The sequence below is a fragment of the Liolophura sinensis genome, chromosome 9 (genome assembly GCF_032854445.1).
Source record: "Liolophura sinensis isolate JHLJ2023 chromosome 9, CUHK_Ljap_v2, whole genome shotgun sequence".
In the NCBI taxonomy this organism is placed as follows: domain Eukaryota; kingdom Metazoa; phylum Mollusca; class Polyplacophora; order Chitonida; family Chitonidae; genus Liolophura; species Liolophura sinensis.
In genome coordinates this window covers 21589802-21725614 of record NC_088303.1, presented here as the reverse complement: position 1 = coordinate 21725614, position 135813 = coordinate 21589802, and the positions used below count along the sequence as shown (strand labels likewise).

General features: G+C 38.5%; 6 protein-coding genes across 6 annotated transcripts; 3 read left to right on the top strand and 3 right to left on the bottom strand.

Moving 5' to 3' along the window:
- Positions 1 to 22415: 22415 nt before the first annotated feature.
- LOC135475236 (glycosyltransferase 8 domain-containing protein 1-like) lies at positions 22416 to 30184 on the bottom strand. The gene is made up of 9 exons (XM_064755052.1): positions 30053 to 30184; positions 28978 to 29079; positions 28147 to 28348; positions 27449 to 27566; positions 26505 to 26592; positions 25552 to 25652; positions 24636 to 24802; positions 24223 to 24335; positions 22416 to 23174 (listed from the first exon to the last, which is right to left on the bottom strand). The coding sequence occupies exons 1-9, from the start codon at positions 30102 to 30104 to the stop codon at positions 23002 to 23004; spliced, it is 1116 nt and encodes a 371-aa protein (XP_064611122.1). The 5' UTR covers positions 30105 to 30184; the 3' UTR covers positions 22416 to 23001.
- A 5053-nt stretch (positions 30185 to 35237) lies between these two features.
- LOC135475235 (uncharacterized) lies at positions 35238 to 55496 on the top strand. The gene is made up of 6 exons (XM_064755051.1): positions 35238 to 35699; positions 48774 to 48996; positions 49490 to 49626; positions 49842 to 51654; positions 52006 to 52131; positions 52444 to 55496. The coding sequence occupies exons 1-6, from the start codon at positions 35627 to 35629 to the stop codon at positions 52577 to 52579; spliced, it is 2508 nt and encodes an 835-aa protein (XP_064611121.1). The 5' UTR covers positions 35238 to 35626; the 3' UTR covers positions 52580 to 55496.
- A 4597-nt stretch (positions 55497 to 60093) lies between these two features.
- Positions 60094 to 77258, bottom strand: LOC135474674 (26S proteasome regulatory subunit 7). The gene is made up of 12 exons (XM_064754227.1): positions 77120 to 77258; positions 75820 to 75857; positions 75439 to 75520; positions 74828 to 74902; positions 74145 to 74301; positions 73599 to 73671; positions 73137 to 73232; positions 72063 to 72227; positions 71683 to 71770; positions 71296 to 71498; positions 70562 to 70658; positions 60094 to 62436 (listed from the first exon to the last, which is right to left on the bottom strand). The coding sequence occupies exons 1-12, from the start codon at positions 77190 to 77192 to the stop codon at positions 62279 to 62281; spliced, it is 1305 nt and encodes a 434-aa protein (XP_064610297.1). The 5' UTR covers positions 77193 to 77258; the 3' UTR covers positions 60094 to 62278.
- A 28-nt stretch (positions 77259 to 77286) lies between these two features.
- On the top strand, positions 77287 to 95672 carry LOC135475078 (uncharacterized). Its single transcript, XM_064754822.1, has 16 exons — positions 77287 to 77422; positions 77894 to 78106; positions 78702 to 78845; positions 80112 to 80266; positions 81389 to 81482; positions 82731 to 82874; positions 83396 to 83472; positions 83728 to 83817; positions 84144 to 84243; positions 87674 to 87822; positions 88576 to 88703; positions 89806 to 89915; positions 90488 to 90592; positions 91925 to 92055; positions 92894 to 92985; positions 93438 to 95672. The coding sequence occupies exons 1-16, from the start codon at positions 77390 to 77392 to the stop codon at positions 93614 to 93616; spliced, it is 1944 nt and encodes a 647-aa protein (XP_064610892.1). The 5' UTR covers positions 77287 to 77389; the 3' UTR covers positions 93617 to 95672.
- Positions 95673 to 97236: 1564 nt separating this feature from the next.
- On the bottom strand, positions 97237 to 109895 carry LOC135474853 (ATPase family AAA domain-containing protein 3-B-like). The gene is made up of 14 exons (XM_064754478.1): positions 109622 to 109895; positions 108175 to 108251; positions 105886 to 106047; positions 105606 to 105675; positions 105042 to 105207; positions 103888 to 103957; positions 102806 to 102961; positions 102604 to 102660; positions 102150 to 102275; positions 101668 to 101792; positions 101162 to 101284; positions 100054 to 100221; positions 99522 to 99630; positions 97237 to 99198 (listed from the first exon to the last, which is right to left on the bottom strand). Exons 1-14 carry the CDS (start codon positions 109824 to 109826, stop codon positions 99001 to 99003), a joined length of 1812 nt encoding a protein of 603 aa, XP_064610548.1. The 5' UTR covers positions 109827 to 109895; the 3' UTR covers positions 97237 to 99000.
- A 22-nt stretch (positions 109896 to 109917) lies between these two features.
- LOC135475692 (large subunit GTPase 1 homolog) lies at positions 109918 to 124973 on the top strand. Its single transcript, XM_064755624.1, has 16 exons — positions 109918 to 109930; positions 110321 to 110400; positions 111517 to 111643; positions 112186 to 112306; positions 112502 to 112588; positions 113068 to 113154; positions 115038 to 115181; positions 116451 to 116529; positions 117126 to 117620; positions 118820 to 118921; positions 119589 to 119732; positions 120153 to 120276; positions 120845 to 120924; positions 121525 to 121650; positions 123762 to 123809; positions 124501 to 124973. Exons 1-16 carry the CDS (start codon positions 109918 to 109920, stop codon positions 124699 to 124701), a joined length of 2058 nt encoding a protein of 685 aa, XP_064611694.1. The 3' UTR covers positions 124702 to 124973.
- Positions 124974 to 135813: the final 10840 nt, after the last annotated feature.

The following is a 135813-nucleotide window of genomic DNA, read 5'->3' as shown; positions in this document are numbered from 1 at the left end:
TATAATGGCGATTAAGAGTTGTCAGTTTTGTTTTTTAAGTCTCGCAGTTGATAATTTTGACCATCGACAAAGCGACTGGGCAATAAACTCGTGTTATGCAGCTCCGCCATTGAAATTTTAATGATCTTGTTTAGTGCATAAAACTGGAAACCTCAACACTCCACTAACATTCCACTTGTCATACTCAGAAATCCAAGGTCATTCAACGCACAGAAGTGTAATTCTGATTTATAAATGTGTAGATTAAAGATTGCTTAATAAGCAAAAGCACGTCGAAGTATAATTTGGATTATAAAGCTATATGCGACTGACATATCCTACAATATACGCGCAGGCCAATAGAAATAACGGCGGACATTCCAAAGACGTTATAGAAATTCCTCAAATACTCGGTATGGATCGTGTATCCCACCTGTCAACGCTCTCTCTGGCACATATGAACCGTTCATTACAAATCACTTTGGGTCAGAAAGAAATTTGTTTTCCACTTCCCATTCAGAACGTTCTCTTCATTGAGACATTCCTTTGGCCGAGATAATAATCTCGGATCTGACAAAGCAACGAGAAAACCATATCGCGGGAGAGCAAAACATCAACACGTACATGAACATGTATGCAACACGCCTGCATTGGTCTCATGTCTTTCAGCAAGTAACGAGAATGGAGATTCCAACCTGACAATATAGAAATGGGATTGGAATGGGATTTTTCACTTCATTCGACGGATTATAAATATCAGTTTCACATCTAGGACAAGGTCACCCCTAAGGAAAGTGTCATAAAGATTTTCTCACAATCTTTTGGTCTTGATATATACCTTAGGGAAATAGATACACATTAGCGTGTTAACGTTTAGGTCCACGTTTCTATGTTTCACTTAAGTTTCATACAAAGCTGTCTTGCTTTCTTTAAACCAAAATGATGACCGATTTATTTATTTATTTATTTATTTGTTTTACGCCCTACTCAAGAACATTTCACTTATACAACTGCGGTTATAATTTTCAATTTGGAATAAAGTTGTCAAAGCAAAGATTTGTATACCAATCGTAACCATAATAGACGTTTCGAGTCAGTAATCACCAGACCAGTTTCCAAAACGAAACAACATCCAACATGCAGAACCCAACAAAATAAAAAATTCTATAAAGTATGAAATTAGGGCGGATTCGAGAAAAAAGAAACTGTCAACAGTTGTCTACGACATGCAAGGCCTATTCTGTGTACACAAATTTAATCAGGATCCAAATCGAGTGTCAGAATGACAGTGCATAAGTTGTCGTTAATCTAAATACAGCTGTATGTAAATGTCAAATACTACTCTACAGTGTAGATCACCAAGGAGAAATAACCATATGCTTCGAGGTACATGTAAACATGGCATCAAAAATAAGATCCCCCCAAAACTGTGTTCGACATTTACCAAGATATTTTCCCAATCGTTGGGAAATTTTGCACACAGTATTTCAGTAACCATGTCAACACACTGTAGCAAGGATTACCCTGTAGACACAGATGTGCTCCAATGAGCACGCTCAAATGCACTGTCGGTTTGATGTTGACTTGTTTACTGAAATGCTGTGTGCAAAATTTCACAACGATTTGGGGAAATATCTTGGTAAATGTCGAACATTGTTTTGGGGGTAACTTATTTTTGATGTATTATTTACATACCAGATAAAGACACAAAATTTGACGCCAGATTGCTAACCATACACGCATTGTTTAAAAACCAGATGTGTATAGAAAATAACTATTTAAAAATAAAAAAGAATTAATGTCAAAGTCCATTTTATCTATTTCCACAATCCATGCACACAACTCGTAAGAAGAGTATATCTACAATGTGGACGATTGATAATCAGTTAAAACAAATAGTGCTAACAGTTTTCAGTGATGCGAGAAGGGTATATACATATACTAGTCGAAATGTTTCTATTTATGCCCACAAACTGATTAAATATTTTTGCTGAGAAAGTTTTATGACCTGCCTTAGGAAGATTAATATCTATATACTTTGAAGTTTCTGTTGTTGTTTCTGTTCGTTTCAGTTTTGGTTTTATTCAGTTTATTCCAGTATGGTGTTTTAACATCTGCTGAGGTGGTTCGTCAATGCTTCTAAAAGATGCCAATTTACACCTTCAACATAACACGCCAGGCTCTCATACATAGGTCTATTATCCTGGAATTTCTTAGGCCCCTTTCACTAGTAGGGTGTAGCTTATACATCAAACGTAAATACTGCATGGCGTCTAACGTATGTATCACCACGGCAGTTACTTCTAACCGAAACTTCCTCTTTGGAAAACGGGCCCCTGCTGAAAAGAACTCCTGGCCAAAGTGTTTAACCTGTATGCCATTATTCGCATTCCACACATCCATATATAAGTTTGTGGTTCATCAGAACTTGCCAGTTTTTGCTAATGATAGCCTTACAAAACAAGTTTGGAAGTTTATGGCTGATGTTGTTATTAAAGCTTGATATGATATGAATCCATATGGAGAGAAATAAATAATTCCTCAGTAATAGCCCGTAAAACATCCAATTCATCTGGCCATGCTTAAGACTAGCGGCTCAATATGTATTATTACATAAATATAACGAGTAATAACAATAATAGTTGAATTCGATGTATTTTTGTCTATCTTTATTCCTGTTTACATCAAAAATGTAAACAATCGTTTCTAAAACCGCAATAATTTGCACATATCTCAAACTTTATAATGGAATATAAAAACTTTATATGAACATTTTCACCGAAGTAAATTATCAAACTTTATAACAGTATTGATCATATGTACACCCACAAACAAATTACAGAAAGCTAAGGCGCATAAACAAAATACAGCCTTTTTGTCACATTGAATTTACGTTGACAACAAAAGTGATTTATGGAATTCACACCAAACATGGTAAAATGTAAGCTTAAAGTGCATCCTACACATTTGTGAGATGCATTATACCGACAGTATTCAGCCAGTCGTTTATCTTCATGGTGTTGTCAAATTATTCGCCTTAGCCAATATCAATTTTCATATAAAACTTGTAAATTGCAAGAACATTTAAATAAAGGCCTTACATTTCAAAAGATACATAAAGGCAAATACCGATTAGAACCTTCATATCAAGGTGACTTTTGCTAGATTTGAGAAAATAGGGAGCCGAATTGATGAAATTTACCGGTAAATATGACACCCTTGGGCTTACGAAGTCAGTTAAAAGTATGCATTTCCCTGCATTGACACAAAATTTTCCAAAAACAACAACTTTATTTACACCAAACTAAATTTGTTATATTTCATAATTGTTATTCTTTGCAAGCTTGCCTATCACAGAAATTTAATATTCATCTATATTTAGAGACCAATAAAGTCATTTAATATGTAAAAATTACACATACATTTATCTACTCGTCTACGTCGTACTTATTACAGAGAATAAGTGTATTTTACACGCTCTTGACATCAGCGTGGAGGTTGAATATCTCAACCATCTACAGCGATACATCATATACTTGTGCAAACATTTGTAGTTTGGACAAAGAAGCAATATCCACATTAATAAGTAGTCCATTGCTTTTAAAAAAAACTTTTCCAAATTCCACCAATAAAACAGAAACCAGGATTCTGTAATATCACAATAAATATTAATTATGGTAATCATTTCGAATCATTTTACGACACTTTGGAATCGATCTCATTACATTGTAGTTCATCTGGCATATGGGTTCATGAAACTGAATGGCGATTGTAGAGATCTTGTGTAACAAAACTTAGCTCAACGCCGTTTGTTACGGGGAAGGTACTATTTTGACCGTGCTCTCTCCCCTCCCCACGCCCTTGGAACAGAGGGGATGACGGCATCTGTAAAAAGTACACATAACAATTTGCTTGTTATTGTATAAGCTACTCAATGGCATACTAATTGCTGGAATACTTCCAATTGCATACACTCTCTCAGGCGTCCACACTTCCTGAATTTTATTGAAAGGGGCAATAAGGAGCCCGAAGCCGAAGTGGGCTTCTTGAAACGCCAACCCGACGATACCATGCAGGAGTTTCACGCCACATAAAGATAGCTGAAGATTTACAGCAACAAGAAACTGCATTCCAGATGACCATGGCGTGGGCAGCAGCGTTGTAATCCTTATCATTCAGTCTCCCAATCGCCTTTCATCTGAGAGGTTATCAGGCGTGTAAGGTTCACTGAACGGCTAAGTATCCGTTCTAAAAGTAGGCCAAGTTTGCCCTGACCACTTTGACGCCACACATTTTTCGTTCTCCATTCCGTTGTGAGATAGTTCAGTGACGTCAGGACCTTTGCCTGGGCCGTAATGTGACGTCACACATTTCACATTCATCGAAAGGCTACAATGATGACATCACGATGATATCAGAGTGGCTATGCGATAACCAATGTCCTGGACATTGAGATGTCGACATGGTCTCGTCACATATCGGTGACGTCAGAATAGTCGTAGGATGACGTATGTCGCCGCCTGTGACGACCGTTTCTGTAGATACAAGTCCGCATAATTTCGTCTACCTCGGCCCCTGGGGGACAGTGTCGTACACAACGACCCTCCAGCTTGTAGAACTTACAGGTAAGGCAGTACGGTGCCCCACGACCAGAGCACGTGGCGCACAGAGGATGGCACAACTTACACAGCTGAAACATACACGAGGAAAACAAAGTCAGAAAACTTCCATGGATTGGGCAGAATATGTCAATCAGGATACTCCAGTGTTATTGGCAACACTTCACAATACTGTTAATATATATTATCCTGTTATTAAAATAGGACATGAAATATTCTTGAGTACGGCGTAAAACACCAATCAAATAAATATTAAAATATAATAATATGTTATTGAAATAGGACACACTGGTTCATGTCAATGAACTGAGTTATTACCGATAGAAGACTTTCCGAAAGTACACTGTGCTCCGCCACAGATAAATACACAAATCTCCCATTACAGACACGAGACAATAATCTAAATTTGTGCCGTAGCAGCAAATAGTCACTAATCATTTAGGATATTTCTGTATTCAGATCACCACCAAGATGTAATGACGTGGTAGATGAGCCAAAGCCAAGCTCTACACAAAGCTTTATAAAAAATTCGTGCCCAACTCCTTCCGTAAACTTATTGACGGAGAGACATGCTGAAAAATCGTTTTGAAAAATTCGGTTTCTAGGTCCAGGTACAGATAAGCGCCAAAATGTAACGGATTAGTGCTTGTGTCAAGAATAAGCTATGCACAAAGTTGCATAACGTTAAATTCCTGGATCTGGATAAAGATCCGGATCAAAATGAAACAAATTAGTGCTTGTACCAAAGTTTCATCGAACTCCGTGCATAACGTCTCTCAGAAATTTCTGACAGACATCTGACACTGATGAAATCCGCGCCAAATCCGTCCTTAAGTACTGTGGTAGCTTAAGGAAGAGAATATCTGATTTGCGTTTATTAAGTCACGGGCCTTATTGATCGTACTGCTACTGATAGTACGACCATGTAAGATTGTCTACGACCTCTTACGATTTGTAGACGCAGGTCAGAACATGACAATCGCCCTTGCGACGACCGATTTTGCTCTGATGATCAACACGGCCTCTAAGATCAGTCCCTTGCCCTTTCTACAATTTTCCCGCGATTCCATCATCTTTCGGTCCCAGCTAGGATGGAATCTGTGCGATTCTCATGCCAGTCATGTATAACTTACCATAAACCCAGCTAGTGGACCCGGGTCAGTGACTGGCACCCTCCTCAAGTAAGACCCTGTTTGACACGGGGTGAAGTTGGAGATGCAGTGGATGACCGACGGGTCGTGGGGAAGCTCTTTCCCTCGGATGCACGAGTTACAACCCCCCGGGCCTACATGACGTCCAGGACCTGTGCACCTAAGGATAGATGACAACAATAACAACATAATAGAAACTTTTAGAATTGTTAACTTTACCTTTCCTCGGAATTATTGCTGTAAGAAAAGGCTTAAATAAATATAGTCTAACAATCGCGAATTATGAGAGTTTTAAATCTGCATCACAAGTTATTGATTAACAAAAACTAGTATGTCAAGGGCACTCTATCAAACACCTTCAATTTAAGTTTCAAAAATTTTACTGTGAGTATAATAAGCCTTCAGAAACTTTAGTGATCCGCCTGACCGGGGCTAGGATCTGTATAAGCATCCATTCTCATGTTGAATAACTCAACATGTTGCTGTTATGAACAGCTGAAATCAAAGTGCGGTGAATATACCTATATTTGTATTCGACCTAGGAATTATCTACGGACAAGGAGTTTGAAATTTGATTTGGATGTCATGCCTAAAACAAGAACTGTCATCCAGAAACAACTGAAAATTGAAAACGGATGCTTCTCTATCTCATGTTACCGACTTGTTTCAGTATGTACAGATTTTTTTCTACACATTCATTTAGAAACTGGTGCTTTCAGTTGTTTTGGAAATCGGTCTTGTGATTATTGACTTGGAATAACCCTTCACAGTTTATAGACGAATATATATATATTCCTTTAGTAACTGATATCTTATATAAGCGCTTAAATCCCCAGACTATGATAAAATGTAACCATATACCTTATAGCCAGTGTAGCCAAATGACACTCATAGTATGAATCGTTTTTTTCTGTAATAAGTTCGAGACTGTATATAGGATATCAAAATCTATGAGACAAAAAATTATAATTCACAAGGTTCAGGCACCTGAAATCCTAACAACATTCACTGTTTATCATAAAATGTAATGTAAACACAGTGTAGAGGAAGCTGAATACTGGACGTTACATATAAATACATATCTATTTCTGTCAACGATCTGTCACTGTAACCGTTATACTTACCCAGTTCTTCCACAAAAATGATAACAAAGCCGACATCGACCGTTCTCATAAAATCTTCTGGACCCACAATTAGGCCGAAATTCTTCTACCAAGGTAAAGCAGTCACTGGAATAAAGGGCTTAATATTAAAACTGGATGGGATGTGATGTCGTGTAATATAATGTAATGTGATATAGAGTGATGTGATGTAGTAAAATGTAATGTATTTATTTATTTATTTATTTTGAGTACGCCGTACTCAAAAGAATATTTCACCTACACGACGGCGGCCAACATTATGGTGGGAGGAAACAAATGTAATGTAAAATAGTGATGTAATGTAATACAATGTAATGTAATATAGTGACGTAATGCAATGTAATATTGTTCAGTGAAATGTAAAGTTGGCCTACACAAATGAAGTGTAGAAAAGGGTTCTGACCAAAGGTGCTAATGAAATTGAAATGAAGCACTTTTTCGTAACAGGTATATCTTTTCTGTAATACACTACATAATGTTACCGTTTAATAACTGAATGTGGCTGTCGGATTAATATCACTGGTTAAGAAAACCATTTCCGTGGAGTGGAACTTCCCGTGTTACTTGCCCACAGACGTAATTTGTCAGTGTTTTTAGCTATCGCACACTTTCTAGAAGAAACATCACATGTAAGTACGTTAACCAAACAGATAGACCATGTGGAAACCATGACGTCAACGTGAACATCTCTGCATGAGTGGGCCTTAAGAGATGAAAATGCACTGAATGCGATTATATCTGCCTGGTTATGAAATGAACGTAGTTGTTGCAAGAGATTACAGGCTGATTTAAAAAATCAGTTATGTATATATCTATTTTTCACGACTACAGTTTTGAAAACATAATCGTAACCATTTTCAAACTTCATACTTTTTTCTTGAATAACTTGTATCTTATATATATATAAGCACTCATTTAGGTGACGTGTGATTCTAGTCCATTTAAGACCGAACATATGAATTTATTTTTTGCATAAAATATGAAATATCCGCAATGCAATTAATTCATCCTGGATTCTTCATTTTGCAGAGAAACTAGTCCATAATGTTTCACACTAAAAATACTATAGATATTTGTTTAAATGCATTAAGACTACATAGCAGACGAGGAAATCCTGTTTCCCACAAAACGAACAATATTCGTCAAACACGATTGAATAATTCCCTAACTGGAAAAGCAAAATTCCTCCTTTCCATTAACTTGAATTTTCAAGTATCAAATTATCCGACTAATGAACGCCAAGATCAAACTGAACACGGATGCTATATATGCATAAAATGCAAAACCATAAGGAAATATTTGAATTTTTCTACAAGTTCATCAGGCTTATAACATTTGTGGAATTCAAGTTTGTTATAATTTCAATTTAGTCGTAGTAAGCCTAAAGCCAATATATCTGTAATAATAAGTTCACAATCGTATTTTTACACCTTATACCATCAAGTGTGAATTTCAATGATATATTTGCATCACTGTAACATCAAATAAGTAGATCAAGTAACATGTACTTACATATACTGATGTCAGTGATATTGCATAAGTGTTTAACTGTTGTTAAATAGCTCACGGTATAATCATTTATGTTGCAGTTCAGTTTTCTACAATAAATCCTCTCTCATGCAAATGTTGCAAAATATCATTAATAACGAGAAATATATGTTATTATATGTTTTCTCTCTTCAAAAAGCTGTTCAGACTTTGTAGTTGAATTTTATAGAGCGGCTGGTTACGGTGTCCAGCACAGTAGACCCTGTTATACCTTGTGTAATAATCCAGCCTTGGCTCTTGAATAAAAAGCGATCAGCATACAGGGACACATTGGTCAGGAACTGACAGGTATAGTCTTCGGTGTGCATGGCTACACAACAGTATCGGCTAAATGTTATTATATGACAGAACAGAACAAGTAACGTTGTGAACTAATTGAATTATAATCGATAATGTATTCAACTTTATAGTGACATTTTCACGAAAGTGTATGTTTCTTTTTCTTTAGGAGAAATGAAGAAATGTGGCAAAGGCAGCAATGACATTCGTTTCATTACCGAATCTTTCTAAAGCCAACGGATATTAAAGTACGAGAAAAACCTCAACATTGTCTGTACTCTCCGTTGGCATTTCTTAGAACAAAATGTTCTGGAACAGGATCTGGGAACCAAGGCCCTACTGTGGAAACTGATTCAAAATAGGGAATTGGAAATACAGGTGCATAACATACTCGACCGTCGAATGTAGGCCTATGTATAGCTTGTTCTGCTTGTTTATTTCATATGTTGCTATATTATGTATAACCCCATATATACGAGTTTGACTGTAATATAAGTGCTTTATTGACAAGTTAATTTCTTCTTCCAAATCATTGTTTGATTTGTATTAGCATCATACTGAAGGCTATTCAAAAGACTTGAGGCGTGATATCACGACTGAGACCAACTGTGAATAAAAATTAGACAATTCACTTACCCTATACTCCAAAGTATTGTTGACAAAACAATTACAGCGCAGAAGAATATTTTCCGTACAAATTCAAATTCTGTTGCCATAGTAGGTAAAAGATCCTGTTCCACTTTCCTTCCGCCAAGCTCCGATCTAAGACGAGCTCTATGCTTTAAGTCTCCATTGGACGAACGAAAACGCTTTTATCCATGCAGGGCGTGTACTCTGCCTCAAATGATGATGACGGCAGTTCTGGCTGTTTTAATAGCTTCATAAGGTAGGACAGCATTCAGGCAATTAGCACTGTGAGACTCGTGAAGCAATCTTGAGGCGTACTCGGAAGTTGATAGCTGACCGCCGATTGGTTGATTTGGTCTGCCAGAGAGAGTTACGTAATCGCCGTGTTTTGCGCGCAGAGGACCCTTCTGTTTCAACTCAGCTGCGCATGGTTTGTCTGCTTTGAAATGTTCGACCATTCATAAATGTATCTAATCTCTCATACTCCAGATTTAAGTGGTCTGCCCCGTCCATCTAATTGGCGCAGAATTCCTCCAGTTATTTCAGGCACCTGGCACTAATAATAGTGCTTCCTATCTGTAACTGTGCACCAGTATTCACCATGGCGATCTCGCCTACACCTCGCACTCTTAGCCATCGGCTCAGTCATTCAAGCAATACACCCTCGGGGGACAGGCCTCCCCCATCCGACGTCGGTGTTATAAGAAAACTGTTACCAAATCAGTCGCTGGAATTTTCCCTGTCTATCTCACCCTGTGAAACCACCAGTTCAAGAAGTGTAATTATAAAAACATAGAAGTTGACACGAGAATTCGGATTTTACACATTTTTTTGGACCGCACCGCTCGGCATACCCGTTCACATGGAGCGGGTAATTCAGACAGATGGATCAGTGTATCAACGCCTAACAGGATGAAGAAGGCAGGGATAATTTATTGACTGTCTCAGCGTGTATGAATAGCGTCAATTCCACACATACCAAATAAATATGGCTTGACAGATGAACGAATTGCCCAGTTTCGCTTTTCAGGACCAGGAGGGCATCCGGTAGAAGATGAACTTTCGTGAAGAAATACCTACGCCGCTCGATCCTCAGACAAAGTTTTTGTGAACGTGTAGACAGGTTTCTTAATGAGTGATGTAACAAAAAACATATGAACATATGATGAGGTGAAACGGAAGCCAATGTAAACAGCATCCTCGAACGAGCCAGTATTATTTTCAATGTATTATTTATATTTTCGCACCAAATAAAATTAGCTTGAAATGTTTCTGATATTACGAGTGACTTGATTCGTATAGTATTTGAAATTAACTGTATGATTGCCTCCATTATCCTCCCCTCACATAAATAGGAGAAATATGTTCTCACAATATGATATTCCATACAGGAAAATTTTGGAAAAGTTAAAAATAGTGCGCGATGTGGTGCCAACTGGTAAACTTAACGAAAATCAAAGTGTCAGGGGATTTTAATCGAAAATTACGAAAGGTATTATGCAAAAGTTTGTCCTATTTTTCTTCCGTTGATCGAATTCAAAGAAAATACTCCATCCAATTGTTACATGTATATATGTGCCCCCGTGTGTAGGTTACATAGGCCTGCAAGGCTTGTAGTAAAGTTGTAGATTTATGAGTGGTGTCGGTTATTTCATGCTATGCTAATTAAACAGGCTTATTCACAACGAAGCATGACCAATAATTAATGCGTTAAACAGACCGTCATCGCTAAAAAATTTCACTTTTGAAAGGCTATCATATTTTGAGCAATTATTTACCAATTTATTATCCAGCCATAAGCGAGTCTCGTCGGTGATGTTATCTGGGGTGTTCCGGACCAGTTACTGCACATACCTTGAATATTTCGCACTGGCCTCACAGGTAGCTTACATTAATATCAACCCGTAATGCTTCCAGGATTAGGCCCCTACCCTTAGCCTCGTTGTCCCTCACCCTACGTTCCCTCAGGGTGAAGGATAAGTAATGAGACGGGCGTGACGCAGCAGAAATGAGTGACGTATGGGGATAACGTCACTGATGACGCGCCTGTCAAAACTCAATTATTATTCCACCAATCACAATCGTTTTTACTTGTAATATGATTATGCAAGAGACCTATATCCTATACTATTTAATACATTGTATATTTTGTATATGAAATATACATGCGCGAATTTTGCTGGACTCTGTGTATTCAATATAGCTGTTCACATTAACATTTCCCAAACATGAAATTAAAATCAAATGTGTTCAGTGTGATCAGATTTACACGCAAGGATTCATTACAGCGGTTTAGAATTATAACAACAAATTGTTTGTCGTGTATCAGTGAAGGATTTCGGCCAGGCCTTTTGACGATAAATCGACGACCAAAATCAATAGTCCCAACATCCTCTTCAGTCAATAGTCCCCAGTGTGATCACACTAAATGAACTTTGATGATAAGCATGCCAAAGAAATATAAAACAAACCTGGAAACTATATACACATTACAAAGATAAAACATAAACAAACAATTCTTAATTTAATACTGAATTTTTTAGTAGAACATTTGACGCGTGACCCAAAACAAACAGTGTTGCAAATATTCTTGAACATAGCGTTAAAAACCAACCATTCAGACAATCAATTCATCAAATCATAATCATAATCTCAAACCGAGTATTTCGCCATATAGTGACTATTTCTCTTATAAATATGTTCTAAAAATTCTAAACATCCAAAGACATTTCCAGGTAAGTTTTTGGTTTCCAATTGTTTAATATCCAACGGTACATTAATTTTCAAATTACTTTGCCTCGTTTGCATTATGTTTTCTTTATACATTACCCGCTTCCAAGTTAAAAATTATTATTGTGGGAAAATTTGAATCTGGAATAATGAAAAATTTTCGAGCGCTTCAGTGAAATTTCAAGAACCATCAGTCTGTATCTGTCACAAAAAAGTTTTCGTTGTCTCACATGACAACAACTCAGTCTACAAAAATGTACTAGATCCCCCAAAATACATCATAAATTATATATGATTATAATGGCTATATTTTGATATCAACTCGAACAATATACATTTGGGTGGAAACGCTCTCGTCAAATGTATAACTGATTTCACCCAAGCAAGTGAACACTAATGAGACATCAGAGGTCTCGTTGCGGTTCGATGGAGTCCACATCTAGGGAACACAATGTTGATTTGCTAAGTCTTTTGACATCATAGAGTTATATATTCATGCTAATGATGTAGATATTTGTTTTCTTTTTCTAATCCAATGTATTCCACCGCCATCTTCACTCCGTGGACTCGGAAACAATTAGCGGTTTCCGCTAGCACGTCAATTGCTATCTAGGTTGAAACCATTTCCACCAGATGGGGAGTATTTCTAACGAGTTAAAGCCAAAATAAAAGATACAACATTTACAAAGTGAAATGTCAGCTTTGAGCCACAGTAACTTTAATTGAGAGTATATATTTGCATTCACGGAATGCAAATGTAGGCCTATATATTTGCTTCGAATCAAATGTACACATTACATAAGTTGATCTTATATTCTGACATAGGCTTTATTGTTGAGGAAAACTTATAGTTTTGTGACAAACTCGGACATTTGTTTACTAACACCCAATCAGGCATATATTTATTTACATGTGCATTTATTTATTTGGCGTTTTACGCTATACTCAGAAATATGTCGATTATGTAATGGCGGCAAGGTTATGGGTGGGGAAAGTAGGCATCACCTCACAATCTAATACCGTTTAGGTAAAAGATAAACTTGGTTGCATTTTAGAGGACGGAAGTCATTTTCGAGAATTAAGACAGTTAATTTCCGACCATTCGCAACATCCAAATCAATTTTCCAAAGCCACCTATTTATAATGTTCAAATACGAATGTATGAGTTAAGCAAAGCTTATATTGCACCTTCTCCAAATTAGACCAGGGACATTGTTGGCTCGTTTAACATATACGAGTTGTTCTCACCGAAGTAACAGGCTCGAATCTAGCTCTAGGCTGCAACTTTAAATCAGGGAATTTGCTAGCCACATGCCTATTTACTCCTGTCACAGGAAACAGAAAAATACGAAAATAAATAAATAAATGAAAATATTCCTGCCACCAGAAAAAATACAAAAAAGTAGAGAAATAAATCAATAGTCAGATGGCATATTTCAGTATGGCAAGAGAGAAGGACTAAGGCTACCCTGCTGATTAGTAACCAGGCACAGCTGCGGAAGCCTACGCTGCAATTTATTAGATGTTCGCTTATGACAGATCTGGCACGCCTATCATAGTTCCATCTTTGTTGATATTTATTATGCTGTCAGGCATTTAAGCGCAAAAAGATTTAGCGATTCATTCATGCATGAAGATATTTGTGGGGGTGGCTGTTGTGTGACTAACACGCCAGCCTACCCTTGAAACTTGTGGCGCTTAGTACACGGATACGCCCTTTGCATGTATAAATGCTAAGCTGTACAGTCTATAATTTCATTGTTTTTACATGGCATGGGTTCTTATATGGTTATTCTTCATAATGTTCACGGGTTGCTGTAGATTTCATGTTTCGGGGTTTAATGTTTTCACGAATATGTTGAGTCTGTTATAAAATACAGAAATCCCCAGTTGACTCTATAGCCCAAGTCCTCACGCGCCGAGTGTGATGGATGAATCCCTGCAAGTTTTCGGAGAGTTTGTGGTTGATGTTGCGAGATAAAATGACGGGTAAATGTACTTAATTTACACATCCACTTTAATAATCTTGTAGAACACAGTACCAGGTGGAAAACCATTCAGTGAGTACAATACCAACAGGACCATATCTTCTGTTTATTGCACAGAATTCCAAGACAGCGGTTTGGTGAACACAGACATCAAATATCGCAACACAAGCTATCGCTGTATTTTTTGTGCGTTGCTGACAAATAAGGGCATCACGAATGAAAGAGTCAGTTCTGAGATTGATTTGCTGGATGAATGATTTATTTATTGATTCGATTCTTCTTTAATGATATTGTCAAGACATTTTCACTTATACCATGACGGTCATTTGGCTCAGACCGTAGAGCGCGTTTAACCAAAAAGGTCGCGTGTTCAAATCCAGCTCTCGTTGTTTCGGCTGTGGCTTCAAGTCAGGGGAGCGGTGTCAGGAGGATGTCCGTGGTTTATTCCAAACCCTCAGGCTTCCTCCACTAATAACCCTGACCGCTGTCATATGCACAAATAAAAATTACTTCATTCTTTTTCAGACAGTTCACAAATGTCACACGTCCATAGTCGTATACATATGCTGCTCTGGGAAAGCTGTTCAATGTCCATATAGATTACGAATCTGTGCATCACGTTATTATACAACGGTATTCACGGCTTGGTTGATGAAACTTACAACGGGTCGACGCAAAGAAAAGCCAACTGTGTACCAGGAATACACCATACACAAGATCGATGCTGACTGGCTGAAAGTAGAGGCAGGAGATCCTTGGATAAAAAACCCATTAACTTTGCTCATACCGAATGCATGCTCAGAATAAATGAGACGGGTGTGTCAGAACACCTTCAATTACGGCTAACCTAGCGCAGATTGTCTGGCAGAAAAAAAAAACAATCAACGACGGATGTCTGTCACTTAATACCGTGTTACCGTTGAATACAGTACGTATCATGTGAAAGACCATATCGTGCAGATTCAATGCATTTTTTTCATGTTGTTCTTTCACACTGTTTATGTTACAGTGGATAAAACCATAATTTCTCTCGGCTGAGGGACGAATTAGAGAGAAATTATGTTCTCTTTATACGGAGGGCCATAGGTGGCGCTTTTTTGCTCTTCTGGGAGGCCTTATCAGGTCTGATATGGTAGTCATTCAACACGACAGTATGTGGCACTATGAATTGCAAATTTATGTTTTCTTTGGAAAATACTGCTCTTGTGATGGGTTTTGCCTTCTTTTGCTTCATTTGATAAGATACGTGGAGCGGAAGTAATCGTGGATGCTTGCTTTTTATATGCAAAATATATCTGAGCAACCCCAGAATTTGACCAGATATATTCTTATTGGAAATGATACGTATGGTTTACCTCTGTTTTTTAATGCCAGGTACGCCCTGGATCTTGATCAAAATGAGTGAGCTGAAGCTCACGTCATGCTGGCCTCCTCTCCGGCCATACCTGAGAAGGTGTTGCAACAACCTGCGGATGGTCGTGGGCTTCCCGCGGGCTCTTCCTGCAACTACAATGCTGCCCGCCGTCGTAAACGTGAAATATTTTTGAGTACGGCGTAAAATTCCAGTCATATAAGTTTAACATAGTCAGTTACATAATGGGCCTGTTGTTGTACGACCCAACTGGGTTGGCCTATAGTGCGGCCTAGTGCAATATAGACACTTTCATCTCTGAAGCGCCTGGCAAATCAAGCATCTCTGGAATCCAACGTGTGTTATAGCTCCGTACCGTTCGGAACTAACGTACATTATTTGTCAGATCTAACATTACCTTAGCTGTATCTCTCAGTACCGTCCTGCACCGCCCTGCATCTTCCAGTGCCCTGTGTAAGTGCTAGAACCATCCTGCATAACCAAGTGCTTAAGTACCGGTATAGCATTAATCCGTTCAGTTACGCGCTTTACTGTTCGTACTACAGACACGCATATAGCCTGTCCAACTTTAAGGAGAACGACGTGCTATGGTTCCGTACCATCTGGGACTGACACGTTCATTATTTTTCAGTTATTCCACAACGTCTCCGGTACCTCCAAGAACCGGTCCTGTGCCGTATGGCACCTTTTTGTGCTCTACATAAAAGTTCTAGTGCCATGCTGCATAGCCTAGTGACAATTTTCGCTTAGTGAATCCTTGAAGTAAACCTTACATCCGTTCAGGAAACCGCTATTATACCCAGTCGATATAGACACGTAACCATACATCAGTATGGCCTTTAACATCGCCAGGTTACTCTGGGTGCACGCTGACAGGTTTCAGTCGACTATAAACATGGCCACTGCAGTATACAATTGAAATATTATTGAGAATGGATGTATACAGGACCAAACAGATAAATAAATCTTAACCCACGATATGTGGAGGTCGATCACCATAATTGCTACCGGTAATGAATGGTCTGTAGAGGTGGATTCAAACACGTAACCCCGTTGGTCTAAAACGTCCCCTCATTGGTTACGGCGTGTAAGGATGAATTCTAACACGTCACCCCACTGGTCTCGGTTAGCAAACTTAATACACCCCACTGGTCAATATTTGATAAGCTGGATTCTAACACGTCTACTCAAGGTAATACGTCACCCCACTGATCAGGGTCTAAGGAGGTGAATTATAACACGTCTCCTCATAAGACATCATAAGCAGATATACATTCTAACATGTCATCCCAGTAGGTACAACTTAGGAACCTTTCCCGCCTAAAGTAACTTGAGCATAAGCCGTGTAGTCTGTTGTTCACTTCAGTGTTTAATTTTTAGTGGCAAGACTAGTCATGTACATGTACATGTAGTATTCACTCACAGCAAGAGAATCATGGTCAATTTAGCTTTGACCCGGGTCAGCAATGTGCGCTTTGTAGAGATAGTTATCAGGTTTATTTGAATGTCATACTCAAGAATTGTTCACTTATACATGTACGATGACGGACACTATTATGGGTTGAGAAAACCAGATACAGCCGGAGTGAAAACTACCGAACTTTGGCAAGTAATTGGCAAACTTTCACACGTGACATTTGTCATACTGATAGAAGTAATAGGGCCTAACTTTATGCAAAACTCCCGTCTCCTGAACCATTGCGACTGAAAGGCAAACAGCTTAACTACATAACATGACTGGCCCCAGTATGCAGAGGTACTTGTATCTTCTAACACATTACATCATTGGGGACTTTTAAACTTGAGGGTAGTGTGACGTCATTTCATTGGAGAAGCAGCTTTTCACAATAAACATCTGAGGAGCTCATTGACTAACAGTAGGGTAACCCTAGTTTTTCCAACTGCCCACCCTTGACCACAGGCTGCAGTGGTAGATTTTAACAGGTTACCAAGTAATCATGGTCTTTAGAAGTTAATTCTAACACATAAACTCATTGGTCACAGTGTGTAAAAATGGATTGTAATATGCCACCCCATTGGTCACAGTCTGTAAAAGTGGATTGTAAAATGCCACCCCACTGGTCACTCTCTGTAAAAGTTGGTTGTAATATGCCACCCCATTGGTCACAGTCTGTAAAAGTGGACTCTTAAAGGAGAAGAAAACTTAAAAACATGACACTATGGGCTGAAAAGAGCACATTTCTTTCTATCTGGTGGTGCCTGCTGCATAATTTTGCGATTTTTCCTCAACATACACGTAAAGCCTGAATACGGCAAAGCTGGCATAAATCGCTGAGTTCATCGCGCCCTTCTTCTTTAACACCCTGTAATTTATGCTGGGGTTGTGTTGCCTCTCAACCAATGAGAGTCGTTAAAACTGCCGGCTTGTTCGTGTAAACTAGGAACCTACGTCCAACATTCCTGTTTCCCAATTGTCAAGCGGAAAACGAACTGTACTGCTCGCTACCTTCTGAGAAGAAGAGTTCTACCGGAAATATACGAACTGCACTTCGGCGGTTTCTGACGGCAATTCTCCTCCTAACCAGAAGACTTCAGGACTAGTTCTTAGGCAAAATGGAGTCGCCCACTGCGGATGTTGACGCTGACTTTATTTGTAATTTATCATCTTGAGGTACATATAAGAATTTTTTATGGCATGCACCTGCGAGGAATGCATACTCTTTTTCAATGGTATTTGGTTAATATTTACATTTTCTTCTCCTTTAATACATCTCCTTCATTGGTCACAGACTGTAGAGCTGAATTCTTACTCACCAACACATTGGTCACTGTTTTTAACATCCTCCATTATCCTACTCTGATGGTCAGTAAAGGTTAACAACAAAAAACACCTGTATGTTTTTTTAACTGTATATTTAACGTCACAGAACTGTGAAGTATACAATGGTAATGCTGGAAATAAATTGACTTTACCGGTAGACTATTAAAATATAGAAGATTTGTGAGATTCCATTTGTTTGTTTACTCAGCAGTTCAGATTATGATGGACATATTGTTATTAAAATAAGATAGAACTAGATAAAGGTTTTCAATGAAGTCATGCAGATACAACTTTAATACTGTCAGGATTCTAACATGAAAACATAAATACAAACTTAAAGATACAATTCATGCACCCTACCTCACATACATAAATTTTTTTAAGGCAGAAAAATAATGTACCGGTATGCGGAGAGCTACCTCACACATGTCAATTACAGATTACCATCTCATGCTCATAAAGACCCAAGACAAAAAGCCTGCGATCATCCAAGTCCTTCAAGTGAATTTACGTTATATTCCACAGACAAAGTCACTACAAGTTTGGCACCTTTGTTACTACATACAACTTTTCATTTTTATATACTATATATAAAAAAAACCTTCAACTTTCAAGGGGGAAAAATAGCATTCATGGTAACCTTCAAGTGACAAAAATCAGTGATTGTAACCCTACATGTACAAGAGCCAAACAACTAACATTCAAGGAAAGGAAAAGAAAAAAGCTATCAATCAAGACTAGCAGTGATTACATGTATAAAAGTATGGTGTGCTGGGCATAAAAGATGACTGCAATTCTCACTGTCTAAAATAAATTTTAAGATAAAATTGTGCTGGATTCAGAATCCTGAATCACAGTCTGTCTACGGCCACATCTCTCACAACGGAAAACATGAGGTAAGTGTGAGATCAAGTTAAGGTGAATATGGTCCCCAAACAGACACTGCTCACATTTACAGTATTAATCCATGCCCTTAATTTTGTTACAAAGCCTACGTTAAGTAATGTTATATTAGAATACCTGTATTAAAATCTACGTTATTTTTCTGTAACAGTCATCTATTCATTTTCAAGGGATTAACAGTTATCAGTATCACATCACATTACCATACTACATTTAGGTCAGATCACATTTGTAATGAATATGATCAAATATCAGATCTTTTTCTTGGTATTACAAAACAACCACAAGCTGACAATATCTACATGTATTTAAATTCCTAGCACAATTATAATATTTAATATCAAAATACACCTATATAAAAGTGTCTGTTTCTCATGTATTCAGTAGTGATAAGCGACGATTTTGTTAAAGTTACTGAGAATTGAAATATTTTCTATAGCTTTCTTAAAACCAGGCCTACCCATGTATACTTGACAGTATCCACTGTTATTTTTTTAGCTTTAATACTAACCATAATACCACTAATACCACTAAATTCCTAGTTTCCTGTCCCACCGGCACATCAATCCTCCACCCTCCCGTACTGGAACAGGTTATTTTGTTTTGGCCCATAAATTTTCACAACATAGTAACATTATCATAAATGATAGCTGAAATAATGTTAATAAAAAATTGTTTCCACCAATTTTGCACAATATTGGGACAGGAAAGAAGGAATCAAGTGTCACTGACCTAAAACAGCATTAGCACATCACAGTATTAGCATCTCAACCAATTTTAAGATATCAGTATGATTATCAGTGGCAATCACCCATATGTGACAAGCTGAGATTATTTGTCACTACCCTAATGAAAATGTCATTAGAGGTTTAGGAATACCGGCCTATATTGCACAGAAAACTTTTTTTAAATATTCAAATCCTTTGTTGACCTTCAACATTCACACCGCTACTTCATGTAGGCCTACACGTTATCTGAGACTATTACATAATAGTTCCAGATGTAACTGCTATTACATCCAGTTCATCCACGAAAGCCCAATTTGGATGCAATTCACATATCCCATGCACATATATTTATGTTTAAACAAAATTTAATTCGTTTAAACTCTTTCAGTAGAAAATTGGAAGGCAAAACACAGCACCAATTGTGGAAGCACTGAAAACTGCAAAACTTTTGCCATTCATAGATTTGGTTTGCAGGCTACCTTTTTCTAATTCAAGATTAAAAACACGAACTGATTTTTCATCCTCTAGCACCATATGAAACAATATGCCTGTACCTTATTGCTTTCTCACACAAAAAGAAATTGGCAAGTCTTCCTCCTTGGTTTACATGTATCTCCCTAGCGTCAATGTTATTTCTGTAGTGGGCAATAGGCTTCACGCTGAGCGAAAAGCTTCAGCATAGCATAAAAATATAACATGTCCAACAGCACATCATGAAAATGAGAGGGGAAAAGCAATCATAGTTTTTACCAAATATATTTATCACATTTAGAAATGGAAATAATTGTACATCATATTCATATGGTCCACAATCCAAAAGATTTACCAACACCAATTAAATCTAGCTTCCCAAACCACACTTTATATTACGTGATGAGGGTATCAGTGAGTTCATAAATTGTGTCCAGTTTATCAAGATGGTGTGGATTACTACCCTGCACTGACAAAAATAACTGTATAAAAATCCATATTGTAGGTTTCTGATGATGATACGAGCACAAAAGTTTTCTGCTGTTTCTACCTCCGCCTGGAGTGACGTCACACAAAAACATGTGACATGACTCATCGCTGACAAATGGCCACAAATAATGCTTTACTTCCATACGCTATTCACATTATTTCTGCATCACTGCTTTACTCTATGTCATATCTGCCTGATTTAACGTCATACACAAAATATCACGTTGCACCAGGCAAATTTTATGAAAACTGCCACAAATTTTCTTTATGGGGTTTACAGGAGTCAAGTAGTGTTATTCGATGTACATCCATTTGAGCCATGTTATTAGCTCTGTTCCATTGGGTTTCCTTCATATCGGTTTAACACTTCTACCTACGTTTTATCGGAATTGGAGAAGCAAAACTATATTCATTTGTCATGGTTTAGATGCATCATTGTACACCAAATAAACAGGAGAATTTTTTTTAAAAAGCAGATGGGTGATGTTATAAATAATGGTCACGTTATGTATTTCATTTTCTGGAAAGATAAGTACAAAGCATTGTGCGTATTTTGAATGGTGGATTTTGAACCTTGTCATGTTGTACAGTATAGAAGTGCCAAAGACCGAGGTTAAACCTGAGTCCATGGGGCTTATTACTAAAGCTTCTATGATGTTCTGTCAGATAAAATTAATACCAACCAGGTGGGTACAATTTAGACAGTCTATTTTATGTAATATCTGACTCATGTAAATTAAAGTGAACACAAAGTCTGCCACTATATATATTTACATAGAAAAAGGATATGGGGCACAGGGTCACATGGTTACTGGATGTCACGTCGAAAAACCTATTAGATTTGGCTGTCAATGTGGTTTCTTAGAGGTTAAAGACAGATACTGATGCAATAAATCAGATTTTACGGTTAGTTTAAGTGTGAAGCTGATGCATTTTGTACCACACCTTTATGAGCAGGGAACCAAGAACGGCTGCGGGTGTCACAATGCGTACATGTTGGGCAGGAGAATGCAGTAACTTGCCAGGGTGAGCTCACAAGGAAACCTCCTTGGGAGAGTCATTACTTGAAGGAAAATATTGTCACATTACATTATTTGTCCTTAGCAAAGTAAGGTTTATTACAAAAATATCTTTCTAAAATCTCCATGAAGGAATGTTACAAATCAGAAGGTCCTGCTATGTTCGGTAAATTCCCTGATGTCGGTACAGCCAGCCTAATGCTTACACCCATGCAGGTTGAAGATGAGGACCTGTATGACTGCTACAAGATGGGGGTTGAGCCAATGAAAATTGTGCTGACTGAATGCCAAGCTTAAAGAAACATCGTCCCTTTGAAAACGGAGCAGAACTGATACTCTTTGTTTGCTTATCAGACGATTCTGTTTGTATTTTCTCATTGTCACATTGTTTAATAACGATAACTGCTAGGTTTTGAGACGTCACTCTAGTCAGCTATAACATGGCAAAATGGCATCACCAAATGAGTAACTTGGTACTGACAATCATTTGCTATTTATTTTGTTGATAAGCAGTGTAGAATTTTAAAAATATTTTTAGAACATTTCTGGAATACTACTTTATTAATTAAAGATTTAAAACTTATCTGCCATTTGCCTCCAGATGAAGTGGGGATGATTACAAAGGACAAACCATACTCCTTACAGTGCTTGCACTGCTCTTTACATTACTGCCACCACTAGCAAATTTCGTACAACAACAATGCCAAGGTCACTGGGGTCATGGTGGTGAGACAGGAAGTGATTTCAGAAAACACAAACGCTCTGCCTGAACCTTTGCCATATTTATACTTGAGACACACGCATTCTCTTCATCTACAGAACGCACCCAAAAATGCTGAATATAGGTCAGCGGAGGGACGTTAGTGATGGGGCCAAGCCAAAAGAAACCCACACACATTGCACAGGCCTCAAAGGTCAAGCTTGTCTAGTGGTGGCAGTGATGTAAAGCGAGTATAGAGAGCAGCACATGTGCTGTGTCAGGGAAAACATGGGCATGAATACATAATACAGCATCTTTCCTGAAATTAACACCACCAAAACGGCTGAACATTAAAGCTTAGATTATCATTATGTCTTTATCTTGCATACCAGCTACCTTATCCTTGCTGATATCCAAACCACACTTCCTGTCTCCTTCGTTGTATTATCTTGTGTGACATCTATGCAAATGTGTCTAATTCGATCTTCTCACAGGTAGGAACTTTTTCTGAGGATCTTTAATGAAATACCTGTCCCAGACTTTAGTGTGCTGAGATGCTCTACCCCACGGTTTAAATCGACCATTCCAGTGAAGCAACTTGGCAGATTCGATGAATTTAGCAGAATAGCTTGTACCAGCTGTCCATCCTGTTAAAAAGCAACAATAGAAATCAAACCATGTCTAATGTCCATGTTTGTGCTTTAACATAGATATCATTACCCCACACAACCCGGCTCTCATTACCACCCATAAAGTGTTCACAAAATACCGTCAAATACTTTTTCTTAATTTTCTGTGACTTATCTCAAAATTAATCCTAAACTGTTACAAAAATGCATGTATCATGGCAGTGACCTCTAAAAGTTTTTACTCTTTCCAAAAAAATGACGCAAAATGTGACATCAAGCCCTAGACTCATTTAAGACATAAAATATGGATATCCTCTTCATGCAAATGAACAGTTATGGCTCAATAATGCTATTTCAGCAACCTTTTGGTAGATTATCTATGAACATGTCATGCATACATTTTACAGATACTTGTATTATGTGTTCTAGGGAGCTAAATAAAAAAGTATAACACAATGTACAAGGTACTGTCATGTCAGAGTTCAACTGATTTGAGAACAGTGATGTTAAAGGATTAAAGAGTGCCTAACATGTCACAAGATAACACATACATTCAACAGAAATACCTAAGTCTTAAACTGTGCAACTGAAAATCCTGTATGAGGTAAATGTATGAAAATCCTGTATGAGGTAAATGTATGAAAATCCTGTATGAGGTAAATGTATGAAAATCCTGTATGAGGTAAATGACACACAGCAGCCATGGGAGATTCACATGTCATCATTAAAAATAATGTGTAAAACACTTCAGAAAAACGTATAATGTACAGACAGATATTGTGTTCATTCACCTCGGTCATGAAGTGAAAATGTCACTGTTTGAAAATAATTCCAATATGCTTAATAGAGATGCATCAACACCAACTGACAAGATAGGTACACACACACACACACAATAAAAGATATGATGTACCAGGAGTGATCAAGGGATGAGTTCACATTTCCATGTAAGATGGAAAAAAGTATTGAAGCAAAACAGTATTTCTAACCTTGTAAAGCCAACAAAAAGTTAACCAAGAACAGTTACCTCCCCTGAAGTTTCTATGCCATGTCTAACTTTACTCACCTAAATATCTGACATGCCAACTGGGGTCAATCTTAGAGTATTTGTCATGGAAGACAAGCATCATTGGAGGCTGGGAGCCACCCCCACCCCGCTCATTGCCATAAACCTCCTCCCTGTAAATACACACACATACTTCTCATAAATCCTCCCAAGAAATGTATTTTCACGTGCACTTCAGTCTTAACGTGACTTGGAATGTGAGTAATTTCTTAATTAGAGTTTATTGATGTTTCCATCAATAGTGCTGAGTTTTCCCAATACTGTCATTTTTGCTAGTACCCATACCAGTAGTTGATAGGGTGGGCCTTGAATACGAATAAATTCAACCGCCTATAAACATAACATTACAGACAACAGAACATTTGTAATAGGATCCCATTCATCAGATCATAAAAATGTCTTACTATACTCACTTAACATTAAGAGAGAGCCAGTATTCCAGCTGGCTTGTGATATTATGTTTTCCCCAAAGGCTGAGGTCTGTGACAAAAACTCCTGTGTTAAATGAACACGTGGAAGGAGCTATCTTCATATTTTTCACGTGCTCGTTTTTGAAATCTATGTAGTCGATAAATTTATTCTGAAAGATAGAAAACAAGTTTCAGAATGAAGTTTTATAAGCAAATAAGTTCACTGCCAAAGTTCGAATGCAAAAAGACTGTTTACTTGAAAATTCTGGCGCATGTGTCTCCAAACAACAGTGTGAAGTTAGACATTAGACGGATTTTTAGTCATGTAGAGTATCTCGAAAGTAAAGGGAGACAATACATGTGGCAAGTAAATCTAGCAAAGTTTTCTCCCTTTGATACAGGTACATGGTATATGTACCTTCTCTACTCCCTGTGTTAGACTAACAGTTGTCGTGCTATCACAAGTCCTACAGCTCTGAACACCTAGACAAGCTACATGCTCGAACCTTGCAAAAGTTTTCAGAAGGAAATAGTTTGCTCATATTTATCTTAACAGGACTTGATTGCAAACCGATGAACATATGTACATGCAGTTTCATCTCCAAACTTGAACTATTATCAGGGCTTACCCTAAATGACCACAAATTTCATCCATGACTAACTTGCCCATTTATCCTGATTCTGAGAGTTCTATTGATTTTAGAACAGTGTTTTGAGGTTTGCTTGCAATATGAGATGACATTCTACTGAAAAACTGTAACTTTCAGCACCAAAAATTATATTTTGTGACATTTATTTACCTTAAAAATGTATTTTTGTGGGTGAAACTGGAGGTCATTTTGCTAAAAAGCACAAACAACAAAGTGATTTTAATAAAACACATGTATGCGAATTGATCTTGTGAGCTATGAGGAGTTACCTGCATGCCTGTCACCCGCTTAGCCCCTGAGTGACAGTCATCGGAGAATGCTGCTATGTGTCCAGGTTTTAGCTTCATTGTGAACAGCTCATAAATATCACCTAAAACAAAGTGAACTTCTTTGAAATTCAGCATCTTTCACAATATTACATGAATACAACAGAGTCTTCTCGCTGTTTTGGCAACAGCAGCTGTACATCAGGATTTCATATTTTTATGTACATTGTGAAACAGCAATCAAATTATCAACAATCAAACACCAAACAAATTATCCAAAATTCTAACACCAATCAAATTATCCAAAATTAAACACCAATCAAATTAACCAAAATTAAGATTGACTCCACTGCATTTGTAAAAATGCGGCGACCGCAGTATTTTACATCTTGGTAAATCTTGTTTTCTCACATAAGAAAGTGGAGAATCACATTATTAGCTCCATAATTTGCATCCATAATGATCCAGTATTTCAGAGGCTGGATCAAGATGTGAAGGCAGTCTGTTCAATGAACATACGCTCTGCTTATTTCCACCATTACATGCTTCTCTGTTCCACAACAGCATCCACAACAACATTATTATGAATGTGCACAGCATAAAACAAAACAAATCCACATGTACACATTAATGTTCTTGAAAAGTTGCTGAAAATCTGCTTAGTATTGCTACCAAACAGCACCCGTCTAGAGATACCTAAAACTGGCAGTGGAAGCCAGGCGGAGTTACACCTGAAGAAATCTGTCCTGCTGTACACCAGTTATTTCTGAAACTATATCATTTCTATCTTGGGAACATAACTCTATAAATAGTCTTAGATGTCAAATCGTATGAATATACTTGTACTGTTTGGTTTATTTGTCACCATTCACAAACAGTCCATCCAATAAGTACAACTACTGTCACAAATCTATCAGTTTGACAACTTTCCCCATCCAAATCAAAAAGCCACATACCTTGCACAATACAGTCATCATCTATATATACAATCCGCCCCTTAACATTTGGCAGCAGTCTAGGGAGGTAAAATCTGGCATAGTTCAGCTGAGAAAATAAAAATGCACACATAAGGCATACTTCAAGGCATAATTCACACAAGCCCACAAATGTGAACAGAACTAAATATTAAGTGGCTCTGGCCATTAATGTTCTTACAGTCTGTCAATCATTAGGCCTACCCAAGGGCTAGCATTCATTCAGCCTTCACCTTATAGCTTGAGGACCACTGGACAGTGAATCCATTCTCTGGTCATTGTTCAAAGGCCAGGGCCAGTCCATTATTCGAGACCTAGGGTATCAAATCCAGATTCACTTCATTTCTCAAGGTCTATATAAAGTCAATCCAGATTCTGATTTTCCAGTAAAATTAAAGGCAAAGAAAATACTTAAGTAAAGTATATGTATATATCACATCGCATGTCCAGAGACATAGTTTGATTTACCGTTTTTATATTTTTTGCAACCCAGTAAAAGGCTTTTAACATACTGGACTCTTCAGTGAACTGTTGTGATCCAGAGGTATCAATGACATCACATCCATATTTTTACCTGAAACAGTTCAGGCTTCAAATGAATATGCAATTTGAATGCTGACACCTAGCAGTCTTTTGGTTTTCAGAAAGTTCACCACAGAGCCCAAAGTTTCAAATGCATTTTAATGGGTTGAAAAAATTCTGAAGCTATAAATCAAACTAAATTCCTTGACAATTACCTGACATAAGCTTCATGTTTGTGTTTTCTTTGGCTTTGAATGTGCACCTTCCTCAACATTAAAAACCTAATGTTGATGTTGTCAAGAGGTGAATAACTGTTTATACAAAGAATAAGAAGTCCTCTGTCCTGGACCTATATGTAATGTTTTTTCTTACGGTTATTAATTTCAGTTTCTTGTATTACTTACTGGGCTTGCAAGTTCAACCCTGCCTCCTCTTATTTTAATTTTTCCCTCCACCCATTCTGAGGGAAATTCTATCACATTGTAGATGATCCGCTTTAATTCTGTGCCATCAATCCAGGATCTGCCACAAATACAACATTAAAGGTATTACAATTTACACAAAAGTAACACTTGATCTGTAGATGGACATTTTTCTTTCGTCTTGGTCTATCTTGTGCATTCAAAATTATTTTACATGTATTTACCCTGGGAACTTCACCGACTGAGCACAACATTACTTTGGGAACTATTCATTTAAAATATTCATTTAAAATAATACCATAATCAAGAGTATTTAATCACCATCACAAAAAAGTAGAATATGGAAAAGGGTTCACCAAGTGTGTGTCAGCAGAACTCGTGAAAAAGAACACCTGGCTGTAGCCCAGTGTTACAATGTATAATGGATTACAATATAGGAAGAGTAGAAGTATGGCACGGACTTTAATACCTTAGTTCCTCAACCTTTTCACATGTTAAAGAGCAACCTTCAGTGCAATTTATGCATGTTTTTAATTTGATTTTGGAGACAAAAGTTCAGGGCTTCAAAAAGGGTGATTTAATAAGTCAACACAGAATAATGCCCTCAGTATTTGCTTGAATTAACCCCTTCCAAACATGCGATAAGGTTGAAGAGATACAGTATTAATGTTTATACTTACTTAACATGGTCCACATTAGCCTTGCTTGTGATCAGGTGAAAGATGACTTGATGTTTGGAATTCCTCTGGATGCTATGAATCAAAGCAATCATGCCTCCTACTGTGTTCTCGTCAGAAGCAACTACCACATGCACCAGCTCTGACCCCGTTGTCGCATTTTGCACAGCCTTAAAGCGCAGAGCAAAGTCTGCATGAGCAACCTCTGGTAAGGAAGAAATGTTGATCGCAGTCAGCGAATGTTTATTTATTTCTTTATTTGATTAGTTATTTTCACCGTACTCAAGAGTATTTGACTTATACAATGGTGGTCAGAATTATGAAGGGAGGAAACCAAGACCCGACAGAACCCGAGGCAAACCCTCGTACGGCTGGAGAGCAAGCCAGCCTTGAGCTGAACTTAAACTCACAGTGACCACATTAGTGAGAGGTTCCTGGTTCATTGCACTGCGCTGGCGCGCCAATCACCTTGGCCATGGAGGCCCCAACAGTCCAATGAGAGCACACAGGAAAATCAAGGGTCAACTTTTATACAGAGTTAGATATTACAACCTCAGGCCCTGTTATCCGTGACAGAATTACCCCTACATAACATTGTCACCATATACAATTAACCAGGGCCATGAGTAATTCATCTGTAGCAATATCTTTCTCTTGTCCAGACCAGCCAACATCCCAAAGGTACTAACAGATTGTCATGTTATAGGGCAGACTACAACTCTGGATATTTCACCTTCAGAAATATCTTTCTCTTGGACCACCAAACACCCCACATTGTCAGGTACTATTAGACTGACATGTTATATAACACACCACAACTCTAAGACATCTCACCTGCAGCAATATCTTTATCAGTGACCGTATTTCTTTTCGACCAGCGGACACCCCACAGATATATCAATGTTCCCAGCCATAGGATAAGTAACACAACCCCAACTGTAAAGAGACAGCAAAATTACATCTAGTAAGCCTGACCATTTTACTATTTTTTTAAACCTTATTTTTACAGGTGAGGTTGGTATGACCAACTTTAATTTAGGGTTTCAATAAAGAAATATCTTATTTGGAGGTTCTTCCTTGAATTTTTGTTGAGCAGATATAAAAAACAAGTATTACATTCTTTGTTTAGAATGAATGTGCAAGAGCTGTCAAACTCATTTTCAATTTTTCATTCTGGAGCTGCTAAGAACAACTTTCATTTTAATTTTTTTTTAAAAGTCCCAAAGGGAGGTATTTTTGCAGAGGTTTGATGTCAGATGTTACTTTGGCTTTGCTGGCCTCAAAAGTTTCAGCAGTTGGATTATGCTGAAAGAGGGATTGCCATTGCTAGTGTTGATATTCCTTCTATCAGCTAAATAAATTGGGGATTCAGTGTATGCTAAATATTAGGCATGCTCTAGACATAGCAATTAATGCACATTGCAGCCCTCCTGTTTTACATGAAGATGGACAGAGAGACACAAAGGCCTGGATGCTTCCTCTTGAGAAATAAGATTTAATTGGTGCACCATTACAAAATCATGTGACTTGCTATAATGGACAGGGGATTGAGTCTGGCTCTTGAGGTGGGATGTAGCAGAACACTGGCGCTACTATAGGAAAATTAAACAGAGGGATGTATAGCTCTACAGGAGTGTTAGCAAGCTACGGCCTGTAGGCCTACTCTCGGGTCTGTCGAGCTGGTCTGTACAACGGATATATCACAAGTAAGCGTTTACGGAGGAAACTGACAGACTTGGTCGGCGGGATCACTGTTATCGGAGGAAGAGCCAGCATTTATAAGGGTCCTAGTGGAATATAACAAGTCGTTATAGTTGCACAGTATCTAACTCAATCAGTGCAACAGATAAACTGCATATGATTACCGAGCGTTCAATTTTCGCCACCTGCTAAACAAACGCTTACGTACCTCGCCGCACAGTCACCGAACATCCCATGTTCGCCATATTCCCACTTTTCATCTCTCTTTATCCACTGATAAATCCAGAGATCACTTTCACGAGTATGAGTCAAATGATCCCACAGACCTTCTCAAGACTTCATCAAAGCAGTGTCTACGCCGACATCGCCAACAACAACGCAAGAGCGACAACTCTAAACTGCCTGCGTGTTTTCCCGCTAGAGGGCCTTCAATTGTTAGCGCAAGATGCAGATACATATCCGTATTTCGGATGACAATTCCATTTTCAATTTTTCCATCTAGAAATTCAGAATCAAACTTTGAAAATAGAAACTTAAGTTGTTTCCTCTTTTTTGCTGCGTTGGCCTACATGCATACAGTGCCTACATTAGTTCTACTGTGTTTTATACTTCTGACTTGAACTAGCCGTTCGTGAGTGGCTCTCATCTTATCTGGCGATGTACTATCATACCAAGCAGTAGCCTACATTTGGTACGTTAGTACATTGTTAAATCAGGTGTCAGCTTCACTCGTGGAGCTAGACTTGAACTAGTCATATCGCCATGTCCTACCTACCTCTCAACAACATTGTTCTTCGTTGCTCTTTTACTGGAAAATACAATAAGCTTTTGGTAACATCGATTTGGATTTAGTCGAATTATCCTATTCATCTGGATGTTGCAATCATTCAGTCAGTAATTATAGAATGTGGATATTGTAGCGCTTCAATTATTGTATTTGTCTTCTGTGCTTTCGTTTCTTATGATGTCTTCTCCTCATATATACAGGTACCTATGAGTTCGACACCATTCACTCAGTTTTAATCCTGTTCCATATTTAACGTGTCGAGCGAAGCTGGTTAAATGAATAAACCATTCGGGACTGGATCTACCCTGCACTTTGAGACGTCGCTACTATTTGGGTTCGATTTCATAACATTTCCTGAACTCGGATTGTTATCCTGTATGACTTGTACATGAGATTCGAGATTCTTACACGAAATGAAAGTTCTCCAACAACAAATTGTCAGTGAATCAGATGATGAGTATTTATTATGACGAGGGAGAAACCAGTAGTTGACACAAGTACCAAACGGTTGAGTGTCGTATGAGACAGAGTCCCAATTAAACACAATACATGGCACATAAAGTCTCAAACTTGTCTCAAATTATGGTTGTTATATTCTGGTATATAGTCTCGATCTATTGTCAACTTTTACTCCTCTTAGATTCCAGGGCCGTCTACAGACGCTGAAAAATCAACATATTTATAGATTTCCACATGGTGTGGGCGGAGCAGTGAACCAAATTAGTAGACTCTGATTGATCAGAAGGGCAAGTTTTGACAGTTTGTAAAAACAGATGACCTGATGACGTCATCACGATCCCAACCAAGAACTCCAAAATAATGGCTTTCCTTTGAAGCCAAAATCTAAATGCCAATGCCTGAAAAGTCCATATTTTTATCCATATTACTCATATAACCAATTTCCATACAAGGGTATTAAATGATAAATTCCTTTTCAAACTGTGGTGGGGAAAATCCTGGTCCGATTTCTAAAAGTCCATAAGTTTAGGTTCTACAGACACCCTAATTACCATAAATCTACAAAATGGCGGCAACACAAACTTCTGATTTCGAGGTTTAACTGACAACAATAAATGTCATTTTACTGTGTGAAACAGAAACGAAAATAGAAGGCAAAGGATTTTCAGATAAGACAATGACATAGAATTTTGTAATTTTTACATTATTATTACTAGGCCTACAGTGGTGAAAAATACTTAAAAATTATCCCAAATATGTAGGAACGCCGATACCACAACAAAAATTTCTCGTCCATGAAACGGATAAATGTAAGTTTAAACTTTTATACGAGAATAAATAAACACTATACCGGCAAATATTGACTTCATAAATTAACTAGTATGGCCTCAGATAACGGTCTTCCGTCAAAAGAATTCATTAAAACATGAATATATGAAAACTTCCCTACGTTAAATTTGTATGGTAGACCTATGCCTACTGGTGAAAATAAGCCAAAACTCAAATGCCACAAAACCTGCGAGGGATTTATTCCTCACGTACCGACAGCCAATTGTCTTTATTTCGATAACAAATATCGGTGGATGATTTCAGACTACTATTGAATACGAATCAATCATAATTTCAAGGTCTCCGAACACAAACTTAGTTAGACTGACGCCATATTAATTCAGCCAGGTTTAGGTTAATATCAATAGTTCAGATCCAGTTATTGATAGAATTATTATCACAATTTCTTAAACCTGTTTTAATTTTTAAAACTCAGCGTAAGCCTAATCCTTAGTCGTGCGTTTAAATATTGCAGAGATCATGTTATTCAGCATTCCCCGCCCTAAAGCATTTAAAAGTATTAAAAGTTGTATGGTTGTTCTTGAATTATTCTTATGACAGCTGCAACTCCGCCATGTTTAATTTCCACGTCACATCCTACCTAAAACTTTCAAATTCTGGACCAGTCTTGATGCTACGTACCACACTTGAATGCTAAAATTTTATTTATTTTGTGGTTGATATTTGGAGTAAGCACCTTTGTAGAATGTATAATTACTTACAGACAGCGTTTAAAAGTGTAAAAAGGTTTTGTGAGCGCGGACGTGAATGAAATTGCAAGGGCGTATGAATAGAATCACAAATACGACGAAGATGGCACATCGCCTTACTTTTTACGGACGCAAGAGATAAACTGATTCACATACATGTAGAGAAAATGGCGGGATATAAATAATAAATAGAATATTGCACAGTGAAGGTTGAATACCATAAATATTGTTCTCGTGAAAGTTAGAAATGATAACCCACTCGACGCTTCGCGTCTCGCGTCTTCACTGTGCAATATCCTCTATTTATTTCTTCGGGGGTTTGTGTTGAACGTTGCTTTGGAAATTGGTATTGGCATAACTGAACTTGAACTGTCTATATTATGGTTGACAACTGGTATACGAATCTCTGCTTCGATGCTTAGATTGTTAATGAGATATGATGATGAGCAGTACATGTTTATAAATGTTTATGAGGATGAGCTTCTGTTGCTTCAACGTGAACTATGAGGATAAGATGTACGTGCGTGTTGCTTCAAGGTGAACTATGAGGATACGCTGTGCGTGCGTTTTGTTTCATAGTTAACTATACGGATGAGCTGTACGTGCGTGTTGTTTCACAGTTAACTGTGAGGATGAACTGTAGTGCGTTATATTTCATAGTGATCTATGAGGGTGAGCTGTAGGCCTACGTGCGTGTTGTTTCATAGTGAACTATGCATGTTGTTTCATCATCAATTTTGAGGACGCACTATTCGTGCATGTTGTTTCACCGTGAACTATAAGAATGAGCTGATCGTGCATGTTCTTTCCCCTTGTACTTTGGGGATAAGCTGTATGTGTAGGCCTATGCTGTGTCACCGTGAACTATGAAGATGGGCTGTACGTGTATGTTGTTTCACCGTTATCTATGAGGATAAGCTGTACGTGTAGGCCTGTGCTGTTTCACCATTAGTCATGAGGATGGGCTGTACGTGTATACTGTTTCACCCTTTAGCAATGAGAATGAGCTGTACGTACATGTTGTTTCACTGTGAACTATGAGGATAAGCTGTACGTTTATGTTGTGTCACCGTGAATTATGAGGATAAACGTTACATGTGTGTTGTATCACCTAGATATTGTCACTTAAGTTGTGTCATCGTGAACTATGACAATAAACTCTACGTGTAAGTATATGTTGTTTCCCCGTGAACTATGAGTATAAGTTGTACGTGCATACTGTGTCACTGTGAGCTATAATAATGAACTGTACGTGCATGTTGTCACATCGTGAACTGTGAGGATAAGTTGTACGTGCATGTTGTGTTACTTTGGGCTGTGAGGATGAGTACACAGGGAGTATTATAACGCAAGTTTACCGGTGATGATAAGAAGTAAGTGCGGTATACGTGTTGTTGCAATGAACTATGATGAACAGTATGTGTTGTTAAAATGAGATCTAAGGAATGAGCAGCATATGTGTAGTCATACTGACCTGTGATTTTTTTTTTTTTTTTTTTTGATTGGTGTTTTACGCCGTACTCAAGAATATTTCACTTATACGACGGCGGCCAGCATTATGGTGGGTGGAAACCGGGCAGAGCCCGGGGGAAACCCACGACCATCCGCAGGTTGCTGGCAGACCTTCTCACGTACGGCCGGAGAGGAAGCCAGCATGAGCTGGACTTGAACTCACAGCGACCGCATTGGTGAGAGACTCCTGGGTCATTACGCTGCGCTAGCGCTTTAACCGACTGAGCCACGGAGGCCCCTACTGACCTGTGAGGATGAGCAGTACGTGATGTTACACGCAACTATGATGATGGGCAGTTCGTGTTCTTACAGCATATTACATATATTACATATTATTTATTTATTTATTTGATTGGTGTTTTACGCCATACTCAAGAATATTTCACTTATACGACGGCGGCCAACATTATGGTGGGAGAAAACCGGGCAAGCCCGTTGGAAACCCACCACCATCCGCAGGTTGCTGGCAGACCTTCCCACTTACGGCTGGAGAGGAAGCCAGCATGAGCTGGACTTGAACTCACAGCGACCGCATTGGTGAGAGGCTCCTGGGTCTTTACGCTGCACTAGCGCGCTAACCGACTGAGCCACGGAGGCCCCTGTTACATATTACTACGCAGCTGTGATGATGTGCACTATGTGTATTTACAGTGAATTAAGAGAATGAGCAGTATTCTTACAGCCAGTGATATTACGGTAGCCTTGCCTACACTCTGCTCAAATGGGACAAATTAGCCTTCTGACAAGAGAGCTTAAACGTTTTGATGTACATGTATTGCGCCGCTTAACACCCTGCTTGGATGCCCTAGGATCTTTTACTATGAAAGGCTTTCTTTTAAGTCACTATTACCCAACGTACGTCCCAGACACACTGTTTATCCTATCGCGCACACTAGCTTCCTCACTAAATCCTTTCTCGCTCTCTCTTTTTTTTTTCTTTCTCGCCGCTTTCACCAGTTTCACCATCTTATTCCTTCCCCCCCCCCCCAGCCAAACTGTTGGGGTGGGCTCGTGTTACAAAGACCATCAAACTTTCCACGAAGTTCAGATTAAAGTTAGCCAGGCTGTGTACTGGTGCACGAACTTACCACATCTTAACTGCTGGTGCTTCATGCTGAAAGTGAGAAGCTGGGAGTCGGACATTAGTCTGACTGGGTCTCCGCGTCACAAGCTAGAAGGGTCGTGTTTCACCGCTACTTTCCAACTATCTTCAAATTGTAAACCCGCCTTAACTCGCGCGGCTAGAATGCTGGACCATTGCGGACTCTCTGCACGGTTTCTTTTACAAGTATCTGCTGACTGACAGCTTCAGTTTTTCAACTACTGCGGCTGGAGTGAGAACAAAGGAAGCGTTCGCGGCGGAGATGTGTAAATCACGAACGGCATCGTTATGACTCTGTCGACAAAAAGCTAAACTTTGGAATTACGCCACTCCACTGTGGATGGAACTTTAAGAATTACGGTTTGACTTCACTTCCATCGGAAAATGGCAGTATACTTTCTTTGTGTCGCCTGGTTTTTTGCATCAACTCCTACTCTGGCACAGAACTTCAACTTCGGTAAGTGTGATAAGTTTAAGAGAAAGAAACTGAGCAACATTATCTGCTTTCTTTGGTTGTGTTTTATAAGACTCAGCGGTACATGATGTAGTGTAAAACGCAACAAACTGAGTAAATGCTGACATCTTAAATAGACCAGAACTTAATTAATAAAGCTGATTTTATTGTCCTGTTTCATAGTACAGATACTTTACAAGATATTGAGTTTTCTTCTAAGACTATTATATGAAACAATGACCGTGTTAGACGTTCTAACCCCAGTAAACCTAGAAGTGTGCGTGTCAAAAACGGGAGGAAACCAACTGAATACGGCGACCAATGGAAGCGATAAGTGGTACTATATATATATACATATATATTGTCAGTTAAGTTGTTTAACATAGAGGCAGGGAGACAGGGATGGCGAACACATCCCGAATGTGAACATGACTATGTGAAGCGTCCTCAGAGGTCACGCGCTGGCTATGAGATGCTATAGGGCCATAACGACCTAAGCAGAGAACAAACTCGGGGGAAATGGAAGAGAAAGTCAGTAGTCTGGGGGACAGGATGGTTCTAGAATGAGGGGTTGGCATTTGGGGCCAGGAGGGATCGGGAGGGTGACGGGTTGCGGTTGCGGGTTGCTTTGGGTGCCTGGGTAGAACAAAATAGAGAAAAGTCATAGAATTTATGTTTAACTTTAAACTGTTTAATTTTTAATCCGTTTAATATTAGGAATTCGCATTTTGATATATTTCTTCGATCACAATTGAATATGTAAGTTGACGTGCGGATTTTTCCTTGTATACAAATCATTTGATACTATTACAGTAGATCGTTAAGGTGTAATTTTGTCGTGCCTTATTGTTATTATTGTGATATTAAGGAAGGGTAAGGGTAGCTTCTCCAGGGGAATGGGCAGGACCATGATCTGCACCCCCAGACCCACATCTCCATACCCTCCTCAAACTCCCCCACCCTCAGCCCTGGCGGTTGTACGCGTTCGCTGCAATCTGGGGTTGACATGCGGTAGTAGGGCAGACGGGTCTGATGTTGACGGGGTTGCCAGATGTCAGCTGGAAAATCTCCTTGTCAGAGATAATTAAGTGTTTGCTTTCAAACACCCTGGGTTGGAAGCAGTTTGTGGGTGGAGACAAGTTTATGCGGAACCCCAGCTCTGTATCCTAACTGATGTGAAATAGTTGTGTAGCGATGACGTGTTGGCTATTTGTGTAGATCTACAGCTGGCTACTGGCCTCCAAGATATCAGCCCTGCTTGGGCAAGGCGTTCATGACAGATCTTTGTCTACGGTTGTTTATAGCTAGCAGTTTTATGTTAAATATTCATAAAATGTAGCGTGTTTAAGACCTTAAGTTGTGAATTCAGAAATGTACAGAATTCATATCCTTCGATCCATTTGTATTTGTTCTTAGCTAGCAATTTTATCATAAACGGCGCAAGTGTTTATGATCTTAAGTCATGAATTAAGAAATGTGTAGAACTCACGCTTCTTTTCACTTTTATATGCTTCAGTAACTTTCTAGGGTTGGGGTCTTGCGCCACAACTAATCCATTGTAATAAATTTGACCGTCGATAGGATTAAATTGGTGGTAAACCATTGGAACCATCAGCCTCAGCTAGTAGACGGAATATCTAACGTCCCCGCACAAAGCCGTCTGCTAACCAGTGAGACTACTTTAATACGTGGCTCAGCTTGGATGTCCAAATTACTCTGAATTTGAATTTGATACACGAATTTCTCGTTACATTTTAATAACTGTTTATGTGTGACCATGAAAGCTTTGCGGGGATACTTCATTTCACCAATGATATGGTTTTCTCAAACTGTATTGAATTAGCAGTTGGATGTTGCAGTTTTACATTGATACATTGGTGTTGACAGCATGTCAGATTCGATACGAAGGATCATTCGATCATTGAAAACATGCATGGCTTATTTCTTAAACTTTCCCTTAAATCCCATGACATTGTTATGAATTGCAAGCTTCTGGCCTCCACACTTGGCCCTGTATCTTATCTTGGATTTATTAATTTATTTATTTGATTGGTACTTTTACAACGGCGGCTAGCGTTTCTAGGATTTATCGTACAGCTCTTTGAACATCAGAGCATGGCGCATATGTTTTGACATGTAATGACGTACACTGACAAATTTTTTTTTAGAAACCTTGTCTTTTGGCAGTTGTACGGGTACTTTTTTATATCTTCAAAAGCAGTTTGCTCATGTCTCAACTCTGGCCAAGTTGTTCCCGACGGTTCAAAGTGTCCGTGATGACTCGCCCCATGGCAGAGGCTGATCTAACTGACGCTGACCGCTGTTATCAACATCTGCTAACGGTCAGTCAGGCCGTCGCTTGACCATCTGGCTTCCTGCTTAAGTCCATGCCAAACGAGTAAAGTTAGACGCAAAGACTTGAGAAAGCAAACCTAGGAAACTGACCATTTGGGCAGTGTTCACTAATATGGGATAATTAATGGAATTTCTAATTTTCCCCCAAAAACACAAAAACACCAATATATAAACAAAAGGGTATACCAAATATTTAATTGGGCATTAAAACTTTAAGCATTTGGGTTTTGTGGAACAGTAATAGGGGGCGAGGTGTATTTGAACTTGGTGAATAGTTTTTACCCCTAGACAGATCCTTAGACATATCACAACGTCACACTATAATACTGACACCGGAAAGGCTGTAGTACTACCGGTAGGCAGTCGCCAGATTCTGATCGCCAAGCCAAGAAGTACATGTATTAAGGCGGCCCATTTTGATGTCAGCCTTAAACTTAATCGGACTGAACTCGTGTCTCCCGTTTACAAGGAGATTGCGTTATTCACAAGAATACACTATAGTTTTAAAAAATGCTTCCGAAACCACAACACGAAAACTAGGTTGTTAAGCGGACAGAATACCATCTTTTCTGAATGATGGTAGAATAGATTGTGTTATCGCTTCAAACTATTATGTTTCCAACCTGGTCTGGTATTCCAACAGAATCAGTTTTTGCTGATGTAACAGGGTATTCTGGTGTCCACAACACAGTGTTGCAGTAACATAATATTATGTTAAACTTAACAGATTAGTTTTCTGAGTGCATGAAACTATACAGGCTAAATACCATGTAGGGAATTATTATTATTCCATACATGGTATTAAGCCTGTACAGCCACGGTTAGGAATTATAGAGAATTTTCTTGGGAAAAACGTCACCATGTGGGGGTATTAAAAATGACTGAATTAGCTAATACATAGCTTAGCCCGCGGATGACCACAATTGGTCAGAAAACAGAACCACAATGGTTCTTAAAAATACATTCTCTCCGATTTCTAAAGATAACATGAAATTGAAATTAAAGGTTGGTATTATTTTAAGATTTTAAGACAACACAAGACGTGTGACATGGAGAATATCCCGGATATTTCTGAACAAGAAGAATGTTTTTGAGGAAAACAGAACCGCATTGTGAATGTGTTAGGCTTGACATTCTTGCCCTTACTGATGCCTTGATACCAGTATCCCCGGATGTTTTGACCTTATGACCGTCATTCTGTGACCTTATTACGTATGAGGTTGTTGTGTACACGAACCGTGAGCTATTATCGGAGACACAGTAATTAGTCACGAGTCCGGAGATTAGAGCATGCCAAAAGCTTACTGACAATTATTTAGGAATAGCTTAAAAGAGGTGTTCAGTTTTTGTTTTAGTGTGTGGGAATCTAACTTTCAGTATTCACAATATTATTCGGTAATCCATTTCGAAACCAGTGTAGGACCATATATACAACAAAGCACAATAACGTTCCAAATCGGTATTGGAAAACCTTATTTCTAAACTGACGTAAAGCGATATATCAATCAACTGCACCAAGTGTAAAAACCACTGTACTCTTTTCTCTTCTCCAACAAACAGCAATAGCGTTCCAAATCGGTATTCGGAAACCCATTTGCAAACTAACATAAAACGAAACTCTTTCCAGTGTACGGTCATCTGTACCTTTGTCTCTTTTCAGTTAATATTATGGCATGGTAAATATTTTTATTGGCTTTAGCCAAGTTTATTTTGTGACTATCCAAGTTAACGCTGTGGGTTTTTTTAACAGCAGGATGGATATGCCGTATAATAAAAGATTTACAAATCTCACCAACATATTCACCTGAATTATATACAAGTATCAAATGTATCGCCGGATAGATTATACGTGGAAAATAGGATTGAAATTTCTTCATGTTTTTCCTAATATCGCCAAAACACACCAAAATTTGTACGCTTTAGGTTTAGAGCCCAATATACGATGTTTCGTCAAACTTGGTGTGCATAGGGGGTTGGGGTGGTGATGTGGTAGTCCTTCTACGCTGCAAGCTCCTCTGGTGACCTGCCCTGTAAACTTTCCCAAAGTAAAAGCAGATGTGACTACAAGGAACGCCGTATGTGTCTTTGTCTCCGGGTATGATCTTACGTAAGATTTCCGCCTTGGCCACTGATTCTCATTAAACTCACACAGAAATTTACAGAAAGAAACAAAAAGTGTCGCCACCCATGACTCCTCTGACGTTGGCTTGAAGCAAGTTGAAGGACAAAAAACAGCGCCCAGTGGGTAAAAGTTCTCATACCCATTGACGTCATCATGAGCATTATTTTTTTCATTGACTTTGGAGGGAAACTGTCATCGTTTGTCAGTGATTTTGAATAAGACTGATACATGTATCTCTTTCAAGTGACAATCTTCATTTGTCAAGGATTTTGAGTAAGTTTGACACATGTAGCTCTTCCAAAGACAGTCTTCGTTTGTCAACGATTTTGCGTAAGTTTGACAAATGTACCTCTTTCAAAGATAGTCTTCATTTGTCAGTGATTCTGGATAAGGACAGTAGCCCTTAGAAAAGACGTATATATGACGGGAATGAGTCTTCATCTTTCAATGGTTTTGAATATATATTTGGCACCTCCTTGAAGAGGGAGAAAGTCTTCGTTGGTCATTGACAAAAACGAGCAACAAATGCTTGCCCCGGGGTTAGCAAAGTTTGATAACACCTAAACAGCATGGAATCTTGGATGATATTCCTCTTTATATGCGAGTGTAGATTACGAGTAAAGCCGATTAAAGTGAAAATACTTACGACAATGTGGAATTAATTTAAGACGTGTTTACGTCTTATTTAACATCAAGTTAATTTTACACAATATGGCAGCCTCATTATAATGCTATATAACCACGAGAGGGCCACAGCGTGATTATTCATTCTCGTTGTCAACAGAACCACATGTCACATTGTTATATACCCTATCTAAAAAATCATATATGCGATATATGCGGCGCCTTCGTGTGCTTTTTTGATGGTATTTACCAAAACAGAAGTCTGTTTTTGTCATCAAAACTTTTTTGTGCGTCAGCAAGATTGTGTGACGGATTGCCTCAAACATGAAGACTATCTAATTTCTGCTGTCTGATTTTCTTCACACGTATACCAGGTTAATAATTATTGTTAATACCTGTCTAATCAGTATTTCTTCATCAGGTGTCTACCTGGATTCAGTTTTGTTCTTTTCTGTAATACGTCACAGCTTCTGCATAGTTGTTCTAAAGGTGGTGCTCATGCTCTACCGCTTAATAACGGAGGATGGTGTGCCTTTTACACTGCGTGGGAACGGCTTGTTTAAGTAGTAAATGTTACCTATTGTCATTGTGAGGCAACAGTTGCATAAGAAACACCTAGGCTTTCGCTCAAGTTTTGAAGTACTTGTGTTCAGTGCACTTTCTCCTGCTTTGACCTAGTTTCTAAGTGATACCGATTCGGATGCACGGCTACAAATAGGTTAGTGGGTCAACTACATGTGATAGTATAGCACTAGTCCACGTTAGTTACAACCTCGAAGTTCCACGTTGTATTTGTCTTGAAATCACTGAAGTAAAAAAGATAATGTCAAAGTTCATCAAGCTTGAGATGGTCAAGTGGCCCATTCGTCGCACTTCCGGTCTTTCGTTCGTCACAAATAAGCCAATCATTTCTTTGTAGCTCGTATCCTCACAACTGACGGAAGTTAAGTTTCCGGATGCTATTCAGATAGCTTTAAAATTAAGACCTGTATTGTCCTTGGAATGGCGACCTTCCTTTATCAGCAATCAGACCGTTTTCCAGTATGACTGAAGAGAGACTGCGACCTATTATTCGTGAAACAGACTGAATAAGTGGGCAGTCTATGTCAGCAATCACAACAACTCCCAACATACTTTTGCTTGAATGACGCCGTGAAACTAAAAGCGACCAAAAAATTCGTGATAATCATTGGGATGCCGGTTTATTTGATATTTGGTAACTGATATATTATCATCGGTTTACTGGTCAACCCTGAAATGATAACGGTTGGATTTGGCCTGTATATATCAGAATATGAGATCGGGATCACGAAGCGATCGTAGACTTAAATCAAAACTTCAATCATGCAATTCATGATGTTCCCTTCCGTTATTTTAGCTGAAATTTGGTGTAAAGGAAAGTCATATATCTAGATCGTGTCAGCTGACACCATTCAAGTGATTCTAAATGATAATGGAATGGATGCAAATTTGTTTAACTACTGGACAATGTTTTATATCATGCAGATATACTACAAACCGCGTCCTTCATTCCACTTTAACGTTTCTACAATGCGCGTTGTTTCGTGCTAACTCTGTCCTTACACTGGTATACATATGTGCATACGTGCAAGTCTAAATGCATAAATATATCCCAGCCTCGGAATCACGAAGCCATCTTAGACAAAAGTCAAAACTTCATTTATTAAATTTGGTGTGTTCCTTTCCGTTATTTTAGCTGAAATTTGTTGTACAATAGCTTACCCAGAATTTACATTGCCAAGCAAAATATTGACCTTATAATATAGGAAACAACAATTTTAAAGTCATTTGAAATTATGATTTAAGTCTAAGATCGCGTCGTGATCCCGTGGCCTGGTATTCGCAGCATTGCAATGATCGTAAGTGTTTTCTTGCTGTGTATCCTTTTTGTGACTCAGGTCCCTGCTCACAAAGACAATTGTAAAACTTGAAACCATGTTAACGGCTTATTTCTACAGGATATGTTGTCTCACAGGAACTGAGAACTTGAAACAATATTACCGACTTATTTCAACAGGAATGTTGTAATAGAGGAGCTGCGAACTTGAAACCATGTAAACAATTTCTTTTCTACAGGATATGTTCTCTTACATGGTACCTGAGAACTTGAAACCATATAAACGACTTATTTCTACAGAACATGTTGTCTTATAGTAACTGAGATCATCTGGGCACTGTAAGACAGAGCCAGGAGCAATATCCAGTGCTGACTACTTTGAAAGATATACATGTAGGTGTTGTAGTGTTGTAGGGCACGTCGATAAGTGCACATCGTACAGAGCCTCTACACGGCAGATAGTTAGATATACTAGTAGCTGTGTAATACGAGTAAAAGATATCCGTTAAGTACGCACACTTGCGTTCATCTGCACTCAAAGCTGTCAAAGGCGATTACGCTGAAGTCCCTCATTACACGTAGTACAAGCGGCACCTTGCCAGCATCAACTCACTACCTGTATACGCGCTGTTTACATGTCATTGAACCTGGGCGATCAGTGGATCTCATAATAGAATAAGATAGGATCTTATGAGGCAACCATGATCCAACCATGATATCAGGATTCTGCTTCCAGCGAACGTCCAAATTTGTTCTTGTCCTGAACACTAACTCGTTTCGCCCGTCACCGAGATCGCAGTGTTCTCCATTTAACAGTGGTTTACCTCATCAGTGGAATGAAAGTGAGCACTTTTTGGTCATTACTGATATGGCAATGTTCTGCTTCCAAAGAACTTTCCGATTTGTCGTTGGAATGAACACGATTACCGGAATGATAGTTCTGCTTTCAAAAACGTTCCAATTTGTTCTTGGAATTAATACTAATACATTTTGCCCATCGCTGGGCAAATTCAGCAGTTGTTAAGTTCATAGCTGGATTAAACTTGAACACTTATTGTTCATTACTAAATTTACAGCCTTCTGCTTTCAACAAACGTTCAAATTAGTCCTTTATTGAACTAACAGGATTACCGAAATGACAGGGTTTTGCTTTCAAAGAACATTTAAACATGAACTCTTTCGGCCATTACCGAATTGACAGTGTTTTGCTTTCAACAGTGGTTAAGTTTATGATTGGAACAAACTTGAGCACTTTTTGTTCACTACCTAAATCACAGTGTTCTCCTGTCAACACACGTTCAAATTTGTCCTTGTGATTAGCACGAACAAGTTTTCTCATTACCGAAATAACAGTGCTCTGTTTTCAAACAATGTTCAGATTTGTCCTTTTAATAAACACGAACTCATTACCGAAATGGCAGTTCATTGTTGTAGTAAACTTGAACCTTTTTCGCCCATTACTCATATGACAGTTCTGCTTTCAAAGAACGTTCAGATTTATAACTGGAATTAACACGAACACGTTTCGATCATTACCGAAACGTCAGTGTTCTCCAAGTGTAAAACAACTTTAAGTTCATTATTACAATAAACGTAAACTTAGTTCATTATTACAATAAACGTAAACACTTTTCTTTCATTACTGAAATGACATGCAGTGTTATGGTTTTCACCATGCTTAACTTCATGAATGCAATGAATAAATATGAACACTAGTGGCTCATTACTGAAATGTCAGTGTGCTACTCTCAACGATGTTTAAATTCATTACTGGACTGAATAAGACCATGTCCTTCGGGTTCATTATTTGAAATATCGTGTCCAGATTTTGACGATAATTTTTCCTGGTCAAGATCGAAATGACAATGCTCTTTTGATGACAACCCCGAAAAGTTCATCTATAGCATGTCAGCTTTCAGCTTATAACGTTTGTGGAATAAATTTTTATTCAGGTTTACTATTGGGATGCTCTTGTTTTGATGATTCACTTCCGTACGTTTTTTGACATTCGGGTACTATGGAATTTGTCTGAAAGTAAAACACTACATTTTTATTCGAACATTTTGTGCATTTGGTTTTACTTTGTTAGACTTTATTAGAATTCCTCTGTAATTTCTGCATTTCTCGCACGTTTACCTACGAAAGGCTGGTCAAGTCGTGCATATATGTACATGAAGCTCTGATGGACGAACACAACCTGTATAGTAATTGCTACCATTACGTCCCATGTGTACAGTCGGTAAGGTGTTTTTAGCTTCAGGCATACGAGGTCATGAGTGGTTATCACCACTCATCTAGCATGGTTTGTAGGGGTTTTATTGAACAGAGAGTCTGGATGTTTACTCTTGATAATGGGGTACTCCTGGCACTAACCCATTAAGGCTCCTCTATGGGCGCTTATTCCGCTGATAAAATAAATTTCCAGGATGACCTGGAAAAATGTTTGGAGTGTTTTTTGCACATTTGTTCCCTAGATCAACGCGTTATCTTGGTCATTTTTTTCTATCCCTGTGCCTAGCATAAGCTGTTTTAGTGGCCATTTTGTTACATGTTTTAGGTGATAGTAATTTTCAAACCCTAAAACTTTTACAGGTATAGGTAATTTTTGTTTTGTAGGTGAAAACCTCAGAAAGTCTTTGCATGCGCATTCTGTAGAGCGACAGAAATGTACGGTAACAGAAAAAACACAGCGTCCAACTAATTGGATAAGCGATCTATGCAAGCAGGACCTGGCCAATCAAATGCAGGATGGTGCGATTTAAAAGTTCAATGATTAATCATTAACACGACTCGTCACTGGGATTGCTTTGAGTTGGGCGATAACATGGCCGGAATGTACAATGTTAGGGTCACCATCTCAACGAAGGCAGAAGAGTAGATTATATGTTAAGATGATTTAGTGTAAATGCGAGGTGTATACAACCGTGCCTTGAACGGAAAATGTTACAGGCAAAACAAAAGCGGAACTATAGTGTCCCTTTCAGAAAAGATTTCATGGAGTATGAGCTACAGTGTAATGATAGGTTCACCACTGGCATGTGGAGAATCGCTGACGCAGCCTGTGTAAGATTGATTCGTCATTGATGTGAGAGCATTACATGAGAACTACTTCATATGATCTTCCTGAAACGCCCAAGCGTGGCTAGCTTATCAGATGACAGCTGAATCTCTATAGGGGCTTCGGCAGCGGTTCTTTGGTACTCGGATATAATCTTTAGTTGTTAATATTGGCACCATGCCAGTATACATTCACTTATTATCGTTGTTCTTAAGTGTTATTATATATTCATGTGTATACATTCTGGAAACAACATGCATGAGCTGGTTATTTGCAAAACCTCTAGTACCAGCTTATAGCTTTACAAACTGCTTGACTAACTCAAACTGGATGAAAACACAGCAGCCGGAGTCAGTGAAAACGTCTGTTACATGAAGTTCGCACCAACAGCGTAGGGTTTGAATGTGAATTTATGAGCATGAAGGACAGCCCCATGTCCAACCGGATATAGTGTTTTATTATGAAATGTCAAGATTTCCTTCACCGATAAAAGTGATATCTCACTGGCTAATTAGATATCACTTTTATTACACGCTCCGACGCCATGACGTCACAAACGAATATTTTGTTTTGTGACGTTCCAATCCGAGGTTAACAGAATGACGTCATAATATAAGTTCAGTAAACCTTAACATTTCTTACGTCACGCAACCTGTGAAGGCCTACAGGTAAAAACATTGCTTAAGCTTGTGCAAACAGACAAAATCATGATATTGTCAAACTATAAATAATAAACAGAATGTTGTATAGTAAAGGTTGAATATCATAAATATTGTTCTTGTGAAAAGTGCAAATGACAACCTACTCGACGCTTCACCTCTCGTGGGTTATCATTTTCGCCTCTCACTCGAAATATTTATGATTTTCAATCTTCACTGTGCAATATCCTATATTTATTAAGTTCCTGACCATGGTTGCTAAGTCATTATTTACGGGCACTATTTGATCGAACTGATTGTAAATACTGAGGCTATAGCTCTCAACACAATTTTTATTGATTGAACTATGTATACATGAAACAGCAATGCACTAAACATTTTGTTGCATCGGTATTTTTTAAAATATTGTTGTTCTGGCTCAGTAAGAGGTGTTCAGCATGGCAACGAACTTGTTTTGCCAATCTAAAAAATTATAAAAGTCTTAACTAATTGGCTTGCTGATGAATGCGATTTTAAAACCGTTTGATTGTTCAATCTACTTAGGTTGTGCTTTTACTGATTAGTTCAAATAATTAGCTAAAACAGATACAATGTTATAAAATTAACATTAATGAAAGTCGTTGACTTAATTGTAAAACAAGCGACGAAAATTGGTAACCTATTATTCACCTTAACGCGATTTTTTTGGCCTCGTATGCAAATACGCATCGCTGTAATTTGTCTCCAACCATGATTTGCTCTTTCGCAAGACAGACGTTATGGAGGAAAGCAGGAGTTTTCTTCTCTATGTCTTTTTTCAAACTACTGGAGTCTCTAGTGCCTTATAGTAACAAACGAAAGCTAGATTCGTGTCACTTAGGTTAATGTGAACAGGAAATGGTACTCAACAGTCGTATTGCTTCAGCTGGAAATGCTGTTTTTTTCCCTGCGAAATTCCTAAACTATGTCTTTTCCACTGGAAAATGATATAGCTGTCCTGGTATATGTACGATTCAGTGGGTCAAAGGTCAAGGTTTGGCACGTGACCGCACCGTCCAATAATGTGCAAACTGGAATGCAGTAAGCCAACAAATGGAAAGCGGATCTCGCCCTGAAAAAGCACTTTTCTCCCATGTACATATGACATATGTCTAACATTCATTTGTTACGGGCTCCGTAGATTAAGATGTATTATTTGGTGTTGACCACACACATAGTTTTGTGGCATTTTAGTCCATGTGTCCTTCCGTACACTTGGTAATTTGGATGTACTGAGCGTTCCGTCATACAAACACCCACTTGTATTTATTACCTCTGCGTTGTTACTTAAAGGCTAACGCACGACTAGTAAAACGCATTGATACAAACATTGTGGAAATATGAGCTTTCAAAATAATACATGTAGCTAAGTTGAAGTCTAGAACAGGAGTAAAGCAATCATAACTGTGTCTAAAAAGGATGAACTGGCTTTCAAAATCGGATAGGTTCTGTAATTTATAATGGTGATGCTATCTACATGCATTGAATTCAGCACGTTTTGTCGCAAACGGAGGTAAAGGCATGAAACTTGAAATTCTTCTATAACTTGTTATGCTGAAACAGTGTGTAAGACGTCATTTGTAATGGGCACAATAGAGACATTAAAACGGGTCCCTGGCCGAGATATTATATTGCTGACACTGGCCTAGATGACATATCGTTGGCTAATTATTTTTGTAATCAAGAATCAAATTTGTTGAAAACATTACTGATTACCAAGGGTCCAACAGATTTTTAAAATGAAGATATGCATTCCTAACCTCTGCAGAGTTGGTCAATAATTACTAAACTTAGTCAAGTATGAATGATGTGTGATGGTAAAATGCCCCAGCTTCCACCTCTCCATTTTAAATAACAGGCTTTAGCCTTTGTAGCTTTTGTAAGTTTAAAATTAATAAATCTGTTAAAAAAATTAAATTAATCTGTTAATTTTAACAAAAAGTCTGTTGTCTGAGTGGTGCTAGAACGTATTCTCTTATTATAACATAATACTGTGTTATATTCAGCATAATATCCTGTTAGTTTAATCCAATCTTCATGTTGAATTAACAGAATATATGTGTTATATCTAACAGAATAATCTGTAACAATAACAGAATACATTATAATATCACTCAAGCAACATACTTTTTGTTAAAACTAACAGATTGTTTTTAGTTCGTTTGATGTCATGACATTTAAAAGTTAGCTTACATGTGGAGAGTTGCTTCGACAGAAGTGCTCGGAAAGGCAATAGAAATCCCAAAGCAGTCTGTCAGCGCTGGGGTACAGTTGATTGTAAATGAACTTTCCGTCACCTTCCATTTGTTTCAGTTATCATGTTATCCCTAAATGATTCTGTTTGCTCATTTGTTTCGACTTGTGTCGTTATTCTTTTTAATAGTTCCACCATGGGAACAGATCGGTTCTGTGATTGGTCCAGTCCCTGAGTACAGGCCCCTCTGTGAGTTAGTTATTCTGCCATCCACAATGCTGGAAATGAACGAGGGCGAAACTTTGTTCCTAAACTGCAAGGCAAACTGTAGAGAATTAACCCGATCATTACACTGGGAGGATAATGCCGGAAGACGAGTACCGGAAGTGCAGCCTGCTTCTCGGAGGTATAGGTACGTTTATTTGTTTATTTATTTGCTTGGTGTTTTTACTCCATTTTATTTTATTCAAAATATTTCATTTATATGATGATGATAAAGTTTTGAGGTTGGAGGAAACCTTGGGACGTTGGAGGAACATCAGTGTTCCTCATTGGTCAAAGAATATTGGACTTACGACAGAATCAATTAAGCATCTAGGCCTACAAGGGCCAAGGTACTTTCATTCTGCAAGAAACGTTATATGGCTCCAGTATTTGGTGTGTGGTTTTTAGAATATCTTCTTTATTCAAGGCAAAAACACGTACGTTTGATCAGCGGAAATTTGTTTTAGAATAACTTCGTCTTCTCGGTTGTTTGTAACTATACTGTAAAAATAATGGTCGATTGTAAGGATTTTCGAATTTACGTAAAGGTGTATATTGAGTCATAAGTATTCAAGGAATATTCTGTTACTTGGTAGTCGAAATAATTCGGCTTATGTTTTGCACTCTGTTTTGTTTTCTAGCAATGGAGCAAGATATTGGCTTGGCTTTCTTCGGTTGGAGATTGGAAATCTGCAACCAAAACATGAGGGAAACTATCTATGCAAAGGATACTTCGCTGGAAACTGGATAATACGTACAACGTACTTAAAAATAAAGCGTAAGGGTTAAATTTTCTTTAATTGTCATGTAGAATGGAGGTGAAAAGGATATATTCAAGAGAAGGAAAGCAGAAGCTTGCAGCTAATTTTGCGTTATAAACATAGGTATTTGCGACACTTATTAGCTTTATTTCTTGTGTTGTTGTGTCTCTTAGTCCACCCATGGTAAACTCAGTTGTGCTAATAGACTTTCATTAGCTTTTCTTTTCTTCAGCTCGCTACCCAGCAACCACAGTTACACCAGGCCCAACAACTACAACTACGACGACAACGACGACCCCTGCGCCAACGACTACAATGTCCACGACAACCTCAACAAGTTCCTCGACGCCCTCCACTTCAGCACAATCACCAACTTTCACATCCTCGACAACAACAACTTCTGAAGTAACAACAGCTACACAGGCTTTAGCTGTTGCTGATCGAATCCTCGTGGGTTCGTCAACTTCTTCGGATTCTTTCACATCGGGATCATCTGAAGCCACGTCATCGGCAGAGCCACGGGACGGTCTTCCTTCGCAAGATTCCACAAGAAATCCTACACAGAGCAACACAGAAATTGACGTTACGCCGTTTGGTAATTTGGCAACAGCTGCTGAAGGCCTGGCGTCTGAGGAGCCGTTGCCTGTAGCTACTTTACCAAATCCATCACCCTCCGAAACTTCCCCAACGGATTTATCCTTGCAAAATTCGTCAATATTTGACACACGCGAAAGGACACCCGATGAATCTCCATCACCCATGTTATCAGACGATACGTCTGTATTGGAAACATCAGCAGAAGAGTCAGCTACGGAAATCCCACAGCTTGAGATTTCTTTCGCTACAACAGCCACAGTATCTACCGAATTAACCGAGATACAGTCTAGGGAGGTGGTGGACACTGGCTCGGACGCTAACTCAAGCAGATCCCTCCTTGAGAGCGTTGACACAGATTTAGAAGAGAGTGACGTTAATCTAGAAGAAAATATACGAACTGAGATTATAAATGAATCCATCCAGAATGCGCGCACTGGTGTTGTCAATGTCATACCAGACTTTGCAGCTGTCCCAATCAACCAACGAAGGAAAAGAGACAGTAACTCTCCGGTGGCCATTGAAAACAAGGTTACTGCGGAAAGGGTGGATCTGAGAAATGCTTCGGAAAGTACCGCTCATAACGGTTCCATGATTTTTGACGATGCGATTTATGCCTGTTCTGGATTTGGCCCAACGGCCATAGCGACTATTGCAATCTTAGGTGCCTTTTGTCTGATACTGATCTATGCTTTTATACTAGTCTTGTGCTTGCCACGCATCCGGCGAAAGAAGACTGTCCAAATTTCAGAGAAAAAATTGGAAGAGGGGGAAGGTGAAGGGATCGAAATTAAGGAAAAACCTGAAAGTGTTCCACCTGGTCCCAACGGTAGAATTAGCCATTGCGAAGACACTTTGACAACGGTTGACATTAATAACACTGAACGTAATGCGGACGAAGCAGCGGCTGCGACAAACGAAGATAGCAAGAACGAACCCATGGGATTGGCTGAGGCTGAGACACACAACAATCCCGAGGAGGTTCAGCCAAACGTAAATACTACAGACGAAATTGTGGAGGAGAACAAAGAAACACCAGCAGAAGAAAGCGAGCCCGTAAAACCCATCTTGCCACCGCCACCTCCCCCTGCACCCCATCATGACCATGGGCTACAAGAAGATAAGGAGGTAAACGAGGATCCCGTGGAAACACGTCCTGTTGGAGAGATTACCCCAGAGACAAGTCCTCAGAAGGAGCCTTCACCACCCCCCACTTCATCTCATGGCGAGCATATTGAGCTAGATGTCAGCCCACAGCAACACGTCCCTGTTTTTGATGAACTGGAACCTCAGGAGATGATTGTCAAGGAAAGCATTGTAAATGGCGCTAACGTAGAGCTGGAAGATAAATCCGTGGACACTGTAGAGCTAGAGTCTCAGGATATCGAGGAACCTTTTGATACCACTCCACCAATGATCAGTCCGGAAGGGGAGGAGCCACCAGTTGAGAGGTGAGTTCTTTATCAAAAACTGACAGGTCACAATGATCGAGACATCATCGTTTTGGATTATCTATATGACACAGTTAATACGAATGCAGTTTGGATGATTATAACAAGCTTTAAAAATCACTTCGTGATTAGGTCAAGAGCAAAGTACTATATCAGTTTTAACAACAGTCAAGCTGAAAAGAATGCAGGTGGTAGGAAAGGAAACACATGTTTGAATGGATACTTTTGGCATAAATAGTTATAAAAATGTAACTGTGTTTTGTGGTCTTTGCGATAATCAGACTATAATAATCAATTTCCTGTTTCAGAATACCGTCTGTTTAATATGGAAACTGTTTTCTGTTGACACAGGCTATCTCCTGTGGCAGTACCGCCGGAGGTTAAAGGCAGTCCACTTGCAGATGAAAGGCTCAGCAATGGTGTGGAGATGTCTTATAACGAACAGGATTTGGCTCCAGAGAGAGATGAAATGACCAAGTAAGATTTTGTGTTTATACTTTAATGCACTGTCTGTACCGTTGGGTAAAGATGAAACTGGTTCAATTAAATTTAGACAAAATACAAAATACATGCGTTTTGACAGAAAACCGGCAGTTTTAAATTGGCATTTTGGGTCAAATAAACCAACGTCAGTTTGTGAAACTACATTCAATACCATTCATATAGGCCACATCGGCTCTTTCCGAATAGTTTACAATCGTTTTTTAAAGACATTTCTTTTTTCTTTCACGGTCTGCTATTAAATGGCCTTATACCACTCGGTTTTAATAATTTTGAGTCTATTTGTAGGTCGATTGAAGACTTGCCCCCGCCTCCACCTATTCCTCCCCACCGTACGCCTCCACCACCCCCACCCCATGCTGATGAGATGAACGCGGGCTTAGAGGCACCGGATGTAGTGTCATCGAATGTCACTGCCGTGTGAGCTGGAGCAAAGCCTGCAGAAGACACTCAAATAAGTGTCGTAAATGCCGATGCTATGCATAATGACGATGTGATGAACAAGTGCCACGCAGTATTGGCAAAACTACCACCACAGTTGTCGCAAAATAAAATGGCATGCCATTAACCAGGTGTGACGTGGCAATTATTGTTATATGGTGGTGAAGACAACTTCCTTCGAAAGTGTCGGAGACAGGTTTACATCTGTGTCATACTTGGGACCAGGCTTGATCAGCTTGATTGGGATGGACTAGACCTGTGTATTCTGACTAGGCTTACCATCAGTTTCAATGGGATGACATTCATCATGAATTCAAATTCTGGAGTGCCTTATTTTAACGGGTCTAATGGTGTCCAGGCATGGCCATTTGCATGGTGTTGCGTTGTCTCAACTTAATCAACTTTTTGATCTGAAACAGACTTGCAAACAAATCTACGACAAAAGATGATAAGGATTCTAACTGTGAAATAACCTCAATGACTGGTATTCCATGGTTACTGGATGTAACGGCCTTGTTTACTGCCAATTTTTTTTTATAAGTGCCTTCTAAAGGGATGCATTGAGCTCTTTCTTATGGTCTCAAGGCATTGATTATACGCCGTAGAAGAAAAACTGTACACAAACACAATATGATCTTAAACTTTTATATTAGAAATATGTAACTTTATTTATGCCAACAAAAGAAATTGTGTTGATATTAATTTTATTTCATATATTTAGGGAAAAGTGTTTTATATCAGTCAAAGTTTTTCCTTATATAAGTGTATTATTTCATTGTTTAAAACATATTCATATGCTGCAATGATATACGATTTTATAGCCAATGCCATCTGGCATTAGGAAACCCGCTGCAAGTATATTAAAACGTGAGAGATATGAAGAAGAACAGGTTATACTGATAACCTGTAAACTGTCAACTGTTTGTCGAAGGACGTGAAAATTCTGCTTTTACGATGTTTTGCCGTTTTCGATCTATGGGCTCTCAAACTGTGACAATTTGACATAAATTTTATTATGATGTTTTCTGTAGCTATTTGGAATTTGCTTTTACTTCTGCTGGTAGAGTGGTAGTTTTCGTATCAGGAAATGCAGGTACAAGTACAGAGAGTAAATCCTTCTACCATAACATCAGTTAGAGTTAGGGTCGCTAATCCATAATGACAATTTTATTATTGGTTTTAAAAAATCTTTAAATTCTTTGCAGGGTTTTTATTTTGCTCAAACATAAATATTGTGCATTGGCTTATGTAAACCACAGTAGTTAATTATTCATTTTGTTCTCCTTGTTTGTGTCAGTGTGCTTTGTAAATTTTTCTATTTTTTATTGAAACAAAGAAGAAAAGAATTGAATTGATTGATATGCTCATGTACATGTAGTCCCGCCGGTACATATATGTTGTTAATAATACTTTGGTAGTGTTATTAAGTTCAGTTATACCTATGTATATATTTTGACGTGTGTGGATACAGACTAATTAATAACGCATATCTTGACATATCTTAATGTCACCATAATTACCAGGTCATCGTATTGCAATGTTTAAGAATATATCTGATTTAGATACGTAAAGACGGACTGTATTGCATTCAATGATTTTCCATTTTATTTTCTTAAGTATAGCGAAAAAATGTGTGCATGTTGTGTCTTTGTTAAACTTTAAATACATGTCCGTATAATCCATCACCAAATGTTATTCTTGCCTTTCCGCGACAATTCGAACTTCTCGTCCCTTTGGCGTATTTCTTTTGCTATGCAAGACACGTCAGTACACTCCCATTAGATGCATAACTAGACACTTTCTGAGACAGGGTGTGATGGTCAATGTATGATTCCAATCATTGTTAGACATTCTTTATTTTCAGTCTTGAGTATTTTTTTTTTTATTCACCAAGGTTGATTCGCACAAGCATATTGCTCACAACATCATGCATAGTATCGGCTTCCTTCTAGTTATCATAATGTTTATGTATAATCATTCGGACATGGTTTTGATACTTCCAGTGGCCACAAAATTCCTGGATGCGCTTTGTACATTACAGAGTGTTTGTTAGACACCGTCAATGTTGTCTTCCGTAGACATAGCACGAAAGGTCTTATTTTCCGAATGCTGCCAACCGTTCTCTAGATTTTTCCGTTAGACAGTCATAAAATCTCTGGAAATTGCCAAACCTTCTGCTTGTGGGCATTACCAAATATACGGTCTGTATGTTGTCAGATGTTTAGTTTGTTGTCCTTGCCAAAGGTTAAGACTCAGGACGTTGCCATGCCAAGTCCAAGTCTTATTTACAAGTCATTTTGAAGCTGCATACTGTAACTTGGGTGAAATTGTACTACCACAGCATAGAATCAGCGATCGATTTCCATGCATGACATGGATCCATTTTGACTTTTGCAAAAGTTTCAGATTGTTTGTTACGCTATGCATAGGTTACAACTGTGGTGTTGCTGTGAAGAGGTTACAAATGTTGGCGTTACTATGAAGAGGTGACAAATGTTGGCGTTGCTATGCAAAGGTTACAACTGTTGGCGTTGCTATGCACATGTTACAACTGTTGGTGTTGCTATCCATACGTTACAACTGTTGGTGTTGCTATGCATACGCTACAGCTGTTGGTGTTGCTATGCATACGCTACAGCTGTTGGTGTTGCTATGCATACGCTACCGTTTAATAGGGCATTATGATATATCAACAAGTCCGGGAATAATCAAGGAATATCACTAAAGACTTCTTCCCTTCTTCATATTTGCCTCTGATTTTTGTTCTACCCCTTCATCATGTTAGCAAATATTTGTATATATAGTGTCACATGTATGGGCCAGTGTGTATATTATATACAGTAGCATTAGGATAGTGTAACAAGAATGCAAATAAATGGAAAGCATTTCCAGCTATACGAAGCCACATCTGAACTTTGTACTTCTTTTTTACTTCTGTTTTGAGTGCATGTGAATTGTCTTTTCCTTTTGATAATTACAGAAGCCAGACAAGACAGAGAGGGCATACAAGCTTTACACTAAGTCTTCGGGTCAACATGTAGTTCATATGCAATCGTCCCAAACCGGTATGCGTATTTATATATAAAGAGGTTGAAATCCCTTTGAGCACTAGGCCATATACTTAAATGAATACTTTCGTCGCCATCAAGAATTAAGACCAAGAGAGACAGCTTGTGATAGACACTAAACTTATACATGCTACATGTAGATTACTCCTGAAACTCCATACATTTTTAATCTGAACGCTGTAAGGGAATGACCCCAAAATAACTGTCTGGCCGAACAAATGAATATGGCCTAACGCCATTTTCGCAATATTACAGCGGGCTGTGACAAACTGATCAAAACAACTGATCCAATATACAGCATTTGTGTCAGCTGTAGTCAGCGCAGTTAACCAGTGTGTTTTGTGGTAATTGGAGGTTTTAGCGTACGTTAGTTAATTCATCCAGGTCTTGCTGGATCGACTGCGGCTTTACGTCGGGAGGATTGTCAGCAACTTAAAGCAGGGCGGTGATTTCCAGGACGGTTCTTTTACCCACTAACGTAATAACTATCATACAAGTGAAACATTATTACCTCGACATCTGCAGTCATCGGATATGTTCATCGGTTCATCTTCTTGATTCAGTTTTATTTATTTATTTGTTTATTTGATTAATGTTTTACGCCGTACTCAAGAATATTTCACTTATACGACGGTGGCCAGCATTATGGTGGGAGGAAACCCACGACCATCCGCAGGCTGCTTACAGACCTTCCCACGTTTGATTCAATTTTAAAACGCATTATTCAAGACGATTTGTTTTGTAGTTCTGTATCTGGTAGAAAAATTTCAGCTGAATGGTCAGTAAACTAATGCACAAATATTGATATTTTGGGCAAGTGATGTTATATGTCACTTATAGGATAGCGTTGAGCACAGGGTTAGTTGAGCTCCTTGAAGATGGTGACGGACCCGATTTTCAGTGATGGTTTTCACTGATCAGGATTCCCTTATCTTTTGGTTCTGCGTGGCATAACAAATCAAAGGGTTCCTAATGACGCTAGTTAATCCTCGGAATTTTCATTCCTTTATATGCTACGTACGCTCAACACGAGGCATTTGAAGAACTATCTATTCTTCTTCTATACAGTGCATGAAAAACCTTCTTCTTGCACATATGTGCACGGAGCACAAGGACTTCATCTCTAAATCTTATAAACATGGGCAGCACTGAGAGGTTAGAGCAAGGAAACATTACTGATGAGCGACAGCACATGGTATAATATGACTGTTTGGGGTGTCATGCCTGGTGTCTTCGGCATTATCTTCAGTAGCGGCAGCACATGGACTCTCCCTGCCACAAGAAGACACAACATATGTACACACACCTAATGACTCCTAGTCGTCATATGATTGAACTTTTTAAAATACGACGTTAAACCCCAAGCATACATACATACTTATAAACAAATGGGGGGGGGGGGAATCTCATTGCTACATGCCCCGACAACCCAGTGGTCGCGGAAGATGTGCACATCTGTAGGACTTGGAAATGGCCGCTGTAAGAGTTATCAGTGATCGACTGATGGTCTCTGACAACTGCCTGGTAGAGGAAGATAAGAGACCAGCCAGGAAGCGCATCTGATGCCCTGGAGATTACTCTGGAATAACAAGACAGCTGCAACTGAATCGCCTCGGCGTAAGATCTACCCTAACCCCTGTGGGACTGCTGTCCCAGGAATGGTTGAGCTAGCACAACAGTTTGTGTTGGGCTGCATCGTTTATTTTCACCACACAGAGGTCAGTGATCTGAGACAAAATCTCGCCTTCACAAAAACAGGGGCGACTCCACCATCCTTGCCATTGCCATAACAAATGAACTACACACATCCGGAAGTTGATGTATCGTAACACTGATGATTGTCAGAATTTTTAAGAATGGCATAAAGTCGGTGCAAAGTATATTGACCTACGCTTCTGCTGATCTCAGGGTCGCAGAACATATATGTAGCAAAATCCTTTTCAGCCACAGCATAATGGAATTTTAAATACATATTCATAACTATGTCATGGCTATACAGAATCGTTTAACACTGGTAAACAGCGTGGGGAAAATATTAACAAATTGGCCATAAATACACAAAACAGCGCCATTACTCAGGTGGGTATACGGATATGGTACATTGCGCATGAGATGTCAAAAGTTGTGCGAGTCAAATTGACTCTTAATAAAACTAAATACAAACGGAGATTCAAGATATTTGGGCACTGGTAATGGTATATATCGATTTGAGTTAGTTTAAATGACGTTTAAAAGACATCATGTCCATGGAAATAAGCGACATTTTGAAATGGAGTTTTACTCTTAATTTCTATCTGTGACAAGCAGACATATCTTGTAACTCGATATAGGTGGGTCTGTGTCATGGTTAAATTTTTGACATCAGCTAGGTGTCTTTTAACATGTGTCTCAGTTTCTCTTAGGGAACATCCTGCGAATTCGAATGTATGACATAGCTGAACACAGAAACTTATGTCCGTTTGTCTCTCATACATATGTTTATAATAAAAAGAGGTTTTACTTCAAAAGCCTAATTGGCAGATTAGGTTTGAACCCGAAAACTTGTTAAAAAAAAAAATCTCTGAGCGCTCGTTGTGCAGGGTTGTGCTCAAATAGTACTTGATAGTGGAATATAGAAGCATATTTTTGAGTTAACCACTGTTCTGCCACGATGCTCTTCGTACACGCTGCAGACTTAAGGATTGGGTGTGGAGCAGCTGAAGAAAATAGGAAGCCACAGGGTGCGAACCTTGGATCATAAATCAAAGTGGCATCGCCCCAGAGTTATAAGGTGTGGGACTTCACTTATCTTCCGTTGATATCCTGAAATACTGTCACTTTCTATCACAGTAGCGCAGCTTTCTACACTTGTTTGTTCAGAGCAGGTGAAGGGTGAGGGGCAGTGTTCGGGTGCCATGGGTTTGCAGTAGCTTGGTGAGGCAACCAACCTTCACCATTATCCATGGGTGGAAAATTCTAGTTGTGTCTTACTGCGTGAATGTCCTGAATGTTTTGCCAAGCACTACATTAGTATCGTATTAGGCCTGCATGTGTATGTTGCGAAATACGATATTTACGAAATATGAAGTTTTTTGAAATAAGTCTTGATCCTGATACCTACCGTACACATTTACCGTCATTGCTGCATCACCAGAATTTATTTCATTGGTGTTTCACGCAGTGTCTATTGTTGAAAGGCTCCGGACATTATGGTAAGCTATCATGCTAACCGCTCGGCCACGGAGCCCCCGTGCCTCACGGGAACACCATGCAGCTGACTTCACACCATATCCGCCCCAGTGTACAACCACCAGAAATCCCCTAGTGCTGAACGCCACTCATGTTGCACAATTCTGCATGCAGGTCTGTAAATTTATGCCGCGATGGTCAGGTTTATTAATATTTAGGAACTGCATTGTTGACAACCTGACTCACGTCTCCATAATGATTAGGCCTAGGTAACAGCTGAGCCAGCAGCTAATTGGATAGGGGCATGAGAACTTTACGATTGGGTTCTTGTCTCGTTGCCAAGAATGTATGAGCTCTTTTGGTGACCTTATCAGATACAGTAAGGCTTCGGACATTGGTGAGGAACACTTTATTCACAACCAATATAGACCGCTGGTTTATATACATTGAAAAACAGAGAACATTGCTTTATCTTGACTCAGTGAACAGGTGTACAATCTTTGCAAAACAGTGAGAAAACAAGTCAATTGTTTTGGCAATTTTTCTTCACTACATAGAGCTGGCCGCCACGCCAGCGGTTGGGGCTCGTCGACTAGAGCTGTCTTGTCAAAGAAGAAAACGTAAAATATAATCTGTATGTGGACTGCTCTGTAAGGAAGTTTCGGCGCCTAAAATCAAAGATTTTGCTGACTGGAACATACACAGCTCTATGGGGCTGTTTATGTAGAAATAATATATAGAGCTGGCCCAGAAAAAAGCAAAATTGTTGGGCTAGACTTATAATAATCGCTATGATTTAACCTGGTGGTGGGCGAGATCGCACTGAAGCACTCCATCCCAGGTATGCTCTGAATGTTTCTACAGTATTTAGTAAAACCCACGTAGTGTTTGGCCGTTGGCCTACCTTGTTAGAAAGAAACTCGAAGATAAACATCAATACTCCGGCTCGACGTTTTCCTCCACTGCCATGTTTGGCTTAATTCGTTTTAACATCGGTAGCCTACTTCTATTCTAGGAAAACGTCAAATTCTACCTCTATCACCATTCATTCACATACCCTCCCGCACTAAATGTCTACGATTGCTACTATACCGGTCTGCTAAAGGTTATGTCGTAATCGGAATTCTATGGAAAATCAATACGGACAGAGAACCGGACACAGTAACTTGTGCTGCATATTAGAAATATTTGTTCCAGGTGGTAGAATTCGATTTCTTTGAGTACATGTACGCTATGCCCACGTCAAGGCGAGGCCAAAGATGGAACCGGAGTTTTGACGTTTATCTTCGGGTGTTTTCTAACAATGTATGCCAACGACCAAACAATTGACCTAAGTGGGTTTTACTAAGACTATATGTAGAAACATCCAGGGGATAATTTTGATGGCACGCTCCAAGCGCTTTGGTGCTATCTCGCCTACCGCCAAGTTAAGGCATAGCATAGCCGTAGAATTGTGCTGGGCCAGGCGCTGCTTTTTACATTAAAACAGTGATCTCATGACTTCGCATCGACTTACAGCATGAACTCCGTGCATAGTGATGTCACACTTATGCTACTAATGCATTGAATTATAAAAGTATAATCTTACCAAATAGTCCTCAATTAGCCCACAAGTAACCATCGTTAGCATCAATTAAGCAAAGCAACCATGCACTATGACAAACTCTTGGTGTACGCCTAACGAGTTCCGAATAGAAACTCCCCACGTCACGCACGCAACACTGCCCGTACTTCCGTGAAGATCTAATTATTATTTGAGTCCGATTAGGTACCATTCCCGCCTACAGCAACTCGTGCCAAGCTGTGTAGTGTATGCTTTTTGTTGCCTCTGGGACGACGTTTATTGGGCAGACTGGTAACACAAAACGTTTTCATGGTAAGATAACATTTGTCAACTCGGTTAGTAACCGAGTTGTTATTGTGCAAGGACCAGTTCGAAGACATATTAGCTTTCGGCGCACATTCCCATAAAAATGCCAGGTTATCCAAATTCATTTAACAAATAACGGAAACAAATGCGGTTCACCTTGCCAATCATACCATACACAAGTGTTCTTCGACGGTAGCTTTAGACTAACAGAACCGACGAGTTGAAGATTTTCGAATACAAGAAATGTGCTAGGGACAAGGCTTAGGTTCAAAGCCACGGGACTCTGGGGCAGATGTGTACAGGCAGACGACCTCTTTCATCGAAGGGTACTTTTTGTGGGTAATTCTTAACAGCTGTTCGTATGTTCAGTCTCAAATGGTCTCCAAAACAACCAAACCTGCACCGTCAGTAACGCCATGAGTAATGTGTAATCAAATAGCCGATATGTTTAACGCTGTTTTGATGAGGGATGCCGTCTTGGCTAGGGTGAGCCTGGGATTGAATCATAAACAGAAGGCGGGACTAAACGACCATGAAATTGGAGCAGGCAGTCGGAACGATTCAGCAGATGGGCCTGCTATCGTTTTGTGCCTACTGTTTGGCATACAACCTCCCTGTTTACAGCTAGTACCTCACTTCTCTTGAGCAGCACTAATCTAAGAACTAGGTTTTCCGTTTTCCATCAATACTCAGTTTAATGGATGACAAGGGTGACTAAATCACATGATGTCGTCTTTCAGTTTATTCACACATACGCTTTTCCTGATTATTTTACTATTTTTTTTTACCTGTTAGATTTGCTTGATTTGACTATGGCTGTTTAAGTCTATAGTATGAATTACCCTTTTAAGATGCACGGTCAACACTCTAATCTTCTCTCTTGGCGGACATTTGAAAATACAGTTCAACGTGAACAGTTTAACGTAAACAGATCAAAGAGGTTCAATTCCTTTATCTTAACTGGAATCAAACTGTTGCTTAAAAAGTGGTTCACAACAAGGAGACAACCTCAAACAACCATCTAGTAGATAAGTCTGGAGTGTTTAATGAGGATTCCTGAATGTCAAGTACAGGACACATAAAAAACAATTAGAGACTCCTCCCAGCTCCCCTTCCCTTCCCTTCCCATCCCATCCTCATCCATCCAAAGCTTAAATAACTTTGATAATGGTAATGTAGATATTCCACTCCCGATTTTCTTTTACTGCCATTTTTCTGTTGACACCTGAACTAAAGAGGCCATACATTTTGCCATCAACTTGTGCGCTGTGTTAGCCACTGAAGATGATTTTTCCAGCCCTCAGATTGAATTCAGATTGAAACTGTTTCCGTTATTAAATAATAGCACAGAAGAAAGCATGTCTTTGTAAGATCAGGGCTACTGATTAAGCCTTCAGTTCAATTGTCTGTCTTACCAATTCTTATGAAACTCCATTCCTAGACCCCTTAGCTTATCAACAAGCACAAAAACACACTGAACACAAGTGCAGACAATTTCCAGGCCATATAGGAACAAGTTTCCCTGTGACGGCAAAATGTCCATTTCGTCCATTTATGGAATCCAATGAGAAAAGTACTAGTTGTAAGTCATGTATCTTGGCGTTGCACTGAACTTGGCATAGGCTTTGATGACTTTGTTCACTGCATCAATGAAATCTTTTTCTGTGGCCATCTTTCTGCGAGCTCGGATAGCAAACATCCCGGCTTCTGTACACACACTACGAATCTCAGCACCTGCAATGAAGAGAAAACAAATCTTACTCAGGAAAATATCTGTCAAAGTGTAGGAAACTAAAAGAAGTACGTTCAACATATTTACAGGTTACATCAGCTGGAAAAGCAAGTAGACAAGCATGAATCTCAAATTCACAGACAGAGAGGAAAAAAAAACTTGGTAAGAGCTGAATTTAATTGCTGACTCCACGTTTGAACATGTTCGATTTTGTCAAAGAAAACCTGTGAAAATAATTTACTTATGGTTTTCTCTTGTTTACAGAATTATCAATCATCTGATAATCCCAAATCTACATTATTCATCAAAATTTATTTATTTATTTAATTGATTGATTAGAGCTTTACACCTTACTCAAGAATATTTCACTCATATCACAGCTGCCAGCACTGTCGGTGGTGGAAACAAGAGAGAGCCTGGAGGAAACCCACGATCATTTACCACGGAAAAGCAAGTGAACAACAGAAGCATCAAGAGGTACACTATGATAAATATCAGAAGGTATAAAAACTTTTTTTCATAATTTTTTCCCATCCAATGAAACAAAAGTAAACTTATTGAATTCTGTGGTGTAGAATTAAGGTTTCTCTGCAAATCTGTCCAAAAAAGTTGACCTAAGCAGAAAATGCCAAATTGTTCTTCATAAAGTATAATACAGGAATAATGTCACTGTTGCAGGTCTGCTGGTGCATGGAGAACTGGTGAAGATTCAGCTGGCCCTAAGTGCTGCAGTCTCTTCCTCCCAGCTGTTCAGCCCCATAAACCTGACTGCCAAAGTTGTGATGTCTGACAGCAGGGAAAACAGCAGAAACCAATGACCCATTTCAGCCAGAACAGAGGCTAGGAAAGCAGTCAAACCTGGCAGACTGCCAGTCTAACTTGTCTTGGGCCCTGTTCTAATTCTTTTGACCCACTTCCTGCATGGCAGCACTTGCACTCGTGAGCAGAGTCAAATTTATAAACTGCATGGACGAGCAATGAGGAGCTCAGACATTCATGATCCTCATATTCGAACAGGTCACAATAAATAAATAGCTGACAGGAAAGAACAGACAAATGAACTTAACGCTGGGCAATAGCATTACTATTAGGTTTATATGGTTGACTGTTACATCGTAGAAACTACTTATTCATAAAGTCAGTGAAAGTCATACAGGTGCACCGGCACTGGAATTTATTTACAAAAGCCAACAACAATTAGAAACTAAGTTTACATCTAGTCAGACACATCTCTGCCTTTACTACCATATTTCTTCACTGCTCTGCCATAGCAATTATGAAATATTAGAGCAAACGCATAAGCTTGTAAGACTAATTTACATCCAACTGTTACATTATTAATTAATTCCGGCATTGGTTAGCCATCTTCCCGGCTTTTCTTTCCACACTGAACTGCGCTGAACACAGGTAGCTCTTTTTTTACTGACCTAAGAATGCAACAGATCACAAAGCTTACTGTCAGCCAGCTAAATTATGCCCAGACCTATGCTACTAATTTCTGATGAAGATGTGTTTTCAATAACATTTCCAGCCATAAAAATATAACTGATAAATTCTGAATTTTCGTTTTTCACCCATGTACCGGTTAACTGCTGCCGCTAGCCCAGTCAGTTTTATTTATATAAAATGCTAGGATATTTTTAAGACTGTCTCCACTTCCTTTCACATTTTGAGGTACTTGGTGCAAAAGCAGTTTTATACTTCTGGGAAAATTTGTACATGTATGTTTGATTTTACATTTTATAACATTGTTGGCTTTAAATCTTAGAGCCATTTTACATTTGGAGGTTGATCACAGTATATGCTTATTGCTATGTTTACTGAGTTAAGCTCAGCTGATAAAGACGGCAGTGCTGGCAATGTGCCAAGACTGGGGATTAGGGTTAGCGCTAAGCATACATGTTCCTCAAGCAATACACACCATGTAAACAACAGAACAGGTGAATACAGGTGCTACTAAAATGCCTACAGCCAGCAGAAAAAACAACAATATTGGGAATACTGTAACTGTACTACTAATACTGTAATACTTCAACCTTTTCATCCACTAAAGTACTTTTTCAGTTGAATTTATAAAAACAATTATTATGAAAATGATGCTAAAAGTGATTATTTCTCTACACCCCATAGTTCTCTCAGAATGTTTCCAACATTGGCTGCAGAGGCTGTTGAAGAACTAGGGTAAGTCTTTCTGATGGGTTACTAGAGATTTCTGCTGGCAATTTAAGAGCCACTGACTTTTAACTTGTTACACCCAGCATTTCGTCTTACTAAGGGCAACGATACAAGTAATTTTGCAATGAAATTTATAGGTGTCTGGGTTCGCAAACTTAAATGTCTCAGACTGTACAAAAGGCAAAGAAAATGAGGTATCTCAACTATGGAACTGTCCCAAGAAAGTGAACATGATGTCCTGGATCTAGACTCACTGATGCTTACAATTTAATGCAAAGCCGATGAGGAAACAGAATAAAACTTGGGATATCTAAACTCACCATGCTCATGGGTTTGGTTGCTATATGTAACTGTAAAAGTTTGAGGACATCTCTGTTGTCTTGTTATTGCAGGCAGACTATCATTTACATGCACTCCAATGTGCACATGCAGCTACTGTATATATCCATCCACATCTTTGACCACATGTACTTACTGAAGAGATTTTGGTACATACCAAATCACAACTGGCTGATGAACAACTTTTGGCTTGGCATTATTTTGCACATTATTTTGACTTTATCACCACTATCTCCAGATAAAAGTAGGCCCCAAAGCCTTTACACCTGGCCCCAGAATCATGAAGCAATCTTAGACTTAAGTCAAAGCTTCAGTCATTAAATTTGGTAGGTTCCTTTCCATTATTTGAGCTAAAATTTGTTGTACAATAATTTACCTAAAATTTACATTTTAGCAAAATACATCAAGCAAAATTTTTAGCTTTTAATATAAAAAACGACAATTTTAAAGTGATTTGTATAGTTCTGAATAAGTTCGATGGTAACCTTGTGATTCTGAGGCCTGAGCTACAGGAAGTCATCATACCCATACTGACTGATAGGCCACCATTACCATCTTTATACTTATAACCTTTGAGAAAAGACAGAGAGGCTGGAGCCTTTTCACTACTCAGTACTTATGCTGGTTGATGCCATATTTGTACTTGGGTATAGTCTTTGGGATAAGTCACCACATGACTCAAGAAAAGATGGGGTTAACATGACAGTGGAACATGGCTGTTTACATGTATAGCTAGACACCAGAAAAAACTTGATCCCCTTTATTTAGTAGTCAGAAGCTTAGACTATTGGCAGTGTACTCTGATGATACACTTGTAACCCATGCCCCAGCTCTCCAATACATGCATGTTACATAGATCTGGCCACCTTGATTAATTAGATCATTTCTCACCTCCTGACAGGGCCAACACAGCTGCAGTGTTAGTGTTTAGTCAGAAAGGCTCAGAGATAATCACTGCAGACAGCTCATCACCAACACATCCTAAACCTAATTCCTTTCTTGCTGCTCAGCAGATTGTAACTTCATCAACTTTCCTCAGCCTTTTTATTACAGCCCAACAATACAGGTACACCTTATGAAGGCCAGCTGTGATGACACATCTAGCCTCTCTGGACAGGTAATGCTTGTTAGAAAGGGTATTTCCTTGTGGAAGTTTCAACCTGGGAGGACTCAAGTAGAATAGTCCAACCCATGATTAAATACGAGCTTCCCCCCTGTATTAAGCTATATATCTTTAGTCTGCCTAAAGTACCTGTTAAATGTATCTGATTTTTCTTCACTTCTGTGTAGTGTGTGAAGATAAATCTTCAGAATATCTGAAGTATGCACTGAGTCTGCACTGATTCAATTTACACATCATAGTTTACAAAAACTTTAATACTTTAATCCATGTATCACTGTCTTACTGCATTACTGTACATACAAAAGTACACCAACACTTTTCTTACATACTGAACAACAAATGATAGTTACAAATCTTCACTTGAATGACATTCATATACATACATGAATAGGAACTTCAGTGTGATATGAATATAGAAACCTTTCAGTAAAGTTTAGATAACTCTGGGTAATTGAGAAATAATCGTGGATCTGTGTAACCATTTGGCATCCATGAATCCGTGCCAGAGACAATATCCTGCCAGAAGTGGTCTACGTGACTGGAGAACTTACAGATTGTTTGCTACTCAAGTGCACCAGTTTTTTTCTTTGCTGGCATCGAATGTAGAGCAGTACAGTAAGTGCTTTGTTCCCATATCCGGTTCATCCATTAGCGATAGGGTGGTCGGTTATGTGATTAGATACAGTCGTTCACGTAACTGTGCTAATAGGTTTGAAACAGACTCAAAGCAATATACAAATTGATGTTGTCTTAAACCGTAGAATGTTAAATCCAGTAGGCAGCAATTAATCTTGTCTTAAACAGTAGAATGTTAAATTCAGCAGGCAGATAAGGTCAACTAAGGGAAATGAAGGCTTCATTTACACCTCATCATATACCGGATTTATTTTGATACATCATTCAGGCCCATATACCCCAACAGAGATTAAGTTTTGGTTTTTGTCGGGATATACTAAACTTTACATAAGCTGCGATTTGAACAATCTTAATCTTATTTGCGCCAAGCGTTTTAAGTTCAAATTAACTAATCTTGAGATTATCTCTTTACTCAAGCTTAACTTCATATCTGCAAACTCAAACAATGATCAGATGATTTCACTGCTAATTCATGTCATTGGTATTTAACTTAAGGATGACTTTGTTGTATATATGACGGATCGTGTGGTATGGTATAGCGCATTTTTCATGACACTGCTTTCCATATATAGCATATCTATGTATAGTATAATGGGTTTTGAAGGAAAGCGCAACAAAAACTTCTCTAAACTGGAAGAAAAATTGCTACTAGATTTGATTGAAAATTATAAATCTGTGATTGAAGACATACAACATGATGATGAAGCCATGGTGCAAAAGAGGGCGCCTGGACAATGATAACCGAGGTGTTGCCAAATGGGATGTATCCCACTTAAAAAGCCAATGGAAAAATGTAAAAGCAAATGGAAAGAAAGAAATAACTACCAAAACAACACGAAAAACACCAAATAGGAGGGGGTACAATGGAGAGGCATATTTCCATATATAACTAATTTATGCTAATACTGCTTGACAAAGCCTTTGATGGTGATGTTAGTGATGGCGGAAATGGGTCATCTACGCTTGAAAAGCGAGACCATTGACTAAGTTCTGACAGCAGGAAGGTAAGTAAGTTGCACACATTGCAACTGTGTGAAATAAGGCTTTTGTCACTGCTCATTAAAGACAATAACCTATATCCTTTCTCAAATCAATTCAAACCCAGCTCATGTAGATTTTTCTTTGACCTGACATACACATGACAGAAAACAACTTTATACATGCATGGGTTTTTTAGGGCTTTGCCATGCTTTGACAATCTTTCAAAAGGTACAATGGAAATACTGACAATATTCAAATAGAAATGAAGAATATGATATTGTTGTAGAGTGACATAAAAATTTCTGCATACTACGTAACAGTTAAAACTGTTATAATAATCCACAATCCATATATATTTCATGCACAATAATATAATATATATATTATTTTTCCTGTACTAAATGAACAGAAACCCAGCTGGGCCATGATTCAGCCTCGACATCAAAAGTCGCATTCCCACGAGCCACGAAGAGAAAACTTTCCAGCACACAAAATCCCGAATGAAAAAATGGAAGCTGTTCAACGTTGAAATTAAAATATGCCACAGAACACAACCTAAAAATAGAAATATTGCGTACACAGATAAAGGCCGTGTCTTCTATACCTGTGTCTGAGACAAAATTCGATATCGTTTGTGGATGTCGACGTCTCAAAACAGGTCAAAGGGATTTGAATGATCTTGACACATACGTTCAAGTGGTTCTGTCCCATCTAGTGCGTCGAGAGCGTAGAGAAAATCCATCCTTCTTAATCAGCAACAAACAGCCAAATGCTCGTCTCAAAGTTAAACCTACCCCAGGGGAAATATTCAAGCTCTTTAAGCTCTAACTTAACTAATTAAGGTTGGTGCATCAAGGATTATTTTTTTTATCTCAAGACAAACTTAAAACAAGTGATGGCTTAAACCATGTTGGTGCATACGGGCCTCAGGGTTCATTTATTCACTGAAACAATGAAACTTAATGGATGTCTACACATAAGGTGTAATATCACACTGTTGCATTTACTGTTTCTTTACCTATCAAAATAGTTGGATACACTTAAGTTTGGCTCAGTATTTGTACTCGTTAGTAATATGCATGCACCTCAAAGGTGATCCTGAACTCACTGACATGGACTCGCTAGCTATAAACTGAAACATCAACACAACTACAATTTAACAAGCTAATGTGAAACTTTAACTGATCGTGAACACAGATTCTTGTGCCACTTTCAGTTCACTACACATGATACATGACACAAGAATCAGACAACCTGACAAGCTGCAGTAGAGCTAGTCCCAGTTCAAATACATCACAAAATCTCAATACTTGTGCGATACCTATTCTCTACAGTAAGGTACATTTACACTTTTAGATTAGATGTTGGTAGCATGGCTACCAAACTCATCTGAAGAAGACACAAAAGTGCAAAACTTCAGCTCGTGAATTTAGAGATTTATAGTAATTAATATGCACAGAGCAAAACCTGAGCTCAGTACATGCAGGTACTTTTCAAGATACCACCCCAAACATTTTGTGTCAAACTGATTATAATACGCAATACAGCAAGTCATGAATTATGTGATTTATGATATTTAATATGCACACAGCAAACCAACGATAGAACATCCCTCTCATGTTATTGTGCTCTACATGTGTGCAAACCCTGAATGTTATACATGTAGTACTTTTTAAAATACCACCCTTAACATCTTGTTTAACCTTACTTTTCCTGTTATAGGATGCCGATACCGATGCTCAAGGTGTAACATAAGCTGGAGAGAGCTAACATTAGCCAATGAGGGCTCCATTTCAGCAAGATGAGTCTGAACGTAGAGGATCAAATGTTAAATCTTTTGAATGTACTTTGGATAGATAAAAACTTAGAATGCTTAGACCATTTGTGCCAAGTTAGTTTGTCAAATCAAATTTCTTCACATTCTGTGTCAAAGCTAGAGATCATGAGCAGCCATACCATCCCACACAGGATCATTCTGGGCTTTCTTTTATCAACTTAAACATTTCACAACTGTTATTATGACATGTTTAGCAGTATCAGCTGTCTTGAACCTCTGTACAAAATCAGAACGATCCTTCATAACACTGGCACTCTTCCAATGTTTCAAAAAGCAAAAAGCCTGGTATCAGCATTTATCTCAATAGCCCAGAGAGAATTTGTCTTTTCCAAATTTTGCTTCATGCCGATATCTAGCAAAGACCATGACCAATTTGGATTCACTGTTGATTTCTGTCTTAAGTGAGCTTATGCATGAAATGGTTGGGGTTTCCCCTGGGCTGTGCCCAGTTTCCTCCCACCATAATGCTGGTTGACTTTGTATAAGTGCAATATAAGTAAAACACCAATCACATAAATAAATCTATCTTAAGCAAGACTTATTTAACTGACATTTATTTGATTGGTGTTCAATACTTAACTCAACAATGTTTTCCACAGATGGCCATGGTGGTCACTTTTTTGTATTACACGAGTAGTGTAACTCAAAAAAATAAAAGACTGATTCTGACTCGATATGTCAGTACTTTATTTTGATATCATCGGGAGAGTTAATAATAGATCACATTATATTAATCTTTGCAAGACAAGGCAGAGGTCTTTTTGGTTAGGGCAAGGGAACTGCCAAGAGAAGTTACTTCTGCCAGGCTAAGGATTTACGCTTGGAAATACATGTCAGTTTGAGTTTACAGTTTATTTGACTGCAGATTGCAATCAAATTCAAGAACATTTCATTAATATGAACACGGGTGCAAGGAAACCACACCAATCTCACACATGTATGAAACCATTCCTCTGCACTTGATGAGATAAATGTATTTACCTGTCACACCTGTATAAGCAGGATTTTAACTTTTTTTTTCGCAGGGTAAACTTACCTGTGCTGTTGGGACACAGCCTGGCTAGCAGCTCATAGCGGATATCTTTTTCTACGCTCATGGACCTTGCATGAATTTTAAAGATGTGAGACCTCCCCTACAAAATTCATAATAAAAATTACCAAATAGCCATCATTTATTACATCCTAATTCATCATATAATATGATGAGACGCTGCAATAAGAATTTGATCTGACAGTGTCTTTTTTCTCATGCCTCCTAATGAAACGCATCTTAAACAGCCTTATTTCTAAATAATTATACCAGGGTACGAATCTATGATTTATTAATTTATTTGATTAATGTTTTACGCCGTACTCAAGAATATTTTATTTATATGGCTGCAGCCAGCATAATGGTGGAAGGAAACTGGGCAAGGCACAGGAGAAACCCACAACCATCTGCAGGTTGCTAACAAACCTCCCCACGTATGGCCAGAGAGGAAGCCATCATGAGCTGGACTCAGCGACTGCACGAAACTATGAAATTTTGCTAAGGCCACAATTTAAATTACAATAAGCTAAATTGGTGATGTGCCAAGAGAGGATGTACATTATACATGTATCAGTGGGGTAAACATGTCTTTTGTTCGCACTAAAAGAGTGAACATTTCTGCTGGGTTTTGCAAATACTTATTCTTTGACCATTGTCTGAAATTCCTATTTCAGCCCAATTTTAGCCTAAAAGTAAAACATCCTGAAATGTAACAAGAACCAAATTAAGCTAAGGCTTACCTCCAAATCTGGGAGACCAAACTCAATCTTTCTGTCTAATCTACCAGGACGCATTAGTGCAGGGTCAAGTGTGTCAGGGCGGTTTGTTGCCATAAGAACCTTGATGTTACCACGGGGATCAAAACCATCTAACTGGTTAATCAGCTCCAACATTGTCCGCTGAACCTCATTATCTCCCCCTGCTCCATCATCAAAGCGTGCACCTGACAACAAATTAAAAACTTACTTGAACAGACCAGTCAACCACAAATCTGGATGAAACTGAAAAGCCGTGTTCAAAGCCCACCCAGGCAATGGGGACACATGAGGCATGTTTTGCACATTGCCAAGCTCTGATACAAGCTTATCAAAATTAAATGAAATCCTAGTACACAATGTTATACTTACCACCAATTGCATCTATCTCATCAAAGAATATTATACAGGCTTTTTTATTTCTTGCCATCTCAAAGAGTTCTCGCACCATTCTCGCTCCCTGAAACCAACAGCAATCAACCATTTTAATGCTTCAAACATACCCAAAGTTTTGCTTATTAAATTTTGTTTATATTACATCAGTACAGCTTTAGGGCTAGAGGAAACTAAGTTGGACTTGGAAACCAGCTTGTCCCAAAAAAGTATCCAACAAAGCCAAACCGTAACAATTAAAAGTACACTGACACAGAAACTAACACTTTCTCCTTAATCATAGCTCTAAAACAAAATGCTCTCCTGAATGTCTCACACACAACCAGGACCCTTAGATAGCCATTAATAATTAAGCTCACCTCTCCAACATATTTCTGCACAAGCTCTGAGCCAATCACTCGGATGAAGCAGGCGTCTGTTCTGTTTGCCACCGCTCGAGCACACAGTGTCTTTCCAGTGCCGGGGGGACCAAACAACAGCACACCTTTAGGGGGCTCAATACCAAGATTTACAAACTTCTCTGGCTGTAAAAGAACATTACATTCAATATATTTATCACAATGTATCAAACAATTGATTAACATAACATAGAATTTTACAGCAAATGACCTAACATTTCAGCATTTTTAGAGGCCTCAATGTATCACTTTTGGCGTTGAAACTTACACTTTTCTAGCAGAATATCATCTTACTTTCCAAACACCTTTCTAAGATGAACAGTACTCTCACAGTCAGACAAAATGTGCCACCTGATCATGGGCAAGTTTTAGATTACTTATCGTGCTATTACCTGAGTTCTCTGCAATTAAGCTAAACTGTAGCAGAAAGTCCTTACAAGACTACACTCTCTTAACTAATGACATGTGGTTTTGTGTTTTACACCTGCTTTCCATGGTTACAGTTTACCCACATATCTCCTGAATTGCAAAGTGAGAACATGTATTACTATGACAAGTTCAGCCTGAGCTGACCCATTTTGACAAAATCTGTGATGGGCTTGACCTATTCAACCATCAGTGTTTATAGTATCAAGCATACATAAAGGGGAGATAAATCTCCCACAAAAAGTCAAAATTTAGTTAGCCACAATTAGCTCCCTTCTCTTTCCTAGTCATTTTCATTTATGGGAATCTTGCTGAAACTCTATCAAATTCACTTGTCAATTAACTCTTTTTTAATCAAGAAGGCTTTGGATATGTGGTAGCTTTTTATATGATACAAGGGAAACACAATCCCACTGTGCTTGACCACTAAAGATAACAATACCATAAATAACACAGAAGAAGACATAGCCTAGGACTTGTACCCCGTCAATGCTTACGCATATATATGGTCAATCAGCATTCACATCATCAAGACCAGGAATAAATATAAGTCTGAGAGAGCATATCTTACATATCACATTTTCTTTTTTGAATGAAAACAACACCTACATGTAACAAAGGCGTCTCCACGACTTCTCTCAGTTTTTCTATTTGCTCTTTACAGCCTCCAACATCACTGTATGTCACGTCAGGCTTTTCCTCTACCTACAACCATAAACAACCACCACATGTGGTAAAATGAAGTAGAGCAAAATGAAACTTTCGACTTTTATGTTTAACATAAAATATTCTGAAAACAATACACAATTTTGTCTGCAGTTTTTCATGTTTACAATGAAATCTGAAGTCTATATTAAACAGTATCTATCTGTGCAGCAGTGGAATGACACTACATAAACGCATCATCAATTAATGCAGAACGCTAAAGTTAACTACTTGATCTTTTTCACTCTTTTCTGGTTATTTCTCTGGTACGGTTATGCTGTTCAGTGAATTGCAGTTCTGTGAAAAAGTCATTCTGCTTGCAGCAATTTGTAGCAGTCACAGAAATGTGTAGAAAAGACAACTCACCTGCATCATGGTAACAGTGGGGTCTATTTTAGGGGGTAGTGGAATGTGAATTTGATACTTGTTACGGTCCACCCTATGGGAAAGAAACAATGTAATGTCAATAAAAAAAATCCCTCATACACATGAGGGCTTTACATTTGAACTGTCATGACCAAACCAAGCTCCTAGTTTGATCCTATCTATACAATACCGTAAGCAGAACACCAAACAGATATCCTAAGACATGCACAAATCATGAAATCTGTGTGTTTACTAACTTGGCAGGGTCCAAAGGCCTTTCAATAATAGCGACAATGAACATAAACAATCTCCCACATACAAGAATTTTCAACTTGTTTTTCTGACATGTATGACATGAAACTTTCATTTTATTTGATACTCGAATTGTTTACTACAGGCAGGACCTCACATATGAGCAATGTCTTATATGTTACTCTTCAGAGTTACAAGTACACATGTTTTTTTGATACATGTATACATGCCCAAAGCATGAGAGAATTAACAGTCGTCAATTTTTAGCAATCTTTCACACACTGTTTTACATACCCGACCCTCATGCCTTCCTCAATGTCTGTGGGTGCCACTTGATCGCCCAAGTCCACCACAAACTTGGCAAACTGTTTTACATTAATGATGTATTTGGGATCATCTGTGTCAGCATTGATAATTTTTGTGCAACGGGCAACTTGCAATGGCTGCTCACCTGAAAGCAAGCAATGATATACATGTATTTGGAAAAAGAAACAAGATTAAGGCTGCATTGATTTATTTACTGGTATTTATATTTTATTATTCAGAAAACATATACTCATTCATTAATTTTGGTGAAGCATGTGTAAGATTCGTCAATGATGCAAACTGTAATGTCACAGGCAATAACAGGTCCTCTATAGTACACATTTTGACGTGTTTGGCTACTGTTACAGCTGTATATACAGGTTGTAAACAGGTTGACTGTGGGTATGGTAGTTCCCCCTTCAAGTTTGAATTTTAGTATATTTCAGTTTGTTTATGTTCACGATACACGCATCAATGATAATACTTGTATATGCAAAGACTTAGAAACAACAACAGCAGCAACAATTGGACGATCAGGTGGTCTGAGTGATGACACAGTTGAAGGAAACGCTTCTTCTCATCAGTTGGGCTCCTACCTGAGCAGAATCAAAAGGTGTACATTGATAAATAGTACATGTATATTTTAATGCTGTGCAAATTTCAACACTTACTCTGCAAAGTCTGCTTATCTGCTGCCAGATCCCACAGAGCTGGTGGAGCTAGCCCAGTATCGGATTCCTTAATTCCTACAACAGAAACATTGGAAACTTTTTGGGTTTGTGTTGTAAGTCAACTGATTTAAACTACATATGCATATATGAACACAAGAGACTAAAATATAAATATGCGATGAAGTAAAAACACATACACCTGTATATACCCGGTATACATACTATTACATTCAGAACGACTGAGTCATCAAAACATTTGATGAATACACAATAGCATGCATGCAAAATATATGTTTCAAACTTTCTTAATCTTAAAATATTTTGCCCAGATCACAAGAATTGATGATGTTATGCCTTGCATTCATGTCTATTTTGTAATAATATTGTTTTTTCACTTTTCTTTTGGCACTAATTAAATATTTAGTTGACCTGTGCTTTATGCTCAAGAATATTTCACCTATACGACAATTGCCAGCATTATGGTGGAAGGAAACTGGGATCCATCTGCAGGCTGCTGACAGACCTTCCCATGTACAACTGGGGAACCAATGACATACAACAGTTCACAAAATTTATGCTCTTGACATAACTGAGTCATATTTGTAACTGACCTGCTAATTCATTGACCTTTTTCAAGGACTTCTGGATGTCCTCTTCACATCCTTTAATCACTTTGCTGTACTGTCCCACTCCCTGGAAAATAAACAACCATGTACCAGATGATGCAGATATGGCCACATCATTGCCAGACCAACAGGTGTTAGGATATTTTCATACTTGTGACCTAGTTCCCCATGACAACACTAGATATGTATTTTAGCTCATCATTTCCTATTACTTGTATTTGCCTTGCAACCAATTTATACCATTTAATTTGTTTTCCTGAAGAAAGTCTAGACAATCTGAGAAATCAATTAAAAAGCCACTTTATTTGTTAAAAACCTTGCAACGGAATGGTCCATTTAGCAAATATCCTCAAAGGAAAAACTCACATATGTTTTTAGAAGTGCAATATCTCCTTCATCCAGAGCTGAAAACATGCAAATGGGACATAGTAAGAATTAAAAGTACAATTAACTGCAGCAGTAACTAAACAGAGGACATCAGCATATTTGGTTTTGGAAAGTGGCTTGAAAAGTTCCATTTGAAAGTCAATCATTATGAGTAAATTCACAAAAGTTAATACTCATAACAACAAACGTTAGCAGCCAATAATTTAAACCAGTAACTATTTATTTATTTGATTTCTGTTTTATGCTGTACTAAAGAATATTCCACTTATATGACGACAGCCAGCATTATGGTGGGAGGAAACTGAGCAAAGCCCTGGGCAAACCAATGTCCATCTGCAGGTTGCTGGAAGACCTTCCCACGTACAGCTGGAGAGGAAGCCAGCATGTGCTGGACTTTAACTCAAAGCAACTGCATTGATGAGAGGCTCCTGGATCATCACACCAAGCTGGCATGCTAACCACCTCAGCCAGGGAGGCCCTGAACTATAAACTATTAGTGCAGCACCTGCAGTACAGTCACAAGTGGTGCACTTCTGTAGTTTGAGTACCTGATAACAGTGGATTAACAAGATAAGATCAGTCATGTTCCAATGATGGACCGACATACTCTTACACCAGAATACCCTAAACCTCGCTGGATGACAATACAATGCAGAAGAAAAAGTCAATGAGCTAAATCTGGCTTCCTTACATTTGGTCAGGTTTGTGACGTAGATAGTATGTGCACTTGAATATGTGCAAATTTTGTTCGGCCAAGGATTGCCCCAAATGATGGTTACGATGGTCCCTTTGGAGACCAATGGGAGCAAGCCATGACTATGTGAGCCCCTGCAAAAGATGTGTCTCGGACTATGGGTAGATATGAGCTACTGTGCTTATGCCCAATTCTGGCGGGCAAACTGGTTGACAGGAATTGCCGGCTTTTTTCAGCTGGCTTCACACCTGGACTGAAGTTATGGTGATAGGGGAGTTATCCTGGATGAATGCAGATTATTGTTATTGACAAGTAAATTGTGCACCAAATCAACCCTAGCCCCCACAAATATTGTTTCATGTATTTACAAAAAGCAAGGTTACATTTATCAGACTTCTTTTTTATCCTTCCTTTGAGAGATAAGTGACGGGCCTGCTGTTTGGTGTGACATGCTGAATGACAATTTACGAAAACTGGGCACCGCTCAGTATGTTCAGCACTTGACTCAGCAGAATCCATCTTAAAATGACTGAAAAATGACGAATGAAATATCACATGAAACCAACTGTCACTATTTTCCATTACCTTGGATTGGCTTATCCTCTTCTGTTTTGTCATCTTTTATCTTACGCTGATCATCTCCTAGATAATCAGGCATTTTGGCAAGCTCCTTTATCTTTCTTTAACTGCTGTGTTCAAGAAGTCTCGGAAGTTACCGGTGATCTCGCGAGATATGTATACTTCCGCTTTCAAAATAACCAAGGTGCTGTGTAAACAAGATGCATGTATTTTTGACGCAGGACGAAAGCGAAGAAAATTAGGAACACTGATCTTAGCCTGTGTATTCGCTACATAATGTTAATTTACGTCACCAGTGAGTCTTTCCCAGTAAGTTTACACCCTTACACATATACTGCAAAAGTGAGACAAACATGACAAAATATATGACAGAGTAGGCCTGGGCCTTACATACGACGATGTTGAAAAAGTCTGAATCTATAGATCTGCATGCTGAAGTAACGTCACTTCCTAAATTTAGTCAAACCATTCAGAGTCTTATTTTATGCATGACTTTTATGTGAAAAGCTACTGAATCAACTGGTTCAAAGAGTGAAAGTGTTCTCTCTCTCTTTTTAAATACTGGCTGTAGCGTTTGTGTGATAAATTAAAAATAAAAAAATAATAATAAAAAAAGAAACAAGTATGATAAACTCTTCATACATGTGCATACAGCAGACTTTAAATTGTAAATGTACATGTTTCACTGTTTCATAGCTTAGAAGTTGATCTTATATTTGTACAAAGTATTTTTCATATGTGGCAAAAATCAATTAGTTGAATATACAACTTCATTCACAGAACAAAACTTTTGTGTCACTTGTAAGTGCTGGAGATAAGATTGCACGAGTCCGTGCTCAGATGCTACACATCCTCAACAATATAGGCCGCATTGATTACCAGTTTAGACTGTATTACAAATCCCAGTTTCTGCAAGATGCCTTCACCCTGTCAGACTATAACATCTCGGACAAGGCTGTTGTTAACATGATCTCTATGGCAGGGAAAAATGAGGTGAGCTTTTCTTTGTACATTCAAACAGTATATGTGTGTGAATTGATCGAGGGGTTTGATGTGTGAGTTTTTTTAACTAATGATATGCACTCAGTATGCGTGATTGTGTTCAGGTTAAAATGTATTTTGTAGAACTTCTGTTCAGTGAAACGTAAAAAAAAAAAACATGATAAAAATTTTAATTTGATCAACCCCAAGCTCACACAAATTTTTGAAATTATTCCATATCTAGAAAAAGAACATTTATTAATCTGAATTGGTGGGACATGACTCATTAAAGTGAATTTCTGAAACTTTTGTAAAATAGTAACATTTCTGAAGTATATGCTTTGTAGTTAGGTATATTGCAAACTGTAATGTTTGTGATCTGATATGTTTCAATGGAATGATGTTAAGAGCATGTGAATTTGTAAGGTTGAATATATCAAGAATAAATTTAGACTTAGTTACATACTGACATGGATAAATGTATTGCTGAGTATGGCACAAATCATCAGAACAATGTACAGAATGGATAATTTTATGATAACATTGACCATTGTAACATACACTTAACATATGTTTTATTTTATTTTTTGTCTGCTCTCTTCTGTAGTCAGTGGTAGCTGATCCAGGCTCTCACAGCAGCCTGGGATCAGCAGAGGACTTAGGACGTGGACAGCCAGAGGGCATCATTGATGCTCTACAGAAGGAAATCAACATCTTCAGGAGACGAGAGCGATTGGTGATGGATTTCAGAGTAAGACTAGAAGAATATGAAATAAAACATGATATAATATTTCTTACAAATTATGTTATGTGAAAACAGTACTCTAAAGCTCCAAAATATCTGCTGAATTTATCAACATGGCAAGATCAGAAGCAACGAGAAGTGAAAGAGCCCTGTAGGCTCATTTTACAAATTAATGTCAAATTTTTAAAACTTTTAAAAAAAATTTAAGTGTTGTCAAATCTATGTTAATGGTAGCGTTAATTTTCTTACCAGTGAAGTAAAACAACATACCGCTGTACACGGTTATAAATACAGTGTATGGTTCCTTGTCTATCATTTTGGCACTATGATATCTAAATTATGCTATAATAACTGGAAATATGTTCATGTATGCCATAAAAATTGTCCTGTAGAACTTGTGGTCAGACTTTAGAAGCAAATGTCAGAATGTGTGTACTTGTCCGAATGAAAGTTTTTCAGGCAGAATGTTAATGTAATGTCATCAAGAAATTTTTTGAAGTTAACCTGACATATTTCGTGAAAACATTATGAGCACTGTGTTCATTAAACTTGTCATGCCTTACAGTTTATTTCTGAGTAAGTCATTCAAACCCCAATGCAGAAAATTCTGATCTAGATTGTCTTTTAATGTTATATTTTACAATGAATGTCATTCTCTCCTGTAGGTCACTCCCTATCCACTGTGCCTCTGTCATATTTATTTAATTATTTGATTGTTGCTTAAAGTAAAAGAAAGCTAAAATGTGAAGTAAGGTTCATCCTACAGACAACTGAAAACTATGCGTAAAAATACTTTCAATTATTTTTTCAGATTTTTTAAAGTGTATTGAAAGGCACCAAAATATTTGAATAGTACATTGGGCCTTATGAGCCATACTGACTATCTGTGTCACATCACCTGTTTTCCTAATGTTCATCAGGAGGAAGGAATTTTTAACAGTAATCTGTTACTCATGGGTAAAAAGAGTTACTCGAACATTCAGGTGTTGTGATTACAGTTGGAAAACCTTCCTATGATGTCATAGTTCCTAAACTCTGATAGTACGGTTCATAAAGCCCACCGTAGAATTTAAATGTTTGAACACCTTTAAGTCTTCACAAAAATCTAAGAAAATATATGAAAGTATATTTATTGCATAGTTTTAAGTGGTCTGCTTAGTGATGCATAGTTCGATTTTTTGTAGGTCTTTTCGTTTAAAGTCATACTTCTCTGTTATACTGTCAGATTGGAAAAAGCACTGTCATCATAGCTTATAACTTTTTCTGTTTCAGACCTTGTTACAGCTTCATGCTCTAGCATCCTTTCTGTCTGTGTTCACCGATTACTGGTACTCTGTATTTTGGATTGTACCCCTTGATCTGCTTGGCATTTTCTATGCCCCTCAGTACACTCAGGTGTCTGGTTTTGTTGGCAGCACTGAACTTCAGTAAGCAAGGACATGTACCAATATTTACAACAGTTCCATCCATGAAACTGGAAAACTGGAATATGAATTTGCATGTATTTGACATGTGTACTAAAATGTCATGATTGGTCATTGGTACCCTCGGGCTCTGCCCAGTTTACTCCCACTAAAACACTGACCGTCGTCATATGAGTGAAATATTCTTCAATACTGTGTCATGTTGAGATTTTGATTTTCTATTTGAAAACTTACAGATAATGTTTCCCCCAGGCTATGTCCAGTTTCCTCCCACCATAATGTTGGCCGTTGTCATATGAGTGAAATATTCTTGAATACTGTTTTTCTCCAGGGCTCTGCCTGGTTTCCTCCCACCATAATGCTGGCCGTTGTCATATGAGTGGAATATTCTCTAGTACTGTGTTTCCCCGGGGTTCTGCCTGGTTTCCTCCCACCATAATGCTGGCTGTTGTCATATGAGTGAAATATTTTTGAATACTGTGTTTCTCCAGGGCTCTGCCTGGTTTCCTCCCACCATAATGCTGGCCGTTTTCATATGAGTGGAATATTTTTCAGTACTGTGTTTCTCCAGGGCTCTGCCTGGTTTCCTCCCACCATAATGCTGGCTGTTGTCATATGAGTGGAATATTCTCTAGCACTGTGTTTAACCAGGGTTCTGCCTGGTTTCCTCCCACCGTAATGCTGGCTGTTGTCATATGAGTGAAATATTCTTAAATACTGCATTTCCTCAGGTTGATGCCTGGTTTCCTGCCTCCATAATGCTGGCCGTTGTCATATGAGTGGAATATTCTGGAGTACTTTGTCATGCTGAGGTTTTGTTTTTCTATATGAAAACTTACAAATAAAGTTTTGTAAAACTTTATGTGTAAGTTTTGATCACATGTAATAGCAAAGGAATAAAGGTTGTAATAAATGAGTAAATTGTTTACACTTGTTAGTCACAGTGACAAACGTAATGACCTAGGATCCTCTCACCCATACGGTCACTGTGAATTCAAGTTTAGCTCATGCTGCCTTTGTTTGATGCAGTTATCCTTACCAAAGGTAGTGTTGTCTGTGAGTGGGAAGTGGGTTGTATGATCATGCAGCCTAACATCAGAATGCTGTTTGTTTATGTTTTGTCAGGAGAAAGGTTTTCTGTGTCGTCTATGGTGTTTACGGGCTTCTCAACCTTGGAGCAGCTGTCACACTGGCCAGTATACACTGGATTTCCATTCAGGTGGGACTCTGTTGACTAAAAAAAAAGACTAAAAAGCATATCACCTCTTTCTTAACGCTCTGGTGATAATATTTGCTAACTTGTACATCTTTTCATACAATTAAGCTTTGAATAGTCAGTGTTGGAATTGTAAATATTGGTCACTGGATTTGATTTATTTATTTGTCTGATTGGTGTTTATGCTGTACTCAAGAATACTTCACTTATACGACGGCGGCCAGCATTAAAGTGGGAGGAAACCAGGCAGAGCCCGGCGGAAACCCACGACCATCCGCGTGTTGCTGGCAAACCTTCCCACTTACGGTTGATCACTGGAGGCCATAGTCCATATCCCACAATGTTGTAGTAGTACATGTACATGGAAGCAAAAGGAAGGTGTAGCCTAATAAACATCATGTGACACCGCACAGATCTGACTTTGCCCTGTTCAAAGTTTTAATAATTACTTTGCCATACATCTATTCATGTGATTAACCACATCTAGCCAGCATAGCAGTGAGTATGTGGTATGTACCCATCCTCTCTATAACCACTGTGGTCAGTACAGCTACGTAGTTTGGATCAGTGATGAGAAGGAAATCAAATCTGTCGCATTTGAAATAGCCGTCCACTCGATGACAGATGAATTTGTCTAATGGTGGCGGCTTTTATGAAGACGTCAGTGTTTGACCAATCACATGCACCTGTTCAAAAGATCCCACCAATAAGCGTTCAGTGCAAACTAATTATCTACGTGCAGCGCAATTTACTTTATTTATTTATTTATTGATTGGTGTTTTACGCCTTACTCACGAATATTTCACTTATACAACGGCGACCAGCATTTTGGTGGGATGAAACCAGGCATAGACCTGGGGAAACCCACAACCTTCCCACATACGGCGAGAGATGGCCCAATTTAGTTTAAGGGAAGTTTATTTCATAGCCTATACTATCAGAGATATGAATATATTGTCAGGCTGTCTTTTCATACGGCCATAAACATGACCAATTACTAGAGTCTGTTTATGAAGCAATGTATTATCAGGGTCCGCTTTATGTTTCTTGCTGTGAACACAATTATTTGAACAAGTGCTTATAAAAGAGTAATGCCAGATATTGATTGTAATATGCACTGTAGTCATGCATTAGGCTATACTGCTATACCTTTCTTTGTTGGGTAAAGTGAGTCAAGATACAGTATCATGTATTTGAAATGTAGCTTACAGCACTAATCAGATGCAATTTGCTACTTGTTTTTCATCACAGAACAATGGTTGTCCAGAATGGGAGGCCACAGGGCACTGCTCAACAAAGACTATTTTCACAGCTGTCTTTTTCACACTGTGGGCTGTGGTTTTGGTATTATCTGACATAATAATATGGGTTCTCCTTTGGAATTTCAAGTTCAGGGTATGTATAGTACTTAGTCATTTTGGACACACTCAGGTAATCCATACTTATAAATATGTTTGATGTACTTGGATATTTTAATAGATTAGCCCTGCATCTCTGAAAGAGAAAATTCTCTACAAACGACATTGGTAGTTAGTGGATCTCATGTACTTGACATTCATTGTTTTTCACGTAAATGAATAAAAAAAATCCCTTGTCGTATATTATCATTTATATCCTTTTATAAGCACTATACTAATACATGAATCTGTACTTAAAATAAGAAGAATTACAATATTTAAAAAGAAAAGAACGTCAAGTGTCTTGTCCACTTGAAATACACATAAAACTGTACCACAGGAACAGAGATGAAGAATGTTTGAGAAGGATTATACAGTGAACGTCAAGTGTCTTGTCCACTTGAAATACACATAAAACTGTAACACAGGAACAGAGATGAAGGATGTTTGAGAAGGATTATACAGTGAATGTTTAGTCATGTAAATTATTTTCCTTCCACATGTGGGTACACTATCCAGAACGGAGACCTTGTGGAAAAATATTTGGTTCAAGAACGCGACATAGAGAAAGTGATGCATGCAGCAAAGTTTGGCAAGTACGTACATAAGATTTCCTGCTATCAGCATGATCATCAGAGTGCTAATTTGTAAGAGTCGTACATATCCTGCCAACAGCAAATGCAAAAATATTAAAAATCTATTGGATGTATTTTTTATAGTTGATAAATATGTGTCATGGTGTGAGAAACTTTTTTCTACTGTGTGTGTGATGAATTCTGTCCATGTCTGACAGCGTAAGGTTTTATTCAGATATCAAAGTTGATACCTTGTTTATTTCTCTGATTTTTTAGGCTGAGAGAGAAGCGTACAGCGGCATACGAGTTAGCGGGCATGGCGGCGTCTGGTGATGATAACAAATTCCGGATCGTGGCAGAGGGCGGGTATGAATCCTGTAAATTGAAGGCGAAAAAATGGCGTAGATGAAGTGTAGTTGTTAGAATTCACAATTCAGAAATTGTGACAAATTTATGATTGTTTCAAGATTTCTCAGATTTTACCAGCATCAAATCAGATGACAAGAAACTCACATAGATGTATTCCATTTAAAGGAACTTTACATTCAGCTTTGAATGTTGATTAATTTGATGTTGTCGAGTTATGTGTGAAACTGCTTTTGGAAAGAAATACTTTCATGGTTTCTTATTCACCATGAAATAGGAAATTATTTCTGTGTTGTCTTTTTACCATTCGCTTAACTATTTTGCAGTTTGGACGTTCTCAACTCTATGGCATTGGGACATGACCAGACGATTCAAGAGCATGCCATTGAGGCTTTGTCAGAACTTCTGACCATTCCCTCAATACAGGTCAAATTTCACCACTCACTCTGTACAGGTCATCTTCTCATCATTGCTCTATCCTTGTACATGTCAGAACTTCTCACCATTCCCTCAATACTGGTCAGATTTCATCATTCACTCTGTGCAGGTCATTTTCTCATCATTGCTCTATCCTTGTACATGTCAGAACTTTTCACCATTCCCTCAATACAGGTCAGATTTTATCATTCACTCTGTACAGGTCATCTTCTCATCATTGCTCTATCCTTGTACATGTCAGAACTTCTCACCATTCCCTCAATACAGGTCAGATTTCATCATTCACTCTGAACAGGTCATCTTCTCATCATTGCTCTATCCTTGTACATGTCAGAACTTCTCATCATTCCCTCAATACAGGTCAGATTTCATCATTCACTCTGAACTGGTCATCTTCTCATCATTGCTCTATCCTTGTACATGTCAGAACTTGTCACCATTCCCTCAATACTGGTCAGATTTCATCATTCATTCTGTACAGGTCAGCTTCTCATCATTGCTCTATCCTTGTACATGTCAGAACTTCTCATCATTCCCTCAATACTGGTCAGATTTCATCATTCACTCTGTACAGGTCATCTTCTCATCATTGCTCTATCCTCAATACTGGTCAGATTTCATCATTCACTCTGAACAGGTCATCTTCTCATCATTGCTCTATCCTTGTACATGTCAGAACTTCTCACCATTCCCTCAATACAGGTCAGATTTTATCATTCATTCTGTACAGGTCAGCTTCTCATCATTGCTCTATCCTTGTACATGTCAGAACTTCTCATCATTCCTTCAATACAGGTCAGATTTCATCAATCACTCTGAACAGGTCATCTTCTAACATTGCTCTATCCTTGTACATGTCAGAACTTCTCATCATTCCTTTATACATGTTCAGGTCAGAATTTCTCACCATTCCCTCATTACAGGTGTAGACTCAATAACCAGAAATTACACCAATGTTGATATAGATATTAGTAATCTATTTTTAGTGCCATCCATTTTACACCATTACACCATCCTTTTATCTTGGACCACAATCCAATATGAATCAATATTTTCTGTATCAGTGTCAATATCCATGCCAGTTTGACTGAAAGCAAGAAACAAGATAAGTTTTAGAATTTACCCAAAATGCTGCTTTACAATTCAGCAATTCACATGGAGTTATCTCCCTTTACTTGTACCTATAGCTGTCGGAGCACATATTCTCATTTAACGTTGACACACAAACATCATAAGAACGTTCATAGATAGAGGTAAATTTAGCCACAAAACATGGTGTAAAGCGTTACTTTCCTAGACATACACAAGAGCAATACAGGTGGCAAATTTTGATCTCTACAACAGGCTCAGATTTTGCCAATCTCTCTGTACAGGCTAACTTCTCATCATTCCTCTATACATTCGCACCATTCCCTCAATACAGGTCAGATTTACCATTCACTTTTTACATGTTAGCTTCTCACCATTCCTCTATACATGGACGGGGCACTACTTCCTACCATTCGCTAAATACAGGTCAGATTTACCATTCACTCTTTACATGTTAGCTTCTCACCATTCCTCTATACATGGACGGGGCAGAACTTCCAACCATTCCCTCAATACAGGTCAGATTTACCATTCACTCTTTACATGTTAGCTTCTCACGATTCCTCTATACATGGACGGGGCACTACTTCCAACCATTCGCTAAATACAGGTCAGATTTACCATTCACTTTTTACATGTTAACTTCTCACCATTCCTCTATACATGGACAGGTCAAAAATTCGCACCATTCCCTCAATACAGGTCAGATTTACCATTCACTCTTTACATGTTAACTTCTCACCATTCCCTAAATACAGTTCCGATCTTACTTTTCCCTCTATGCAGGTCAGAACTCATTGTCCTCTCTATACTGATCAGAACTGACGTTTTTCTCGACATACGCCAGAACTCACTGTTCTCTTCACTGTTTTCTCTACATATGCCAAAACTCACTGTCCTCTCTATACTGGTCAGAACTCACTGTTTTCCCCACATATGCCAAAACTCACTGTTTTCTTTACACAGGCCAGAATTTCCACCATACAGACAAGATCTTCCACTATGCAGACAAGAAATTCCTACTGTTCCTTCAACATGCTTGTTGCAGGTCAGAACTTGTCCGTCCCATATGAGTCAGGAGCAGAAGCCTGTTGTGTGCAAGATACATGACATTAGTATCACAAGTAGTTTCCTATTCTTAGAGTATGATGGCATGACATCAGTGTGGTATGGTTCATGACAGAATACCTTTGTAGAGATGGGTGGTTTGATCGGTGTGGTATGGTTCATGACAGAATACATTTGTGGAGACAGGTGGTTTGATCAGTGTAGATGTGGTATGGTTCATGACAGGATACGTTTGTGGAGTCAGGTGGTTGGATCAGTGTAGATGTGGTATGGTTCATGACTGGATACGTTTTTTGGAGACGGGTGATTTGATCAGCTTGGTATGGTTCATGACAGAATACATTGTGGAGGCAGGTGGTTTGATTAGTGTAGGTGTGGTATGGTTCATGAGAGGATATGTTTGTGGAGTCAGGTGTTTGGATCAGTGTAGATGTGGTATGGTTCAGGACAAGATACCTTTGTGGAGACAGATGGTTTGATCAGTGTGGTATGGTTCATGACAGAGTACGTTTGTTGAGACCGGTGGTTTGATTAGTGTAGGTGTGGTATGGTTCATGAGAGGATATGTTTGTGGAGACAGGGGGTTTGATCAATGTGGTATGGTTCATGGCAGAATACATTTGTGGAGACAGGTGGTTTGATCAATGTAGGTGTGGTATGGTTCATGACAGGATACTTTTGTGGAGTCAAGTGGTTTGATCAGTGTAGATGTGGTATGGTTCAGGACAAGATACCTTTGTGGAGACAGATGGTTTGATCAGTGTGGTATGGTTAATGACAGAGTACGTTTGTTGAGACCGGTGGTTTGATTAGTGTAGGTGTGGTATGGTTCATGACAGGATACGTATGTGGAGACAGGTGGTTTGATCAGTGTGGTATGGTTCATGGCAGAATACATTTGTGGAGAGAGGGGGTTTGATAAGTGTGGTATGGTTCATGGCAGAATACATTTGTGGAGACAGGTGGTTTCATCAGTGTGGTATGGTTCATGGCAGAATACATTTGTGGAGACAGGTGGTTTCATCAGTGTGGTATGGTTCATGGCAGAATACATTTGTGGAGACAGGTGGTTTCATCAGTGTAGGTGTGGTATGGTTCATGACAGGATACGTTTGTGGAGACAGGAGGTTTGATCGGTGTGGTATGTTTCATGACTGGATACATTTGTAGAGATGGGTGGTTTGATAAGTGTGGTATGGTTCATGACAGAATACATTTGTGGAGAGGAACGGTTTGATTGATGTTGTATTGTTTATGACAGGATGCATTTGTGGAGACGGGTGGTGTTCGTACTCTGACTGCTCTTCTCCACTCCCCCCACCCTCGTGTCTCACAGGAGGCTGCCATGGCTCTCTACGTCGTCGTGTCAGACTCTGAGGAGAACAAAGGCGCAGTTATTGCAGAACACGGGTAGGTCCTGTCGTTATGGTTTTATCTTTTGAACATGTTAATACATGCACACATTTAGCTTACCACGGCTACCACATGCAGCTTACATACAATTGACAAATGAGTTTTCCTGTTTGAATACAGCTCCAACCATTTGAGCTGCACTTTTAAGCTGGAAGGTTTGTACAGTATCTCCAGGTAGTTTACTTGAGGCACTCTGGTTTCCTCCTCACCGAAACTTGATGACCGGCATTAAGTGTTTACTTCAGTTAATTAAGTAAACACCTGTAGCTGAGTCAAGGAGCAACTCAAGTTTTGCTATCTTACCTTGTTTTATTAAGAGATACAGTTGCCAGTATTTAACTCCTGTTTAACCTCAGTGAGACAGTCTTTTATTACAATTTCTGTTTCGTCACCTGCTTTATCATGATCGTTGGTGCTTTTTGTCTGCTTATTCCAGTCAGCCTAAAGACCTGATTTACCTGTCACTGATCTCAGCATACTCTCCACTTACAAAATGGTCAGGTAGATTTAACTCCCTTAGTCTGCACTTATCTCAGACTTACCACAATACATCTCCCTACATGTACATACACATGTAGCTCATCGCAGTATACTCACATGCTACAGAGTGTTTATATCTCTGTCAAATTAGAAGATCTGCCTCACAGAGCTCATTATCGTCAGTATACATATAAACATACATGTTCTCACCTGTCACAAGGTGAATGCCAGTATTTACTGCCCTGATTAGCCTCCGTTTACTCTTTGCAGACTAGAAGATTTGGCTCATGCAGCCTATCACGGATCACTGTCCTGTCAGAGGATGGTGGCCAGTATTTACCTGGAGTTGGCTTTTAATTCTGAAATACGTGTAGCCATGGCAGCTAGAAATATCCCTGGTGAGTTTAAGTAATCATAAACACATTTAACCAAAACGTCACATTTTCATATGAATTTGTGTGATTACTGTGTAGTGAATTTAAGACATTACTAAGATACTTTTCTCACATGATTTGATTTGTTTTATTGACTCATTGAATTTGAGTAGTGAAACAAAAATAGATGTAATATTGTTTCTAAAGCCACAATCACACAGTGTGATTTGTCAAAGTCTATGAATTCCTGTGAAATGTTGCACTGTGTAAACACGGCTGTAATAAACCAAGTTAGTTTAAAATCAGTTTTGTTTCTGTGATGTGACAATTCTTCTGTATTACAGTGTGACATATTCTGCTGTATTACTGTGTGACTTTCTCTTATAAAATGTGACAGTTCCCCTGTATGACTATTTGACTTCAGTATTACAATGTAACATTTCCCCTGTATTACAGTGTGACATTCCCCTGTATTGTAGTGTAACAATTCCCCTCTATTACTATTGTGACATTCTCGAGTATTACAATGTGATATTCTCCTGTATTACAGTGTAACAATTCCCCTGTATTACTATTGTGACATTCTCGAGTATTACAATGTGATATTCTCCTGTATTACAATGTAACATTTCCCCTGTATTACAGTGTGACATTCCCCTGTATTGTAGTGTAACAATTCCCCTCTATTACTATTGTGACATTCTCGAGTATTACAATGTGATATTCTCCTGTATTACAGTGTAACAATTCCCCTGTATTACTATTGGGACATCCCCCTGTGGCGCATTGTAACATTTCCCCTGTATTACTATTGGGACATCCCCCTGTATTGCATTGTAACAATTCCCCTGTATTACTATTGTGGCATTCTCCGGCATTACAATGTGACATTTTCTTTTATTACAATGTAGCAATTCCCCAGTATTACAGTGTGACATTCCCCTGTATTGCAGTGTAACAATTTCCCTGTATTACAATGTTACATTCTCCTTTATTACAATGTGACATTATCCTGTATTATAATGTAACAATTCCCCTTGTATTATTCTCAGTATAACTGTATGGCTTTCTCCTTATATTGTGACAATTCCTTTGTATTACTATGTGACATTCTCCTGTATTATAGTTCAAGCCTTGATACATCTTTGTAAGGGTAAAGACCCCATGACCCTGAGGTTTTCACTCCAGACCTTAGAGCTTCTGGCCATAGAGAGTCCAGAACTGATCTATGCTCAGGTATGTAAACTGGTAGTTGATCATTGATATCATTCTACACAGTAGCGGTACAGCCTTTGATGGCTTCTTTGGAATGTTCTCTTGCCCTTGTCAGACAATGACTCAGGTGGCACATACATACATGTATATATGTATGTTTTAATCTATTGTCCACTGGTTTGGTTGGTTAGGAGGTTTGTCCGCTACCTGGTGAGCTGCAGTAGTGGCGCATACATGCATGTAGTTTCCTCTGGGACTGCCCAATTTCCACCACTCAGAAACTTTTATCACTGTGGTATAATTTCTCGAATGTTATATCTCAAAATTAGTAGGGTTAAAATGGCGTGGATAATTTTATCTGTATGGTGAAGAAGTTACTAAAATTGATTGAAGGTTGAAGAAGTTAATAAAATTTTGTTTGTAGGTTGTGTTGTTTTATTTCAACCTATGTGACAGGAAAGTACTAACCATTTAAATAAATATTATACGGAAGACTTGTTTATACATATTTGACAAGGCTGCACACTCTCTATCTCTGCCACACTCTGTCTCAGTCTCTTAATAATGTACTATGTTTTGTTCATTTCACATAGGAAGAACTTTTGGAGCTACTGATTTGTCTCCCCTTAGTAACAGTAGAAGAGAGGTTGTATCTGTTAGCGGGTAAAATACTTCTATATTATGCTGAAAACCCAGAGGTAAGATTACCACTGTAGGGGTTACTGAACAATTACAGTTGCTAGCTGTACATATAGTTGGAGCAAGAAGTGAAACCAAATGTGTCTCATGGTTTATTGTTTGACCTATTGTTACTGGCACAGCGTAATGACCCAGGAGTCTCTCACCAATGCGGTCACTGTGATTTCAAGTCCAGTTCATGTTGGCTTCCTCTCCGGCCGTAAGTGGGAAGGTCTGTCAGCAACCTGCAGATGGTTATGGGTTCCCCCGGGCTCTGCCCTTTTTCCTCCCGCCATAATGCTGGCTACCGTCGTATGAGTGAAATATTCTTGAGCACAACGTGAAACACCAATCAAATAAATAAAATCAAATATTGTTACTGTAGCTTTGATGGAATAATGTGAAATATTATATATCGTTATTATGACGGAAGCATAAGAGACCTTGATATTTCAGTTAAATATAAATGTATGTAACAAGTAGGTTCATTTACCAGTAGGGCTCGCAAAGTTGCTTGGCTGACGTCCTGAGACAACCAGATTTTTTGGGGGGGGGGGGGGGGGGGCTACTGCAAATTGAGAGCATGCTGCCCATTGGGCTACCAGGTAAATAGACTGAATGTGAATGAAGTGAAATAGCTAACAAACTTTATTTGGATCCCGTTGGGTTACCAGATAAATAGACTGAATGTGAATGAAATGAAATAGCTAACAAACTTTATTTGGATCCCGTTGGGCTACCAGATAAATAGACTGAATGTGAATGAAGTGAATAGCTAACAAACTTTATTTGGATCCCGTTGGGCTACCAGATAAATAGACTGAATGTGAATGAAGTGAATAGCTAACAAACTTTATTTGGATCCCGTTGGGCTACCAGATAAATAGACTGAATGTGAATGAAGTGAATAGCTAACAAACTTTATTTGGATCCCGTTGGGCTACCAGATAAATAGACTGAATGTGAATGAAGTGAAATAGCTAACAAACTTTATTTGGATCCTTATGATGACTGGGGAAACAATGGCAGAGGTTCATCCGTGTTACCTTAAAACATCAATCAAATAAATAAATTTTAACAGTCATCGTAGTCAGTGAACAGTGCAGTGACATTTAGAAATGAAATGTTAGTCTGAATTGCAAAAGAAGCATTTTTTTTCTTAGCTTTAGAATGAGATTTGGCAGGCAATCCTCATTTGGGTCATACATAAGATTTTAAAATAGGCCTTCTTGATACTTCATGTTATGTGTTGTTTTGACAATTTGCAGCAATATGACTGTGATGTTTGCGAAGTATATGCACACATCAGATGACAAACAGTGATACATGTATTACAATGCTCTTTTTTTTAGACCTGTGAGAAGATGCTTGACCAGGAGAAGCTGAGGGAATGTTTGAGCACGTTTGCTAGGAGTGAAAACCCGATCTTACAGAAGGTCATTGCCAAGGTCATTTTCTGTACCCTGGATAAGAAACACACCAAGTAGGTGAAGGCTTTAAAGTGACATGAAAATGCCAAACCGATATTTGTTAACATTTCAATATCAGTAATTGCCATACTGTTTAATTTACTAAATTTAAGGACGGGAAATACATATTTTTTAACAGACACAGCCTTAGTGAAAAACCAGAGTTTGTAAACTGATCAAATGTTTTATCTGTAAGCAAACTTTCATTCCATGAATATGTATGTATTTATTTATTTGATTGGTGATTACGCCAGACTAATGACTGTTTCACTTTTACGATGATGGCCAGCAGTATGGTGGAAGGAAACAGTGTACAGCTGGAGGGAAACCCACGACCATCAGCAAGTTGCTGCAAGATCTCAGTCTGGATTGTTTATTTATTTATTTGACTGGTGTTTTACGCCGTACTCAAGAATATTTCACTTATACGATGGCGGCCAGCATTATGGTGTTGTGGAAACCGGGCAGAACCCGGGGGAAACCCACGACCATTCGCTGGTTGCTGCAACCTTCCCACTTACAGCTGGAGAGGAAGCCGGCATGAGCTGGAGCCACAGAGGCCCCCTGTGTATGGATTAAATTTAACATCGCACATACTAAATATACAGCTGATATTATTAGCATGTCTTCTTCAACTGCATGATTCAAACAGTCAGTGTAATTCCAGTTTCCCCACATTTTGTGAATATGTCCTTGAAAGTATTCTCGAAACTCATAAAGCTTAGTGCCTTTATTTTCTGACAAAGAAAAATCTTTACCAGAATATGGATTTGTGCTGAAGAGTCATGTTTTGTGCTGATGAAGGCTGACATGCAGGTTCACCAGTTGTTATCATTCTCTTTGTGTTTTCAGACTGCAGGCGCGAGAGTTAAAATTGGATGAGATTTTGACGGCGATCAAAGCAAATCCTGCTGACAGGGAATGCTGGGATATGGCAGATCAAGGTAAATGCTTGATTTTATGATGTCACATATTTAACATGACACTGAAGCATTTACAGCTTAGAATTTTTCAACATTATGTAGCTGTGAATTTGGTTGTTGTTTGGTATATTCCTGGCATATTGTGTAGATTGATTGATTGGTGTTTAACTTAAAATTTGATAAGGTATTAGGCTCATGTATATGGGAGGAGGAATCAAAAGTGCCCCGAAGAAGCCATCGTCTTTCATCAGGTACCTGATGAATGATGATAAACGTGTCTAACATACAGACACGGTGAAAGCAGCAAGAGCTGGACTTGAACACACATCCCTGTTAATCAAGGCCCTGACGGTCATAGCAAGTAAGTGCTAGCTTTAAATATCCCTCAGCTAGGGCTTGTGTTTTATATACATGTAGATGATGTATGGTTATCTAGCCATAATGTCCATGTTTTTCATTTATTTTCTCCCTAGGGCTGCAAGTAATGAACTCTGAAGATGAAGGCCTTGTGAACCTTCCTTCCCTCTCAACGCTAGAGAAGGTTAAAAGAATGGGAGAGAACTCTCGCTCGTTTGGTTCTCGTACTTCTCTCCAGTCCGGCGGGAGTGGTAGTTCTCTTAGCTCTACCTCTAATGTTAAAAAAGAACAGTGAACTGCAAACAACTACATGTAGGTGGTGTCATTACTCCTAAGCCGTTTCCAGTTTGTATTCCCTCATTCCTTGTGTCGTATTACTACTTTATCTACAGAAATGCTTCACTCATTTGATAAATGTTTACCACCTTTTGTGGTTTAACGTATACCAGCAAAACAGAAGCCTGTTGAAAGATTGCAGAAGATGTACAGCATAAAGAGTAAACCTAGAGCAGGGATGACGTTGTGATAGTTGGCAAATGGTAACAGTTAAGTGGTGAAGTACGGCCTGCTGTCATTTTATCTTAATTACATGAAGGGTTTTTTAACAACTCATGTAAATGCTTTGGGAGCAGAAATTTACATGCCCTTTAGCACCTTAGCTTAAACAGAATTAGGTGAAAAAAATGCAGTGATGTTAATTGCAATATATTAGACATCACTGGTTTAGAATGACTCAAACTGCTACGTTATCACATCACAATCACATCACCTTAAAGTTCATATGACCCTTTTGTGATACATTTACATTGGTTTTCTTTTCGTCAGTACTGTATTTGACATATTTGAAGAATTGCCTCTCTTCAGATCTTGCTATGGGAACGGTCCTTTGTATTTGTTATCCAAATTCTGATATTTGCCAAATGGGCAGATCTATCCATGAGTTGTTTGAGCTACACATAATTGTTGCAGTGTACCAATTAAGTATTTTAAATGTGATATAAAAAGCTTTTTCTAACTTTTTAATATTTTAAATGATTTGTATGACAGGATCTTGTGCAATCTTGAATAACTGTATGGTTTGTTGAAAACATTTGAATGAATGCATGAATGCAAAGAGGTTATTTTCAAGTGAGGTACATAAATTTTACAATTTTAGAGTTTCCATTGAAATAATTTGGATCCTTTGAATGCCTTTTCCATATTTTGGCTAAGTTATAAAGTTGGTATTAAAGTATATATATTAACATTAAGTTGTCCATTTTGGCTTGGATCTAACGAAAACCGAAAAATTGCAGTGGAAGGTTTCCCATTACACGTCAGATTATTTCATCTGTATTTGTGGGTCTTCTGCTCAACCCACATGTGTGTAGTGGATACAGAGCTACACATCACATGTCCTTGTATAATATACATATACATAAACCAAGAGTTGAAGTTTAAGAAGTTGACTATTTTTAACATTACATTTTTCTATCAGTTTTTTTTCATACCCATAGACTTTAATGTATGGTCATTTTTTTATAACAGTATTTCCGTTTGAAGATGCAATTTTATTGAATGTGATTTGCTAAATTACCTATTTAGTCCCATGAACTTTTTAAAAATTTTTTTCAATAAGAAAAAAGCACTTACACTGTACAAGAGGATTTGTTTATAGGTTTTTACTATTGCTGCTTTTTGAAGAGTTGTTTTATACATTTATTGTAAGCTATTGTGATATACAATTGTGATATATGCTAAGCTTTTACCATTGATAATATAATGTGGAATGATTTTTGTCTTTTATTTCATACATAACATTGTTAACATGTTCTGATATTTTTATAATATTAGTCAACAATAAATGGTGAACCATGCTAACTTGTGTTACACAACAAATAAAACACCATTAAGTGGTTTCAACTTGGTGAGAATTATTTTTTGTATTTGAATTGGGTTGAAGGCTGTATCAGAAACATTTGAGCTGCAGTAAGCAGCTCTAGACTTAGATTTTGTAGCAAAGCTACCAAAGAGCTGGCCTGTAGAATACACATGAATGCAAAACTTCAGCTCAATACATAAAGTACTAAAATCATGAAACTGGTAATTTACAAAATTAATGTGTACAGAGCATCAGCAATGGAACATCCACATTGTGTCATTGTGCTTCATACGCAGGTAAAACTTTAGGTCAATACATGCTTTAATGTTTTAGATACCACCCCTAACATTTTTTTAACTTTGATTTTAAAACACAACAGACAAGTCAGAACTTTGGTAATTTACGGTTTTTAATATGTACACACTGTATGAATGATGGATTACCCTCCTCGTGTTACTGTGCTGTACATGTGTGCAATCCTTGAGCTCAATAAATGTAGTACTTTTTGAGAAAACACCCCTAACATTTTGTTTAACTTTGATTTTAGCACACAATACACCAAGTCAGGAATTCAGTGATTTACGGTATTTAATGTGTACACACCAAAACCACTGTGGAATACCCTCGTGTTATTGGGTTACCTGTGTGAAAACCCTGATCTCAATACCTGCAGTACTTTTTAAGATAACACCCCTAACATTTTGTTAAGCACTACTTTCCCTGTTATTGGACACAGGCATACGACATAATCTACGCCTGTACATGTGCTATATACAGGTGTGTGAACAAGTTTGTCGATCACTCTGTTCATCAGTTCTGCCATTTAATTTGTGACATTTTCGATCATAAAACACTGATGCTTCATATGGGGTAGGAGGAGTGGGCCTGTATGCAAGTTGACACGAAACCTTATCTGGTTGACTGTTTGTACCTGTTCACTAATACGATAGTGTTCAAGCTTCTGGATAGAGTCTAGGTGTAAATTATCACACTTAACTATGAACCTGACAAATCTCTTCACTTAATAGGGAGAAAAAGAGGTTTGAACTAGTTTTTTTTTTCAAATCTTTGATACCAGTACTGTAATTCTTCAACCGTTTCAAATACATATTTGCAAATATTTATGCAACCACATTCTCAGAGCAATATTCTGTCTTGGTTGATAGAATCGTAATTTTTGTGAAGTCCTGAAGTTGACCAACCCAACCAATATAAAATAGCTCTAGAATCAAATGAAAAAAGTGGAATAAATCACGGTGAAAGTTGCTCTTTTTTATGTGCAAAAATGTGGATTGATTACCGGTATAGTACTTAACTTTTTCTCTCCTCATGGACTTTTCTAAATAGATCTCTTCTAGGAGAAAAAACAAAACATCACAATATTTACTGCTTTACTTAACTTTTGCTTGACTGTTGTTTATCGCTTTACTCAAGAAATATTCAGTGATGTACACTTGATGGCAATCTGTTTTATGGGTGGATGAAATCAGAGTGCATCTGGCCATCGGCAAGTTACTGACCTTTCATGTACAAGGACAGGACTAAACCCAAAGTCCAAATGCCAGTGAACAGAAGTGACTCACTTAACCTCTCTCACACATCCCACTTCCTAAACTGGCTTGAACTGACTACTGTAAATGTGCTGGAATAACTATCTAGTCTTGTGGGTCCTTAACGGACTGATGAACATGACTAATAGGCAGCATACTCGCAAGTTACCACGCGGAAATGAAATGATCGAGGTCATTTATCACTGACGATGCAAGGCATCTGGACCAAGGCCTGCTTTCCCAAAATGTGTCCAATCAATGAAAACTGATTGCTTCTTGCTTGGTGTTGCTTTTAAAGCGATGGAAAGGCAAGCGCTTTAACCACTGGTCACAGCCTGCCCCTACTATCTTCTGATATGTGAAATGGTTTTCCGTACAACAGAATTGGCCAGTACAAAGAAATGGGTCAAAAGTGGCCAGTATGTACATATGTTCACACGTGAAACTTTAAAAAAGAAAACCACTAAAGACAAAAACATAACATAAAAGTGATGATTATGATGGACTCTTTCTTTATTTTATCTGTATATATAATTTCTTTCTCACTCATAATTGCTCCAGAAAGAGTTATAAATTTGCCTGTATGTGTAGTTACACATACATGTATCTGTGTACATTAACTCGCTATTGTGAAACATTAAAACCCATGGCATCCAAACAATCAGTTTTATTTGACTACTGCTTAATGCAAGACTCTCCACACTGCACACATCTTACATGGTACCACTCACATCTATCACTGCTTGTGTAAGTGGCATAGGCCTTTAACAGAATGTGACACTCTCCACAATTGCCTGATAGCAGCGGTATCAATAACAAACATTCACTCATGTAACAGAACACACACTGGAATATTTAATGGATTCCAGCTGTACAAAACTGAGAATTGTAACCGAATTTCAGCTTTGTTACTGAGCCATTAACACTATGACACACTGCCAAATTACGAAACTGGTCAAACTGCACCCGACAACTTAATCTATGTAAAGGTCACAGGTCAGTTCACAGTTCTCGCTGTAGCTCACTGACCAAGGAGGTTGCGCTGTCAAATTCAGCGACTACAGCTCAGGGTACATATGCATGTACTGTAGCAAATAAGGGCTGTAGTTTCTCAAGGCTCTGCCCAGTATTATCTCACTCATAAACCTGACTGCTGTCATAAAGGTGAAATATTCTTGAGTACAGCATTAAACCACGATAAAAAATAGTAAAAAATTGATGAATACTGAAAAGATGACGATGTATTAGATATCCACAAATCAAACTACATACAGAACTTGTCCATATCACACTGCCTGACCAATTATATATGCATTAATGGAGAGAATTTTTCACAAGCTGCAGTTTAGAACACTGCAAATGGAATAATTTAACAACACATGCCTGCAACTGTTGATCGAAACTGATTCGTGTGGTGTAGCACGATGGGACAAATCCACTACTTGTTGCAAGTAACATCTTGTCCACACAACCAGTTCAGCCGGGGTTTATCGTGAATAACCACACACGTAATGGAAGCGAATTACTTCCATACATTTTACATATTAAATATTAATATGAAAACAGACCCCATCTTTTGGGCATTACCAGTAGTAACTTAACCATTCTAATTTCACTGTACAGATATCAAGGTCTCTGTAAATGTACATACAACTGAATCCCGAAAGTGGCTACCAGTACAGTGCTGAATAATGTGCCACACAGCCTCCTCTCACTTAACCTTTTGTATTATACCTACATGTACATATAATTCTAAACAACTTCAGACTATGTACCTAGTACCACTGCAAATGGCAGTATCATGCTTAACTTAAATGTCTGTAAAATGATATATTATACACAAGAAAATGCAATAAGCAGTGGATTCTTCTCCCTGAATGCCTGTCGTCATCTAGTCTGCTGTCCACTGTCCAAAAAAAGTCGGATGATGCTGTCAACTGTTATTCTCATTTAAGCACAGTCCTTAATGATAAACACATATGCCATTTTCTTTGAATCCTCTGACAGTGAGGTATCAGACATATCCCTACATAGGCAAAATGAATGACCTTCCGGGGCAAAAATTACAGCTTAACTTTTGCTACCTCTCCCTAAAACAGGTGACCAATGGGCAGCAAAATCAACCACTTTCTTGTGCCTTCAATATTCTGCAATCACTCTGACAAACTATGGCACTTTATGTCTCAAAACACCAGAACCAAACCTCGTATCCTTGCCTGGTGTTAAAACAAATTATTACTGAAGCTAAACCTAACAAAGCACTGATCATCAACTGGCTATTGAGTTAGGAGGCGTGAACGTGGAAGCGTCTTTGGCAGTCTTGAAGTCCTTCAGGTTGCCCAGCAATCTCACATCTTGCTCCTGCTGCCAGCGGACTTTCTTGGAGTGTTGTTTGACGGCGTCAGACACTTTCTCATCGATCATCTCTTCAGTCAAGATTCCATCCTCAGACGCATATGCAGAAGCCTGTAGTTCCAAAAAATTACATATATCAACTGATAGCTGCTTCACTTATCAATCAGTTTGCTGGTTTGTAGCTAACACACAAAACAATATGCATGTTAAAAAACTATTTTGTTGTATTTAAATGATTATTTTCAATTGAACATTTTATCATTTTATGCATTGTGTACCCAAAAATAACATTATTATTGAAGCTTTCATTTAAAATTACTTTAAACGTTTTTCACTTGAACACCATACCTAGTGCATATATCAGCGGAGAGATGTTAACAGACACCACCATAATGTAACTTTGAGCTCTAGCACTGGCGGGCCCAAGAACTTACCTGCCAGGCAACGGCTAACTTTGCGATCTCTCTCCCAGAGAGACCCTCTAGACGGGCAGCTATTTCCCTACACTTGGCACCATAGTCAAACTGTGCAATCTTCAGCCGTCTGTCAACCATGTTAAAAACATTCGCATTATCCTCTTTACATAAATTTTGTAGAAATTTTTCACACAATAATGTCAGTATACATCTGATTTTTTTTCTTGCTTTTTACAATTTAAACTGTTTTTAAGGCTTCCACTTTTAAATAGAAATGCAATAAAATACTTAATCTGATTAGTGGTCACGTTCATGGGAGGAAAATCTAACAGGCAGAATTTAGATTAAACGTGCAGCTTTTGGCAAGAAACTGACAACCCACCCAGGCTTAAAGTTGCTATCCAACTAGCTGGTCTGAACCTTTGGTCTGAGCCTTTCAATATAATTTAGGGCAATTCAGACAATTAGTCAAACAAAGGTGCCAGCCTTATGTTTCCTGAGTAATTATAAAGCAAATGAAAAGATCATTTTGTGTAGCCCAAACTCTTACCTCTTGCCCTCTGTGGCAGGTTTCAAGACATACTTATCGAAGTACAGACGAACCATTCGCTCACGCTCTGATAAATCTGGGGTTGAAAACTCCACCATTTCATCCAGACGATCGTTGATCGCCCAATCAAACTGCTCTGGTTGATTACTGGCTAGTACTAACATAAACCTGAGGGCAGAGGTAAAATGTCATGAGAACATTCACAAGCCAAAAATACAGCTTATGCTTATTCTTTATATTTTCATAGTTTTCTTTTTCATTCTGGGATGACTATATCAGGAGTGACTGATATACACTGTACATTTTCTACTTGTTTTACACCCCATAATCATCCTCAAACAGCAAAAAATGTGCCACTTTCTCTCCCAGTGCAAAAAACATGTTCACAAAAGGTCCATAGGTATCTTATTTTTGGGCCAAATTTTCCAGAGATAAGGAAATCTGTAGCAATGTCTAAAGCTTACTTACTGGACTGTTCGTCGGTTCTGTTTTTGCTTCAAGCTTTCTTACTGGACTGTTCTCCGATTCCACAGTTATCTAAAGCTTACTTATTGGACTGTTCCTCAGTTCTGTTTTTGCTTCAAGCTTTCTTACTGCACTGTTCTCCGATTCCACAGTTAACTAAAGCTTACTTATTGGACTGTTCCTCGGTTCTGTTTTTGCTTCAAGCTTTCTTACTGGACTGTTCTCTGATTCCACAGTTGTCTAAAGCTTACTTATTGGACAGTTCCCCATTTCTGTAGTTATATAGGGTCTAAGGCTTTCTTCTTGGACTATTCCGTTTCTGTAGTTACTTACTGGATTGTTCAACAGTCTAAAACTTACTTATTGGACAGTTCCCCATTTCTGTAGTAGTCTCAAGCTTACTTATTGGGCTGTTCCCCAGTTCTGTTGTAGTCTAAAGCTTACTTATTGGACTGTTCCCCAGTTCTGTACTTGTCTAAAGCTTACTTACTGGATTGTTCCACAGTTTAAAGTTAACTTATTGGACAGTTCCCCATTTCTGTAGTAGTCTCAAGCTTACTTATTGGACTGTTCCCCAGTTCTGTAGTAGTCTCAAGCTTACTTATTGGACTGTTCCCCAGTTCTGTAGTAGTCTCAAGCTTACTTATTGGACTGTTCCCCAGTTCTGTAGAGGAAAGCGTTTAATGTGGCTCTCATATCCTCACTGATCACCTCCGTGCTTCGCTTTCTCAGGAATGCATCTGCTTCATCCACAAATAACAGTACTCTGAAAGAGAGAAGCTCTGTAAATCAGGCAGATCATAAAGACCAACACAGAACACCATGTATATGTAGCACTAAGAAAGCCTATATTGTTTTTGATCCCAATTATCACCAAGTTTCAGAACTGTCGTTGATACATTTTCTTCCATGTACATGTGTATGAGTGTTAAAAACGGCTTTCTGTCTCTGTCACTCCTCACTTAAAGTTCTCATAAAATTCTTAAGAAGCTTCTTGTTTAGTGATGGTTGTGAGGCTCCTGGGTCATTACGCTGCGCTAGCTCGCTAACCGACTGAGCCACGCAGGCCCCTGTGATGGTTGTGTGTTTCAGATAAATAGTAAAATTTTGGATTTTAGCTTCACTCACTGTTTTAAACTTCCTACTTACCCTCTCCTGCTAGCCTGTGCCCAATCAAAGACCTTGTGCATGGCTGTTACCCCTTCCCTGCCCATAGGGGCCACGTCCCCACCTGTCATAATGGCATAATCCATTCCTGAATGCTGCGCAAGACTCTGTGAACCAACAGGAAATCAAAACCACAATGCTACACATTCTTCAAAGGAGAAAAAATCTTTCACCACCCCCAAATTATGAAGAGTGAACAACTCATTTAAACTATTTAATGGCAGATACCAGCTTTCCAGACGTTTCGAGTTCAAACCCTTATCAACAAATGTAAAAGAAAGTCCTCCTTTACCAAGTGACATGTCAAAGATGTTAAGTAACTTTTTAGATCACATATGCTACAACAGAGAGGTTTAAATCTGCATTATATAACTAAGCAATGACAACCATCTCTTCTGTTCGGCCACAACCTACCTCCCATACATGTATTCCAGTGTACAGCAATTCACTGCACTTGCTCTTACCTTTGCAAACATGGTTTTACCAGTTCCTGGAGGGCCATACATTAAAATATTTCTGTAGTAACCCTTATTCTTTTTGGTGTGCCTGGTTGCTATGGCGATATCTCGCAGCCTCTCTTCCAGCTCTGGCTGAGAACATGGACAACATTTATTTCTTTACTGACAGAGGATAACTGCTTTATTAAGTATGTAATTTTGAAGTTTGAAATAAATGCTTCAAAATGAGTTGATAGAAAGCTTGTTTCCAAAACATTCAATAAACTTGCTGCCATAAAATTTACACAAAGATTCAGTCATGAAACATAATTGTCCTTCACTGCAGGACATTTTCTATGCATACTTTTTATAATGTTGTTGTTTACTTTAGACAAACTTGACTGTAACATTCCCACATTCTTTTACTTAATTGGGGTGTAAAAGAAGGTGATCCCGAAATACTACTGTACTCAAATCTTACCTTTAAGATGATTCCAGACAAGGCATCTTGAGGTTGGCTTGACAACCGTTTCGCTGTCTAAAAACACAAAAAGAACAAATTCAAACAACTGTTTATGTTTATATTCTACATCATTGTTAAAATCCATTTATCTACACGATATTTCATTCCAAAGATGTTGATGGTGCTTCATGCACTTCAAGAGTATAATGCGTCTGCATACCTTGATTGGGTGTTTGACAGCTTCAAGGACAGTTAACCTTGAAGTGTCCCTGACAAGGGAAGGTTTACCCAGGCGTGCCTCGATGTACCTTGCCCCGACCCCTGTCCCGTACTTGGCTGCGTATACACCAATAGCCAGTAGAGTCAAACCTCCTGCCTGAAACATTACAGTTTTGTGTTATACATGTAGCATTCAATTCACACATCTCCTGGAAAATCAGCTGAAATTTCTTCTACTCGCTGATCCCCATTGGTAAACTGATCAGTTTTGGCCATTTTGGTTAAACAGTAGAGGCTCTGAAAATCCTGATTTGCCCTGAGTCAGCCGAAATTGGCTGATGAGATAAAAATTTTCATCCGTCATTATTTCATTAGACGTATTTCATAAGATAACATAATCTTTTCAATAGTTTATGTCCTCGATTTATTTAACAGAATGGTAACGAAAAGAGACTCATCAAAAGGAAGAAATTCCAGAAGATTCTTCGTTCACAGACACAAACAACACTATTCTTTGATCTGATTTGTTTGGAATTTTTCATACAATACTCAGGAGTATGGGAGTTTAATGACTGCATAAAGGATTATGGTTGGAGAATACCAGGACCCACAAGTGTTTGACAAACCACCTGACATAATAAACTTTGCACAGATATTTGAATCTCATCTCTAATTCAGCTTTTAATCTTTCTTCCAGGATAAGGTAGTGAAAAAGGGCAATTTTTAAATATGAAAATTAATGCACAAACCTACCTTCAAATTCTTGATAAATACTAAATGAAAGCAAAACTTTTGCACAAAAATTTCTTTGTCTGACCAGGGTTCAATACCATACTTGAGAATATGGCACTTCTATAACATCAGTCAGGGTTAAAAAAGAAAAGATTCACAAAAACTGTTCTCTGCCATGATAACACTGACTCAAAGCTATAGCCCAACAAGTGCATGAAGATCTGGATTCAAACTCACCACCTCATTGGTCTGCGCCAAGAGAAATGTTTTACCCACATGAGATTCTCTGTGCACATATAGTGGGTTCTAAAGACAGAACAGCTTAGAATGGTGTCCAATCACGTGACTTACAGTTGCAGTGACTTTGTCCCAGTCTGAAATGAAGGTCTGAAAGCCGGAGCCAAGCACTGAGCCTGCTGTCCTGAAGGATAAACAGACAATGGGCACTGAGTGATGTCAAATCTTACAGCTACCTCAAGCTAAAGGTTATACACTGGATCCATACATGTATTAGACCACAGACAGTGCTTGTTCTGACATATTAGAGGAATGTTACCTGATTCGGACAGCGTTATTTTATAACTTCTCTGAAGTTCAAATGTTCCCCAACCTTAAAGTAAAAGAAAGCTAAAATGTGAAGTAGCACCATACCAACAAATGAAAACTATGTGTAAAAATACTTTCACTGATTTTTTCAGATTTTCTTTAAAAAGTGTTGAAAGGCATTCAAATATCCGAATAGTAAGTTGAGTTTTATGAGCCATATGGACCGTATTTAGGAACTCTGATGTCACATCACCTTTTTACGTGATGTTCACCAGACAGAAGGAATTTTTGGGAATCTTTTAATCATGAGTGAAAAGGGTTATTCCAACGTTCAGTGTCATTATTAGAGATGGAAAAACTCCCTGTGACGTCAGAGTTCCTAAACTCTGATAGTATGGTCCATGAAGCCCACCTTAGAATTCAAATGTTTGAATGCCTTTAACTCTCCTCTCCAAAATCTAAAAAAATAAATGAATGTATATTTCTGCATAGTTTTAAGTGGTCTATTTAGTGATGCATACTTCTATTTTTATACCTCAAGGTCTTTTCCTCCAACAAAATCATTTCAGTCTTCAAACTACTATGAATTATGTTACTGAATTTGTGGAGGATATTTATTTTTTCCCCTTAAGATGTAAATATTTATATTCTGTCTTGCAGAAAACATACATTTAGCATTTTTCTGGATGCATGTACTGTATACAAGTCATTAAGCTGATATATATATACACATATATATTAGTTATTCACAAAATTAAAAGGGAACAAAATGAATTGTGATTGGCTTTAGCGTTGTTTCTATGTCTTTTTCATACAGTAGGCAATCAATAATGCTTCAACAATCAAATATACAAATATTCAACAATTCATAGAGAACAGGGAATGCTTTGAGATCAGTTTGTTTTAAACCGCTGACTTTTGAACACAGAACCCTGTCTGTTAAAGATAGTGTCTCTTACTTAATGGACTCCAGGATTGTTTGTCGATGTTCCGCGGCCTTGAGGCGGATTTGTTCTCGGATTAGGTCCTGGTTCTCACGATCCACCTGAGCCTTCCCTCGTAACTCGGCTTCAATTCGCTTCATCTTATTCTTATGCTTCAAGTCTGCTTCATATTCCATTGTGGCTAAAAAGAAAAATTAAATAAATAAAAAATAAATAAAAACAAATATACTAGAAAAGCACAAACTGTACATATCTTACAGGGAGTGTAATATTCTCAAAAAATAAATTTTCAAACATGAGGACAGAAAAGCTTCTTCAAAGTGACAAAAAGTATGAAGATTGCTTGTAGTTTTTTAGTCAAAACTTTGCTCTGTTTGAATCCTATTCTCTGTTTACACTGCCACTGTTTTGCCTACATGCACCTTCTGTCTTTTAGATTTTATCACTGCACATCAGATACTGTATAAAATAGTCTGCAATCCTCTGCATGTAATAACTGTAATCAAGTGAATTATTGTTCATGCTAACAACTACAGAGCCACAAGGGATCTATGCCCTCTGAGTGGTTAATGAACTCACATTTGCGCATCTGTTCTTGTTTGGCGACAGATTCCTCCTGTTTTCTGAGCTGTTCTTCCTGCATCCTAGCCTAAATGAGAAGAACAATCTGTCACACAATGACTAAGCAAACAGCCTGTTTACTTATTTTATAAGAGTTATTATTAAAACCATCTACCAGAACTTTTTTTGTACTTATGTGTGGAGGAAACAAGGCAGAGCTCGGAAGAATTTACCACATGTGTCAACAATGCAATGCAAATGCTCCAACCAGCAAAGGGAGATAATCAAGCAAACTAACCTGCTGTATGAGCTGGTCATCATATCGTTTCCGTGCCAACTGATCTTGATACTGCGCCCTCTGCTGATGTTGTTTAGTTTCCTCTGCCAGTGTTTTTCTCTTCTCTTCCTGGGCAGCACGGACTTGCTCCACCTTGAGCTGTTCCATATGAGCTTCATATTCCTGAAATCAGCGTAAATTATTTATTTACTTAATTCACTGGTGTTTTACGCCGTACTCAAGAATATTTCACTTCTATGATGGCACCCAACCTTATGGCGGGAGGAAATCTGGCTCAAGAAACCCACGACCATCTCTGGTTTCAGCATAAATTATACTTTTATAATATATATAAGTCATATTGCTTAACAGGATTTTCTAATTTGCATAGAAGTGATATTAAAATCTTCTAAAATATATGAAAAACTTTATTATATTAGGCATATGTGGTTCAGTTTGGGTAAGATAAGGTGAAACTTAGATTTGGTAGCAAAGTTACCAAAAAGCTCAACCTGTAGGAGACACGAATGCTAAACTTCAGCTCAATACATAAAGTACTGCAATTGTGAATTTGGTAATTTACAGTAATTAAAATGTACACACTGAATAAACCATGGAATACACCCCATTCCCCCCGTACCTTGTTTTATTGTGCTCTACATATGGGTGCAAACCCTGACCTCAATACCTGCAAGATAGCACCCATACGATTTTGTTTAACATTTCTTTTCCCTGATGCTCAGGGTATGACATTAGCTACGCTTGTACTTTGTATAGGTGAGCTAAAAATTCCTGTAGTAGCACTGAATCGAGCAGATTTGCTAGAAAGATGCCCAAGTGTCACAATACAGCAACATCTGGGGTTATACCTTATCAGTGTGTTGTAGGGTGACATCAAGCAGAAAATCTCCCCTCTCATACCAGCATCTCGGGAGAGGTGTGCAGGATGAGAGGAAATCTTTGAGTACACAAGGCCGCGGCCTTGCGGGTCACATTACATATTCATCATGCAGTCAGCTGATAACATGCTTCTTCAAGACTTCTGGTCCATGTGCTACTGTCCTGTATAAACCATGTTCGTCTCAATGACCACGTCTGTTCAACGAAAAATTCTGTTGTCATTGAGTAGGGAGGGAACCATACTGCTGGTTTACTGATCAGGACTACTAGTATCTGACTATCATACACCATGTACAACCTCACAGACCTTCTGTCTATTGCAGATCACCCGTTACCAGTTGGATCCTTGATACCCCAATGCAACAACCACTTTGTAACAGTCCCTGGTATGTTGCTCAATGAGCATAAGCACACTGGTGTGTCTTGTTACAGCTTTTTCTATGAACCTAAGGGAGCTCCATTCGCTTAGAATATTTGTAAAAATATCTCTAAAATCCAAACAGTTCTCGTTATTCAACTTCAACACACCTATGGCAAATAAGTCATCATGTCCGAGTTCGATACAAAGCTCAAGCAGCTTTTCAAAGCCAGAGCTGGCCTCGCTAAATGCATCGCAGCTTGCCTGCTCTGGCAAAGTAAACTCTAGTGACCTATCCAATTTGTTCTACGAAGAGCGCACACCGAGTCTTTCTTGGGAGAGTCAACATGTCCCCTTCAATCAAACTCTCAACACCATGTGGTCTTTGTGCGAGAGTATTAGAGATAAAATTTCCAGCACATGCTTTGCTTGCCCTTCTTTGAGGGTGACAAAGAGAACTTTTTCCGCAGACCTGTGGTCAGTTTAGGGTCTGTGGCAGGTTTTACGTCTATGGTGAAGTGTTTTGAGGCAGCTGTGGCCCTATCAAGGCCAGTAGACATTATTGGAAAATCATCCTTATCAAACCCGTCCAAGTATTTCACACAATTTCATTGCTGGGACTGGCAACCGGGACTGTGTCCGACATAGCTGCTCTACTGTTCTGTACCTTCTTAAAGACATGGTCATTGAGGATAATATATTTTATATAAGACAGTACCACGTGGACTGGAAATCTCAGTGAAGCACATTATCAACTGACCACATGATGAATATGCAATGTGAACCCAAATATGCCGAGGCCATATGGAAAAGAATTCAATTTTTGTACGACATACTGATACTACTCAAATAGCTTCTAATAATTCTTCTCAGTTAATCCCTTTCTCTAAAATATTGCACACATTTTGGGACTGTTAAAACTAACATGTTATTTAATGATTCCTTCATCCTAAATAGCCTGGATAAATAACACAGTTTAGGGTTGAGTTTAATATCACAATTATAGGTGTTGTCATTAGTTTCAAATTTTTCTATCCACTGATTTTTTGTACCTTTATTTTGCCTTGGAATTCCAACTGTTTTGACTGCTCCTGCAGTTTAGTTAATTCCAGTGCGTCTTTCGCGTGTTCTGGAAAGAAAGGGAAAAACGTAAAACATACTCACAATTATATCAAACCAATTAAAAATACACAAATATTTTAATAGGTACAGTTTCATACTGAGTGAGATTCATACAATAGGATTAAAACAAATTAAAAATTGTTGCAATTAAACTTGGAAACACACATACGATCACTGTTACTTGTATTTCAGTATGTTGACTGGTCCATCAAGTTTGAAAATGCTTTACAAATACTTTAAATTCAAATACTCATCAAGACATTAGTTAACATCATACCTTTGCAGCAGCACATCGAGAATGTAGGCCTTCCCCTATCGAAACGAGCTAATATATTAAGTCAAAGTGCCAGCAACTGCATTCTTTTTATGTGTAAAGTATGCACATACTGGGCTACTCAGAGCGATCACAATGGTGAGAGGTTCCCGAGTCACTGTGCTGTGCTAGCACACTGTTAAACCACCAGGCCAAGGAACCCCCCATTAAATAACGTGAAAATTAATATAAAATTCTGCTTAATAAGTCAAAAACGGCATTTTTCTGACAATAAAAATTTATGCACGCTTTGCACATTTTTTTGTTGCTTCACATGCTGTAATTCCCAGTTATTACACTGTAGCTGTAGTATCATCTACTGATGCTCATTTTCTTACACCTTCTCACTTTATCTTTCACGTCTGCTTGCCACTGATACACGCAAGTGTAGCATGCAGATATGCTCAGTCTCAAATCATTTTTTATGTTCATCTGTTAAGAAATGTAATGACGTGTAACGCATTGTGTGATGGGACATTTTCTGAGCAGAGCGATATGGCATGACCATAAACGGACACCTTACATCAGTCAACTCTCCTGCATTATCTTTATGTGCTAAGTGAACACATGGTAACGGGACAGAGCGATTTTTGTCCATACATGTCAAGTTGTCAACTAACGTAAAGAATGCACAAATGGGCATTCTAACAAACATCAAGCGGGCACAAAGTGAGCCTTATGGCTAGTAGGTTTTTTGACCTGCATCCCACACCAAGTCCATCTACAAAATGATCTTGATGGGACGACATGGTCATGTTGTCAGTGGGACTTACTTTCTTTTCTTTCTCTTTTTAATTTCTTTTTACACTGGCTAGTAGTGGAAATTCAACAAGTTAAACTACGTTTGAATTACTGCAATAGTCCGTCCTGTTATGCTGTGTTTTAAAATGCATGAATGACATTGGACATAAAGATCACTCATTGCATCAGAACGTCATTGACTGGCAAGGAACGAAGGAGTCAGTTTGACGTAAGATGAATGTTTGCTACCCAGTGCACCAGATCTTTGCACAATTGCACGTCAGACTGCAGTTATTCAGTGTGGTGTGAACCGTATGACTTACTAGAACTCTCCAACTCTTTAGCGGCCTGTGCAGCTCTTTCGAGGGCGGCTGAATCGAATCTGTAGCCCGATTTGTCTCCGATTTTCGCATCCCCACCTCCTTTCCCATCATCTCCCCCCGAGGGTGGGGGAGGAGGAAGCGGTAACCCGGGTATGTCACCTGCCCCCGGCTGGCCCTTGTTCATGCCAAACAGCCACGACATCATAAAACTATCGTTTTATCCCTAAAAACTGTTTACAACATCGGTGACGGTCAACTATCAAACATTCACCAAACTCACGTGTAGTCCACGACACATGCGTGATGGCGGTCAGTTACTAGCGGCCTCTGGTGGCACAGCAATATGTTCATTACAGTGATCTACCCTTGGGGGGTAATTATATAAGGTGTATATTGCAACTATGATTAATGGCTGATAAAGAAATTTGTGATAGTGTCCTTTTCGGCGATAGTATCAAAATATATATATTTTGATACTATCGCCGAAAAGGACACTGTTCCAGGGAGCCTAATATTGTTTCAAAGCCAGAATAATCACGCAGTTATTTCCCTTCTATATCGCTCTCCTGTAGTAAAAGACAAGAAAACACAAGAAATATGGTTGTGCAACAACACGTGAATTTCTTCAGTTTGGATAATTTTTAACTACTGCCATTGTAGAAATATTCACCAAACTCTCGAGACAATATGGGTAAAAAGAAAGGTCAAGACCCAAGTTAGGAAAATCGATTATTCGGTCCAGATTTGGGAAAAATGTAAACAAATCCGGGGAATCATTTGTAAGTATATTTTGCATATCGTTTATTTTTTTAGTCCGAATTGTCTGACTAGGACTTGCAGCAGATATTGTGATAAACATGACGGCATGCTGCAGTTCTAGTCAGATGTCGCTCCATTTAAAATTATTAAGAGTTTTCAAACAACGTTGCTAACGCTGAATTACCCACAGTATCTTTTTATTCACCTACATCCATACATTAAGTCGTTCTCTCGTGGTCCACAGCTAGTTGTTTTTTGCATGATAAGCTCATTTTGAACAATATTTTCATGAACAGATTCTTTAAAACCTCTTCTCTGTTCACGCTTTCATTTGTACCTGCCATTGTGGGCGCACTGCTTATGTCACACGTGGTCGGTAGTCTTGGGGCAGAAGTATTAGTAGCTTAGTCAGGAGTTGGTTTACAATCTGCCCATGATACATGTAGGCATTACAGATCCTTACTGCACATCATCGAATGTCACGATGAAGGCTTATGGCACTTCCGGCCAATCCCGAATTGCAAAGTGCGAGCCTTTACCCTTGCATAAAGATATGGTATTTCAAGTGACACGCTTTAATATACATTTTTACAGTAATAAGGACATGTTATAATAGAATGAAATTGGACATTTAGAAGAGATGTCTTACCCCATCTTGTCTTCTCCGCCCCTTAGTTTAGAAATATCGACAATAGGATGCCAGAAGACAAACTGTTCAAGGGGTCATATATTCTTACTGCTGTTTGTCTTAGCTTTACAGCTATAAGTGTAATGGAGATTATTCTGTTTTGGGGGATGTGTGCATGGTCCCTCATTAGATTTTTTTATTTCTATTATGCCCCTTTGTTTTCTGCGCAAATCAGGAAGCAGGTGTCACTTTACACTACATTTTGACAGAACACTTTCTAAGGGAAGTGTTCCCTAGTTCAACAGCCATGGAAGTCAATGAGCGTGTAGTGTTTTTTTTTTTAGTATTTACTGCATGAACTTTTGAAAGTTTTGAGTTCATTGACCATACATGGAGTACACTACAACAACATGTCACAACAAAGGAAGAAACGGTATGAATTAAATCTAGGATCTGAATATTTTGTTGTAATGCCTAACACATGTATAAATGTTAACAATTTTGACAGTTGCACACCAGTGAATTATCTGATGGATATGACTGGGGACGGCTCAACTTGCAATCAGTGACTGAACAGAGTAACCTGGACGATTTTCTGGCTACCGCAGAGTTGGCAGGAACAGAGTTTACTGCTGGTGAGTATATAGTCTCCTTTAATAGCATGTACATACATTAGCTGGATTGATGTAGCAAGATGTCCACATGACTGCTGGCTTCTACCACTTTACAACTTCATTAAAGTCAAGCCTGACCACATTGTTGAAAACAAAATCTATTTTTGTCTTATCAAGCTTTTCATGTGAAAGTATTTTAGTGGTTTAGGCGTAAAAAGTCTGATTTGCTGACTGGCAGAACGTTGTCTGCCAATCATGCTAGTTGGTCTATACTGTGAAATGCTTACTGATGGAACAAATCTTCTACATTCTGGAAGGTGATAAGAGCATTGAAAATAATGTAGAATATATCTTGTATCATAACATCCAAACGCTTTTAGTGTGTAAGTGTGAAATTGTTTTGACAAACTTCTTTCAAGCGAAACATTGTCTTACTAGATGTCACGGCATTTCATTCCGTTTTGCTTTGGATTTATTTGCTCATGTTTAAATGTTTATATATTCTTAAATTCTTAATATATCATATTAAATTCTTTATATGTTTATATGTTTCAATTTTTTAGAGAAACTGAATGTAACTTTTGTGGACCCCGCAAGAAATAGTGGTATCTTGTCTAAAGACGAGCTCCAGCAGGTTAAGGATGCTCAGGACAGGCATAGACAGCTTTTACGAATTCCCCGCAGGTATGTATCTGATCAAAATTACCGACATCATGGACTTATCATAAATTTCAGTCCAGATTTAGTGCAGACATCTTTTTTTTCAGTGTTTTGATTTGTGGATAACTTCCATGCTTCATGCGTTCAGATGTATATATTTTGTGGTTGTGCTACATATGTGATAAATTAGACAGTTGTCTTGTTTTTGTTTGTTCTCAGACCTGCATGGGATGTGACAACAACAGCAGAAGAGCTGGATGCCAGGGAGAGGCATACATTTCTCACATGGAGAAGGGGTTTAGCTGAGTATGCCTAAGATTTTTATTTATTTATTTGATTGGTGTTTTATGCCAAACTGAAGAATATCTCACTTATATGGCAGTGTCCAGCCTTAAGGAGGAGGAAAATGGGCAGAGCCCGCGGGAAACCCACGACCATTTGCAGTCCAAGGTTTTTATCTCAAAGACACTTTGTTAAAGGAGTATTGTTTTCCTCTTTCTATGGTTTATCCATACAGCATGTTGAAGAACATGTTAAGAAAAAATATCTGAAAAATGTAATCCATGCATATTTTTTGGGTTGATGTTCATTAGATTGTTATCTGAAGATTTTTTTTATAATAGAAAATAGATAGATCATATTTGGAATAATGTTCTGTATTAAATGATTAATGGTTCATTTGATGACACTTTCATTGGGTCACTTATCATTTGATGCATTGATTTTAAATTCAGATGTTCACATAAATAAATGATACTGTCTTTCTCTCCTATCTCTCACCAAAGACTGCAGGAAGTAGAGAATATTCACCTAACACCCTATGAGAAAAATCTTGATTTCTGGAGGCAGTTGTGGAGAGTTATTGAAAGAAGGTAAGGGGAGTTAACTCTGCAACTCAGCAATTAGAAAAGTCTGCATAAAGTCTTATTCAAAATCACGCCCCCTTTTACTTGATCCTGCGGTACTGAGACAAGGCTCGTGTATAGATGGGCGCCATCAGTTCAGTGATCTCCCCCAAAATTTGGGGATAATTGTTGATAGAGGAGTATTAGATATGAAATAAGTATTTTCAGATTCCTTGAGTCTAAATCTGTATCAGTGGTATAAAATTAAGCAACTACCGGCATCTGAATTAATCAAAAACATCCAAAATAGAAATGAACTAATTACTCATATATTAGGTAATGAATATTCACTTGGTGGCGCCCACGGAAGACGGCATGTAAAGAGAGTTAGAAGAAGTAATCGCGTATGCCAAGGCCAGCGGTGGCGTTTCTATAGAGTTAAAGGCAAAGCAGGTCACCGCTCTTCGTGCAGCATGTGAGATAAGAGATGTCATTGCAGTCTAACCGAGTGGGCATGGTAAACATCTTGTGTGTCCGCTTACGCCTTGGGTTATCCCGCATTGAGAGCACAATGAATCACGATTAGTATTTTTGTGTCCCCTGTGAATTTGGTTATGCAGTTTCAAGTGGTAAGTGTGTAAATGTATTTAAATTGCCATGGTTCAGCTTGAGCATGATGATGATAATACCCATGAACGAACGCCTGTTAATATCACACTGCTCAAAAGTTTGGTACGTTCGCCATCAAGCGCAGTTACTTATATAAAGAGAAAGTAGTCATCTCAGATCAGATGACATAATGCACCAGACTCGCTTTCGACGTCGATGTTGTTAAAAGTATGGCGCCCAAGTGTATTAGCTTCGGGACCAGTAGATCCAGGATCAATCCTTGATCGAGTCACACCTAAGACTTTAAAAGAGGAAGTGGTAACTTCCTCGCTTGGCGTTCAGCATGAAGGGGATAGTGCAACGACTGGTTGACCTGTATCAGTATAATGGCTCAGGCGGGGCGGCTTACTTGCCTTCGGTAAATCGTCTCAGTGAAGCAGCACTAAATAAAAGAGCGGTGGAAATCCGTCCTGCAACAAGGAGGCACATTACACGTACATGCACCCTAATGATTCCTTCGTCGTCATATGACTGAAAAATTGTTGAGTACGACGTTAAACCCCAAGCACTCACTCACCCAAGTGTATTAGAGATGTAATCTCAACGGAGGCAGTAAGTTCATCTCACTTTTAGAATGCATAAAGTCTGAATAAACCTACATGACTCAACCTATTAACATACTGGTATGCAAAACTACCACACTTCCCCAGGTCTCTGCCCAGGTTCCTCTCATCAAAGGCTGGTCGCCATCTATTAAGTGAAAAATATTCTTGAGTACAGCATACAACACCAATCAGATAAATAATACATAAAAGAATGCCAGGCATAACAAACAATAACATTATTGTCTCCATGGCCAGTGAACTTTTAGTTTCATCAGTGACTTGTCAAATGATGGTGGTTTGCCATATGCACTCTTGTTTCCTTTACACTTAAAGACAAAGAAATCACTAATGTGAAGTATATTTCAGATACACTGTCCATAAAATAACTTAACTTATAACTTGACCATTTTTTTCAACCCAAGAACTGTATTTTAAACGTGGGATTCTTCAGTGGTTTTTTTTCATGGGCAGTGTTTAATAGTCTTTCGTCTGATATATACTTCATTTTAGCGCTTTTTATTAACACAAACATAAATAAATGAATAAATTATCATCTCTGTTCAAATTTGTACAGTACAGTTATTGATATCATTTTGACTTTATAAAGACAGTGCTGGGAATTTTACATAAACTTGGACAGTTGTGAATAAATGTGTGTCGACGTAAGTGTTTATATTTTCGATTTTTTCCATTCAGTGATGTTGTTGTACAGATCGTAGACGCGCGCAATCCCTTACTGTTTCGGTGTGCGGACCTGGAGACATATGTACAGGAAGTGGACCCAAACAAAGTCAATCTGATTTTGATAAACAAGGCCGATTATTTGACAGAAAAGCAGAGGTATGGTGAATGTGTTTTTTGCTCATTATGTATCCTGCGTTTTTATAGTGCATGTATTTGGTCCATTGTTAATCTGTCAAATAGCTTCTCTGGATTCCTCTCTATCTGAGTGTTATAATCCAGCTTGTTGCTGTTATATTAGGAAAATGATCTGAAGTGTCACACTATATAAAAATGATAGGGCCAGCAACCTGTGGATGGTTGTGGGTTTTCCCTGTGTTCTGTCTGGTTTCCTCCCACCATAATGTTGGCTGTCGTTGGATAAAGGAAATATCCTTGAGTACAGTGTATAAAACACCTACCAAATAAATAAATTAATCAATAAATGAAAACGATATGGTGTTTCATACTCTGCTTGTTATAAAAACTACTAGATACATGGTTATAACAGTGTTTAGAGCACCAGGAACCACACAAGAGAGAGGAAATCTTGAGACGCTGGATTAAACTCCGGTAGGGTCATACCAAAGTCTTCAAAAATGATACCTGTTGCTGCCTCTCTTGGCACTCATCACTGAGAGGTTAGGGGAAGGACTGATTGGCCTGGTGTCATTATAATGTCACTGGGCGATAATGTCTGTGTCTTTGGCATAATACTTCAGTGGCAGCAGCACTTTGGCGGCATGGACTCACTCTGGCACAAGAAGACACAGCACATATACACACACTGATGGACTTTTCGTCATCATATTACTGAAATATTGTTAAATACAACATAAAACCCGAATCGTACTTATATGTAGTATTGTACATACATGCTTGACCAGAGAGGATGCTTGTGTCCAAGAGACATCTGATAACATACTATTGGAAATGTTAGACATTAAAAGATTAATAATGTCATTGGGCGGGTCTCCGTGGCTTAGTTGGTTAGCACGCTAGCGTAATGACCCAGGAGCCTCTCACCAATGTCGTCGCTGTGAGTTCAAGTCCAGCTCATGCTGGCTTCCTCTTCTGTCGTAAGTGGGAAGGTCTTTCAGCAACCTGCGGATGGTCGTGGGTTTGCCTTGGGCTGTGCCCGGTTTCCACCATAAGGCTGGCCCCCATTGTATAAGTGAAATATTCTTGAGTACGGTGTAAAATACCAATCAAATAAATAAATAAATAAATAATAATGTCATTGTCTTTTATGGAAAGATTTAATTTCTGAGTTATAATAATTGGCCAGTATATACATTTTTTGCAATTAAAATAATGTGTTCATCGTTTCCCTGATTGTTCTGAGATTAGCCTGAGAAGAGCTGAACATTATGTGGGTTTCTTTCTTAGGGAAGCTTGGTCAGAATACTTCAGGAAAGAAGGTGTGATGGTGGCATTTTGGTCAGCTTTGGAGGAAACCAATAAACAGGTAAAAAGACACATTTGGTGGTTATCAAGAATCAACAGTTTTGGAAAAAAATTACTTCAGGAGTTATTGCCATTGATGTACCCCTGATTATGTTTTTTGCAGACTATTTCAGTTTAGAGTATATAGTAAGGTAAGGTACATGCATGTAGGACTACTGTTTGTTAAATGTTAAACAATAGACAGACTTAAGATAGCATTGATATCAGTTGTTCTTTCTGTGGTGTGGTGGTGTGAGTTTTGCCATTATTTAGATTGTGATCAGAACTGGTGTGTTGTTTGAAAACGTTAGTGTAAAGGGTGCTTCTTTCACTATCAAGAGACAAAATATGTGACACACTTCCTGTTGTAGCCTGCTGGAAATAGGTCTGCTCCGTGGACCTTGTTTTACAAGCACTACATTTAGTTTTACCACAAACATGAGTCGTGAGGTATTTATTCTGTGCTCTGTAGACCCATTTATAGTTAATGTGGAACATATGGTATCAGCGAGAAACTAGCTAAAATTGAATGTTCTAATGTTTTCACAATGATTTACATTGTCTTCTTTTATGCCTCTTCCACGAACATTTTACCCTTATATTTCAAATGTTTTACAGGGTGTTACTGTGGATAAGACAGAGGAAGACAATGTTGTTGTAACTGATGAGGAGGACGGGGCAAGTGAGGAAGAGTCGGATGAGGATTCCAGAGAAACTAATCTTGAAAGGGGGGATAACTCCGTTGCCGCATTTGCGAGGGGAGACAACTCAGACCTAACAGAAGCACACTTGTCAGATTGTAATACCTCTGCATTCAGCTCAGAAGTAGCCATGGATACTACAAACTGTGATAAAAATGATGATCTAAGGTCTGATGGTATGGATGTGAAGAACAGTGACAAAGGTGAAGTTATGTGTGCAAATACTAGTGAAGTTGATGAAACAGAGAGGACTTGTCAGGTTGAAAACAAAGTTTGTTCAGCAACAAGTAGCATTTCCTCAAAAATACCCATGCACAGTAGTCGAGTGCTATCAGGAGAAGAACTGCTGGAATTGTTTCATTCTTTACACACAAACAGAGTTGGGGACAAACCTCACACTACAGTGGGAATGGTGAGTATCTTCAGAAGTGCATTGTTTTTTGAGTGAGAGGGTATATGTGGTGGTGGAAATGACAAATGTCTAGTTATTAAAGCTCGCTTATTCTGGCTCCCGCAGGAAGCACATGGCTTGTTCCTATGGTCATCATTGGACCCTATGTGGTACCCACTATCCCATAGGTCGCGATGCTGTCATTAAATACTTGAGGCCTATTCGACGATATTGTGAAGTATAGTTTGCCTTTATTATATTTACATGTGTATACGTATACATATATAAATTTCGACTGCGTGAGGTGCCTAATGGTTAGAGCTTATTGAAGTCGGGAGTCCGCAGGCCCAGGGATCAAACCCGGATTGGTCATACTAAAGACTTTAAAAACTGTATTTTCTACAGTTGACACTCAGCACTGGGAGGTTAGAACGAGGAAACATGATTGTTTGGCCCGGTGTTAGTATAATATGATCGGATTAGGTGTCATGTTCGGTATCTTTGGCATGATACTTCGGTGGGGGCAGCACTTCGGCGGCATGGACTCACGCTGCCAGAAGAAAAGAGTACATGTACACACTCATAATGGCTCCTCATCGTCACATGACTGAAAACTGTTAAAGTATGATGTTAAACCCCAAGCATACATACATGAACATTCAGCTTTCCAGATTACATATGTGTTACAAAAATATTATCATTTTTGAGGTTTAACTAATGTTTCGTTCGTTTTAAAAAGGATTGTCTGCTTTGTATCATTGCAAACCATATATTGCTTCTTGAGTAAAATATGTTCTTTTCACATTAATATTAAGAAAAAAAGTTTGGTAGATATGATTATACTGAGACAGTGTATATAGAGATACATGGCATGACTTAGTAGCCAAGTAGCAATATCTGGGGTTTTGGACAATTTCTTTTGATTAACAGTTCTGTATTTATATACTGAAGTCTGAAAGCTATTGTCAAGAATATTTCACTTATAAGACGACGGGAGAGGGAGCCAGTATGAGCTGGACATGAACTCAGAACGACTGCATTATTGCATGAGGTGCTGCACTGGCGCGCTAACCACTCAGCCACTTCAAAAAAGTTGTTTAACACACAAATGAAACTGAATGTAACTTAATGTAGTCTTTTATTCAGAGAAATATCTATCACAGTCCAGCCTTTCACAGTGTATAAGAAATAATAAATGTGGCTATGCCTTTTCATTTTAGGTGGGCTATCCAAATGTGGGTAAAAGCTCAACAATCAATGCCATCTTAAAGATAAAAAAAGTTCCTGTGTCAGCTACTCCTGGAAGAACCAAACATTTCCAGGTGAGTAAGGCAGCCATTTCTGCTATCTGGGTGCGAGAACAGTTACATACATCATACATGTAGATACTGTGAGAAGTTTGCTGGAATCTGTATACAACAAATCTGAGATACCCAAATTCGTCAAAATTTTCTCATATGAAAGAGTAGCTTTCAGCCAGAGTAATGCACCTTTTAATTTGCTTCCCGAGACAAAACTGCATTTGCTGGGTTGACAAATTGCAGGACTTCACAAAAAACATAATTTTATCAGTGTGTGTGGAATAGTGTTCTCAGAATATGCATGAATAAACACGTTGCAAACATGCGAAAAGTTTGAAGAATTACAGTAAAATGTGGAATCTGTGAATACAGATAGAAGACTGATTTCTGGTGTATTATTGAGGACAACACATATATTTATGTTATTTATTGGATTGGAGTTTTACACGGTGCTCAAGACTATTTCATTAGTGCAACGGTGGCCAGCATTATGATTGGATGAGACCTGGTAGAACCTTGGGGAAACCCATTAACCATCCACAGGTTTAATCCCATTACCACATCATCATCATCATCACCACCATTTAGACGAGCGTGGATCAGAAACAAAACCAGCATGAACTAGACTTGAAAATACAGTGATCACGGACTACTTGTAAATGCCTATGTCTGTATTGTGTTTGTACAGACACTGATTGTGGATGAAGATCTGATGTTGTGTGACTGTCCAGGCCTGGTGTTCCCATCATTTGTCACGACCAAAGCTGACCTGGTAGTGAACGGGATCCTGCCTATTGACCAGATGAGGAACCACGTACCTCCTGTATCTGTTATATCCTTCACAACCTACTTACTGCTGACTGCTGTAGTACATGTTTATAAACTACTGCTGTGGATTTAGTTGATCTTGTTCCCTCTGTTGCATCCCATTGTCGTGACATTTTGTTATTGCTATGGCGGATGGCCTTATAACTCCCTTTTTCGGTTGATTTTAACCAAAAATTGTTCATTCAATCACTTTTGCTGTTAGTGTTTAACAACAATCATTCATTCATTCCACATTACTGCAGTGTTCTATCTGGAAATAAGTGGTGTGGATCAGCATGTATCAGGAAATTAGGTTTCCCCAACTCTGTCTGTCAAATTTCCCATTAAATCATTAATATTGGATATGAAAAAAAATGAACAGCCCAAGAAATAAATACGTCTGATTATTGAATGTGGCGTGTGTAGTCCTTAACACCACATGCACGTATGCCAGCGTATCCCACGGGAAGTTTTGGAGAACACCTATGGTATCAACATCCCCAAGCCTGGAGAGGGTGAGGATGAAACTCGACCTCCCACAGCGCCGGAACTTCTCAATGCTCATGGATGTAGGTCATCTCTCATTTTCATGCCATCCATATTTTATGTCGGTCATCACTTGAATGAACATATAAAACTGAATTTTTTTTCTTCCATCTGCTAAACACAACTGTTATAATTACAATTTGGCTGACTTTTAATGACCTGGTAAATAGCTTCTTTTATTTAATTCAGATGTCTGAGCACAGGTAAATACTGTAGTTTTCATGGAGGGTTTTGGGATAGACACTGAACTGTGGACCACATTGAAATGTTACGAAAAAATTACAAAAAAACAAAACAAACACTACAAAAAATAACAAAAGAAAAAAAATCTGACTTTTTTCATTGTCTTTAAGTGATGCATCTTTAGATATTGAATAACATAGAGTTTTGTACACCTTTCAGAGGCAGACATTTGAAATGCTGAAACTTTGACATGTTTGAAAGGCAAAACAACTTTTTTATCAAACTGTTTTTTGATTGTCAAGGGTCTTGGATAATAATGGTAGATGTAGCTGTAAAACTACACCATGGGTTGATGCTTTCACTGTGTTGATTTATGAGGTACATAAATGGTATGTTTGTTTGTGACAGATATGAGAGGATATATGACATCTAAAGGCGTCCCTGATAATCCCAGATCAGCGCGTTACATTCTCAAAGATTATGTGAATGTGAGTACATAATGTCAAGATGTAGAGATGTGACACTTTAGTGCTTGTGGTCATGAGTTCAAAGCCAGTTCTTTCTGTCTCATCCTCTCTCTGGTCAGAAAATGCATGTGTTTGTAAATGTATTTCCGTTTTGCATGGTTGTCTTCCATCTCTCACCCATGGTTAGTGGTAAAATACTCTTGATTAATGTGTAACTGACACACAAAGGAAGGAAGTAAATAAATCAAAGCAAGGCCTCAGAGGACTGTATTTCGACATGAATTTTGGGTAATATTTGTCACATATAGTACTGTCGCAAAGGTTTTCAGAGCAGTAGATGCATGTTCAGTGTATTGGGTCTATAGAATTCTTATTAAATTATTTTTTATCAGGAATATTTTTCAGATGGTTATTTTACTAAGATCAGAGTCTGTGTTTTTTGTGATGTCATGGTACATTACATGGTACATGTAACAAAAGAAGGACTTGACTGCGAACTAGATGATTCATTACGAAATATACCATTATCTGCTCTGTGTGGAGTAACCATGCCTAATCTTAACATCTTCCCCAAATTGGTAGCCTGTTGTGTATCTAATGTCAGCTTTATCCCTGCCCCAGGGAAAGCTGCTGTACTGCCACCCTCCCCCAGGGGTTGACCAGCTAGAGTTTCAGTGTCAAGATACCCTTGACCACAGAAGGCATCAGCACAGTGATCAGCCCACTGACCAGAAAGACGAGCTAGAGGTTTGTGTGTTTTCTCCTTCAACTAGATATCGTAAAACACTCAGAGATCTATAGTAAGCTGAAACATTGGTTGGGACATGACATGGGACTACTTAGTCCTTACCAGTCAGGTTGGGTTGTCTAATGGTACATGGACCTAGTGAGATAATAAGATATCCTCTTACCAGACTTTGCCTAGACCTCCATCCAGTGAGATAGTTAGAATTACAACTCAAAGGTTTTAGACAGATAACATATAAACAAATGTTGTTTTTGACTTAAAACTTCTCCATGACTACACATGTAAACTACTCATTTGGTTTGATTTTGAAAGTTCTGTTGATCTAAGAAAGGTGTTTTTAGCTCGCCTGTACAAAGTAAGGCGAGATATTGTGAGACGGGTTGGTGGCGGCGAGGTGGAGTGTAGGAGCTCATAGAAGTCATTTTTCCATGTACTGACCACCACTTTCTGGGTGAAATTGAGCTTTCTTTCAGCTGAAATTGATTTTTATTTTTTTATTTTGACTGACTGTTTGAGATACTTAAATCAAATATTTTTGTGGTTTGTCATCCCTCACTGATTAAAGTAATTATCACTGCCTATATATGAATTCAAGCTGGCCTATTATATAGGCAGTGTGAAGTGTGAAGCTTACAACCTAGAGCATGGGTCAAAACTGACTGAAACTCACAACATGAAGAAACAAATAATAATAGTCGCGAATCAAGATAGAATGGTCATGCATTCATGGTTCATGGAATGTGTGGATGTCAATCTCAGTCTGTAAATACTAAAAGGACATTTCAAAAATGATATAAAGAAAAAAAAAGAAACTAATTTGATTAGTGTTTCCAGATGATTGTGCTGTGCATTATCTAAATTCTCTTGAAATATTTTCCTTACTCATCAAAATAAACAAAGATTTCAATCAACATAAGCAGTTCAAAACAAAGCCTGATTTGACTTATTGACAGGGTACTGATCACAGAAAATTTACCGCAAAAATCAGCTCTTGGTAATGGAAAAAAGAAAAAACACAGAAATAGTGAATTACCCCGTGGAGTATTAAGTACAGTGATCTTTGAATAGACAGACTACATGTGTAGAGAGTTAAAATACACTGCTACTTAATGTATCAATGAAATGTCACTTTTTTCCACGATGAATACCACTGGATCTCAATGGCCTGAAGTCCTGAATGGCACACATCTCAATGTTCAGTCCTTGAACAAAAAACTGAAAAAGCTTTTATAGCAAATCATTTATAGCAAATCATTGTCGCTCATTAATGTTCAGATATGGCAAAGAAGGTTTTAATTTCGCTGCTGTTATATTCATTTATCAAACTTCAGACTCCCAAAAACAAAACCTGGAGGCAAACTGCCTGCTTGCCTAGAAAACAGACAAGCTTTTTGTCTCTCTAGCTACTTTACCAGATTCGTAGAGTGTAAGAATTTACCTTGGTGTATACCAATTTATTTGGTATCATCAGACATAGTATCTGTAGAAAGCTTTCCACATCTGTATTAATACTAGGAGCCAATGACAAGCTGATGTATGTGCCTTCCTGTACTGTGATGGAATGTTGAAACTGTCCACACAGTCAGTGACTGTTGTCAGCTGAGTATTTGCTCAGCCAAACAAAGTGCTGCAGCCACCCATAGTGCGCAGATAGCCAGTCATGGGAAGCGATTTGCAAATCAAAGACCACCCAGCAAGGTGGTACCCGAACATCCCACATTGAAGTGTTTTTTGCTACCATAGCTCAACATTTGCTCAGCCATTCACAGCGTTGGAATTGTTCACGAATTGCCGCATGCAGTTCACAATTTGCATATCAAAGACCACTGCCTCAGTTTTATGCACGAACTCCCCACAAATTGACGTCTTTACTACCACAACACTTTACAACTTTTATCTTTATTCTGATTCCGTTGCCTAGTTGAGTGCTGTTGGCAGGTTAGCTGGTTTTGAGATTTTTTGAGTACAGGAATTTCCTCTCCACAGGAGTCCCACATTGTAACACAGGTTAACCTAATTCCATTGTCGTTAGCACAAGTGAATTATGGATGTTTTATTCGATATTATTTCAGATGAAAATAATTAAATAAGAAATTGATTCTGTTATCAGGTTCCCATGGTTGTGGAAAGCAGCATTGATAAAGAATTTTTTAAGAAGGTGAGAAATAAATGTTACTTTCTGGTGTGACAGTATTAGATACATTTAATTACATGAACAATACTATAATACCACCTGGGGGCCTCTGTGGCCGAGTAGTTAACATGTGCTGGAATAGCACAGTCACTCAGGAACCTCCCACCAATGTAGTTGCTTTGAAGCTTTTGCTGGCTTTCTCTGCGGTCGTATATGGGATGGTCTGCCGGGGAGCTGCGGATCGTCATGGGTTCCCCTGAGTTCAGCCGGGTTCCTCCCACCCTAATGCTGGCTGCCATTGTATATATGTGAAAAGTTCTTGAGTATAATGTAAGGCACCAATCAAATGAATGATCATTAAATATAATAAAGTATAATTAAATACCATGTGCAGTGAGTATTGAAATATGATCTTCAAGACTGATGACTTCTTTTGTTCAACTTGTGAATCTGGCATGACAATCTCCAAGTGAAAAACAAGATTAAATTTGAAGTGGAGCTTGACCCTGTCTGATAACCATATTTGAAAGTTTGCCTTTGTGACAAGTTATGTGTACCTTTTAACATACATGTACCTGATATAGAGATAAATGTCGGTTTTTAGGTATCAGTTTGAAACTGAGCTAAAACTGCCTTTAATATTCACAAAAATACATTCACCTAATATGATATAATATATATTTACGAGTAAATTGATTTACCTTCACCCTAACAGCAAGACACAAGAATCCACTCCAAAGGTGTGCACGGTGTTTCTGGGTTTGTTCGCACCAGCACGTCAGGTCGGCATATTCCATCTGAGACCGGTGCGGCAACTGTTGGAAGCAGCCTCAATTTGACGGGCAAGCCCTGGAAAAAGCACAACAATCGTAATAAGAAGGAGAAATCCAGACGTGTCCATGGGTATTTGGACTGATGACTTGACCGGTCGACCTTAATACAGTACTATAATGTATAATATAGTATATTGTGAGAACAATGGTGTACCAATTTGCAAAGGCTGCAGTTGGTTCTTGAATAAACATAATAAACATGTCCTATCACATTGAATAGTTTGAGCAGTCCATTTCTTTCCATTCTTTGTTGTTGACGCAACTTATTTATTTTTATGCCTACTGCAATGCAGTTGGGTTTGGAGACATTGTAATCACCCTGTTGATGTAGCCTGCGTATTTGATGGTGTGAAAATAGGGCGAAAAACACGATAATATAAGAACATGTAATGGATCATGTGAAAGCTGCTTGCTTGGAAAGGTTAAATCGTTTGATGTCTTCTAATGCATGGGTACCTTTCCCGGCAAAAGCATCTGGGACCTAAGATGTAAAGTACATGTATGTTGTTCGTTGTTGCTTTTGTGAGCAAATTCCTGTATATGTGGGGAAAGAATATATTTAGACATTTATTTATTCGATTGTTCCTGCCATCCTGGAAATAAGGAACCGAACAAGTACAATGTCCTGCACCAAACACTATTTTGAGACCAACTCTTTATTAGGGGCCTCCGCGGCGGAGGGGGATCGCAATGACCCTGGAGCTTCTCACCAATGCGGTCGCCGTGAGTTCAAGTCCAGCTCATGCTGGCTTTCTCTCCCGTTGCGGATGGTCGTGAGTCCCACGATGACGAGTGATCATCAGCGTATAAATGAAATATTCTTGAGTACGGTGTAAAACACCAATCAAATAAGTAACTATTTAGTACAATTCATAATTGCCATGGAAATGACGCAACTATTGTAACAACGCGAATAGTTGGAAGACTGGCCATTATGTCCTGCACCAACTTAAAGGAGAAGGAAATTTAAATATCAAACAAATACCACTGAAAAGAAAATGTATTTCCTCACAGGTGCATGACATAAAAAATTGTAACGTACCTCAAGCTGATAAATTATAAATGAAGTCAGCGCCAACATCCGCTGTGGGCGACTCCATTTTGCCTAAGAACTAATCCTGAAGTTCTCTGTTAGGAGGAGAATTGCCGTCGGAAACCGCAGAGGTGCAGTACGTACATTTCCGGTAGAACTCCAGAAGGTAGCGAACAGTACAGTTCGTTTTCCGCTTGACGATCGGGAAACCGGAATGTTTGACGTAGGTTCCGAGTTCACATGACTAAGCCGGCAGTTTTAACGACTCTCATTGGCTGAGAGGCAACACGCTTCTGAGAGAAGTTTTCTTCTCCTTGAAGCATTATTTCCAGGTTTGACAGCTTGACGCTATACGCATGATGTTTTTACTTAAGTAGTATTTTATTTATTTGTTGACCTTAGGCTACAAAGTATCTTACAGTTACATGGATATGAAAAGACTACATCATGGAGAGTACACGTGGCCACGATGGTGAGGTTTGTTGGTAGAGTGCTTATTTGAGAAAATTGGGCCGACCTCCGAGGAAACCTCCTAACTTTGCAAGTAAGCACAACCGAATTCTTGCTGTTTGTCATTCGTAACCACCGAATGATAGGCCTATATTTGCAGGATTTGATTTTTCACTTGCTACGCTAAACTTTTTGACTGTCATCAGGCACACTTCCTGTTTTCTACTGCCGTACTAACAACTTCAAGCAAAGGCTGCTCAAGGCTGAATCACCGACATTTAATACCTGAGCTAACTGATTCATTGTATTTCCCTGGTTAATCAGCGTTGGAACCTATTGCCCTTAGAGAGTCTAGTTTAACCCTTTCAGCTGATTCTTATTGCCAGCTTGAGTAAAGTCTGGTGTCTGACAAGACAGAAGGGAGGCTGAATTCGACGTATCGATTTACAGCTTTTGCAGTCGGAGTTGAACAGAGGCAAGCCCGGAATCCATGTGATTCTCTGGTGAAACGACTCAAATGGACCAACAACAAATTGGACGAATGAGCCCCGGCTTAGCTCCTAATGGTGCTATGTCGTGCCAGTCCATGAACAGGACTCTGCATAAGATGACGGAGACAACAAAGACCAAACTCTGCATTTAAATACACTGCTTCATTTATAAGTCAGAACCAGAACGGCCTGGGAAATGGTCATGGTCAAGCAGGGAAATGGATGACCTGAGTAGATTTTGAATGGCCAGTCGAACGTCGGTGTTGCCTGTCTAACTCACCGGGTCAGGCTGATGTCACAACTATGTCCCTTTGCACGATAATCAAACCAATATGGACAGCTTTACAATTGTGCTCCGGCTGCGAAAATTAATTTTTGCTGATGTTGTAAAAACACTGTAACAGCAACAGTGGCAGTGGTGACGGGAAGGGAGGCGGGGGCAATGATGTGTCTTCATGGAGACAGTCCGTTTTTATGCAGCTACCATGAACCATCAGTAAATCATTACGCAGTCATTCAGACTGATATGCAGCGTGGCATGCTGAGAATGATATGCATTTATTGAATTATTGAATTTATATGAATGATTGTGAACTACGGTTTACCAACTCTGCATAGCCAAATATATTGAAAACTACGTACTGCTACCGTATGGCATTAGAGGTTTACTATCAAAAGGAACTTGCGTCAAGTCTTATCACCTCTTATGGTTATCTCCCCTGCTTTGTACCTAGAATGCACGTTGTACGTTGAGCAGCAAAATGCCACTGGCGAAAGTATAATGAACCGCAAACGAGCGTATTCATGGGTGATCGTACTGCTATAGTCTCTCGATAAAGCCCACGCATCGTCCTATCAACGCCTGTAAATCACAGCCTTGTCTTTGTTGGGCATTTTTTCGTTTCCATTTATGACTCTCTTTGTGGTTTGTTCAATCTCCCAAGGGAGAAGATATCTGGGACAAAGCCACCTTTGATCTTCGTGTTTACACTTATTGTGGTGATAATGGGTTGCTGATAGCAACCCACCAATGTGATGCCTGGGATGCCGTGTTCCTTCGTTCGTCAAAAACCTCAGTTCTTTGCTCTCACTATACATGGACATACATCTATGTTTTTATGGCCTGACGCAGTAAATTGAAATGGAACAATTGAGACTTGTAAGGGCTTTTAAAACTTTAAGATGCATTTACCTCAAAGGTAGGGAAAGAAGGGATTAAAATAGTTGGCGTTCTTGTGCCCAGGGGATGGTTTTATATGGGTTGGGTTAATGAGAATTAGGTAGATCTGGCCAGACTTTATTGTCCTGCAGCGCAATTCCAACAATCAAGCGTGAGGCCAATCTAATTCAATTAACCTCCGTCTTGAGAAGATTTCTCCCCCGCCTTGAGCGATGCGGGGACTCAGCAATTGTCGGCATCCGACCGACTTCCACTGTCTGTACAGACTTGAGTTTTACAGAGAAAGCTGATCTTCAGATTTTGGTTTTACACTTTTGCACACTTCAAATATGTGTTGGTATTTTTTGCAATAGACCCCTGTATGTAGATAACAACAGAAAGGATGCCTCGTCCCGAACCTCCAGACGTTAATACCCATATTCAAAATGCAACAACGACGAGAAGACCTGGGTTCTGTTGACAATGCTTATAATTTTAGAATTTCCATGACGCTCTACATTCTTAACTTTTCATACTTTCAACTTAATTAGATTCTTTCTTGTGACCTTTGATTTACTGATATCCCTGTCAAACGCCGTGTTTTGACAAAATATAAGACGGCGTTCCCTCAATGTTGAAAGATTGAAAGATATGTCACGGTACGCTGACATTATAAGTTAAACAGTTAAATATCGTGTTGGGTTGATAACCCAGGCTTTATTGGCTACGGGTTACTGATATGTTGTAAGGGGCAAAGACAAGAGACAATAGACACCAAACTTAATTGGTAAGCCGAAGGAAATAGGCTTTAAATATCCTCGCTTGGCATCCAGCATGAAGGGGATGGTGCAACGACTGGTTGACCCGTATCAGTATAATGGCTCGGGCGGGGCGGAGAGAGAGAGAGAGAGAGAGAGAGAGAGAGAGAGAGAGAGAGAGAGAGAGAGATACAGATAAGCATACATATAAATTACAGTTGAATATATATGACGGTAATATTTATCTAAACAATTGCAATTCTTTAGCTGGTATATATACCAGCTACTAGTGTGACGTTTTACGTATCCTGTAGATGACAAATAACAATTTGTCGAAATATTAAAACGTCAAATATGTGACTTCTCAGTTATTTTCGGAGGATCTTTGCTTTTTCATTATGCTATAAGCTTATTGGATTAACAGACTGATAATCTCGCCAAGTGATGTTGAACGCGCATCTCAAAATCGCTTCTCTGTCCCATCCCACACTAGCCTCAATCAGTATAATGCCAATGGGTTCCAGTCCTGATGACATCTAAAGCAAATAACATATATTAATATTTAAAAATCAGTTTCCAATAATGGGAGGATTACTCCACACACCATAAACACGTTATTATAGATATATGTTAAGATGTATATTTTTTTATTTTATCAGGTCAATGTCTGACCTACATTTTCCTCTTCGTTTACCTTATAGCCTACACTGTAATTCAGTCGAGCGTTCTTGAGGCTTCGGTGTTTATGAGTTTAGTGTCATTGTACATAGGGTATACATTCCGAAAATATGCATCGTTCTTGTAAACATGTTTACGATGAAACCATCCAGAGTTTTCTGTACGTTAAATTATAAATATGAGTGACGGACTTGTGAAGCTCGCAGTCATTCATTCAAGTTTACTTGTGAGCAATCAATTATTCAAGTCTGACAGACTTGAGGAATTTGTGATAGAACGCAAAACCCAAACCGCATATGAACGTTGAAATATTCCATGGTCAGTTTTAAAATGCGTTAAACTTTATATTCCATGCATACAATGTTTGCGACATTAGTTGATTCTCCTGCTTTACCAGGAATCAGTCCTTGGGAAGAGAATAAATACACAAACACATAAATAGAGGAATATTTAGATACTTTACAGCGTATTTTAATTTCACAGGTCGTATAATGCCCTGGAAACTATATGGAGAATGATAAACCCTGTTCCCTTAACTAAAATGTAGAGTAACAGATCGTATAGTGACTGTAAAAAGTGATCATTCTTCTGAAGTGAGATATAATTCAATTTCAAACGTGTTATCCAATATTTTCACGTATGATGAGGTAAATGGGAAGCGAACATTGCACTACCAATTCAGGTATAAACTCCCATCGCCCCAAAGAAGAGTCACATACAAAAGGCTGCAGTCGTTAACAGACGTGTGCTGAAGGGTTTAATCATTATACATTGAATAAAGCAATACTGAAGTCCTGTCCCAATCTTCCCGGAGTGATTCCGTTCCATTCGACTGTAGGCGTCCCAGACGACATCCTGAAGGTTGGTTTGTTCGCTGATCTGCCTAACCCTATTATCACCCATACCTCTTCAATGCCTACCGTTCTCTTTGTGTACAGCTGGACAGTGACATAAGGGCAGAGGCTTATGGACTTCACCGCAACCCGATTACCGATCACATCATATTCCCCGCTGTTACATTTTCTATCAAGGGCCGGATTGGTTGAGTGCTTTATCGATGACCTCAGTTATCTTCCCTCTTCACAAAATTTTGTCACACTAGCCTAGCATTAGCTTTCGGGAATTACAGCAGCCTTTTATTTTGGCAAACTCGATCAAACGTTTTGGTATGTTGCCAGTTCCAGCAAACTAGCGTTAATCTCTTCGGATGTCTGGTTAAAGGCACGCCGAAAGCCTCAAACTGTTGTCCTAATTCAATGTCCCTGGCTTCGTGGTAACTGCATTATGGAAACGAGGAAGGTTACAACAAACTGAACACTGGGTCCTTCAGGCGGGAAGCAACCGCTCTGCTTTGAACGCGATTAACTTATACGGGTTTTATAGTTACTTTGTAAATGATCAGAGATATTATAAATATCCCAGAGGGCTTTTGCTTTATGATATTTTTCGGAATATAAAAAGCTGCCAAGAAAGGTATGAAAAGTGGATAAATTCATGGCCAAAGCGTCTTGTCAATGCATTAGTTCCATTCCCAAAGTGAATGTTTGAAACATATACTTGCGAGGGCGTGATGTGACAGGATATGGCATTTCACAAGATGAAGACATGGCAGGTTCCCAACATCGATTTGTACATTCGTAGCATTTCTTTGTCACAGGAACAAACTAATAATTCCCACAAAACTGACACTTAGAAAACAATTCTGCTTTTATTAAAGACACATGAAGATAAAATTTATTTATTTTATTGGTGTTTAGGCCGTACTCAAGATCGTATTTCACTTATACGATGGCGACCAACAATGTGGTGGGAAGAAACCGGGCAGGGTCAGGGGGAAACCGACGATCACATTTACATAAAAACTGTCATGTAGTTTATTGGATAGTCTAGCCGAACACCATGCAGAACTTCCAGCTAGAAAAATAAGGTCTCACCTTTCAAGTCGGTATTCATGATCTTGGGATAGACCACAGAAACCATTATACATCCCCAACTCGGTTGTCTTAAATGTCATTTGGCTTTACAACCACATCAAAAATGTAATATAACATCGTTGTATAATGTTCTGATTGAATGGTTTCGTGAATGTTTCTTGCTTATCCCCAAAAGGAGGAAATTGTCACGTGTACGATAATTTTACGGTTGCAAGAAAGCGAGAGTACCGACAAAAAAAAACAAGACAACCTTCAACGAACGTTACATTGCAAAATCCGTTATACGAGCGTCATCGACCGCTTTTTTTGTCACAGATATCAAAATAACAGTAAGAGCTTTGAAATCTGGATAATTGCCACAAACCGGTTTTTAGCCCACTTTGGTGAATTCCAGCTATTGAAAGAGGTACATGTTAACCACTCGACCACGACCCGCGCTCTCAGAATCCATATCTGACAGCTCGCTCTTTCCACTGTCTTATTTCAAGCAATGTATATTTATATCTTCTGTGCACCTGTTTACTTATATTCAACTCCTAAATATAAGGGAGAACCTAAAAGCCTTCCATTGGAAAGCAGGCACTGTCTGCAGTTCATCTATCGCGAAGGACTGGACCAGCATGCAAATATCCGGATAGCACTTAATGTTACAGCCTGTGAATGAAATGGGTTATTGGACGTCAACACGCATCCAGATGGATTAAAGGTATGTACATACAAATAGACTGTGTCATGCATGTACTTGTGCGAAGATAGACTATTAAAGATTACAGAATTCCAACATATACTTTTAATCAATAGTTAGGTTTCTGGACAACCAATGGTCTCGCAAATATTTATTGTTTCGACCACATATTGACTTCTTGACTACGTAAGAGCATTTATACCGTACGCTGGAGGTTAAGCTTTATGGTTACCGGAATGTCTAAAATTCTTATCTTAATTGAATGTCCTTAATGTCCTTCTTATCTGTGCTGGCGACAACAGATCGTTAGCCTTATGGAAGCCTTACGTATGGATATTTACTTGTGTCCAGACATAATCACTAAAGCTTATAATATCTTTCCTCTTCATAAAAACATGTCGGATGTCTGGGAATGATTAGCACAACAGATGCGACATATTGAGGCACAGTTAAAAAGCGATTACTAAACACACCGTGTGAAGCACCCTGGTCTTGGAATCTTCAATAACTCTGTGTCAGTTTTAGAAATATTTTATCATATTTACGTACGAAATCGTTCTTGTATCAAGCTGCATGAATCCTGAACGAAGAATTATCGCTTATAGCCTCTTCGGCAATATTGTTCTATGTAAAGTAGTCATGTGCTTTTTTACGCGGTGCGTAATGTATGCAGTGAACAACAAATTAGACTAAATAGAACACACAAGGAAAGAAATGTTGGTATGTATTTAACTGATGGTAGCATTTATGTTTGTTTGTTGTACAACACAAGACCATCTAAATTTTGTTAAAAAAGTCATAATTCATTGAAAAATACAATTTCATTTTGTAGAAAACAACGTTTCCATTGTTGCAGGAAGAAATATAAAGAATATCACGTGGGTCTAAGATAACGAAAGAAGAAGCATTTAAATATATTAGATTTAAAACTGAAGGAATTTATAATGATTTGTGCAGTGACATGACAAGCCTACTCCACATTATCGCCATTTTGACACGAATATAACACCTTATTAAACAACCTGACTGCAAGCTGACAAAGAAAAGACTGTCCGACAGGCATTGTTGTTACCGGAAGCAGTCACATTTGACTTGGTGTTGTTTCGTTTTGTTTTCACCAACCTTGGTGTGGTTTCATTTTGTCTTCTTCAGACATGGTGTGGTTTCGTTTTGTTTTCTTCAGACTTGGTGTGGTTCGTTTTTTTCCCCACACTTGGTGTGGTTTCGTTTATTTTCCTCATACTTTGCGTGGTTTGTTCTTTTCCCCATAGTTGGTATAGTTTCGTTTTGTCTTCTTCAGACTTGGTGTGGTTTGGTTTTTCCCCATACTTGGTGTGGTTTCGTTTATTTTCCTCAGACTTTCGTTTTTTGGTTTTTCCCCATACTTGGTGTGGTTTCGTTTATTTTCCTCAGACTTTCGTGGTTTGGTTTTCCCCATACTTGGTATGGTTTCGTTTTGTTTTCCACAGAGTTGGCGTGGTTTCGTTTTGTCTTCTTCAGACTTGGTGTGATTTCGTTTTGTCTTCTTCAGACTTGGTGTGGTTTCGTTTTGTTTTCCTCATACTTGGTGTGGTTTCGTTTTGCTTTCCCCATACTTGGTGTTTCGTTTTGTTTTCTCCAGGCTTGGTGTGCTTTCATTTATTTTACCCAAATATAAAAGACACTGGGAAACGTCATATTAGTATCGATGACAATAGACAAGTGTTTGTAGCCTGAGTTGACATTTTATCATAATTACAACATGCGTGAAGAGTTGACACTTTTCTATACAAGTGAATGTCGTACGTCACCGAGAAAAGCAAATCAAATTATGCCAAAATACCGCAAAAGGATCTAACCAATATTTATCATAAACAATTACTTACCTGTTAGGCAATACTAGGCTAAAGGTCGGCATAGCATCGTTAGATCTACTATATAGTAAACGTACTGTATAGCTGTTCTCTGTTATTGGTGATCCTATAGTGGCGATATTTGGTCGCTGGGGACAAAACTTAAGGTAGCTTAGGTATTTTTTCCGATCACCTCTGTCGAAGAAAGAGCATTTGGTGTATCAAAATAGCATTTTGCTCCTTGACACACTATTTGTCAAACGGTAATTCGCGATTTTTTCAGTAGTCAGAACATTAACTGGGCACAGCCGCTGACATAAAACAAAGTTTCTAGGCTGATGTCTGAAAAATTGATAAAGTAGACAGAATGTCTAGCTCAAATTGCCGATGGCATGGTTTGATTTATATGAATTGTAATTTTGTTTGATAACAAAACAATGCTCATGAGTATTAAGCAGTTTTTCGCTTGGGGATATAAATGCAGCCATCCCACGTGCTTTGGCGTGATAAGTTCCTTCGCGGTATGTTGTAACCTTCAGTAGGCCTTCGTTCACAGAGACGTCTGAAATGAATGTATTGATAACAATAGAAGCACGAAGATATAAAACATTCCGTATCCGACACTGGGATTTAACCAATTCAACTGATACACTTTATAATTACAATAGTAGTATCAACTGCTTTTAGATCACAATCTAAAATTTAATAAACACGACTTTTGATGCCAATACTAATATATACTGTTATATCAAGTAACTGACTTGTTAATGCAAGACACATATTTGATTAAGCACGCATTTGACAGACCTCACACAAGTGACATATCCTAAAGTCTTGACATAGTACTGCTTACATAAGCCTCTTTTACCATTATAACTCGCAATGGTCGATGTTAATGTGAACAATTTCCTTGGAGTGGGCAATCTGTTTCTCCTAATAAAGAGACCTATTTGACGGACTAATGCTTGGATACGAGAATGTATCGTGACGAACAAGGACTTCATGCGTTTTAGTTTGAAAAAGGTGTTTTTACTCTGACAAAATACATAATGTTTCTTTCCACTTGTTGCCTGTATCCAATCTTCTGTTAGACAACTCATACACACCATCAAAATTGACGTTTAGGGGCTGTATATTCATTGTGTTGAATTATATCACCACGGTGGACATATGAATAGTTACAATCAAAGCGCAACTGAGATACATATTTTGTTATCGACAACTTATATTCTAGCATGGTAAATGGATTGTATACTAATTTCACTCAGTCGCTTAGAAATACCTTGAGTCTTCCCAACATTAAAAACGGCTCCACTTTGCATGATTCCGCCCTAGTTTCGCACTTTACATATTTTCTTAGTTCTTTGGTGATTTGAGTTATACATCGTTTTGGGAATTGACCCCGCGATTATTCACCTGGAACGTCTTTACTGGTTGACCGTTGGTATACAAATTTTTGTTTCGAAACATAGATACGCAAAACAACAATCTCTACACATTGATCTTGGACGAACGTATTATTGTAATGAAACTGCACCTAGAAAACTTAATTCATAACGTTAAACTCCATAACCTTGATTTTTGCATAAAGAACACATTGCGTCATGTAACGTCCTCATTATTAAAAAAGAAGACAGCATGCTGGATAGAATCTTCTTTACAGCAAAACTTGTTACTTGATCATCGATGCATTGAAGTGTTGACATGACTAAACTGCAGATTTGTCCAGTTTGTGTCACAGTTTGTGTATGATTCTGCGTAAGTCAGCAAAAGGTCCGTATGGAGATGGTTCTGAATAAACTCCTACATGTACTACTCCATCTGTTACCTGCTTCTGTCTTACGACGGTTGTCGCCACATAAAGTACACATAATCTCTCTTAGGCAATAAAAATGCTCAATGCTGTTGGGTTTTCAGGAAGAAAGCACGCACATAACTGGTGCGCCATGAGAATCTTCCCGTTTTGTGTTTTATTATCCGGTTCGCTTTTAGGCCAAAATCTATTATCTTTATGACTAGCTGTATTCCTTGGGTACTTTTACAGAAAAAAGCAGGGAATAAACGTTCTTGTAAAATCGCAAAAAGAGTTTCGACGTTATGGAACACAACGTGTAATCCTTATCCATTTGACGCCAAGCGGTCATGCTGAAACGTTGTGCTTGACAATCTGGACAC

Excerpts from the sequence above, each read along its gene's own strand:
- LOC135475236 (XM_064755052.1), bottom strand. The coding sequence starts at position 30,104 with ATGAAAAGTGGGAATATGGCGAACATGGGATGTTCGGTGACTGTGCGG. Across the intron at positions 28,349-28,977 it reads TGATAAAGATATTGCTGCAG|AGGTTGCTCATGCAGACTTT; the intron begins GTGAGATGTCTT and ends CTTCCTTACCAG. Across the intron at positions 24,803-25,551 it reads AGCGGGTGACAGGCATGCAG|AATAAATTTATCGACTACAT; the intron begins GTAACTCCTCAT and ends TCTATCTTTCAG.
- LOC135475235 (XM_064755051.1), top strand. The coding sequence starts at position 35,627 with ATGGCAGTATACTTTCTTTGTGTCGCCTGGTTTTTTGCATCAACTCCT. Across the intron at positions 35,700-48,773 it reads GGCACAGAACTTCAACTTCG|TTCCACCATGGGAACAGATC; the intron begins GTAAGTGTGATA and ends TCTTTTTAATAG. Across the intron at positions 52,132-52,443 it reads GAGAGAGATGAAATGACCAA|GTCGATTGAAGACTTGCCCC; the intron begins GTAAGATTTTGT and ends GTCTATTTGTAG.
- LOC135474674 (XM_064754227.1), bottom strand. The coding sequence starts at position 77,192 with ATGCCTGATTATCTAGGAGATGATCAGCGTAAGATAAAAGATGACAAA. Across the intron at positions 74,302-74,827 it reads AGATAAGCAGACTTTGCAGA|GTGAGCAGCCATTGCAAGTT; the intron begins GTAAGTGTTGAA and ends GCTTGCTTTCAG. Across the intron at positions 70,659-71,295 it reads TTGGTCTCCCAGATTTGGAG|GGGAGGTCTCACATCTTTAA; the intron begins GTAAGCCTTAGC and ends TGAATTTTGTAG.
- LOC135475078 (XM_064754822.1), top strand. The coding sequence starts at position 77,390 with ATGTTAATTTACGTCACCAGTGAGTCTTTCCCA. Across the intron at positions 77,423-77,893 it reads TCACCAGTGAGTCTTTCCCA|AACAAAACTTTTGTGTCACT; the intron begins GTAAGTTTACAC and ends CTTCATTCACAG. Across the intron at positions 90,593-91,924 it reads ATTATGCTGAAAACCCAGAG|ACCTGTGAGAAGATGCTTGA; the intron begins GTAAGATTACCA and ends TCTTTTTTTTAG.
- LOC135474853 (XM_064754478.1), bottom strand. The coding sequence starts at position 109,826 with ATGATGTCGTGGCTGTTTGGCATGAACAAGGGCCAGCCGGGGGCAGGT. Across the intron at positions 103,958-105,041 it reads ACAATCCTGGAGTCCATTAA|GACAGCAGGCTCAGTGCTTG; the intron begins GTAAGAGACACT and ends TTTATCCTTCAG. Across the intron at positions 100,222-101,161 it reads ACTGGGGAACAGTCCAATAA|GTTTATGTTAGTACTAGCCA; the intron begins GTAAGCTTGAGA and ends CTCTGCCCTCAG.
- LOC135475692 (XM_064755624.1), top strand. Across the intron at positions 116,530-117,125 it reads TGGAGGAAACCAATAAACAG|GGTGTTACTGTGGATAAGAC; the intron begins GTAAAAAGACAC and ends AATGTTTTACAG. Across the intron at positions 117,621-118,819 it reads CTCACACTACAGTGGGAATG|GTGGGCTATCCAAATGTGGG; the intron begins GTGAGTATCTTC and ends TTTTCATTTTAG.